Consider the following 144,179-nt stretch of genomic DNA (forward strand, 5'->3'; position numbering starts at 1 on the left):
TAAGAATAATTGTCTCAATAAACATTATATTGACTTTACAGTTGAAGATGAGTCAGCTGGTCACAAAATGCGGTAGGAAGGTTTCGCATGCTGCGAAGCAAACCAGCCATAGAACACACGGAATTAATAAACATAATACACTGGCCTCATTGCTTTACTTCCTTTCGATGTTATCACTGCACCACCAATAAAACTCAATCCTGTGCTGTTAGTCACTAAAAAAAAAGCAGTTTTTATTTGTTCTTTGGCTGACACACTTTCATTTGAAAAACCCTTTTATTTCCGGGAAAAAAGATTCAGATTAGCGAAAGAGATTCTTTTAAAGATTCCCCTCTTACTGACAGTGCTTTGTACGCAACTTGTCTATTTTTTCTGCAAATGTCTCCGCTGACATTAAACTGAACTCGCATTCCCACAAGTTCGTTCTTGTATACATACGAATACAGTCTATTATTAGATCTCTAAATCTTCTTCCTTCCGCATCTTTATATCCTTTGTGCTTTTTTTGAAGCTTTCTTCGTCAAGATTTCTCAAGCATGGCTACTTGGATTTCTCTTGAATAATGAAGGAAAAATAAAAGGGAAGTCCTTCCCCACTTCTTTCAGCGTTTGTTAACAAGATATCCGTTGACTTTATTTGAATAAGAAGGTTACGAACTCGTATAAAAAAGTATTAAAATTCTGTAAATATTAGTCGCATTGCGTTGTCTCGTTCAGGGATGGTCTCCTGCTTTGACTGTCGGTCCTTGTGCAATCTCCGAAATTGCAGTGCTCGCGTAACACTTTTATAAAGTTGAAATAAATCTTCTGTTCTTCATGATTTAAGGTGGTGTCCTTCAAAATAAGCACGATCATTTCTTTATACAGATAGGCTTAATCTGTACAGCAACTCATTCAGAACATTTTCTTTCTCTGTTTTCAACTACCGCCAAACGTCGACTCATGATGTCATCGCTATCGACAAATCCTGTTCATTCGCTATTGGCCTCTACCTATGCGCTTGTTAAGGAGGCTGACGCAGAGAAAGAGAAAATACGAAACTAGCTAGTATTTTGTGTACAGTGAGTAGGCTACTGGCTTGCTAGGTACAACTGCAATCATTCCCCTCCACCTTTTCCCCCAAAACTAGTCCTGACAGGGAAGTGGAAAGAGAGCAAGTCGGTGCACGCGAGACAGTGGGATAGACATCCATGTGGACTACTTGGATATCACTCTCTCTTTTCGATGGCTTATCCTAGTGAGCAGCGACAAGCATGAAAATGCCGGCACGACTTCGTCATACCATCAGCTTTCTTATGGGATGGTGGAAGATTGCTTTTTTTGTTGTAATTCCAATCGTTCTTCTCCCGCTGCCCATTCTAGCCGGTACCCAGGTGAGTGTTATTTAACAGCATGTAAAAAGTGCCCGTTAGTGCCTTAAAGCTGTCATTCCAATATGTGCGTGTGTGTGTGTGTGTTTCAGAGAAAAATATTGAGTATTCGATAGTAAGGTGGGACTCCTTCCTACAGGCATTCGTAATTATATTGGAAAAGATCGGCTACTCGCCTTAATTCGCAACTAACAATCTGATTTTGTCTGTGGTGTGCGTGTCGTCACTGGTAATAAGCAAACCACGTGCTCTAAGATCGATTTTTGTCCATCCTTCTGCGCTAACGGTTCCGTAAAGCTAAAGATAAACACTTAACCTCGTTGGATAAGCCAAAATTCGTTTCGGGCCTGCAATGCTCGTCGATTTATATTAAACAACCAGTTTTATTGGTTTCAGCTCAATCATGTTTTCTTTGCTTGGGTATCAAGTAAATGTTTTATCATCCCCACCTGTTTTATTTATTCAAATTATAGCACTAAAGGGAATAAGTTATGTATTTCAAATATTCCACCTTAGTAAAAAGACGTGCTCTAACAGCACTTCGTTGTACATTCATCACGAACCCTTCCGCAGGATGTGTGTTAATATTAACCGATTTTCTCTTCAACAGTGACATTCTTAGCTAAGGGAGAGTTGACGTTCTATTGAGAGAAGAGAAGATTTAAGAGATATTACTAGGGTTTGGTGTTATCTTGAAGATCAGTAGGGAAAGATTAACCAAAATATCGAACCTGGGTGGGGTATTCACCTCAAAATCGTTTCTTCGTCTTTAATCTCATTCTCCAGTTTTTGCTCAAAAGCTGAAGCGATCACAAGTAAGGCTCGATTGCAAGAAAATTGTTCTGAAGCTTTCTTAGCCACATGTCTACATTTTGAAGCCTTTTTTTTTAATCATTTCAGAACATTCTAACTTTAAAATCATCTTTGTATTTGAAGAAAATAATCGGCTTTGATTTGTCACAATCTCATGCCACTTCGTGGCGATCACGTGATAACCAATATCTATTTCTTGTATGTTTTTTTTTTTCCCTTGAAACAAACCAGTAATAATAATAATAAAAAACTTATAGTGATCCTTCATCAGCTTCATCTTTTCATCATCCGGTCTCATCCGAAGGAGGCAGGACTTTCATTCCACAAAGCAGATTAACCAGCACACAGGGTTGTGAGACGAAAAAAAGATTACATTCACTAGCAATCCATGCACTGGTTTAACCACCTTACCGGCCATTATGGATCAAATACGCATCCTCATACGCTTCGTATCCATCATATATATATCAATGGTATTACAATTTGAATATGTACTTCGCATCCATGATAACCTTGACGTCTATAGACGTCAAGGTTACCATATAGACGTCCATAGCCAGTAGCGTGGTTAATAAGACGGTGCTGTATCCAATCGTTTGTTTCCTCACAATAAAACAAAAAGACAAACAAAGATTAATAAACAGCTGAAATGAAGTTTATGAGAAAAACTACAAAGTATACCTTATTTGATCACAGAAGAAATTATGAAAGCGTTAAACCAGGAATTAGTAATAGAAAAAATTAAAAAATATAAACATAGATGGATGGAACACGTTCAAAGAATGAAAACAGAAAGATTACCAAAACAAGCCTTAAAGTACAAGCCATTAGGAAAAGGAAAGGAAAAACAGGACGTCCTCTTAAAAATGACTTCTAAGGCGGGAACAGGCCACACTAGGCCTTAATCTTTGATATGCATGATGATGAATATTCACTTTGTATCCATGATAACCTTGACGTCAGTAGACGTCAAAATTATCATATAGACGTCCATAGCCAGTAACATGATTAATAAGACGGTGCTCTATCCAATCGTTTGTTCCTCACAGTGGTTACATCATCATACGCTAATCAACAGCTTAAATAATATTTGCTTGTAAACCGTACCTCAGTACGATCTGTTTGAATCCACATAAAATGTTAATACTTCAGCAAATGAAGGATAAAGATAGGTGATTGCATTGGAATCAAAATCCTCTCTAGTGGCACTTCCGTCCATGGTTGTGATTTTTAGTATTTTTTAAAATTATTTGGAACCTTTAATTGAAGCGATAAGGCGAGTGCCGATGGTTCATTGAATCACTACTTTGTTTAAAAATAATCCTTTAATTGATGGGGGGGGGATGTGGTATTTTCTTGTTTCCATGGCAACAGTAGGCTTATGCTTGTACTAGTTAACATGATAGAGCAGGTGGTGCACATTGCTGCTATCAATGACATCACACACCGTACAATCAAGATGCTTATTGCTACTTCGTCCAAATGTCAGTGGCGCATTAAAAGAGTGGGCGTGAGAGGGGAAGAGAAATCAAAAATGCAAAACAGAACTCCTGTGAAGTTTTTCGTGCTACTGAGTTCTATCATTAATAACCTTAAACTCGACGAAATTTATCTTCCGCCTTGGGACACTCGCGGACGTCCACGAGGTAGTGGGATTTGATCCACTACCTTATGTTTAATGTGATTTTTAAGTTTTTTGATTGCACCTCAAATGTGTGAGTTGCTCTTCGAGAATACGATGTACTAGCACCTGTCAGACGCCAATTTTCCTATTGTGCGCAAAAATCCCACAGTGGGTGAACATTTTTCCCGATAGAGAATTTTATTGAAGGAAGTTCATGCGCTTACAAGTCATACACGCTACACGTCTCATGATGGTGCAGCATAATCGGATATTATGATTGCTGGAGTATCAAGAAATTGAATGCCCGGCTGTTGTTGTCAAATAAATTGGGTTAACTGTGAAGTCAACTACAGGAACAATCTCGCACTCGTTTGCAGAATTGAAGATAATCACCATAAACATAAGCATAAATAGAAGAGAAGCTGGGCTAGCAAAGGATGGAAATCACTTTGTTAACATAATGTTATTAAGAATAATGGGGTGTTTATAAAAAGTTCCGCTAAGGAAGACGTGGAGGAATTTTTCGAGTCATTAGATAGGAACATAAATGAAAAGTCTGTTCTTATTGGAGAGTAAGAAATTGAACACGGACATATAGAAAATGATTTTAGAAGATATGGAGAAAAGGACAAAGTTAATAATGATGGCAAATACCATTTTTATTGCGTTTATTCCGCCTAAGAAAAATGGCAAAGTTATCGGACATCAATTCTATCAATGACTGAAGGGTTAGGTTATCCCGAAGACTTTTTTCTAGAAAGAAAAGGTGGAATTTTCAATCGACTTCGGCTTCCGTTGAACTGTCTGTGTGTGACCATTACCACTACTCTGTAAACGTTCAGGACACTTTTGGTAACTACATCTTCCCGTTGTAGTTGGTCTGCTACTTAATAAAATAATTGTTTCTACGAAAAAGAATTTTGAAACCATAACAGAAGGGGACTCAGTGAACAGGATACTATTTCTTTTGGATTGGCCATTGTAATTACGCTCAAAATGACAATTTAATTCTTGGAGGAATCGACCACGTTATAATTAAGATTGGTTTTGGTTGTTTACTGCTGGAACTAAGGCCGTGAGGCCAGTGTATTATGCGTACGTTGCGGTCAATTTGTCGTCTGTTATGCGAGATTATTATTTTTTTAAAATCTCGAGGTTTCTGCAAAGAAAAAAGTGCCACAAACTGAAATGTCCTTTTACAGGTTCCTTAAGTCCTAGAAGAGAAAACGAATCGAGGTTTAGTGGAAGAGTGAAGTGGGTGTTTTTGAGAAAGAGAAGAGTTTAAATCTACAAATGTCAGGTCAGGGAAGTTGGCGCTAGCTTCAGAAATCCAGTTTGCTCCGAAGTTCTTAGGAACGTGAAAAGTTCGATCGGTGTCCCTTGGACTGGGATTTCTATGTCGAGTAATATCTCACTAATATCTCAAACCTACAGACTCCCATCCTTTCACGGCATAATTACCTTCTCGGTGTCCACCCCAAAGAAGGGTTATCCGGAAACCAACAGATGTAGGCGTAGTGCTCTTGAAGAGATCATCCTTGATGTCAAGAGTAAGTCTCCAGTTCCGACTGGTTGGTTGAATTTATGGATAATGCAACTTAGAGAACAGCAGGAGGAATGCTGATTCATTTCAACATTTATGTACTGTTGTTTTGCGGCATGTAATGGTATAATGAGACAACAATAATAACTTCTTACTTTCCAGATAATTCTTACTCAAACGAAAACGTTCCATTTGAATAAATGCAGCACTTCTGTATTTATTTTATGCAATGCATCCGCAATATTAGCAAATGTACTCGTATTCAAAGAGGGGGTTTCATTGTCAGCTGCTCATGACAAGAGAAAAACAACGATGACAAGTTTTTAAATTACATAAAAAAATATTTTTTTCATAGTTTAGATGCAAAAAGAAATAATTCGATGATAGACTCAGGCTTTATGTTATAAAAGCTGAATCAAAGCATAATTTATAGATGTAACTCGTGTATATATATATATATATATATATATATTTATTTATTATTCTGAAAACGTTCTGGAAGATCCTGAAAAGTCTCATGATAATCACGAGATGAAAATTGTGTTTACGAGCCTATTTCCTAGTAAAGAAGGTTTCCCCCAATTGTGCACTTTCCCCAAATCAAGTAACTGGAAAATATAGCCAGTTTGTGCAATCTGACTACTACGAATAAAACCTGTATTCCGAGTCAATGAAAGATGATATTTGTGCCGAACACACTTTATTCCAAAGGAAATAAAACACTTAAGTTTAATCGTTTTAATTGCGTACTTTCAATAAATTCCAGAAAATAATTTTTAAATAATTCAACGATTATTTTGGCTTGTAACATGAGGTTCAAATGGATATCAAAAGTTCTATTTTTGGATACACCTTTGATGTGTTTGAAGAACTTCTTAGTTTCAACTGTGACAAAATTCAATCAAAGGGAACCAAGAAAATTAAGACATTACGTCACGTATGTGATCGAAAAGGCCAGGGACATGTTTGAAAATTAATTCAAATATAACTCTATAGTTGTTGCACACGAAGATAGCGTTTTTTCCTCCCCACCTAATCAAACTAGCCGGAGAACACATGCAATCATTAGGTAGACTAGACCAACCTAAATAACCAACCTTGATTCTAAATAATTCAATTGGTTGAAAGACGATTGATTACAGTTTAGAGCTTTGAATGAAAGAGGCTATATAATTTAAGAGTTGTAAAAAAAAAGATGGACAAGTCCTAATTGTCCATCAATTAGTTTATCCATTAGTTAATTTATTTTGGCTTACTTGAAGCATAGCGGTTGGGTCACAAGATTCTTCAAACTGAAACAAACCATAAACTTTTGAAAAGTGCTCTGTGATTAAAAAAAAAAAATCAAAATATAGTTCTGTATTATATTTCGTACATATGACAAGTTAATTTATTAATTTAAAATGCTCTTTCTGCAATAAAATACTATTTTTATTTGTAAATATTAGTATCTGTTATGCAAATATTTGCATAGATTTTCGCGTTTATTATGCTAAAATAAATTTTGTGTACTTTTTGTCGATAAACACATTTTAAATTGCAAAGATAATTTCAATTATCATTTAAAATGCGCTTTAAAATAAAAAAAAAAAAGTAGCTGAAAACTTTTCCACCGAAAGGGAGCGCTAGTTGTTCATTCCCAATTTTATTATAAGAATAACTGAGAGATACAAACAGTTAAAAGAAATTGTAAAAACGGTTGCTTTCATGTAATTTGCTTCTTGAAAATTGAACAATATTCTATGTAGAAAGTCTTAGTGAATATTTTCGATCGCCAGAAGTTATTGAAATCAAATTTTTGGATTAATAAATGACAAAATGAAAAAAGTTTTGCTTTTCCTATGTGCATACGAAAGCATGTTAACTTGCACGGAAGAGACTTCAACAATATGCAATTTCTTTGCCCTAACCATGTTATTACGTGATCGTATAATAAACAGTTTCCCCGTTTTTATTCTCAACGCAGACTTAATGCATTCTTTCGCAACCCCTTCACATGACATTGAAATTCAAGAATAAAACTTTGTTCGTCAAGCTTGATGGAGGTTGTGAATGTCACGAAATTTCAACAGAGTAGATTCCACTGTAGGATGAACAGGAAAACCTTAGAAAATGTGAATTATTGTATTCAATTTGCGTGAAAGACGTCAGAAAATGTATAGTTTAGTACGTATCCGTGTTTCTTATATCTGTGTTAGGGATTTTTTTTTATCCTATCCCTCCCACTAATACTTGCACACCCAACCATGAGAAAAACCAACGAGAAAACAATATTATATTCATAATTTTAGACATGTATTACAGGAACGATTCTGATTAGCAAGCTAACAAGTTTTTTTTAAGCCTAGGGATCGGCGATTTTAAAGAACTTGCTCCTTTGGCTTTGATGTTGAAAATGCAGTTGTAACTTCTAAAGGTTACTACCTCTAGAGGTTACTACTTCTAGAGGTTACTACCTAATTCAGACATTAGTACTACGATCCTAGCAAACAGAAAATAAAAGAAAAAGAAGCGGAGGGGAAGAGTTAAGCCCCCCCCTCCATACGTTTATCCTGTTTTTGAAGATCTTGCTACGATACATATTTCAAAATCGAAGCAACAGCAACTGTTATAAAATCACTGACTTGTTAAAAATGACATCGCTTGAAGGATATATTGAAAATCAAATGTCTAATACGTTAGATCATTAGGTCTTTAATTTGATTAGCTTCAATTATCCTTTAAGCCATTCGCAATTGCAGTAGTTTATTTGCTCTTTTTACTTTGCCTAAAACATGTTTTGCTAATTGGACATTTATTCTTGAATATTAATAGCTGGCTAACATTTCCACTTTTATCACGATTATAAACCGCACGTGTATTAGTTTAAAAAGTCTATTGTAATGAGCTTTATAATAAGACATACCAGGATGTCTTCCTTTTTCCGGCTAAACTTGGCACGCAACTTGTAACTCGTGGACTGGATAGTGATTGCATAATCTTACTCTTAATGAATTATTATTAAAAGCCAATGCACGTTTACTTTTCATGTAAAATTAAATGTCCAAATACTGCCATTTCCAAAGAAATAGTCTTTCTTAGATATAGTATTTTTGGATACTTGTTATTGTGAGAAGTATTTCTTATAAAAGTCGTCTGGTGAATCACCCTCGATTATTATTTTTTTCTGTTGAGTACTACTATATTCCGTATTTGTCACATCTAAAAGCATTATGCATAATATTCGATGGCAGAAACAGAATACCTGAATTTTAGTAAGCAAACAGAAATCAATTGGCCAATTGTTAAAGGTGGCGGGGTCTATATTTGACTTAATCACTCGGTTTTCACACCTTCAGTATTGCTACGATATCGCGAATTCAAACTAAGACATATTTTCTTTTTTTTGAAGTTGATTTTCAGTTATTTTGCGAAATAATTATTACAGTACCAGAGAATATTAACGTACATAACCTTAACTGATCAATCCTAAAATAATAATAATAATGCTCGATTATTCATAATTGTTTTTCAATCAAATTTAGACCTATAATGCCTTCTGTACCCATGACAAAAGTTCAAGTGATAAGCCTTTCTAGTCTGAAGTTATTTCTGTCAGTGTAAACCTCATTTTAGTGAAATCCTTGAACTAAAATGGGACCACACAAACTCAGACCTCCTGAGGATGTATATATTTATAGACTACACGATAAACTCTGTCCTGTGCAAGAAAATTTCCCTGAACAATATATGTAGAGGAAAATTAGTTAATTCTTGATACTGTAGAGTACACTAATACTGTTTTCCCCCCCTAGAAAACCATTTTTTCTTGTTTGTTAAGAATTACATAAGATGACAAATATATCAAGGTTACAAAAGATATAAACGATCCCTCTCTAAAAGAGACAGGATTTATGTAATGACAACCAGCTAACCTTGACTTGTTCTCGATGGCCCACTTTTGAGTCAAGCAACACATTCGGCCTTCGTAAGCTGCGGATTTGAAGTTGAATACGTTCTCTCTGATACTGAAATTATCTGCACGAGTATCAATGGAACCTCAAACGTACTACGACTTGGAGACGTTCTGAACTTTTTGTTTCACTGAAGTCACCTCTGGAGACCAGGCTGCGAACTAATTTTTGTGTCAGAAAAAACACATTTGTTCACAGCAGATACTAAACATAATCGAATATTCCCGGTATTACGCATTCAGTAGTATTGGCTCAGTAATTCTGTACTATTTAAAGTTAATACTACTTTCATTTCATCTATCATGTGAACTACATAACTTGTTTGCTGGGTGATTGACACTTAGGTGGGTTTCGACATTTCAAAACTGTTCCTGTCAGGAAGATTTATGTATCATAAAAGATATGGATTAATCCATTCTCTCTCTCGAAATAAGAAATTCCACAAGCATGGATTTTCTTAGGGTTCGTGGAGATTTTTTATGGGGAAAAGGTCTGTTTTCACTTCTTTACCAGTGTGATAACCAGCAACAAATTTAATGTTATTCGTGACACCTCCAAGGAGTCAGAAGACTCATCGAGGGAGGACACCCACTATACAACTCCCCGTCTCCACTACTATACCGAACCTCTACTACCAATCATCTACACCAGTTTTCTCAAACTTCAGACATCCGCGTACCCCTTCTTAAATTTTCATTATTACCAAGTATCCCTAATTAATTAATTAAAAATAAATTAATTAATTACAATTTTAATTAATACAATTTAAAAAAGTTATAAATTAATTTAAAATATTAATTAAAATTAAATATCTAAAAAAAAAAAATCAGCTAACGCCTTTTTATTCCCGTATATACGGGAGTAGGCGAGGCCATTTAGCCCTATCTAACTTTTGGAGACTGAGTGGGCAGTTCAATCTCCACTGGTACCCAATCAGAGACAGATGGCCCAAGGCTATCATTAATTAAGCGGTACGCAGTGAAGAGAGACGGCCCAAATGTGCCGCCATCTCGTGGTCCCTAACCCTAACACAATATATTTAATGTCTGAAATAATGTGGGTTCTACGGTCGATTTTCTTGAGTTTACAGGAGGAAAAACCCGCTTGCTCGTGCCAGAGATCGACTAACTCGGGAACCAGTCGAAAAAAGGCTTAGAAAAATTTCCTCTAGTCGCCGACTAGACTCGAAACCAAGTCTTCCTTCGTGCGGGCGGCCAAGCGCAGTAGTGTGCAAACGCCACATCCACTGAGCTTCAGAAAAAAACTGAAAATGGTGCGACTTACCAAGAAGCTCCTACTCGCTATCACTACTTTTGGCATCGAGAACAGTTTCTTTGTGTGCATCGTCAAAGTCATCTACCCAAATAGCGTCATCTTCTTTCCCATTATTTTAAGCAAAAATTACCAGTAATTTACAAGACTTGAGATACGTAGAGCAGCAAAGAACTGCATATGATTGGTGCGGCATTAACAAAAGATCGCGCGAACCAAAGACAAATTAGCATTTCAACAGTTGAGTTGCAATGCTAATTCCCTTCAACCAAATTCCATAATATCTGAAACACATTCACTATATATTTCATAGTTTTAACACGTTAACGACGGGGAGTGGTGTCAAGCAAAACCATATGTTCCACCGGCAACATATGGTTTTGCTTTGTCTATACAGCAGTTTCTGTTGGAGAGGAGATGTGATTCATTAATTAGTGCCGTTTTATCCCGGTTGCCTCTAATTGCACTGTTTGTTGAAAAACATAATGACTCCTTTAATTATGCATAGCCGAAAATGGCCACGTACCCCCTAACGACCTTTTGCGTACCCCCTGGGGATATACCACACTTTGAGAAACACTGATCTACACCAACGCCATCTATCGCCCACAACCACCACCACCACAGCTAGTATTTTTGTCTGTAATTGCGTGTGTTCTGAAGGGCCGATTTGTCTGTATGCGGGATGAAAAACCCGAGTTTCCGGGAGAAAAAACCCTGCTACCTCCGCATGAGATCGGCTAACTCACATTCAGTTGAAAAAGTCCATATAAAGATTCCTCCTGTCACGACGGGAATCGAATTTAGGTCTTTTCTAATCGAAGGGGGGGGGGGACAACGTACCGTCGTTCTTCCAATTGCGCTACGGAGGATGCCAGTAAAGGTTACCCAGTGACCATTTAAGATCATTTTGGTGCTGATCTTCGGTAGAGATTCTCTCTTTTCGAGAAGAGGAATCTGCAAACCCACAGGCGAAGATTCACGTTGGAGGCTAATATTACGGACGAAATAACTAAAGCTATGAGGCCAGTGTCGTGTGTCCATTAATTCTATGTTTTTTTTTTTTTTTTTTTTTTTTTTTCTTTCAGGCAAGTGAAAAGCCCTTATGAAGGTTTTGGTGTCCTAGACAGACAGAATTCAAGCCTCTAGTTCTTTTCAGCCCAAATGCGTTATCATCATCACGACTAAGCTAGGGATCTCCTGGTATGTGTGTGAGAAAGAACCTAACACTACATTACAATAGTAAGAAAAACACAAAATGAAAGTGAAAAACAATTGCATAGTATCTTCTAGTTTTAAAGGATATGAATGCTGGTTTATGAAAATAAAGAATATACTAACCAACTTCACCTTGATTGTTTGTATATCTTTATCTCAAAATATCGAAGCGCTACATGTTGTTCTTCTTTGGTGCATCCTTCTTGACCGGCTTGCTGTTAAAAAACTGAATTTCCGGGAGCTAAATAAGTTTATACCATTTCATTTATTACTACTAAGATCAATCTCATTAGATTTTATAGCATATTATTTTCTTCACGTACGAATGGCACCTGCTCGCTAGATTTCACTACAGCCTGTTTTGCTTCTTCAGCTCGATTCCTTCTAGAATTTATACCAGTTAGTCTTCTTTGACATATCTCGAGCAATTTGAACTATATATTTACTACGTAAATCTAGTTTCGCGACATAGAATACTGTGGCAAGGTGCAGCATTAATTTTAATGGAGCTATAATTTTAAACTGATAGGGCAGTGATGTCATTAGGATGGAAGGTACACACGGCTTCCACAGCCGGTGTTTTTTTTACAAAAAAATTATGCTATCGCAAATATCTCGCTAGGCATGCGTGTAGACACCAAACTTTCACCAGACTCTCAACGTCACTTCCGTGTTCTTTTTTTCATCAGCATAAATGTATTTCCTCTTTACAATACATATATGTGCCTGCTTGCCTCGAGTTAAATTTCCTTCAAAATACATATTTAGTTTGTTTTTGATGTCTTCTTCCTAACATGGATTTTAGGCCAGGTGGTCTGTTTCGGTCTCATGTCATCTCTTTCTTGGTCTTCCGATTCTTCTTTTTCTACTTATTTTATATTTGTATAATATTTTCGGTAATCTGCTGTTGTCCATTCGATTTAAATGTTTTATCTATTTTTGTTTATACTGTCTTATGTAGTAATTAATTGGTTTTATTTTCAGAGATTGTAAGATTTCTTCATTTGTTTTATGGTCCCACTGGGTATATCCAGCTGTTTTTCTGAGAAATTTCATTTCTGCTGTTTGAATTCGTTTTTCGTCTTTCCCTTTTATGATGTTGGTTTTGACAAGACATTATATAGTCTGATTCTAGTGTGTTTTTGTACTAGGGATGGCTTGAGTATATTATTTATTATGTTATTTACTTTGACAAAGTTTTATATACAGTTCTATATTTACGAGTATATTATCTTCTCTTGGTGTTTTCCTTATTTTTCATCTTCTTTATTGTATTTTTCAGTTCTAACATTGTGATATTTTCTGTTAGGTCATTCTTTATTTTATAAAATTTTATTTCATTGTTTTCATCTGTCCAGAGATTTTGGAAATAGGTCACCCATTTTTCTATATCTATATATTTCTATGTATATTTTATCTTTTCTAAAAATACAAACAATATATAAAAATGGGTGATTTTTGATGTTAAAATTTCAAAACTGGCCAGTTGGATTGTCAAGAACCCAAAAATAAAAAATAAAATGCATTTAATGCTGCGTTTCGTGTAATGTACTTATGTATTTTTATAGCGGTCAAAAGATTTCGAAATATTTCCCAAACTGATCGTTGTAACTTTTTCTCCTGTATTATGTGATCCTTGCTTTATCACACATCTTATAAAATAAACTGGATCTCCCGCACGCCTACCACGTTGATATAAGTAGAAATATTCACACATTTCGATTGTAAAGTGTGCGAATTACGCTCTTTTTTTAAAAAAATCTTCCTGCCAGTTTTGCGAGAATTACTCAAACATTTTAGACAATTTTTCTTTCAACATAACCGCCAGTTCATGTACTATTATTGTCATGCAGGCAAAATACCAGCATCGTATCAAAGAGGCTCCATTGGGTTAACTGAAATGGTGACTCTCTGCAGGCCACTCAGGTATGACGTAGTGCATTATATTGTCGTGTTGAAAGAGATGGATCTCTGGCCATTTTCGTAACATTTTGTACCGTGATACAAATGTAGGAATTGCATTATCGAGAAGTGTTACAAATTCATTGGCATTTATACTTCGAGACGACTAAAAGTCCAAATCCATCCCATCAGAAACAGTTACAACTGACCAGACCATGAAAACTCCGTCTTCACCCTTTTGGGCTCATGTACTCAGCTATAAGGCCTTTCCAAGGCACCTAATAAACCCACACTCAACCATCCCCTTGGAAAAGAGCGTAGTGTAATTCATTGCTCCACATCACGGACTTCCATTGCTTTACAAATTAGTTGCCATGTTCTTTACACCACTGCGGTCCGAACACTTAAATTCCTCATAGTCAATCAGCTACAATTTATTATAAATATTTAAATTTGTGGACAATTTTTTTTTTACATCAGCGATTTGATAGAAACAAGTATCATGCTGACAAATAAGGAAATACATTTTTTTTTTGTATTTTTCTTACTATTTACTTTTTTGTGAGCTTGTTGTTCTTAGCATTCGTATTAATGTTTATTTTAGCTAACGCTATTGTGTACTGTTGGATGATAATGCGACATTCACTGTTTGCTTGGAAAGTTATGGGTTTGAATCTAATCTGCAACTCAAAGCGACTTTATAAAGGTTTCTCAGCTAGAAGTGAGTAAGTCATTCTCACATGGACACCAGAGCTTACACTCTGGAATTTCGGAATTTTAATGCCAAAATATAGATAAACCAGCTTTAGAACACGCGATTATCAGACATCGTGTCCAAATTTCTTTGTCCGTAAATTCTATTGAAATGAAAGCTCTAAAAATCGTATTTTTGCATTAATTTTGGGAAGAACAGCATAGAAATGAGTTTTCTTAACATGATGAGCGAATTTATTTTTTTGTGGCACCTGCCTTTCTTCGTAAAACTTTTTTTTACATAAAAGATATAAAAACATAAAATTACATTTCAGCAATTTCCTATTGATATTCTATCAAATAAGAAAAATTGAATATAGCCATCCAAACTACGAGAATTGCAATGAGGGGAAAAATAATTTTGATGTATACTGATCTTTCCACAGACAGCACATCCTCCTTAAGGAAATTCATACTCATTGTATCCCAGCCTCTGTATAGAACTTGTGTGCATGTTAAAAAGTACAACGCATATTGTTAAAAAGTTCTTGCGATATCGCTTTATGATGATGAAGAGCCTATTTTCTACCCACTGCAGGGTGAAGGCTTCTCCCATTGAGGGAGCTTTCGGGTCTACTACTCCCATGGTGACTCAGTCTATATTGAGAGAGTGTATCCATACTTGGGTGAATGAATGTATGAAGGTGGAGGACACTCACAAACATTCATGACTACGCGGGATTCGAACCCGCAGCCGCTACCCCATCACTACCAACCCTGCTGATTTCAGTAATAACAAGTAGAATTAACCTAAAACCTCTCTTTAAGAACTTTACGAAGTTCATGTGGAGCAGTAAACTAAAGCGAACTTCTGCTTACACATTAGCTCCATCTTTTCATGTAAGCAGATACTGTTGTACTATCAGTGTAGTGGAACAAATACAACGGTTGTATTAACTAAACTATTATATACTGCTTATGCATATCGTGAACAAAAATGCTAGCTTTTCGATTTTTAGCTCAAATTTAACTGAAACGTCTAACTGAATATTATTTGTAGTCGAATTAGTATGAAAACATCATTTGAGACCAATTGAAATACCAATCATAACGAAAATCCACTTATATTTCAAGAAATAGCGATTCACTGTTTATTGTAACATTTCTTTGTTTTTGTTGCATACATTAAAGCGCAGAAGTTTTTTTCTGGTTTTCCCACTAGCAATGATGACATGACAAAACACGACATGAATTGTTATTTCATCATTACTGCGAAAGGCTTCAAAATGGTACTGTTGTGTGTGTGTGGGGGGGGGGGGGGAAGAACGAATGCCAACGAAATAAATTATGTTGAACTTGTCATTTCAATGTCATGATTTATATATACGCATGTTTAATGTGCAAGTAATAAAACAGTTTACTTGACAGTCAGCTACAGTCATTTGAATTTAGGAGAAAAAAAACAGTTATTTTTTTATTTTTTAAATATTGCAGTAATAAAAAGTAATTATTAATATTTAGTAATATCTAAAATAAAACCAAACTTTTTCAGGAATCAAGATGCGGGTATGTTGTTCTTGTGATGGCATGTTTTTTTATGTTGGAACCCATCCCCCTAGTCGCTACCTCACTCATTCCTGTCATCCTATTTCCGCTGTTGGGAATCCTAACAACATCAGAAGCTTGTTATCCTTATATGAAGGTGAGAATAAATAAATAATGTCAAAAACATTCGCTTTTGTTATAATCTACGAGCTGCACTTAACACCTTTTTTTAAATCTTTTAAATTCCGTCTGTTCCAGCTTCTTAGACGCAGGATTGACCTTCAGGCCGTACACCGACCAGCACAGTAACATTCAATGTATTTGCGATGAGATCTTACACTGCTGTTGATGTTGCCATGGCAATACAAGTTATTCCCAGTTGCCTTGTCAACCAAACGATCATTAAACAAGGATGAAAGATAGAAAGGGCAAAGTAACATGCCCTTCTAACCTACGTAATTAAATGTTCAGAACAGTGGTTCTCAAAGGGTGCGCACTGGTGTGCCCTAGATTTCCGGGTGCGCCCTGTGGTATTCCAGAGTAAAATATGTGTCCAGATATAAAAATAAATATAGTTACTCTATTATACCTTTTCATTACGGATATACCGCTCTTTTTTGTCAACACATCATTATTATGTTAATTAACAGCGAGTTTTCTTGCAAAGAGAACAAGAATATGGTTTATTCTTGTTGTGTATATTACTTATTTTCAGATAAATACACCCAAATAAAATGGATAGATTTCTCAAAAAGAAGCGTGATATTGAAGAATCAGATTCTGGAAGTGAGCAAAAGTTAAGTGCAAGTAAGAAAGCAAAATCGCGGCCTACTCGCAAGTATAATGAAAGTTATTTAAGCTTTGGTTTCACTTGGACCGGAAGTGAAGATCATCCTTTGCCGCTATGTTTAGTAGGTGGATGTAAAATGGCAAATGAATCATTGCTGCCTAGTAAATTGAGTGAACATTTTAAAACTATACACTCTAATTTACAAGATAAATGTGGAAGTTTTTTCAAGAGATTGTCTGAACAGTAAACAAAAGCGGCAAATTCTTTTAAAAGTATAATGACTGTTTCTGATAAAGCTCAAATCGCTTCTTATCAAGTCTCAGAACTGATAGCAAAAAATATGAAAGATCATACTTTAGGTGAATCACTTATTTTGCCTGCGTGCAAAGAAATGGTCATGACAGTGCTAGGAAATGAAGCAGCAATGAAAATAAGCAAGATTCCTATGTCCAACGATATAGTTCACAGGCGTATTATAGAAATGTCTTCTGATATCGAGAAAAATGTATGCAGTAATAAACTTCAGTATTCAAATTTTGCATTGCAAGTTGATGAGTCAACAGACATTACCAACAAGGCGCAACTCTTAGCATTCGTCCGTTTGATTAATGAAGATCAAATAGTAAATCAGTTTCTTTTTTGCAAAGAATTAAGTGTGTCTACAAAAGGTGAGGACGTTTTTAACATTTTGAATAGCTATCTTGGTAAATGACAGTTAACGTGGAAGTCGTGTGTAGGCATTTGTACAGATGGAGCCCCCCCCTCCATGGTAGGCTGTGTTAAGGGCCTTACATCTTTTGTAAAAAACATTGGGAGAAAAATTAAGAGAAGTTTTAGATCAAGTTGTTCAGATGGTAAACTTTATTAAAACAAGACCTGTCAAATCGCGTTTATTCGAAAAGCTTTGTATCGATATGGATTCACAACACAGACGGCTTCTGTTACACACTGAGGTGAGGTGGCTGTCAAGGGGGGAAAGTACTTACCCTTGCGTTTTTTGAAGAGATGAAACAATTACATTTTTGTAACCTCCTTCGGTGCGAATTTTGGATTGCCAGGTTACAGTATTTGGCCGATATATTTCAGCAGCTCAATATTTTGAATACTAGCATGCAAGGGAAAGAAGAAAATATTCTCACATCCACTGACAAAATGAAAGCGTTTCAGAGAAAACTACAGATTTGGAAAAGAAATGCTGTTGAAGGTAATTTGGAAATGTTTCCATTGGCAAGTAACACTTGCATAAATGAAACACTTCCAATAATAATTGAACATTTAACAAGTTTAGAAAAAAAATTGAGTTCTTATTTTCCATCACTTAACACTGAACAATACGATTGGATTAGAAACCCATTTATGGAAACTTCAAGTGATTTAGGTTTATCATTAACAGAAGAAGAACTGGCAGCTGTATCCACTGATCGTGGATTGATGATTAAACATAAGGAATTGTCTCTTGAAGCCTTTTGGATTTCTATAAAAGAAGAATATGTGTCAATATCTAAAAAAGCTTTGAACATTTTACTACAATTTTCAACATCATATTTATGTGAATTAGGATTTTCTACCCTCACCACTATTAAGGGTAAAAAGAGAGGAACTCTTCAATGTATTGACGAGGAAATGAGAGTTTGCCTTTCAAATATATGCCCAAACATTGAAGCAATCGCTAGGACACATCAGGCTCATGTTTTTTCTCATAAACACAAGAATGAATAAACTTAAGGTACGTTTCATTTTATTTATTTTTTATCGCATTATTTTTTTTCTGTAATATTTGACTTAATTATTATAACATATTTCTCAGAAATTTGTATATAGTGCGCCTACAATTATTTGTAGGATTTTAAATGCGCCCCGACTTCAAAAAGTTTGAGAACCACTGGTTCAGAGTAACAATTGATCTTAATCGTTTTCTCTTAATATTGGCGAACAAATGGTTATGTTATTACCGTATTTAGTTTTTAATTCGCAGCCCTTTATCTTATACTGGATTCGCGAGGAGCAGAACAGCGATGGTTAATATTTTACCCAGTAGAACAAATATTGGCAATATAATAGAATGAATGCAATCCTCCTCCTCCTCCATCCAATTATTTTTGTACATCAAATTTAGTCGTATATCTGAATCAATTAAACTTTGTCTTCCTTTTTCCGTAGGACACGATCATGATGTATTTGGGAGGTCTCACAATGGCTGCCGCTGTGGAGCATTGCAATCTACATAAACGTATTGCCCTCAAAGTCCTCCTCATCATCGGAACAGGATTCAGATGGTGAGTGGCCTTCCATCTTAATTTTTACTTTTCCAGGCTGTTTCGATTTGAGATCATCCATTATTAATAATATATTTAAAACTCTATTTTATATGAATTCATGTCGACGCTTTTATATCTTTATTTAACGAGGCACATAAATGATAATATTGAACGTTATTACTATTTCCAGCTCCAATCTTCCATAAATATGACGTTGAAAATAAAAATAAAATTCTTTGCATCCCATTCTGATTTCTAGGTTAATGCTGGGTTTCATGTTGACCACCATGTTCTTATCGATGTGGATCAGCAACACGGCCACCACCGCCATGATGGTCCCTATTGTAGAAGCTGTTCTTTCGGAACTGGACAGAGATGACAAGGATATAGATACCCACCTGGATAACATCTTTACAGGTATACTTTTTTTTATCAGTATTTCGATGCGAATACGAATCACTTGATGATTTTATTACGTGCTACACTGAACTATAAAACGACCCTCTTCGTGCCTCATGGCACATAGTGCTGAGATCTGTTTCTTCTCTGCCACGCTATTTTGGCTTTTCCGTTGTGGGATCCATATCAAAGCCATTTTAGGAATCTCTGTCTCTGATCCACATGATAATAATAATACCGCCTCAACATTGCTATTGAAGATTTTTATTTTCTTTTTATTATGGTATTTTGAATAGTTTCATATATTATTTAATTTACTGTATTAGCTTTTGTCAGCGTTTGCATTACACCCCTGCCAGTTCCACCTTCAAGTATCTTCATTTGCTTCGAAGTATGTAAAATTCTTAACTTCTTCTAATAGCACATTGATTAATTTTAATTTCTTTTTATTAAATTGCCACTTGATTTTAACTATTTAATTTATGCACTTTTGTTTTTGCCATATTTATTTTAAGATTTATTTTAAGAGTTTTATACAAGCGTTTCGATTTTTTTTTTTTTTTTTTTGGTATGTCATTGTATTTTGTTGATATCAAACTCATCAGCATAATCTAGATCTTCTAACTGTGACATTGGATTCCATTTAATTCCTCTTCTGTATTTCTATATTCCTCCTCCTGTTCTCATAATCCAGTCTACGACTATATAATTACCCAACCCTACCTCAAACCATTCAGACATTGTTTGCTGTGCAACAACACAGCTTTTCCTTCCCTTATTCATTTCTTTGATTATTCCATAACTCTTAATAATTATTAACGATAATGTTTCTCTGTCAATACTAATATGCCATGCATAAATGACCTGGATATCGCCCAAAACTCAAATCGATCATGTTGCAATGAAGGGTAGTTTTAGGAGTTCACTCTTCAATGTTAAAGTAAGGTGAGAAGCTGATGCAGGATCTGATCGTTACTTACAGCCAAAATGAAATTAAAACTGCATGGGATAAAAAAAAAAAAAATAGAAATCAGAATGGGAGGATAAAATGACATGTCTAAATTAAAAATGAATGAAACTGAGAAAATCTTTTCTATTATAATAAAAAATCGATTTCATATTTTGGAAAATGAGAAGCTGAAAGGTGAGACAGTGGAAACCCCAGAAGACACGATTAAAATATAATGAAAAAAAAAAAAAATCAATGGCATATAATGAGGTTGCAAGAAACTGTTTGGGTATACTAAGAAGGAGGGGGCGGCGAAAGAAATGAGTCTCTAGGACATATTTCTTCAATGAGTCCTAGAGACTCATTGAAGAAAGGTACAAAGTTAAAATTCCGCGTTTTCGTCCCCCAGAACAGGCAAACTGGCCCCGTGAACACACTTCTACAGACATAGGACACCTCCAGGAATAAGGAGTAATCAACGTATTCCGTAAGATTTCTGTTCCGAATGCCTACACGGTAAAATGTGTGGGTCTACGCGTGAACGTACATTAGGATAGGATAGGCTATCACATCACTTCTTGTAAAACAACACCATTTCTTGGTTTTTTTTTACGGCTGCTGCTTTTCACGTACTTTCCGCTCATGTTATATGCTTTTTCTGTGGATTTGTGTGTGTCATACTTCATCTGAACCCATCTGTCATTCTCCAGTCGCACTTTTAAACCTACTTAGGTTAGATGTCATCAGCCGCATTTTATTATTCGTTCCATTTTTAAATCCCAAATCAGCGTTACCTTCTATTGATTCATTTCACCTATTTTTTTTTTTTTTTTTTGACAGCCCGATGAAGTCCTATAAAAATAAGGATTTTCTCCCCCACATGTCACAATGTTTAAAGGCATTTCACACAACACGCCGTATATGCTATTGATCCTCCATATACACACACGCTACGTCATCTACCTCCCACTAATAGTATTTTTGTTTAATTGCGTGTGCTCTCTGGCCGATTTACCTGTACGAGGGATGGAAAACACAAGTTTCCGGGAATAAAACTGCTACACCCGTATAAGATGGGCTAACTCACCTTCACTTCAAAAATCTCGAGAATCGAACTCGGGTCTTTTTCAATCGACAGCGCAATATCCCGGTGTTCGTCTAACTTGCTACGGAGGTGTTTACAGTAACTGTGTAACAACAGAAATGCTCGTTCACCCTGGAATAATTAGCTGACGTGGAAATATTTGCTGGCCTGATTAGCGGTTAGTGGATCTACTCCTCAGACTGAGTCAAATCCGGCCGTGGGCATGAATGTTTGTGATTGTCTTTAGGTAAGGGATCACTTTCATTTCGCCGCGTGAGACCACCGTCCCCCCATTCTTGAAAGCCTGAATTAGCTTGAAAAAGTTCCATCTTTTGTTTCTAGAAACTTACGGCACACTAATGTACCGTAAGTTTACAAAAATCTTTCGTGTGTGGCAGTCGCATAAAAATGAATAATTAAAACTAAACTATCTTACTTAATAATAGGGTGATCACGAAATAAATTCAAAGAATGTCCGCCGTTTTTTAAGAAAATTATTAAAATAAAAGAAATGCAATACAAATTTGATATAATGCTATGAATAGCATTATATTTCCTAAAAATTAAAATTTTTAGGAAACAGTAGTTTTGTCAATGAAACAAGTAAGGAAATTATTAATAATTAAAATAATTGCATTATTTTATACTGAAAATGAAACGACAAATCTTAATATGATCACAAATATCCGACTTCGTTAAATTACATCAAGCCAAAGGAGGAATTTGATTACTGTTTACACTGAGTGCACCATGAATTTATTTTAGAGTTTTTGATTGTTCGAATTTCTTTTTTTTCCCCTCGCACTCGAAAACTGTTTCTCTCTCTCTGTGTGAAAAATGTCCTTATTCAAAGTTCGTAAATCTGTGCGTTTAAGACACATCTACCAGTTTGTGACCTTAAGAAAGCATAATTTTGTTTTGCCTAATTGTGCTACTAAAAACTGTCAATCCATTTGAAAAACCGAAATTGGGAAAGGATTAAGCAAACTTTAACAGAAATAAAAAATACTATATTTCATCAAGTACTGTCAAATTGATGGGGATTTATTGATATCGATTTCGAATCCTTTTGACAATAAAAATGCTTTCCTTGAAACCAGAACTGAGTTGCATAAATAAGTTGTGTATAATTCAAACCAAAATTTTCCAAAATGCATCGAAAATCGAAAGACAGACTGCCTGTCTATCATACAGTCATACGTATATACGTACAACAATATATATAAACATAAATACATGTATACCTGTCATACATACAATTTTATTAGACAATCTATCCTGTGTAGCTCTGAAGAAATGGCTTTTGTTTCCATAGTGCTAGATTGCCCAAAGAAAGATCATTATAAGTTCGATTATAACCCAGACTGGAGGTACTTTTTTTCCTAGGCCTTTTGCGTTTCGGAATTAGTCGATTTTTTCTCTCAGAGACTTAGGTTGCTAACCATGCATTTTTTTTACCAAAAATGAAAAAAGAAAGAAAGAAAAAGAAATCGACCACAGAACTCGCATTATTTCAGACATATAAAGTCCTTAATATTTAGAGTCAATATATCAGCAGATGCCTACTGTGCTTTCTCCCAGGAAAGATGATTCATTTAAACCCTCAAACTCAGCTATCACTGAAGGATGGAGACTGGGTGCCCGTTAATCTTCGAAAGGGTTAATTTGGGCAAAAGAAGTTCTGCCAACTCCCTTTGAGAATAAAAAGTGTCAGAGGGTTTATTTTACTTTAAATTTATAAGTTTAAAATATAGATATTACACTATAAATTATATATTTTAAACTTTAATATACAGCGATAAAGAACAAGTTAATGAACCATGAAACTAAATAAACCATACTAAAAAGAAAGATAATGAATATCCATTATTCTTATTTTATGAAAACATTCGTGCTTACCTTATAAAACTTTTCTAGACCCTAATTTAATGAAGACTATCTTCGTTCATCTGCCAACCCACTTCTCAAGTCTTCCGTGATTAAAATCCTTTTGGAAAATTTTGAATTCGTTTAACGGAAAATTTAGTCAACAGATTCATTATTTTCGAAGGCGTGCGCTGTTTGCGTAAAAAGCTTCTGGGAAGAAATACTAAACATTTGGGTTTGTTATTTTAATAATTGCGCAGCTAAAAATTTAGTTAAAAATATGAACTTCGTACATCGCAATTCTTTATGTTTTTCTTAAATATTTTGTTTTGCTAAATTTATTACACAAAAAGAATGAGATTATTATTATTATTATTATTATTATTATTATTATTATTATTATTATTATTATTATTAAAAGAGACCTCCAGGGAGTCAGGGACTCATCGAGGGAGGCCACAAACTACACACGCCAGCTATCATGCTTATTCTTGAATTCATTCACGCTGCTGGCACTCACAACATCCAATGGCAATCCATTGCAATCACGCACCACCCTATAAGAGAAAAATCTAGCCCTCACACTCTTCTTGGCGGCGTTCATTCTCAGCTTCCCAGGATGTCCTCTCGTCCTTTCCCCACCCTCCATCAATTGAAATCCTGTATGACCCTTTCAGCAGTTTGTAAGTCTCAATCATATCACCCCTCTTTCTCCTGTTTGCTAGTGTCTGCAGACTACAAATTCTCAATCTGTCTTCGTAAACAGTATTCCATAATCCTGATGTCATTTTTGACATGATATCAGAATGATCTTTTAACTATCAATTATCTTTTGAGTTGTATTTGCAATCTTTGCTACATGGCCTGAACTTCAACTTCCTATCTCCTAACACTTCAAGATCCCTAGCCTGATCAGTTTCTTCTAGCCTAATCCCACCAATATAATACAACATTGGATATGTAATCATGCCGAAATCAATCACTTTACATTTACTGACATCGAACTGACATCCATTTTCCCATGCCCACAATGCCAGCCTATTCAAATCATTCTGCAAGTACTGCATATCAGCAGCATTCCTGATTACCCTAAATATCTTTGCATCACCAGCAAATAGCTGTCAAATAGCTGTCGCTTGTCAAATCTTTCCCAATATTATTAATGTACAGATTGAATAACAGTGGACTAAGCACTAATCCTTGTGGTACACCACTTGTTACCTTAAATCTTGCACTCACATCCCCCTGTATACCACTTTCTGATATCTGTCAGTAAGCCATCTTCTTAACCATGCTAATATTCTATAATCCAAACCCATATTCTCCAATTTATTCAGGTACGAAATAGTATTTCGTCCCTGAATATTACTTTCTAACTCTGCACAACAGACAAACCAGCCAAAGAACTCACTCATTTAACAGATATATTCTGCACTATGTATGCAAATTACTTTTCCATTTCACATGTAAAAAAGCGTAATTCTGAGAATATTATTACTTTAAAAGATATTGCAGGATGTCAAGCTGTGACGCATTAATTAAAACAAACAAACAGGGATACTTACCTCAGTGTAAGGCTTTCTTAAGTCCCATTTTTCAAAAAAGAATCATTTTAAAATGTACAATACCCACGATACTTTGAATGATTTTGAGTAATTCCTTTTCAGTTATAACCGAGTCTATTGCTCAAGAAGAAGAATTAGGGTCAATAAATAACGGCGCTATAAAATCTGCGAATGGAGCCGATAAGATTAGGTAAAAAATGTTTCAAATTTTTCCTGTTGTAACTAACTATTAGAGTGCGTCATTTGTTACAAAATAATCCAGTTACTGGTTAAAGTTAATAAATGAAATTCACGCATTTTGTATACATTCTCTCAATCATATTCAGCCACATGCGGTAAAAAAAAACAAACTCTAAACTTCTTTAACTCCAGAGCCCTTAAACATGAGCATTTTGGTTACAACTAATACCAGTAAGAATACAATGAAAAGTGGACGAAATATTCATACCAATTGTAGAACACACACATGACATTTTAATTCCCATGTGCGATAATTATAATAACCTAACCAAAATTTTATAATTTTGCAACTAAAATAACTTTAATAGATATCCTAAATATTAAATTCCATTACCTAATGAACCTTTTACTTGCGTACAGAACACACGAAACGAATATAATGGGCGATTTTCTCAAAATGCTAAACCGGAGAGTAAAATGAGCAAACGAAACGCATTCCAAAAAACCTACAATTCCTTAATAAAAACAAATATTAGAAACAATATCCCCGGGTAGAGGGCGTTAATGAGAATAGCAAACTATTGGTTGGTGAAGTATAAACTATAAGCTACGAAAGATGGTTTAATTTCCTGATTTAGCAAACAAGTTACAGGAAACGAATGGTAAATTTCCTGCAAATTTCACTACCACATAAAAAGATATCAGATAAAATACAAGAAGGAAATTTAAAAAAAATAGTGAAATAAAAGTAACATTAGCACATTTTAGTGTTTGGTATCCGAATGACAAAATTTTCCAGGCATCTCGGCTTTTTGTTTCATTTTGACTAAATGAATCGAAATGATAATTCCTTTCTGGCTTGATAGGATTTAATGAAACTGTGGAGTTACGACTGCTATTAAAATTTGTCGAGTCATTTTTAAATTCTGTATTTATTCAGACCATTTTAAAGGTGAAAATTAGGCAAAAATAAAATTTTGTAGTCTCTACGCTAAAAACTACTCAATTGGAATATTGAACAGTGCTAAGAATGACGTTATCAAATCAAAATTTTTATGATTGTTTGCAACCTTTTTTTTTTTTTTTTGGTACTTTATTTAAATAATTCGTTTTGTACAATTTTTTTTTTTTTTTTTTGGTTTAGATTGTTTAGATTTTATGTTACGTATCAGAAATAGGTTTTCAGTAAATTTATGTAACATTTTGGTATGACGTTAGCGAATGCTAACAGTGAAATTAGGTTTTAATTAATTTTAATCGGTTTTTTTAGAACATTTAGTTACTCGATGCAGTCTGTATTTCCGTTTTGAAAATTATATTTTACGCTTCAAGTAGTCGTGTTCACTTTGGTCGCTATTTTTACGGATTAGTCACTCATTCACGCTTGACTACACTTCCGGCAAACTCCTGTAAAACCTAACGATCATTTTTAGTTATTTAACTTTATGTATTACCTTTTTTACTCCCACAGATTGATTTTTTTCTCTCACGCAGTATGGAAGTAGTAATTATTATTTCGATTTTGACAAATTTTGCTAATAAAATGGTCTGATAAATAAAAGCATTTTAGCACTCATATCCCAAATGTCAAATTTCATCAGACCCAGCCAGGCCAACCAAAGGGGAGTTTCTATCATTTCAAAATACGCTCCATGTCCAAAAGATGCGATTAAAAAGTTGAATGACTTTGACAAATTGTTGGGAATTCTAAATACCAAAATATCAGTAAAATGGCTACACTATTTGCGAAACGTACCTTTGGAAGAAAAATAAAAGTAATGTATACTGTATAATGTGTATGATACATTCTAAAAGTACATTTTAATTATTTTCTAGGACTATATCTACAAAACCAAAACAGCAGGACAAAAATCTCCATAAAGCACTTCTTTTAAGTGTCGCTTTTGCAGCGAATTGTGGAGGAACAGGAACAATAATTGGTTCTGGACCAAATCTTGTACTGAAAGGTCTCGTTGAAGAGTAAGTGTTTTACTCTTTCTCTCTCTCTCTCTCTCTCTCGAATAATTATAATACTTTTTTTTTTTATCAGAATCTCTACTGACTGCCACTGAAGATTATATTAAAAAAAGCTTTTAACACGCTTTCTAAAGATGTATACAGCCTTATAAATGCCACAGATTTGACCACATAAATGATTGATAGATTCTTGGTTTATTTTTTTCTCCCTGATGTGTGTTCCATTAAAAAAAAAAAATTAAATTCCCAGGAAATACTATGCGTTAGATGAAATGCATTTCCGATTGACATTACTTCAACTTCCGGTTGAAGTAATTTTGTTATTTGGAGCTAGGCTCCTTCATAGTACGACAGAGGAAAGGCCAAACATCACGGGAAAAAACAATGGAAAGTCATCCTCTAATGTATAAATTTATAGATTAAATTAACAAAACATAGCTTTGGTTATTTAGACAGTTACCTTAGGCAATACCTAACAGAAGGTACACGAGGATCAAGGGTCTTAGATATGATCATCTCATCAGATGATGTTATAAATGGGGGTGTCAGATCTTCCACTAGTTGATGGAAGATCTGACACTCATTTGGGGATTCTGTTAGAGAGGGATATATGTGAAATTATAAGGCTGGTAATTACGAGAAGCTCAGGAAACAGCTTGCTGCAATAAATTGGAATGAAAAATGAAATGAATGAATTAAAATCAAGGCGTGGTCTGGAAGAAGAAGGTATTATGGAAAAAGCACAAGATGAGTAGTTATAACAAAACCAGTTGCATGAAGAGTAAAAAGAGCAGGCGACGAAGGTGACTCGCTTGATAAGGGTAGCAAAAGTGCAATACGAGTAGCATTAGCTAATGCGGCTAAAAAGAATCCTAGGGAATTTTTTCGATATGTGGCCAGTAGAAAAAGAATGATTATGGGAGGATGGCACTGATTGGTGAAAAAGGAGGAATGATAACAGCTGCAGAGGATATAGTTGAGGTATCTAATGATCTCTCAAAATTCATAAAGGTATTTCATTCTTGTGAATGTTACATCATGTAGAACTTGGAAGCAGTGGGAAAGGAGGAGGAACTGTTAGTGAGCAGGAGATATATGAGGAATTGAATAGATTTGATGTGAATAAGGCTGTGAGACTTAATGCTATTTCACCACGTCTTTTCAGGGAATTCCAGAAAGTTAACAACAGCTTTTGCATATCTTTTCAACATGAGTCCCTCACTGGGTCAAGTTCCAAAAGAGTGGAAAGAGGGTAAAATTGTTCCGATTTATAAAGGGGTTAATAAGACCAGGTCTTTGAATTATAGACCAGTCTGTGTGTTTGGAGTTTTGGTTAAAGTGTTAGAGAAGTAAGTTAGAACCAAAATACAGACTTTGGTTGACAACAGAAAAATACTCTTTGGCGGCCAGCATGGGTTTGATAAAGGAAGATCGTGTTTTAGCAATCTGTTTACTTTTTATATCAAGGTGATAAATGCATTCGATAAGGATGATGCATACACAGTGGTACATTTAGATTTTGCAAAGGCGTTTAATAAATTGCCACATGACAAGCAAGTAATTAAATTTGCACGGTGGGGCTGAACAGTAGATTAGTTTGCTGGACTGGAGTTGTCTATGGAGGAGTGATATCCCAGAAGAGGAAAGTGACTAGTGGTGCCCCAAGGTTCAGTTTGGGTCCATCGCTGTTTAATTTGTATGTAAATGATGAGTCTTTTGACTCCAGGAGGTTTTTTAATAATAATAATTGACGATAATACCACTCCGAATGAAACATTTTGTTTTTGAAATTGTGAATTTAACTTGCAAATTTATTTCGCATGCGCTATTTCAATTTTTAGTCGATGATAGCAATTAAATTTTTGTTTATTATAGTTTATTAAAATCCAACTTTATTTGTATTTAATATTTTTATTAGTGAAACAGCAACATTTTTATTGTGATTTCGTTGAAATCTACAACTTAAAAACATACACGAAACATAATTCAACTTCAGTAACAAACTGGAACTGTGCATAAGTAAAACAATACAATTAGGAAGGAACCAACATTTTATAATTTTCTTTTTCAGGTTGTTTCCAGAATCGACAGACTTGACCTTTGCTACTTGGATCATGTATAATTCTCCCACCATGTTGCTATGCGTTCTCGTCACTTGGATTACACTTCAACTGTTTTTTATCCGATGTTGGTAAGTTCAGTTTATTAAGAATTTGGATATTCTTTATGCTGCCCAGTACAGCTCGCTGATGTCAGTGGACTTCCGTCGAGCTGGCGCAAATTAGTAGATTTAAAAAATACATCCTTTAAAAATGTATTTTAGTCCTTGACTTGTCTACTTTCTAGATTTAGCATCGCATTCTTTTTTTGAGTATGATATTGGTTATACATCATTGAATTGTCCGTTCCCGAGACTTCCAGTTCATTTAGATCTCTTGGGACGTTTTCTTGATCTTGTTAAAGAAATTTGTTTTTAACTGTTCCTCTTTCACCTTTCTTTCAATATATTTAGGTTATCTCCGTCTGAACGCTTTTAAATTTCTTTTATTAATTAACATTTCCGTTTTTAACATATATATACAGTTCTTGATTGCACAGTTTTCTCTATTTTACAATGGATAAGACCCAGGGATGATAAATGAGCTGTCTCCGCAACTGTTCAACTCATAAATATTTGGATTCATACAGTAATAAATTGTATCTTTCCAAAATTATACGAAGCTATTGATTTATCATTGATAGACGACCTATTTGTTCAAGAAATCCATTCCATGCAATAATTTGTATGAAACAATTTAAATTGAATCAAACTTTGATTTACACCTGCTGTGGAAGTAACCTATGGTTCCATCATAAAGGTGACAGCGTTCACTAAGTACTCCTTTTAACTGTTAATGACATAACGATAGTTGATTCCCGATCCTCGAGTTGTGGTGTTGTTGCATGACCTGCTTGTTGACCAGTACGAAAACCAACGATAACATTTTAACATGTTAGCTGTTTTCAGAACTGTACAAGGTTGCAGTCATTTATTCTGTATGAACAGTTTTCTGGAATTTGGTAATGCTGCTGTTTCTTCTTGGTTTACGGAAAATTTCCGTCTCATTAACGAAATATAGTACATCGTGTTTCTTCATGGTTAATAGATTTATCATTCAGATTTTTAATGTTTTTATTTTTCCAAATCGTAAAACTTCGAAGCACTACTAGAAATAGAGTTATTGTTGCCATGCAGCTTGCATCTCCATTGTTTTGTAATTAATTTGTAAAAATCATCCATAAACAACTTGTATAGGGTGTCCTAAAATTCACGCAAGATTTAAATTTAGCGCCATTTGTGCGGTAAAGTGTTGCCAACGAGAAAAAAAAAAGACAGCGTGACAGCTGACAGTTCAGGGTTATTAAAAATGGAGCGTTACACGAAACAACAACGCATTTTCATTGTTGAGCAATATTTTAAAAATAATGAAGGTTTGGCAGCTACAGTTCGCAATTTTCGTACAAAATATGGTCGGAATAGTGATTTAACTTCAACTGTGAAAAGATTAATTAAAAAATTCAAGGAAACTGGATCAATTAGTGATCTTAGACACTCTGGCCGTCCTTCAACAAGTCGTTCAACAGAAAACATCGAAGCAGTTCGTGAGAGTGTTGCTGAGAGTCCAGGAACTTCAATTCGGCACCGTGGTCTTGATTTGGGCATTTCGAGAAGCTCTCTACAGCGTATTCTCACGAAAGATTTGCATCTTTATGCTTACAAAGTTCAATTGACTCAAGAACTGAAGCCTACTGACCACACACAGCGAAGAGAGTTCGTTGAATGGATTAAGTGGATGCTTATTTTTCGAACAAAATCATCTTCAGCGATGAGGCTCATTTTCATCTTGATGGCTTCGTTAATCGACAAAATTGTCGCATTTGGGGTTCAGAAAATCCACGAGTGATTGTTGAGAAACAAATGCATCCACAATGTGTCACTGTTTGGTGCGGATTTTGGGCTGGAGGCATCATCGGTCCATTCTCCTTCGAAAATGCGGCTGGTAAGGCAATAACAGTTAATGGTGCTCGCTATCGCGACATGATAATCCAGTTTTTTGTGCCTAAATTGCAAGATATGGATGTGGACGACATGTGGCTTCAACAAGACGGTGCCACATGCTATACAGCCTGAGAAACAATTCAATTACTGCATGAGTCATTTCCTGGTCGTGTAATTTCCCATTTTGGTGATCAGAATTGGCCGCCCAGATCATGTGACTTAACGCCGTTGGACTTTTTTCTTTGGGTTTTTTTGAAGTCTAAGGTTTATGCCAACAAGCCCACGACCACCCACTCCTTGAAGGAGGAAATTGAGCGCTTTATCAACGAAATTCAGCCACATTTATGCAAAACGGTCATGGAAAATTTCGACAAAAGAGTGCGTATGTGCCAGCAAAGCCGTGGAGGCCATTTACCCGGTATGCTATTCCATGCATAACCCTATACTGTATACTTTATGAATCAATAAGAAATTACAATTTTTAATTAAAAACCTGTGTTTTCTATCAAAATTACTTCTTGCGTGAATTTTGGGACACCCTGTAGAATAAAATAGATAGCTGGCATTATCAGATGACATTTTAAAACCGTATTTTACTAAAAAAAAAACACAATGTAAACTGCTAAGAGTGTTGTCGCTCATAAATTCGTTTCATAAGATTAAGTCTGTGTGTAGCGGAGTGCCCTCCCGTGATGAATCCTTGGAAGTGTCACGTAATAATAATGATGTTTCAGATTCCGTCAGCAGTGTCCAAGACCGAGCATTCCTGATTAAGTTCAGAATAGTTTTTACTGGTGTCGACAGGTGGCATACATGGTACAAAAATTTAGTTTTAAAATTAAGAACAGCTAAAATTTAATCTAGATATACGTAGGATTTAGAAATAAAATCTGAATTGTTTGGTGCTACATTGGATAGTCTGTTTTCTCTTTCTGTATTGGTGCGTGCGGGGAGAGAAAACCTCAACAGTCCAATTCACTACTCTCGTTCCTCCGAAGACAATCGGAATATATGATATCGAAAAACGTGGCTAATTTTTCCTCTTCAGTCAGCGGTTTAGAGGAATAAGCAAGGAGCTTTCGTGAGTTCTTTTAAGAGCTCTTAAGCTGTATTTGAAGGCAAAAAAAAAAAAAAAAATTCATATTCACGAGATGACTTAATTGAAATTTTAGACATTTGCATTCAGAATATCGGTGTACTTACTGTTGTCCTACGATATGTGACATTCCACCAGCTTCGGTAACTTACGTGGTATCCCCCCCCCCCTTCCCATAAGGGTTAGAACTCACCCGGCCGTAAAATCTTAGCTTAAATATGATTGCCATTGTCTTCACGTACCGTGAAAGCAAGCCAAATCAATAGTTCCATTGTGAGGTACGATGTTAGAAGCATACGTATGTTGTTTGTTAGCCTTTCATCAGTGAACTTTTCGAAACTAAATACAAACACTAAATCCCCGAAGGGCAGGTTACTGTGTCACGCACATGTGCATTTGTGTTCTTGAGAAATACAATTTGTTGAGCGAGTGTCCAAATAACCTTGAAGAATCTACATGCAATTTAAATAATGTATTAACATTGATTACTTGCTAATTTAGTAAGATCTGAACAATGCTGATTTTACTTTTCAGTACCAAAGAAACCGCCGATAAAGAAGATTACATAAAACAAATAATTCAGAAGAGTTATGAGGAACTTGGTCCGATCACGTAAGTAAATTTCCCAAAAGAGAAACAAATTGTAGTTGCATTTTGGTCCAGTTGCATAGTCACCTTGAGCATTGAGACACACATCCTAGGAAGTGCCTTGCTGAACCAATTCTTTTCGAAAATAGAAGAAACTAGTGGTGCCACTTGTTTTATCTTTATTGTTGTCGAAAGCGGCAACCCTCATTACTGTTGTGTCAACTGTTTATGACATCTGTTTCATTAGAAGCCGACTTATAGTGGCAAGAGTGACAGTGTGTTTTGACGAACGATCGGTCGTCACGATATTCATGCCGTACGCGACGAATTCTCGCTATCAATCGCTTCAAAACTTCGAGATATAACTCACCATTGCCCGTCTGGCCAGGCGGAACGAATTCTTTGTGGATAATACCCTTGGAATCGTAGAAACAAAGCATTGTCTTTACTTTTGACTTTTCCAAGCGACTTTTTGTCGGACGCCCCTCTTCTGGTGGTCTCCACTCAGCACGCTGGCGCTTTATTTCGGGCTCATACTCAAAATACCACATTTCATCACCAGTAACAATCGTTTCAAGGAAGTTTGAGTCTTTACGAGCGGTTTTAATTGAGATCCTTTCAGTGTTTAATTCGATACATTCTTTGGTCGTCGGTCAACTTGTGGGGAACAAATCGCGAATTCAATTTACGAAGGCCCAAACTCTCGGTCAAAATGTTGTCCACAGTATCGATTTGACAGTTGATTTTGGAATCCCAATTCATCTTTAATCAATCTCAGGGACGATTTTGGGTTTTCTTTGATGAAATCACTCACTTTTTGGATGGTGACTTTGCTCAGTCCAGTTTTTTCGACGGCCTGGCTTTTCGTCATCCTCAAGCATCTCACGACCACTTTGAAATCGCTGAAACCACTCGTAAAACTTGAGTACGGAATAAGCATTCATCACCGTATGCTTTTTGAAGCATTTGATGCGTTTCGGTGAAACGTTTGCCAAGTTTAACACAAAAGTCAATCGCAGTTCTCTGTTTGAAACTTATTTTCCGACCGTTCTTGAAAACACAATGTCACTCTTGGCACTATATGTCATAAACAGTTAACACAACACTAATGAAGGTCACCGCTTTCGACAACAAAAAAATACAACAGGTGGCGCCACTAGTTTCTTATATTTTCGAAACGTTCGGTTTCTTTTTGGACAGAGGGCGTATATAGGCTGTATTCGATTCAATTGTTCAACTGTTTCTTGAATTAACTATAAATCCCTGACCCATTCTTACTGGAAAAAATTAATTCTTCAATAAAGTCCTTCACCTAGTAATTTAATGATTCCGTGTCTCAATGTTCAATAATTATATGACTGACCTGAATGTAGTATTTCCTTTCTGGGGAACACCATCCAATATGCTAAACCTAATAAACAAGTATTTCAAAATATAAAATTGTATGTCATATATATTACCACTACAATTTCCAAAATGTATATCTTGATATTTATTTAAAACTGCGAAATCTAGTGTTTTCGAGTTGCAAACAATTATCAATCAGTCTATCTATATATTTGGGTCCTCATTTTGAAAATAAAATTTTCGATAAACGAATGAATCTTCCCCGGACTTCAACTTGAGAAGGGAAATTAAAGAAATGATAATTAAAATCTCTCATTATTTATACCGAGCAAGCAAAAGTGTTTATCAAGGCATGAGTTACTTTGATATTGCACAATTTGAAAACAAGAATCACCCAAAGCTGTGTACTGACATTTTATTAGTGCTGCTGATGAGGTACTGTCAGGAACCATTCGATTCTTATCAGAAACCAAATTAGTTTTGTATGGGAACTCAAGATTTTTTTAATTCAATCTCATTCGCGAAAGATAGAAACCAATCATACATTTAATATGATGGGTGAGCTAAGAGTTGAATAAGCCAGTTTTCCTGCTTTATAAGCCAAACAGGGAACTTTTTTTTTCAAGCCACTTCAGGCCTCCAGTCAGCAGAGTGTGATAAGCAGTGGGGTTCGAACCCACAACCTTTCGATTTGAATAGGAAAACGTAACCTACTCGGCCGGCCACGTCTGCAGAAACTTGTCAGGAGTGAACTAATGAAATATTATACTTCCACGTATTATCCTCTCTGGTAATACTTTTCATTGCCAAGTTTAAGTCTTGTAATCTCTGCTTCATTATGATCGATGCGATGAAAAATACGCAGTTTTCAATTATGAACTACTGAGATTTTTGGGTTTATGCAAAACCTTTAATGAAAATCACTAATTAAAGGGCGAGCATACTTCAATCACCTTACACTGGAATCATGGTTATGAAATGCAAGAATACCTTGGACTATTATGAGTGCTTAAGGGCCTATTAAGAACCGAAGAAGATACGGCAGGTAAATGCCTTATTCTTTCAAAGTCAGTTCCATACTTTCAACCTTTGAGTGCAAATGTTCTAGACTTTTCGATAGATGTAACTTTGGCTTAGCCATTTCGCCTCGGAGGTTCCGACAGGTAAATGAAAGTGACAATCTGGGAATGATTCGCTTTCTCTACTTCTTCCATGTAAGAAATCTGATTATAAAATCTCTTATCGCATAAAATAGCACATAAAAAGTACCATTAATATGTATACAACCATGAGACATCGCCTTTTTATAACTGGGAGAAAAAATATTAAAGTAAATAAAAATATTTAAAACAAAGGAAGTTTTCTTTCTTTCAATCTTCAGTATACTGATCCCGAGATTCTCAACTTTTTTGATCCCAACACTCCTTTCGCAACTGTTTTTAACATCTATTCATACCATTTGCGCGATATCACTCATCCGCTTTCCTGTTAATCATGTGAGTGACCGTTACTTGCTTTTTTTTTTTACAGTAAAGTACAGATACAAAAAGCTATTCCTATCAACAGCACTGAAAAAATAAAAGTAGAAAACATTTATCTTCAAATATACGATGTCATGGATAGACTTAAAAGAAAATCACGCAATAAAAATTTATATTTTTAATCATTGATTCAAAAAAAAAAAAAAAAAATCAGCTAACGCCTTTTTATTCCCGTATACGGGAATAGGCGAGGCCATTTAGCCCTATCTAACTTTTGGAGACTGAGTGGGCAGTTCAATCTCCACTGGTACCCAATCAGAGACAGATGGCCCAAGGCTATCACTAATTAAGCGGTACGCAGTGAAGAGAGACGGCTCAAATGTGCCGCCATCTCGTGGTCCCTAACCCTAACACAATATATTTAATGTCTGAAATAATGTGGGTTCTACGGTCGATTTTCTTGAGTTTACAGGACGAAAAACCTGCTTGCCCGTGCCAGAGATCGACTAACTCGGGAACCGGTCGAAAAAAGGCTTAGAAAAATTTCCTCTAGTCGCCGACTAGACTCGAAACCAAGACTTCCTTCGTGCGGCCAAGCGCGGTGGTGTGCAAACGCCACATCCACTGAGCTTCCGAGAAAATTAGAGAAATTGGCTTTACCGGGGGGGGGGAATCATGCTTGTTCTCTTAGTTTTTGTTCCAGAATCTCTCTCAACTTCTTTTTCAAGTATGCAAGCATACTTGAAACACTCAGTAGAGAAATACCTCTGTAATTCTTATATTCAGTTTTATTCCCTCTTTAATAGATGGGTACTACAAGAGCTTTACTCCAATCATTGGGAATTCGACCTTCTGAATTACGCATTGCAGCCACTGCAAAACTTTTATACCTCCATACTTGAGCATTGCTGGCCGAATATCATCCATTCCAGCTGCCTTTCCACATTTCAAGGCGTTTTCTACCTGAAGTATTGATATGTTACTCCTCTTTACATTCCTCTTGAACATTTTCTAGTATGGTTTTGTCACTGCTTGATTCGTTTAAGAGTCTTTCAAAGTAATTACTCCAGACATCCAGGATATCCTTCTCTTTAGTTTTTATGTCACCTTTATCATCGTTGATTCCTTTTACAGCACTCTTTCCTCCACTCCAGAACATTTTTCCACCTTCCTAATATTTATCTTCTTACTAATGCCTTTCCATGACTTGTGTTTAGCTACTTTTATGCAAGCTTAGCTCTTGCATTTGTTTCTGTATTCTTTTAGGTCATTTGCTGGTATACTTACTATAAACGTTCAGTATAATTTCTTCTTATTTTCCAGGATGGCTTCTTTTCTTGTGTTCACCATGGTGTTCTTATTTTTCTATCCTTGCATACAACTTCAACACAAACCTCCCTAGCTGAATCAATCAATGTCTTCTTCGGAGTTTGTCAATGAGACTCCAAAGTTTGCTCTTGTTTTCAAATTGCTTCAAATTTCCTTCAATAATGTTTGTATGATCAAGTCTGCAATTTACTTGTAAAATCTGCCTCAATTTTAATTCTTTTAAAAACTTTCTTACATACTATTCATTTCAATGCAATTTGTTTTTATCCTACTTAAAACTAAATGCTGATCAGTTCCAATTTCAAATCCCCGTTACACTCTTGTATCCTGAACGAGCATGAAGATATTACTCTCAACAACGATGTAGTCAATGAGGATTTCTTGTGACTTCTCTCCACGTGAACTCGAGCACACCTTTATGTTGAAACATGGTATTAGTAATGACTAGTCATTACTTGACTTACCATTATTATTAGCTTTGTCCTTTTCTCCAAATTTTCCCAAAATGTTCCTATATGCCTGGTGGAATTCATTTCTCACTCTGCTGTTTAATCTCCAACTAGAACGACGTTTTCTATTTTCTTTAGCAGCTGCCTACTATAACTATAATGACTCGAGAAATGTTTCTACTTCTTCCCTAGGAGAACCTTCTGAGGGACTATTGGCAGAAATGTTTCACTGTCCGTTTCCTCATTGTGAAGTTTGTCCTCATAACTCTACTTGAAACTGTTTTCCACTCAAGAAGGTTTTTTTTTCATGCACCAGAAATAACATGATGGTGAAAAATAAATGCAATAAACGTTTTTTTGAGTAAACGTTTTTCTCAAAGTTGTAAAACTGCATGTGATCGTTCAGGAATCATCGCATACAGTAGTACTAAACTAAACCAAGATTAAAGAGAGATCGCAGATGTAAGGCGGTTGCATTTCTAAATTGTCTACCATTGTTTATCAAACATTGAAACAAAAAATTCAGGCAAATGATTTTTCAAAAAATCATGTTCGACACTATAACTATAATATTCCATTTTTGTTTATCACATGACTCGTAGTAACTCCGACGTTGGATCGGACGAAGAAACACTTGACAGGTTCGATTCTAGTAATCGATTAAAGGAACTTTTTTTTTTTTTTAGACTTTGGTTGAGTTGATTTCTGATTTTACTAATATTGACCCAGATAATTTTTTTTTTAAATTTAAATCCAGAAAACTTGGGTTTTAACCTTATAACTCTGAAAAATAGAGACAGTAGAGTTTGTATTATTTTGCTCAATAATGTCATCTTAGGATGACATTCTAACATCTTAAGTTGACATTAGGATGACTACGAGGTGGCAGAAGTTGTCTGTCGTATCTTCTCGTCTGCTTTTTTGTCTAAGTATACTGACTAGAGATTAAACTAATCGTCCGGTGATGACAAATGTGGATACCAACTACCAAGCAATTTCCAAAAAAGTTAAGGCCAGGAAGTTCCACCTTTCGATATATATAAGCTGCAGTATTCCCCCCCCCCTCACCTAATAAGGCTAATTAACAGACTGCATGATAAATCAGATAATGTAAATACATCACGTCAAACTACAATCGTTTCTGTTTCCTTGTTTATTTTGAATTAAATTTATTAATGTCTTTATCATAATTTGTATTCCAGGTTTCATCAAGCAGCTATTTCCTTTCTCTTCTTGATTTTGGTGTGCCTTTGGTTCTTCCGAGACCCTCAGTTTATAGATGGCTGGGCGACTCTGCTTCCCATGGGAAGGTAAGAAGATCAATCTTGTGTTAACTAATTTCACTTAACTTTCACTTGGTTTAATCAAATAACTAGTAACCATAATTTCAGCTTTTGTCCCATTACAATATAAACATCACCATTACTCCTTTTATTTTTTTCAAGATTTAATAAAAATATCTGAATGACAATGCACTCGATAGACCAGCTCATCGTTAGTGGTGTTTTGAAATTGAAACAGCTTACCAGTAGAAGAAAAGCTAGTCGGCAGCATCAGCTGGTTATTACTGGACAAAATTCAGTTGAAAACAATCCACCAATCTTTCCTTTTCATTTTTTACGACAGTTTTTCAGAAATTCCACAGCACACTTCCTACCATTCAAGAGAATAGTAAATATGCTATCAGCATAAAAACACCCAAAGATTAGCATTCAATTATGATTCCTTATTTATAATCACATGCTTTGTCTGTTCTGTTAAATACTCAAAAACATAAAAAGAGTGTGGTGGTGGTTCTCATCATCATCTTCTTCTACAGCTTGTCCCACTTAAGTGGGTCACTGTTTTGTCCTGTATTCTCCTGTCTTGGGCTGTAACCACATCCAAGTTCTTCATCCTCTAGTCCTCCTCCACCAGCTCCCTCCATCTCTATGGCCACCTGAGGCTTCCTCCTCCCATGCACATCCATCTGCATGACCTTTCTTCCCGCACACTTGCCCCCCCCTCCTCATCACATGACCAAACCATCTCAACCTTGTCTCCTGTATCTTCGCTCCTAAGTTCGTAGCTTTCACCATTTTCCCCTTACATAGTGATTTCTCAGACAATCCTTTGTCGTCACACCGCACATCCACCTAAGCATTCTCATCTCCACCACGTCCATCCTGCTGATGTTATTTTTCCTCAGGACCACAGTTTCCATAGCATACATCATAGCTGGTCTCACTGCTGTCCTATAGATTTTGCCTTTTAGATTGATCGGCACCCTCTTATCACATAGCATTCCAGCCATTTCTCTCTCCAGTTCCTCCATCCCACTTCCTTCTCAGCCTCTCCATCCTCTTCCATTGCTGAATAGGCTGACCATATGTACCGTTTTAAACGAGACAGTACTGTTTTTTTCATATTTCCCGGCCGTCCCATCATTTTAATAAAAATGTCAATTTTGTTCAGTTTTTTAATAAAAATTATAAATGTTGGTCAATCATAAATTATTATTCACAACCTATAATTGTATATCAATATCATCGATAGCAGTAATTTGTATAACCATGGAGTCGCATTGTTCGATACTAAATATCGATATCTGCAGTGATTTATTCAGAGAAAATAAAAAATACATATTGGCAACACTTGCACTCTCAGATGCGGCATCTGTTCTGCTGTAGCGTTAGTTTTTGTTTTGCCTGTGTGCTAACCAATGGTTTTGTTATTTAATATCAGTCTATCTTTGCAATGTCAAATAGGCGAAACTGCAGTTTTTTTAATGACGATCTCCAGAAAGAATTCAAATTTATTAAAGTGGACAAGCTGTGTAGTGTTGGAACAAAAGTGGTATAACAGGAAAATGTCCATTTTTCCATTGCTCGTGGAGGCAGAAGCGACATCACCCAACATCTACGTAGTCACAACATAAGGATGCTGAAAAAGACTATGGCCTCAGTCAAAAACATCAAGTCGTTTATGGTGAGGCATGATGGTGATAGTGATAAAATTGCAGCAAGTGAAGCTCTTGTTGCTTATTATATGGTGCGTCACAGAGAAAGTTTTCGTGCAAATGACTGCTTGTCGACATTGATCAATAAAATTTTTGAACCAAAATTTTCTTCAGCATGTACCAAATCAGAAACTGGAATTACCAATGTTTTATCACCCCACATATTAGGCGAAGTAATAGAGGATTTGAATAAAACAAAAAGCATTAGTCAGTTTTGATGCATCAAACAAAAAAGATATGAAACTTTTTTCCATTCGTTGTGCGGTACTTTTTTGCCAAATTGTGGTATTCAAGACAAAATTATAGACTTTATTTCCTTACCTTGTGAAACATCCGACATACAGTGTGCTATGTTGAAGGAAGTAAGTGACAAATTTGCCTTACAAAACAATTGTTGCTTTGTGTGCAGATAACACGAACACCAGTTTTAGTGGTTGCAAAAGACTTGGCAAAAAAATGCATTTATGTAATAAAATTTTTTTTATCGTCTTACTTTTTCATGAATACAGGATATTACATAACCCACGTTCCGTTTTTGCCATCGAAATGTCCCGTTTTTGTCTCAAGGAAATATGGTCAGCCTACTGTTGAGCCTAAGTATCTAAAGTCCCTAACCTTCCTGATGACATTTTCCTCCAGCTCCAGAACTGTCTCCTGGCTGCTGTCCACTTTGCAACACATATTATTATTATTATTATGTGACACCTCCAGGGAGTCCAAAGACTCATCGAGGGAGGACACCTACTCTACATCTGTCTACACCACTAGTATCTCCACAGACAATCACAAACATCCATGTCCATGGTGGGATTCCAAACATCCATGCCCACAACATATACTCTATCTTACTTCTGCTCAGTCTCACATCTCTCTCTTCCAGTACTTTCCTCCATCTTTCCAGTTCAGCTACCACTTCTTCTCTTGATTCTGCACACAGCAAGATGTCATCCGCTTACAACATTGTCCTTTCTCATGGAGGAAGTGAGAGAAGACACCACCCCATCACAGTATTAAATAGGAACGGACTTAATGCTGACCCTTGATACAAGCCAACTGTCACTTGAAAACTTTCTGGCGCTCCCAGGCAGGTTAGAACTTGTCTTCACATTTCTGTACATCTCCTGCACCAACCTGACATATTTCTCCAGCCTTCTTCTCCCTCGGACACCTCCAGACTTCTTGCCTTGGCACTCTATTGTACGCTTTCTCCAGATCAATAAACAATAGATGTAGCTCCCGTTGTTTCTCTCGAAACTTTTCCATCATCTGCTGTAACCCAAAGATAGCATCTGTCATTGATCGACCAGGCATGAAGCCAAATTGCTCCTTTGCAATCTCCACCTCCTTCCTCAATCTTCCATCACGAACCCTTTCTAGGATTTTCATTGTGGTGATTCCCGTAGCATGAAGAAAGGTAAAACTGCTAAATGTTTTTGAAGTAGATATTAAGCCTCCCAAATATTGATAAATTAAACACCCGGTAAATATTTTTATCATGATTTATTTAGTGAGAAATGAAGAACATCGATTTGGGAAAAAAAAAAAAAAAAAAAGATATGTGCTATTTTGAAGGTAAATTCTGCTTAAGATATGTATGAATTTGTGTGTGTGTGTGTGTGTGTGTGTGTATTTTTGATTTATTTTTTACCAAGTACAGAAACCCTGTTTTAAAGGCAAAGCACGAGACCTTTTCAAGCCACTTCAGACCTCTACTTAGTGTGTGTGTGTGGGGGGGGAGTGGTGGTCTTGCACTGGGTGATGAAATTTATTTCCCACCTAAAGACCATCACAAACATCCATATCCACAGTGGAATTTGAACCCGCAACCTGTTAGTCGGAAAGCAGATATGCTAACCACTCGACCAACTAGGCCAGAAATAGTCTTGCTGGTCAAGTGGTTAGTTGAATGGCCAAGACATGACAATGATACCCACATGTTCAGAGCAAATGTGCAGGGAAAGACAATTGAAGATATGACTGAATACTTTTCAAGTACAAGTGGAATTAACAGAAATTAACCATGCTCACCAGCGATGGCTGTTCCTTCTGTTTGCGGAAACAGAAGGAACAGCCAGCTATGAATTATTCTATCTCTCCTCCTGTTGCTAATCACAACATAGGATATTTTAGAGCAAAAAAAAATTCTCGGCAATTTTTGTATATCAACTGCACGTTGACCTGAGACAGAGCTAAATGTATAGCATAATAATGCCGTATGTGAACGAAACTGTTTTTTCAAATTATCAGTATGTAAATGACATCTTTAATTAGCCAAGACTCTTCCCAGCCATCAAGAGTCAATACTCATGGCTTAAATTTATATATTTTTAAATGAAAAGGTCATATTTTATTAACACTAAGAATTCAATAACCATATGACTCATTGCAGAGTTTGTATAAGAGGAATGGTGCACTTTTTTGGATGTTTGGAATGAGTTTGGCCGAAAAAACTTATATAAGGCAAATGGTTTGCACTTAAATGGATTTAGTGTTAGGAGTCTAGAAAAAGTGCTGCTGACTGTAGTAGGTTTAGGTGTGCAATATCAGCAAAACTAGAATTGTTAGGGAGTAAGCAGCTGACGGTTCATGGAAGTACCGATAAAGTAAATGGGTGTATGATTGGTGAGAAAATGCAGACTTGTCTCTAAGGCAGTAAATATGGGATTGTGGGTATATATGGCCTAAGGTTAATTATGGACCTATGAGGTTTATATCATTTATGTATACTAATGTCAGAGGTATTAGGAACAAACAGGAGGAGTGTTTAGCACTGGTTATTTCCTATTGGCCAGAAATTATTGGTATTAGTGAGATGCAGCTGACTAAGGATGATGCAATTATAGGCATAGAAAGAGTAATGGTTATAGTATTTTTAGGGCAGATAAAGCAAGTAGGATGGGGGAGGGGTATTACTGAAATCAGATGAGTTGCAGCCTAAGAGTGCCAATTCAACAGGATAGCAGTGCTTTTGAAGCTGTCTGGTGTGAGATGCATGCTAACACAACAAAGTATTTCAATGGCTGTTGCTATAGGCCAGGGAATGTAAAGGACGATGTGGACGATACTGTATGTATCAGCAAATAAATTCAATAAGTAGAGGGAGAATAATTATTATGGAAATACAAATTGGAAGGAGAAAAAGTCATGCTGGCAGAAGGAAATGAAATTTATGCAGCTGCTTCAGAATAATTACCAAAAGCAGCATATAATGAAAGATACAAGGGGATTGAGAGTGCTAGAACTTGTGATTACATCTGAGGATTTGTGTATAACAAAGATGGATATATATTGCCATCAATCGGTGAGAGCAATCATCCAGTTTTGACCAGGCATGTGCAATTTTCAGTAAAGAAGAGTTCATGTGGAATTATAAGGCTGGAAACAACAAAAAACAGAAAACTGTTTGAGAGGTACTATGAGAGGACATACTATAGGAAAAATATGTCAGTAGTGCATAGGAAATGTAAATGGGTATTTGAAGGAACAAATAGCTAATGATAAATAGCCAAGAAATAAGAGACTTCATAAACTAGGAATTAAATGGATGAGTGAAGGCATTAAGCAGGAGTTTAAAAGAAAGGGAAGCATTCAGAAGAGATTCATAGATAGAGGTGACCAGCAAACCAATGTGAGCAGTATAAAGCACATGCCAAAAGGGGTGACTGATATGGTAAGGAATGTAAAATTGGAGAATGAGAGGAGATTAGCCGAATGAGCTAAGAGTGATCTGAAAGAGTTCTTTCAGCACGTGACAAGCAAAAGAAAGAATGGTTTTAACTAATGCAGATGGTAAGGAAGTGACTGAAGCAGATGAACTAGTTGATGATATCACAGTAATAAGTAAAACAGGGATTAATGTGGAAGTAAGGATAGAGGAAGTCGTGGTACATAGGACGTTGAAAGTTTTTCTCACTTCTTTATACTATAAATTAACGATGCCAAGAAATTATATTCTTGGTTTCATCCTTTATCTAAGTGTAAGCAAAACAAAGTTTGTACGTGAAGTAACTTCACCACTGAACTACTTGTATATAGAGGCTGATGAGTTGACATCAATTGCCTTGGTATCTCATAATGTAATGCAATGCAATGCAATTATCCTTAGGAACAAATATAATGCTATGCATTATGGAAAAGACCACCACCCAGACCATTTTCAACCTTTATTGAGGTCTCATCAGTGGGAGCCACACCCATAAGTGATACCAAAGTTGAAGAGGTGCAGAAGTCATATACTTGTCCGTAAGGATATGTGTTTTGCATTATGGGAATAATTGATTACTGAGGCAACTGATGCGAAGTCATTAGCCTCTATATATAAGTGGTCCATTCATGAAGTTACTTCACGCACAACCTTTGTACTGCTAACACTTGGATAATTGTACTGTAGATGCCAAGAAATTGTACTGCTTACAATTTCTTGGCATCTTTAATTTAGGTACATAGGATCTTACAGAATTTGAATATCAATACAGCTATGGAATTAGATGGGATATCAGCTCATGTATTATGAGAATGTGCTAGGGAATTCCCTATGACCAGATTGATTAGTACGAGCCGCAGCTTGTGTAGTCCCAAGGGATTGGAAGGAGGTAGAAACTGTTACATTGCATAAAGGTGGTTCCAAGACCAATTAGCATTTCAAGAGTAATGGTCAAAGTATTGGAGAAGTTAAAGACAAATTAGGAATGGGATATTGTGGGGGGGGGGGGGGCAGCATGGTTTTATGAAGGGTAGGTCACACTTCAGTAACTTACTTTCTATAATAGAGTGACAGTTGAGTATCATAGAGGTAATGGCTACACGGTCATACTTTTGGACTTCACAAAAGCATTTGATAGGATAATCCATGGAATCCTGTAACATAAATTATGAGTATATGAAATGAGTATAGACATGAAGTGATGTGGATAAGAAATTGACTGATGGAGAGAGAGACTAGATAGCAGTCTATGCAGGTGCAGTTCTGTAGGTCTGTGACTAGTGGTGTGCCACTGGACTCTGTTCTTGAACCACTACTATTTAATTTGTACCTTAATGAATATAGGAAAGATGAGGGGAAATATACAGTTTTTGCAGATGATGCACAATTAGGTAAAGCAATAGTCAGTAAACATGATGATGATGATGATTTAAATAGACTGGAAGTATGAGCAAAGGAGAATGGATGTCAGTTTTGACCAAGTGGTTAGCGTATCTGCTCTCCAGCCAAAAGGTTGCAAGTTTGAATTCTGCCGTGGGCTTGGATGTTTGTGATTGTCTGTGGAAATAATAGAGGTGGTGGTGGCTGATAGATGGCATTTGTATAGTTGTGGTTAGTTGTAGTTGGTGGAGACAGAGAGCTGTAGAGCAGGTGTCCTCCCTCGATCAGTCTTTTGACTCCCTGGAGGTGTCACGTAATAATAATAGTAATAATAATAAAAGTGTAAGGTTAAGCATTTTGGAGTGAAAAGGTTACCAGCTATGTAGCATACTGATGGGACTGCATTACAGGAACTTGAAGTCAGGGATTTGGGGATATTGATGGAGGGAGTTGAAATTCAGAGGACATGTTGCAAAAGCGGCTAAAACAGCTCATAGAATTACCTGGTTATTGAAGAATCACCTTGACATGAAGAGTTGGTTATTATTATTCCACTTTATAAGGCACTGATAAGGCCTCATCTGGATTACTTTGCACAGATTTGGTTGCCTGAGCTCCTTGGAGATGTGGAGCGGATTTAGAGGAGAGTAACTAAGATGGACTGTGTGATGCTCCATATGAGGAGAGATTGAAGATTTGTGAGTTACAGAAACTGGTTGATCAGAAGATACAGGGGGATATTCAGTACATGAATAATGTGAAGAAAACTAGAGGTCATCCATGGAAGTGTGGTTAGTAAGGATATGAGGACTGTGTTTTGCTTGGAAAGTGGTGAATGATTTCCAGGCAAAATACAACAGCATTGTACGGTTGCTGATAATTGTTGATTAATGTTTTTAAAATGGACCTGCCACGATGAGTCTATAGACTTCATGGAGATGGCTATATAATAATAAGTTTTTCTCATTCATAATAAATTAATGGTTCTGTGTAGCAAAATCAGAATTTTGCTAACACAGAACCAAGAATATTGGTCTTACTGAAACACAACAGTTGCTGATAATTGTTGATTAATGTTTTTAAAATGGACCTGCCGCGATGAGTCTATAGACTTCAAGGAGATGGCTATATAATAATAAGTTTTTCTCATTCATAATAAATTAATGGTTCTGTGTAGCAAAATCAGAATTTTGCTAACACAGAACCAAGAATATTGGTCTTACTGAAACACAACAGTAGCTGTCAATAATAAACCATGCATTTATAATGAGCATTGGTGATATGTACGATCTCTGAAGTATACTTAAACTCTTTAGTGTATTCTTTGTGTATCATCAAACTATTTCACATGTATTATGGGAGCCTTAGAAAAGAGAGCCAAAAGACTAGCATTTTACCATTTTTAAATCAATTCCAAAAATGGCATCTTCTTGCATTCTCCAAATGATTGGAAGCTAAGTTTGTTGTCATATATATATATATATATATATATATATATATATATATATATATATATATATATATATATATATATATATAATATATATATATATATATATATATATATATATATATATATATATATATATAAAAGGTTTAATGACTATTACCGAGAGAAAAGATGACAAGATATATTTAAAAAGATACTACTAGTTTACTAGTTTCGTTACATGAACATCCTCAGGTATCACAATCAAAGAAGTATATAAAAAATTACAGAGACTTAAAATTGTACTAACAGAACAAGTATAAAAAACAGTAGCGTGTTTGAAAAAAATGCAAGTATGAGTTCCAAACAAACGAATACTATGCGCTGTCGCGAGTGCGCCAGTACTGAACAGAAGCAACGTGTGCGTCAGAGAGATTGTAACTCAGGCTGTTGTTGATATGAGAGGAATCTAGAGAAATTTCCCTAGATTCAACAATCTTTCTTTCGAGTTCATCGTAGCACACATGGATGTTAGCAGTTTGAGTCCAGTTTACAATGTGCTGGCGGCCTTCGTCTGAGTTAGCTGAAAAGAGAACGTGGCTAGAGAGAGCGCTAGCTCTAGTCCTGTTATAGGAGATATCTCTACGGTGTTCATCCAAACGTAGAAGGATGGATTTAGCAGTCTGTCCATAGTATGGCTTTCTGCAATCACACAAAATCTTGTATACTCCTGGAAACAGAGTAGGAAGATGTTTCTGTTTATGTTTGCTAAGTAATGAACGAAGTTTTGGAAGCGTAGTGAAGCACGTTTTGAAGTTAAATTTCTTGAGAATCTTTGCCAGTTTTGGTGAAAGAGAACTGATGTAAGGCAAGGAGATGAAGGCTCTTGGGGAAGAGCCTGCTTCTCACTCCCCTACTCACACCCTCTTCATACAGTTTCCAGGGATGACCTCTGGTTCTCCCGTGATCTCCCACTATTCTCTGCAGAACTTCTCCACCATTGATCTTATAACAACCCCTTACCAACTTGTAGGTCTCTATCATATCTCCCCTCTTCCTTCTCTCCACTAGACTCTGCAAATTACATCTTTTCAATCTTTCCTCATACTCGACATTCCAGAGGTCAGAAACTACCTTAGTCAGTCGCCTTTGGACCCTTTCCAACATCTCTTCATCCTTCTGAAAACCAGGTAACCAAATCTGGGCACAATAGTCCATGTGTGGCCTAATCAAAGCCTTATACAATGGAACAAGAATCTCCCTACTTCTACAAGTCAGTGTCCTCTGCATCATTCCCAGAAGCCTTTGTGTTGTCTTCACAATTTTGACTATGTGTCCCCTAAATTTCAGATCTTTATCCACTATCACCCCCAGATCTCTTATTTCCTCCACCTCCAACAATATATCCTCACCAAGCATAAATTCTACATCCAATCTTTGTTTTCCAAATTTTAAAACCTTACATTTTGCAACATTGAACTTACATCCCTATTTCTGTGCCCAATCACTCAATTTATTCAAGTCTTCTTGTAAGGCTACAACATCTTCTCTACTCTTCATGGTTCATCCCAACTTTGCATCATCTGCAAACAACTGAATATCTCCATCCAAATCTTCACCAATATCATTAATATAGAAGTTAAACAGTAATGGCCCTAAAACAGACCCCTGAGGCACTCCACTAGTGACTTTCCTTTTCCTGGATATTGCACCCCCATACACAACTTGTTGATACCTATCAGATAGCCAGTCTCCAATCCAATGCACTAATCTAATATCCAACCCCATCTGCTCTAGTTTGACTGTCAACTTATAATGAGTAATCTATCAAACGTGTTTGCGAAATCCAAGTATATTACTGTGTATCCTTCTCCTCTGTCCAAGGAAGCAGTCACTTTATTGTAATAAGTAAGTAGATTACTAAAACATGACCTGCCTTTAGCAAATCCATGCTGTCCATCAAAGATAATACCATTGTTGTCAACAATATTTTCTAATGCGGTCAATATTTTCTGATGCGGTCAATTTGGAAATTAAATCAGTGAAGGTTAATCATCCGATAGATGATTAAATGCTATCCGACTCCTGTGGTATATCTTCTGTTTTGATCCTAGTTTTGTGTATCTATTATGCTTAATAATCGTGTTCCTGATTACTAAGCATAAAAACTATACCTCTAAACTTATTATTATTATTTTTTTTTTTTTGCTTTCACACAATTTGTGGTATATTGTTCAACCCTCTTTAGTCTTCATAGGAAGAATGTCTTCTTTTCTATTATGACTACTTAACCACTTTGCACACACTTCACAAGTGTATTAAATATTGTCTTATTCAAGACCATCCTCACCCATTTAACAATCCAGTCTCCTACTCTGTAAGTTTTGTGTTCTTCACCCAAAAATTAGTTATTCTTCTGGAGAAAGTGACATGCACTTCTGACTTATCTCTGGATCTTTATTAGTAATACTGATGATACATAGTGTAAATTAGAATACTGGAAGCAAACGAATCAAGGAACAACAAAGATATAACAGTAACTAATTTCACACACTAAAAGTATACTTGTCTTAATGTCATATCATGCCATTTACTGCTAAATTCTTATTGACCTAACATATTACTGTAACAGACTGAAATGGAAGGACTTTAATTCCCCACCATAAATGTATTTAAACTCATGTACTATAGTGTAAATAAGTAAGTAAAATAAGCAAAAATAAAAATTAAAAAAAAAAAGCAAAAGAAGAACAACAGAAGACACAGCTATTTTCTTTATTTTTTCAATGAGTGAATCGAATTCATTTATAGCGAGTACAGTCTGACTACTGAGCTTTATTTTCAAAAGGAAACTCATCTATGATATTCCAAATGCATGTCTCAGTGAGTGAAAATTTTCTGTGTCAACTAATCTAGGAAAGATATTTGAAGTTTTCTAATCCTCTCCAGAAAGAATTTCGCTGCATTTTTTGAGAAACATCTGGTACTCAGGTTTAAATTGTGATGTTAGGGTTTATTTTCCCCACAGGTCTAGTTTTTCTCCCATGAGAGAAAAACCCAATTATGGAAACATACACACATACTGTTGATAGATATCAACTAATGTTTATTGGTCTTGATGCTTGGCTTTTCTGACTGTATAATTTTTGTAAATTAAAAAGTTAAATTAGTTTAAAATCAAGATTGCAATGTCCTTTATTTTAAATTCGAACTTTTGTTTTCTTGCAGTGCAATCAAGGATGCTACACCATCTATAGGAATTTGTTTATTCCTCTTTCTAGTGCCAGCAAAACCAACTCTCTCAGGACAAAGTCCACCACTACTGGACTGGAAAACAGCTCAAAGAAAGATTCAATGGGGAGTCTTGATTTTGCTGGGAAGTGGATTTTCAGTGGCCGAGGCATCTAAAGTATGTGCATTGAAAATTGCATTCGATTTTTAGTATTTAAAAAAATTTTTTTTTTTATTAAATAGAAATGCACAGTAAGTAATTTCATATAGAGCTGGGGGGGTTTATTTACACTTCACTAAAATCATATATTAATATTTACAGTGCTGCAATAAAGACTGAAATTAATATGAATAATTTTGTAACCTAACATAAACAAGCAATGGTGTACCTCCACTCTTCCCCTTCCAAGAAAAACACATCACATAAGAAAAACTTTGGAAGCATCTGTTGATGCTTGAGCGATGAATTCACATTAATTGTGATTTTAATTTAGCTTTTTTACAGATTTTTGGGAGCAGTTTTTTAAGTCATGCTGCATTTCTCTAATGATCAAGACAATTTATGATGGAGTAGTCAGTTGACAGCAATCCAATATAGTAATAGTAACAGTATAGTAATAATATTTTTATTATTACTATACTCAGTAGTGTAACCTCAAACTATAAGTACTTGATTCACCCTTCCTCCCCTCATAACAAGCTTTCCAAAGACCTCTTAACAATTTATATCGACCTTCTTGAGGGCAGGCATCAACTGGTATCTTAAATGCTTTCAATGGACCCACTAATTTAGAAAAGTTTTATTTAAAAAGGAAGTAGACAATTATTCTTTGGTTGAGACACCTTTAAGCGTAGTACCCATCGTTACACACTAATACCTACCAAAAGCCATATAACATTACCATTATGACTGCAGGAAAATGCAAATTATTATTATTACGGGCAACTCCAAGGAGTCCTTAGACTCATCAAGGGAGGCACTAAACATCATGTCAAGAACAACTATTCAGCATTCGCACAGTATCTATCATTATTATTATTATTATTATTAAACAAGACCTCATGGAGTCAAAGACTCATCTAGGAGGTCCTTTTATCTCACACACATCTCATCATACCGGGTCTTAAACACATTTAAACTCCTTGCAGACACCACACTCTCAGGCAAGGCATTCCAATCATTCACAACTCTGCACGAAAAAAACCTGCCTCTCACTCCCCTACTCACACCCTCTTTATACAGTTTCCAGGGATGACCTCTGGTTCTCCCCTGATCTCCCACTATTCTCTGTAGAACTTCTCCACCATTGATCCTATAACAACCCCTTACCAACTTGTAGGTCTCTATCATATCTCCCCTCTTCCTTCTCTCCACTAGACTCTGCAAATTACATCTTTTCAATCTTTCCTCATACTCAACATCCTAGAGGTCAGAAACTACCTTAGTCCGTCGCCTTTGGACCCTTTCCAACATATCTTCATCCTTCTGAAAACCAGGTGACCAAATCTGGGCACAACAGTCCATGTGTGGCCTAATCAAAGACTTATACAATGGAACAAGAATCTCCCTACTTCTACACGTCAGTGTCCTCCTCATCATTCCCAGAAGTCTTTGTGTTGTCTTCACAATTTTGGTGATGTGTCCCCTAAATTTTAGATCATTATCCACTATCACTCCCAGATCTCTTATTTCCTCTACTTCCAACAATATATTCTCACCAAGCATAAATTCTGCATCCCATCTTTGTTTTCCAAATTTTAAAACCTTACATTTTGAAACATTGAACTCACATCCGCATTTGCTTGCCCAATCACTCAATTTATTCAAGTCTTCTTGCAAGGCCACAACATCTTCACTACTCTTTATGGTTCGTCCCAACTTTGCATCATCTGCAAACAACTGAATATCTCCATCCAAATCTTTGCCAATATCATTAATATACAAGTTAAATAGTAATGGCCCTAAAACAGATCCCTGAGGCATTCCACTAGTGCCTTTCCTTTTCCTGGATATTGCACCCCCATACACAACTTGTTGATACCTATCAGATAGCCAGTCTCCAATCCAATGCACTAATCCAATATCCAACCCCATCTGCTCTAGTTTGACTGTCAACTTATCATGAGGTACTCTATCAAAAGCCTTTGCGAAATCTAAGTATATTACTGTGTATCCTTCTCCTCTGTCCAAGGAAGCAGTCACTTTATTGTAATAAGTAAGTAGATTACTAAAACACGACCTCCCTTTAACAAATCCATGCTGTCCATCAAAAATTATACCATTGTTGTCAACCCAACTCTGGATCCTAGTTCTCACAAGCTTCTCCAACAACTTAACCACAACACCTGACACACAGATAAGCCTATAGTTTGATGCTTGAGTTCGATCACCTCCTTTATGAAGTGGCACAATCTTGCCCTCCTTCCACTCTTTAGGGACTTGACCAAGTGCAAGACTCGTATTAAAAAAATATGTCAAGGCAGGTGTCAACTCTCTGGCTCATTCCTTCAGAATACGCGGTGATATATTATCAAGTCCCACAGCCTTATTTACATCTAGTTTACTCAACTCCCCAAACACCTCTTGCTCACTTACAGTCAGTCTCTCCTCCCCATCATCAACTGCTCTTAATTTCTCCATGAAGTCACATTCACAAGATTGAAAGATCTTTATGAACTGCTCATTAAGTATCTCCACCACACATTCTGCAACAACTGTCTTTATACCATTTCCGCCAATCAATGTCATCCTTCCATAATCATTCTTTCTTTTGCTGGCTACATATCGAAAGAACTCCCTAGGATTCTTTTTGGCTTCATTAGCTAACTGCTGTTCGACCTCTCTTTAGCTACTCTCACCAACCAAGTCACCCTCCTTGCCTGGTCTTTGTAGACCACATGAAATTGGTTACTTCCACTTCTCTTATGCTGCCTCCACAATGCCCTTTTTCTCTGTATTGCATGCTTAATCTCTTTATTCATCCATCTCACACCTACCTTATTTAACTTTCTCACTCATGGTATACATTTAGACATTGCATCCACTAAATATTTTTTGAAAATCCCCCAAGCTGCATTGATCTCTTTTCCAGCTAACTCCTCATTCCATGCTACACCTGCAAGCTGTCTCCTGAGCTCTTCATAATCACCCCCCCTTGTAGTTCCACATATACCCTTTTTTCACAGGGGTTTGCCTCCACAATGCCCTTTTTCTCTGTATTGCATGCTTAATCTCTTTATTCATCCATCTCACACCTACCTTATTTAACTTTCTCACTCGTGGTATACATTTAGACATTGCATCCACTAAATATTTTTTGAAAATCCCCCAAGCTGCATTGATCTCTTTTCCAGCTAACTCCTCATTCCATGCTACACCTGCAAGCTGTCTCCTGAGCTCTTCATAATCACCCCCCCCCTTGTAGTTCCACATATACCCTTTTTTCACAGGGGTCCTTGCACTGCTGGCAACCACCCAAGTAATCACCTCATGGTCACTTTCACCAATTGGTGGATGATTTGATACCTCATTGATAATTACATCCTCCGATGAGATGACCAAATCCAAGACCCTTAATCCTCTTGTGCCCTCTGTTACATACTGTCTGAGGTAGTTATCCCTCAAAAACTCAAGAAACTCATTTTCTTTACTTCCAGTTGCTATCTTTCATTCCAGTCTATATTGCCATAATTAAAATCACCCATAATGATCACCCTTTTCTTATTTGCTTGGCTTATTTGACTATACATTTGACTATTCCTCTTGCATCTCTACCTTGTATGGACATAACTCTTTCTCTATCATCAATAGCACTCCCCCTCCCTTTTTACCCCTTCTATCCTCACGAAACACATCATACCTTTCCATCTCTATTCCTGTCAGGATGTCATCCTCATCTAACCATGTCTCACTTATTCCGACAATCTCTGGCTGCACAGACTCAATTAGTGCAACCATTTCATCCGCCTTGTTTCTTATACTTCTAGCATTGGTATACAAACACAACAACTCATTTCTGGATCTACAGCTAGTTCCACTGATACCACTCACTCGATGTGATCTCTCCATGCTGGACTGGGGCCATTTCCCTTTCTGCTTCTTCATTTTAGAACCCTTTGCAATTCCATCTGTTTCCTTTTGATCCCTGATCATCCCATTACTTTCCTGCCTACACATGCTCTCATCTCCTCTTGGAGCATCCACCTTTCTCATGCTGTGTATCCCTGTCCACCCTGAGCCTCCCCATTTCCCTGCTCCTCTTGCACACCCATTCTCTCATTTTCTATACTCATACCACTCACTTCCCCATTCATTTCCACTCCTTCAATCTCTCCTTTCTTACTCTCCTGCTCTTCCACATCACTCCCCTCTTGATCTGATTCATTCTCTCTATTCACTTCTCCACTTTCCAGCAGCAGTCTCTCCAAGCGACTCACACCATAACCACTCAAATGCAGTCCATCGCTCCCATACAGCTCACTTCGTCCCTCAAACTCATTCCGCACATTAACAAACTGTACTCCCATCTCCTCACACATTTCAGCCAGAATATCATTCATAATCCTTGCTCTCCGCCTCATTTCACCACAATCATACCTAGGCAACACACTGACCACCCTTCCTGTCACACTATTCTCCTTTATCTTTCCAAGCAGTCTCCTGACATTCATTTTGACATGCTCTTTGTTCTCTCTCAAATCATTTGTACCAATTAATACAATTAACTCTTTTGCTCGTTCCCGCCTCATATTCAATGCCTCAATCACTCTACTCATTTTACCGCCTGGAAAACATACCTTGTGCATTTTATCCTCTAGCACACCTTTAATAATGGAGTCGCCATACAACGCCATTCACTCATCTTTTGTTAACTCTTTCATGCCATCATGATTTATTTTAATAGTTTTGACCTGAATTCTCTTAATTTCATTCCGCATCCATTTCATTTCTTGCTTCATCCAATCCAAGATCTTTATGAACTGCTTATTAAGTATCTCCACCACACATTCTGCAACAGCTGTCTTTATACCATTTCCTCCAATCAATGTCATCCTTCCATAATCATTCTTTCTTTTGCTGGCTACATATCGAAAGAACTCCCTAGGATTCTTTTTAGCTTCATTAGGTAACTGCTGTTCATACCTCTCTTTAGCTACTCTCACCAACCAAGTCACCCTCCTTGCCTGGTCTTTGTAGACCTCATGAAATTGGTTACTTCCACTTCTCTTATGCTGCCTCCACAATGCCCCTTTTCTCTGTATTGCATACTTTGCTTTGAACTCATTTACAGTCATGGCACCCACAACAAACTCTGGCAGCTTATTTCTTCACTCATTCACCACTCTCCAAGTAAAAAACCTAGTTCTAACACCCTTGCTATACTCTTGCTCAGTTTCCATGGATGGCCCCTAGTTCTCCCACGACCAGACCTGTTCTGAAAAATTTCCTCTGAATTATTCTTGTAAAAACTCTTCAGTAATTTGAATGTCTCAATCACATCAACCAATTTCTGTAACCCACAGATCTTCAACCTGTTCTCGTAGATTCATTCCATAGACCAGCTTTCCTCTTGGTCACTCGCCTCTGAATAATCTCTACCTCCTCCCCATCAAGAAGACACCCTGGCACTCAGATCTGGGCACAGTAGTCAAGATGGGGGTCTTACCAAAGCTTGATAAAGAGGAACAATAACTTGCTTTTCTCTGCTCATCAAAGTATTCTTCAGTAACCAAGTGATCTAATGAGCTGATTTAGCCACTTTTGCTATGTGCCTGCTAAACTTCAACTCCCTATCCACCAACACGCCCAAATCTCTGGCTTTGTCAATCTCCTGGAGTACAGTTCCACCAATGTGGTATACTGCTGCTAATCTTTTCACTCCAAAATGTATAACCTTCCACTTTGCTACATTAAATACCATTCTTCTTAGCCCAGTCTTCCAATCTATCCAAATCATCCTGCAAAATTTTGACATCGTCTGCATTCACTATTGCTCTACCCAACTTTGCATCATCAGCAAATAAAAATGACCAGTTCCTCTCAGATCCTTTCTTATATTGTTAATGAACAAATTAAATAGCAGCGGTCCAAGAACAGAACTCTGCGGCACACCACTAGTCACAGGCCTTTTTTTGGACTCTACTCCTGAATAAACTACTTTCTGATATCCCTCCATCAACCACTGTCCTATCCATCTCACCAACCCTATATCTACTCATGTGCTGCAGTTTACTGATTAGAATTCCATGTGGTATCCTGTCAAAGGCCTTAGCATAGTCCAGCAGTATCACTCACTGTATTATAAAATATGAGCAAATTACTGAGGCATGACCTACCCTTCACAAAACCATGCTGCCCCCATACAGTATCCCATTTTCATCTATCCACTCCTTTATGCAATGGAACTATTTTCCCCTCTTTCAACCCCCTCGGGACTAACCCAGAGCTGAGTTAGTTCCGCACTTCACGTAAGAGTCGAGCTGGTATACCATCCAATCCCACAGATGTATTCACATTAAGGTTCTGTAATATACTATTCGCCTCGATTTCATTCACCTCAATTCCTGCATAAGCATTAGTTCCCTCATTCCTGCAAAATCACCACCTGGATAATATACTCTTGCAAAGTGTTCGCTTAGTAATTCTACTATTTCAACTGATTCAGTTATCTCTCTACCATCGGCATTTCCATAAAATCTTTCTGCTGCATACATTTTTTCATTTACTTGCAGCATATTGAAAGAATTGTTTGCGATTCTCTTTAGCTTGCATTGCTAATTTCGTTTTATAATCTGCTTTTGCTTTTCTTATCACACTAGTTACCCTTCTGGCCTGTGCTTTGTACTGTTCGTGTGCCTGCTAGTCACCTTTCTTCAAAAATTCCCTCCACAATTGTTTCTTTTTTTGCAGCTCAAGCTTAATAGATGAATAACTCCCACTTAATTTACTCTTCAGACTCTAGGTATGCAGTCAGCCATTACCTCCTTCAAATGCTCCTTTACTACTTCCCATGCACTATCAACATCCAGCCCTTGCAGTTTTACATGCCATGGCACTGATCCAAGCAATTTCCTAAGCTTGTCATAGGAAACAAAAACACCTACTTATCAGCCTGGTAAGTAGGTGTTTTTGGCCGTTGGGCTGAAGGTCTGCTGATGTAAGGCTCCTAAATTTGGGGCAGTCGCATACAATCAAAGTTGTTGAGGTTTGGAGAGTTTCTTAGGGCTGAGGCGGATTCCATAAATAGTCTTTCGAATTTGTATTTGCTATGGTGTATTACTGTAGCTTTCTTCCACCTTATTCTGTGGCGTATATCCAGAGCATGGTCTGCAAGACCAGAATGGCTGTACTTGTGAAAACGGATATAGTCCTTGTGTTCAGAAATTCTGATATTCGCTGTCCTGCCTGTTTGGCCAAAGTAAGACAGTTTACAACTGCAAGGGACCTGGTATACACCAGGTAGGTCTAGGGGAAGTGGTTGGTCTTTAGTGGAGCGGATAAGGGATGCCAATTTTCTGTAAGGCCTGTAACAGGAGGTCAGGTCATGTTTATTTAAGATTTTGGTAATTTTTCTGAGGTGCCTTGGATGTAGGGAATGGTGATGGATTTAGAGTAATCCTTGTTGTGGAGGGGGGGCTGTGGTATGTAGGTTTTAATATTTTTTGGATTTATTTGGGGGGGGTAGCCATTGGCTGAGAAAGTGTTGAGAATGTGATTTAGTTCAGTGTTTAGGGCCATGTCGTTAGAACAGATTAGTTTAGCCCTGTTGTATAATGTTTTCACCACTCCATATTGTTGTGAGGAGGGGGGGGATTGTTGGTGAATGTATCTGCCTGTATGGGTGGGTTTTCTATAAACTGAGAAAACCAAGGTTCCATTAGGTTGGTGGGTGACTAGTGTGTGTCTAGGAAAGGGAGGCTGTTGTTTTCCTCTTTTTCCAGGGTGAACTTGATTCTGTGGTGTTGGTTGTTTAGTGTTTCAGAGCCATCTGGCCAAATAGCGAACACATCGTCAACGTAGCGAAGCCATATGGTTGGTTTTTGTGGGGCAGAGGCTAAGGCTTTTTCTTAGATTCCAAGTCTCACATTCATAAATTGATGTTAGAAAAACAGCTGCATCTAGAATCCTCAACTCTGTTTGTGTGAATATAGATCTATCTTTTCAGATTTTCTCTAAGGAGCTAAAATTTACTTGCACTAAAAGCTGACTAATTGTGACCATCTGAAACAAATGCCTGGAAAAGTCTTTCTAGGTGACAAAGGGAACTTTTTTTAACAAGTTAGAATTAATACATTAATTAATTAATTAATTGAAAACCTGTAGTCTTCCTTCTGCTAATCTTGCATCAGAATTTATGAGAAGCCTACATATGCATTCCAACAGTGCTGTAACGAGGGCGTGGCGAAAGAGGCACCTGCCATGGGCGCAACTAGGTTTGGGGGTGCAAAACGTTAAAAATAAATAAATAGATATAAAAGTACGCTATTTTATATTGTATTTTTAAATTTTGGCAATACGCCGCTTTAGACATACAAATTCTGCAACACACAAAATTCCGCTACATTTGATAACACCGGTGAGTTCCAATTCGTCTCAAGTTAGATGGCAATGACAGCGCCTAATATCATGACTTGAACCACTTGAACATAACATTTATTTGCAGTTGTTCTCGTTTTTGTCTCAAGTAAATTATTCTGTCGCACCATTAACTATTAATGAATGTATTTTTGCATTTTATGATTTTGTAGAATTTTGTATCTCCAAATTTCTGTCTAATCCTAAATATTTGCATAGATAATCTAATACATTCTTCCGTTATCCTCCTAATGTGTCTATCTGATATTATAATTTTAATCCCTTTATGACCTCCTTCAATATCATTCCATCTACCAGAATCCCTTGTTTCATGATCCACCCACAAAAATTATTCGCCAGCCTTTATTTACACCCATCAAACCAGGATCCAATGAAAATCACAATCTTCCCACCCTCAATATTTCTATTCGCTCTACTTTTTGTAGATTAGAGAATTTCCAAAATCATGTAATTATTATTAGTCTTGTTGTCATTCATAAGATCAGTTGTGTTGTTGCTATGTCATAATCAGTACCGTCGACAGGTTATAGCATAGGGCGAGCCTGCCTCACGGTGCTGCTTAATAAGGGGCTCGTTCAGCAGTATTATGGCAACAAGAATATTTTACAAAAATACAGCGTTTATTTTACCAAATAAAAAAAGTACCATTTCCCATTGACAGTTAAATATGTGCTTATTATATTTTATTAATAAATAAATTATAGTCATACATACTAAAACTAAACATTTTAGAATCCACTTATTAGATACTTAAGGAAACAACCCATAAAGTATCATACGATGTGAATTTCATAAACTTTTATAGTCTATATATATTAAATTATATTATGCATGAATTCTCTTACTGAAATTGCGAGTCAAGTCACTATCGCCCCGACTTTTCACGTTGGAGCGATAACTCCCTCCCTGCAGTAAACAACAGCAACTATACTGCAGAAACACGGGTTCACAGACATTTGCAGACTAATATATTTCTCAACAAATAGTGCAATTACAGACAACTGGGAATATAAACACTAACTAATGAATCACATCTCCCCTCCAACAGAAACTTCTATATACACTCAAGCAAACCACATTTTGCAGGTGCAACATATGGTTTTGCTTGACACTACCCCATCATGAACATGTTAAAACTAAGAAATATATAGTGAATGCATTTCAAATATTATGGAAATCGGTTTAAAAGAATTAGCATTTCAATTCAATTGTCAGCTTGTTTTGGTCGTGCAATCTTTTGTTAATACCGCACCAATCATATGCACTTTTTTAATAATTGCTCTTTCTCTACTGGCCTACAATCGCACACATCTTTCACTTCTAATTAGTAATTTGTCAAGGATTGTTCATTACGTATCTCAAGTCTTAAATTACTGGTAAGTTTTGCTTGATATAATGGGAAAGAAGATGACTCTATTTGGGTAGATAACTATGATAGCCTACAAGGAAACCACTCTCAAGGACAGAAGTGATGGAGAAGAGAAGCTTCTTGGTAAGTCATACCCATCTTCAGTTTTTTTTTTTTTCCTGAAAACTTTATAGTTTCCGAAAATCCCTGGATATATCTCGCACCACAATTTTTTAGCTTTAATTTTGGGAAAAAAGTGCGAGTTATATTCGAGTAAATACGGTAATTTTTTTAGTTTTCAAATTCTTAAGTATAGATCATTGGTTAAAGACTGGATTTATAAATGCACAAAAGAGAGCAATATAGCAGATATAGAAATAAGCAATTTCACTCCTCTCATTGATGATAAATTATTTATATTAAGTAAAAATGTATAGTATCTTTATAAATTTTGTTCTATTAAAAATAAATCATATTTTTTTTGTTTAAATGTACATCTAAATTCAAATAAAACACACATTTACAATGAAATATATTTTTATTTATTTATTATTATTATTATTTTGATAAGGTACCTGGTAATAATGAAAATTAAAGAGGTACACAGATATCTGAAGTTTCAGAAACACTGTCCAAATATTTAATCTGAAACATAGGTGTAAATTACGTCTGTTCGTTTTCTTAAATTCCGCATTGAATTTGGATAGATGAAACGTGATATGCACTTCTTACAATTTTTTCAGCATCATTTCAATTTTGAATGTGAAACATATTGAGTGTATTGTGTATTCTGTGTTTAAGTGACTTTGGACAATTTTTGACTTTGATTTTAATTGTGTACTTATTTTTGGATTTTTGATAGACAAATAAAAATTTAAAGGTTAGTAGTTTATAAATAATAAACATATTAATCAGAGGCGCATTTTGCTAAAATGCCAAAATCGTTCATTGGGCAGCATACTTTATGTCTTACATTGCCCTCAATAATTATAGTTTACCTTTAATTATCAAATTTTCAAATTATTGTATAAATTATTTATAGTAAAAATCCATAGAAGGCAACTGTTTAAAATCGTTTTTTAAATAAGATTTTATTGTTTTAAAACTCTTAAAAATAATAAATAAATTAACTCAAAAGTAATAATTAATAGAAAATGAATAATTTATCAATACAAAATTTATTGTCATTTAGATCAGTAATTTGAAAGAGAAAAAGTTATCGGGAGCTGCTTTTCTCAAAAGGAAAAAAGAAAAGGAAGAGCAAGTAAAGAAAGCAACAAGCGATATAAGGAGATTTGGAATTTTAATGAAAGACACCAAAGAGAACGAGTTTTCAACAGAACCAAGTTCTAAAAATTTCAGCACCAGCCATTGGAGCAGCTTCTACATCCTCGTCCACCAATACCAACGATTCCTCTCTCATCAGCCACTGATACTGACATAACAGCCATTTGTGGTGATTCCAAAAATGATGATAACAACAAATAGGAATTACAAACAGATGATCATAATTCATCGTATAACTACTTCTAGTTATGCTTCATGTGAAATTATTATTATTATTATTATTCAGGCCTCCGTGGAGTCAAAAGACTTATCGTGGGAGGTCCTTTCTAAGAAACACAAAGTCTAGCAAGACTCATCAAGGGGTGTCCCTCCCTATGAAACACAAAGTCTATTATACCACTCCTTGAACTCATTGACCATTCTCGCTCTCACCACTCCATCAGGCAATGCATTCCATGGTTCAACCACCCTCCATGCAAAGAAACCACTCCTCATCCTCTTGCTCACAGTTTCCAATCAATTGAAACAGAAGAGAAAAGTACAACTGAACATAAAACCAGGAAATCGAGAAGCAATGTAATAATGATAATTATATAGTGGATGTTAAATTAGAAAATATTAATAATGCAAAAATAATAATTTTAATGATCCCACAACATGGGCACATAACCAACAGTAACATACAAATATTTGTTCAACATGGACCTGAGTTATGCGATAATATAAGTGTTTATCCTGATACAGAAAATTGGCATTTTGATAAAAAATGGTTTTTAAAAACCATGTCAAATGGAGAAGAAGTACTTAGAAATTGGTTGATATATTGCAAGTGAAAAGATGCACTGTTCTGTTTTCCATATATTCTTTTTGGAAAAAATCAGAATGTATGGACCACTGCAGGGTTTCGAGACTGGCAGCATTTGAATCCTATGTTACCACGTCATGAAAATTCATTATATCATAAAAAAAATTACGTCGAATGGAAAACTTTCGAATCAAAAATGAAGAAAGGTGGTTTTATAGACGATCAATTACAAGAAGCAATTTTAAAAGAAAAAGAAAAGTGGAGGCATATTTTAAAAGTTATTTTGGATGCCATTCTGCACTGCATAAAAAATAATGACGCTTTGAAGAACTTCTGAAAAAATTGGTCATCCTGAATGTGGAAAATTTTTGAACATGATAGAATTAGAATGTATTTTAATGTAAATGTATTATACCTTGGGTATAATAAATGTTAAAAATACCAGGCAATTTTTAAACCTGATTTTACTCCATTTCCCAAGTAAGCAAACAGACTAACAAGTTAAGTTTGCGCCTGCAAGTGATGCAAGTCTAGCTGATCCTACACGTAGTGCAAGACTAAGGCAACTCGTGGTAATGGTGGCATAAGCTCTGATCACTAATCTTAATATTTACCCTTAATGCCAAGACACATCTCCAAGAAGGGGATGCATGATGTTTTGTATTAAAGGCAAGGGGCCACTACCCAGACCAGTTTCGACCTTTATTGAGGTCTCGTCAGTGGGAGCTAGGCTAGAAATATCAAGATTTAGTAATACAGAGCTTATAAGTATTTTACCAGAACAAGTTGCCATAAGGTGTTTTAACCTTATTAAATAAAAATCTCTGGAGGAGATATAAATGTAGAAGGTATTTTACCTTGGGTATAATAAATGTTAAAAATACCAGGCAATTTTTAAACCTTTACCTTTGTGCCACCTTTACCACGAGTTGCCTTGGTCTTGAACTACCTGTAGGATCAGCTAGACTTGCATCACTTGCAGGCGCAAACTTGACTTGTTTGTCTGTTTGCTTATACTTGGGAAATGGAGTAAAACCAGGTTTAAAAATTGCCTGGTATTTTTAACATTTATTATACCCAAGGTAAAATACCTTCTACATTTATATCTCCTCCAGAGATTTTTATTTAATAAGGTTAAAACACCTTATGGCAACTTGTTCTGGTAAAATACTTATAAGCTCTGTATTACTAAATCTTGATATTTATAGCCTAGCTCCCACTGATGAGACCTCAATAAAGGTCGAAACTGGTCTGGGTAGCGGCCCCTTGCCTTTAATACAAAACATCATGCATCCCCTTCTTGGAGATGTGTCTTGGCATTAAGGGTAAATATTAAGATTAGAGCTTATGCCACCTTTATCATGAGTTACCTTAGTCTTGCACTACCTGTAAGATCAGCTAGACTTGCATCACTTGCAGGCGCAAACTTGACTTGTTTGTCTGTTTGCTTACTTGGGAAATGGAGTAAAACCAGTTTTAAAAATTGCCTGGTATTTTTAACATGATAGAATTAGTCATTACGATCCTATTACTGCACAACATATTGAAAGTCATAAGAAAATCAAGTTAATATAATTAATATAGTTGCTTCTAAAATTAGACAGCATATTATTTCCGATATTCAAAAAGCAAAATATTTTTCTACTTTATTTGATAGCACACCTGACACTTCTCACCAGGAACAGATGACCCAAATTTTCTGCTGTGTTAACATTGATCCTAACACGAAGAAATGTAGCATTGTAGAAACCTTCATAGATTTTATTGTGACACATGCAAAAACTGGCGAAGCACTTGCGAATGACATTAAAAAAAGTTAATATCAAACGGATTAAATATTAGAAATATAAAAGGACAGTCATATGATAATGGAGCAAATATGGCAGATAAATAAAAGAGTGTACAAGCCAAGATATTACATTTAAACAATATGGCAAGATTTGTTCCATGCACTGCTCACAGCCTTAATTTAATAGGCGTTCATGCTGCACAAACATCTGTTCAAATGAAATCATGTTTTGGAACAATTCAACAATTGTTTAACTTTTTTTGTAAATTCTACTAGTAGATGGGATCTTTTAAAGGAAAAATTATCTGTTCGTCTTAAAGGTTTAAGTGACACAAGGTGGTCCGCGAAAGCTAACGCAGTAAAAGCCTTACGAAATCAAATGCCTTTAATAATACAACTTCTTAATGAAATGTGTGATGGACAAAGACAAGCTACAGTAGACTCTGTAACAAATGCTCGAATGTTGCTAAAATTATTAACAAAATTTAATTTTGTTGCACTATTAATATTTTGGGATACAATATTAGGAAAGATAAAGTAAATTTACTTTTACAAGGAAAAAAACCACAGTCGAAAATGCTGCGAAAATGATAAAAACTCTAAAAAATTAAATTAAACAGTACCGAAATGATTTTTTCAATTTGCAATTCGGCAAAAAGTTTAGATGAAACAATAAATATTGAAACGTGCATTCCAGAAAAGAGACTGTGCAAAATAAAAAATATGCCTGGTGAGAAAGCTACTGATGATTCGTTTGCCATGAATGAAACTGCATTACTAAAAAAAGAAATGTGTGAAGTTTTATATCTAATACTCATACAATTCAATGATAGATTTACTGCTTTACAAGAGGTTGCAAACGACTTCAGTTTTTTAAATGGACGCGCTTTAAAAATTATAAAACTAGATGATCTCAAATGATGCGCAGCTGACCTGGCATTGAAAAATAAAAAAGAACTTAGAAGCTCCAGAATTTGTATGTGAAATTGAGAGTTTCAAATATCAAGTCGTGGAAGTTTTTGAAAATTTAGGCGATATGGATGTTTTTCAAATCTTGCAAAAAAAATTACGAACTCTCATTACAAAACACGTATCCAAATCTAGACATAGCATTAAGGGCTTTTCATAACAATGCCTGTAACAACAGCTTCCTGCGAACGTTCCTTTAGCAAACTGAAAATTGTAAAATTGTACCTTCGTTCTTCTCTTGGACAAGACCGATTGACAAACATGTCTATAATATCAATTGAAAAAGATATTGCAAAAACATTAAATTATGACGATATAATAGATGTGTTTGTAAATGAAAAAGAAAAATTTCTTTATAAAATATGCTGAACTTATTTATGTTTTTATTATATTATTTTATATTATACCTATGTCATGTATTTCTTTAATTTATTTGTCACTGAATATGAATAAAAATTTGTTATTATTTAGTAGATTATTTATTTGTACAAATATATAATTGGATTTACAGGCAACTCATTTTGATGGGGTGAATAGCAAGTATTTAACATATTGCATTTAGTAAAATTTAACTTGTTACATTTAAATTTTTCAAAATTTTTGTCATTTTTGGGTTGGGGTGCAAGTTAGACACTTGCCACAAGTGCTTCATACCCTCATTACAGCACTGCATTCCAATAAAGTAGTCAAATCAATTAAAAATGAAGAAACTGCATTAATTATTGATATGTTAATATTTGAAATGATTCTTTAAAGTGTGCAAACCTTTCTGCATTATGCATTTACAGTATGTAAATTTATGCAAAAAATGGGTAATCATAAACCACTCTCAGATAAACAAGATTGCTGCCTTTACCAGGACCTCTTTCATTATGCCTCTCACATCCACAGCTAGACATAAAAAGCACAAAACAGCTCGTAGGTACATGTTTTCTATACTAACAAACACAGACATGAAAGACAATAAAAAAAAAAAAAAGCAGTAGAAGTTACAATTCAGTAACTGTAAGTTACAAGTCAGCAATTCAATTTACATAAAAATAATTGTCTATTCATTGCATCTTGGAACTGTTTCTTTAATTTGTATTAACAGTATTATTATTACATTAATTCTCCAGGCATGTTGGTCGATTGGTAGAGCCTCTGCTACTAATGGCTCAGTTAAGTAAGTCTGAGCGTGGTTAGTAGGTTGGAAGGTGGCCAATCGTTCGATGCTGTTAGCACAGTCTCCCTCGATGAGTCTTTGGACTCCCTGGAGGTGTCAAATAATAATAATAATAATCAAAGACTCAAGGGGGTGGGGAAGAGGTTCATACCATTAATATTATACAATGTACATTATATAAGAATTACACAAACATTACAGAAGTCCACAGACTTATCACAGAATATCTCTTCTGCTGCAACATATCCATCATACTGAACCTTAAACTTATTCAAATTCTTAGCATTTAAGAATATATACTGGCAATGCATTTCACTCACCCACCACTCTCTACTTAAAAATATATATATATTCCTCATTCATTACTTCCTTCTGCAGTTTCCAAGGATGAACACTTCCTTTTTGTTCCAGCATTGGAATAATTTCATGTCCATCTAACAAAGACCTCTTAACAGAGGTATTTGTTAGATGGACCACCATTTTTGGAACCACCTCTGCACTCTCTCTCTCTCTCTCTCTCTCCCATCAAAACTTTGGTGACTGATTTCAGCACAGTGCTGCTTCATTTTTTACCTTAGGGCTCTTTATACAATCGAATCACATTTTATCTCTGCTGATTAATGTTCTTCTTAACATTACAGCAATCTTATGAGTTGATTTTACATCCTATGCAACATGCCCCCCTACAATTTCAAATTTTGATTCACCTCAAGATCATGTTTTTCCTTCACTTCCTCCAGCTTCCATATATAAAGTATGCAGTGTTTCATCTACAGATCCTTACACTTAGACTTACACTTAGCAACATTAAACTGGTATTCCCATTCATCTAATTTCCAGCTTATTCAGATCCTCCTGAAGAGCCACCACAGCAGGCACTACACTTAATAGCCTTCCCCAACTTCAATACTATATGCATAATATGTTACTCTATGCAGTGTTGTAAATACTTTAAGATTTCAAAATTCAACATTATTACATACATGACATGAAGGAGTAGAAGAAAGAAAAATCTTGCTTTTAGTTTTAATAATGTTTAGAATCAATAAATTGAAATACTGGGATGTGACATTCATTTTTTTAAACAATATTTTTTCTTGTTATCCAGAAATCTGGGCTCTCTGAATGGCTAGGTGGTCAGCTTTCTCACCTAAATATGCTTTCCCCTGGTGTAATTGTCACAATTCTCTGCTTTACCTCTTCCATTATGACAGAAGTTGTAAGTAATATGTCAATGGCAACCATCATATTGCCAGTGGTAGCACAGATGGTAAGTATTATAGAAATTTTTATTTTACTTTTTGAAATTGAATATTATTTATGAGTAGATAATGATAATTTGTAGAAGGCGTGTATGTGTGTGTGTGTGTGTAAATATATATATATATATATAACTTAAAACTGTCAAAACACTTGAGATTTTTGATAAATTAGCAAATTTCACTGGGCTAGTTAAGCATTCTGATAAGAGGATTAAGCATATGAGTGAACTGGATAGCTAGTGAAATTATCAAAAATAAGTACTGAGAAAATGAACCAAGCACAAAGTGAAACTGATCTGGTTAGCCAAGTGGTTAGTATTGGCTCTCCAATAGGCAGTAGGTTTAAATCCTGCTGTGGACATGGATGTTTGTGATTGTCTTTAGGTGGGAGATGAATTTGTAAATTCCTTAAAATACTACTGTTTAGCATTTGGTAGAGCCTCTGCTACTAATGACTAACAAAACGTTAAGCAAGTTTGAGCGTGGTCAGTAGTTGGAAGGGGTCAATCATTCGATGCTGTTGGCACACTCTCCCTCGATGAGTCTTTGGACTCCCTGGAGATGTCACATAATAATAATAATAATAATTATTATTATCTGTATGTTAAGGATGGATGAACGAATCAATTAAAAATTTAGCATTCAGTTATCAGATAAAAAAATTAAAAGTTTCAAAGAATGGTGGTAGTATATTTTTCAGGGAAGTGAGTATATTAGCAATTGAACAGAAAAATCAGATAAAGTTGCTAAATGAGGTTTTTTTTTTTCTTCACATAACAAATGCCATGTAAAATGCTGGGAAGAACTGTTGATCAATGTAGCTCATCAGGGGTACACAGCGTGAGAAAGGTGGATGCTCCAAGAGGAGGTGAGAGCATGTGTAGGCAGGAAAGAAATGGGATGACCAGAGATCAAGAGGAAACAGATGAAATTGAAAAGGGTTCTAAAATGAAGAAGCAGAAAGAGAAATGGCCCCAGTCCAGCATGGGGAGATCACATCAAATGCGTGGTATCAGTGGAACTAGCTGTAGATCCAGAAATGAGCTGTCGTGTTTGTATATCAATGCTAGAAGTATAAGAAACAAGGTGGATGAAATAGTTGAACTAATTGCGTCTGTTCACTCAAAGAATGTCGGAATAAGTGAGACATGGTTAGATGAGGACGACATCCTGACAGGAATAGAGATGGAAGGGTATGATATGTTTCGTGAGGATAGAAGGGGTAAAAAGGGAGGGGGAGTGCTATTGATGATAGAGAAAGAGTTATGTCCATACAAGTTAGAGATGCAAGAGGGAAATAGGACCAGTGGTTTTGAGGCAGTATGGTGTGAGATAGAGGTGAATAGAATCAAATACTTGGTGAGATGTTGTTATAGACTTGGTAATGTGGATGGTGGTGATAGTGAAATGTATAGTCAAATAAGCCAAGCAAATAAGAAAAGGGTGATCATTATGGGTGATTTTAATTATGGCAATATAGACTGAAATGATGATATAGCAAATGGAAGTAAAGAAAATGAGTTTCTTGAGTTTTTGAGGGATAACTACCTCAGACAGAATGTAACAGATGGCACACGATGATTAAGGGTCTTGGATTTGGTTATCTCATCAGAGGATGTAATTATAAACGAGGTGTCAAATCTTCCACCAATTGGTGAAAGTGATCATGAGGTGATTACTTGGGTGGTTGCCAACAGTGCAAGGACCCCTGTGAAAAAAGGGTATATGTGGAACTACAAGGGGGGGGGGGTGATTATGAAGAGCTCAGGAGACAGCTTGCGGGTGTAGCATGGAATGAGGAGTTAGCTGGAAAAGAGATCAATGTAGCTTGGGAGATTTTCAAAAACTATTTAGTAGATGCAATGTCTAAATGTATTCCAAGGGTGAGAAGGTTAAATAAGGTAGGTGTGAGATGAATGAATAAAGAGATTAAGATACAGAGAAAAAGGGCATTGTGGAGGCAGCATAAGAGAAGTGGAAATAACCAATTTCATAAGGTCTACAAAGACCAGGCAAGGAGGGTGACTTGGTTGGTGAGAGTAGCTAAAGAGAGGTACAAACAGCAGTTAGCTAATGAAGCCAAAAAGAATCCTAGGGAGTTCTTTTGATATCTAGCCAGCAAAAGAAAAAATGATTATGGAAGGATGATATTGATTGGAGGAAATGGTATAAAGACAGCTGTTGCAGAATGTGTGGTGGAGATACTTAATGAGCAGTTCATAAAGATCTTTCAATCTTGTGAATGTGACTTCATGGAGAGATTGAGAGCAGTCGATGATGGGGAGGAGAGACTGACTGTAAGTGAGCAAGAGGTGTTTGGGGAGTGAGTAAACTAGATGTAAATAAGGCTGTGGGACTTGATAATATATCACCGCGTATTCTGAAGGAATGTGCCAGAGAGTTGACACCTGCCTTGACATATTTTTTTAATACGAGTCTTGCACTTGGTCAAGTTCCAAAAGAGTGGAAGGAGGGCAAGATTGTGCCACTTCATAAAGGAGGTGATCGAACTCGAGCATCAAACTATAGGCCTATCTGTGTGTCAGGTGTTGTGGTTAAGTTGTTGGAGAAGCTTGTGAGAACTAGGATCCAGAGTTGGGTTGACAACAATGGTATAATCTTTGATGGACAGCATGGATTTGCTAAAGGGAGGTCATGTTTTAGTAATCTACTTACTTATTACAATAAAGTGACTGCTTCCTTGGACAGAGGAGAAGGATACACAGTAATATACTTAGATTTCGCAAAGGCTTTTGATAGAGTACCTCATGATAAGTTGACAGTCAAACTAGAGCAGATGGGGTTGGATATTAGATTAGTGCATTGGATTGGAGACTGGCTATCTGATAGGTATCAGCAAGTTGTGTATGGGGGTGCAATATCCAGGAAAAGGAAAGTCACTAGTGGAGTGCCTCAGGGGTCTGCTTTAGGGCCATTACTGTTTAACTTGTATATTAATGATACTGGTGAAGATTTGGATGGAGATATTCAGTTGTTTGCAGATGATGCAAAGTTGGGACGAACTATAAAGAGTAGTGAAGATGTTGTGGCCTTGCAAGAAGACTTGAATAAATTGAGTGATTGGGCAAGCAAATGAGAATATGAGTTCAATGTTGCAAAATATAAGGTTTTAAAATTTGGAAAACAAAGATGGGATGCAGAATTTATGCTTGGTGAGAATATATTGTTGGAGGTAGAGGAAATAAGAGATCTGGGGGTGATAGTGGATAAGGATCTAAAATTTAGGGGTCACATCGCCAAAATTGTGAAGACAACACAAAGACTTCTGGGAATGATGCGGAGGACACTGACTTGTAGAAGTAGGGAAATTCTTGTTCCATTGTATAAGGCTTTGATTATACCACACATGGGCTATTGTGCCCAGATTTGGTCACCGGGTTTTCAGAAGGATGGAGAGATGTTGGAAAGGGTCCAAAAGCGACTGACTAAGGTACTTTCTGACCTCTGGAATGTTGAGTATGAGGAAAGATTGAGAAGATATAATTTGCAGGGTCTAGTGGAGAGAAGGAAGAGGGGAGATATGATAGAGACCTACAAGTTGGTAAGGGGTTGTTATAAGATCAATGGTGGAGAAGTTCTACAGAGAATAGTGGGAGATCAGGGGAGAACCAGAGGTCATCCCTGGAAACTGTATAAAGAGGGTGTGAGTAGGGGAGTGAGAGGCAGGTTTTTTTCGTGCAGAGTTGTGAATGATTGGAATGCCTTGCTTGAGAGTATGGTGTCTGCAAGGAGTTCGAGTGTGTTTAAGACACTATATGATGAGATGTGTGATAAAAGGACCTCCCCAATGAGACTTTGATTCCATGAGGTCTTGGGAAATAATAATAATAATAATCAGCGTGTTTCTTACTTGGTGTGAAATCAGAAGCTGAAATGAACAGAAACTTAATGGTGAGCAAGCAAGCAAGAGGTACATGAGGAATTAAGTAAGCTAGATGTCAGTAAGGCAACAGAACTTCACAACATATCACTTCTTTTAAGGGAATGTTTCCAGGAATTACATCAGCCTTGGCCTACTTGTTTAAGAAGTCTACAACAGCACAAGTCTCAAAGAAGTGAAAGGAAGGTAAAATTGTTTCCATTCACAATGTAGTGATAAGGCTACAAATTATAGGCCATTCTGTATATCTGGAGTTGCAGGAGGTATTGGAGAAGTTGGTTAGAGCTGGAATACAAAAGGGTGATAACAGTGGTAATCTTTAGGCTTCTCTGTATGGGTTTGTTAAAGGGAGGTCAATTTTACCAATTTACTTATGTACTATTGGAAGGTCACGAACACATTCACCAAGGGAGATGCATATACAACAGTATACTGAGATTTTGCATAGGCTTTTGATAGATTGCCAACACTACAAGTTGGAAACTAAACTGGAGCAAATGGGATTGGATGATAGATTACTAATCTGGATAAGCAACTGGCTCTCAGATAGGTACCAGCAAGTTGTGTATTGTGATGAAGTATCCCAGAAGAAGAAAGTCACTATTGGTGTGCCACAGGGATCTGTTTTGGGAACACTGTTATTTAATTTATATATTAATGATATTGGGGTGGGTTTAACTGGTGATATACAACTCTTTGCAGGTGATGCAAAACTTAGGAGAGTGATGAGGAATCAAGCAGATGTTGTGGCTTTACAGGGTGTAAGGGTGTGCTGAAAAGTTGTGATAATCACCATTAAGGAATTTAGGTAGAACCATGTAATTTACACATTATTCTATATATTCCCCATGAAGTGTTATACACCTGTTACAATGCTGTTGCATCATTTGCAATCCTCTGAGAAAAAAGTCTTTCCCTTGTTGCACAAACCATTCTTCAGCTGTAGATATGACTTTATCATCTGTGGTAAATTTTGTTCCTTCCAAGTGTTTCTTTAAATTTGGGAACAGAAAATAGTCAGATGGGGCCAGGTCTTGCAAATAGGGTGGGTGAGGCAGACATTGGAAGCCCAAGTTGCATATTATCTGTTGGGTTTCATGAACAGTGTAAGCAGGTAGATTGTCCAGCAAAAGCAACACACATCTACTCAGTTTCCTGCAGTGTTTTTTCCATCAGTACCTCCTTCAATTCCTTCAGAGTTGTTGAATAAACTGTTGCTGTAACAGTTTAATCTTTTTTGAGGTACTCGGTAAGGATTACACCATCCATATCTCAAAAGACAATGGCAAGAACCTTCTCTGCTGACTTTTGGGTCAGGATCTTCTTTAGTCATGGAGAACCCTTGTGTCTCTACTCCATTGACTGCTGTTTGGTCTCTGGTTCATAGTGATGGAGATATGTTTCATCAACAGTCACAATACGAGCCAAAAAAATTGCGTCTGATTTCTCAAAATGCCCCAAAATCCCTTGAGATGACAGCACATGTTCTCTTTTGGTTGGCATTCAAACATTTAGGGACCCACTTTGCTGAGAGCGTCTGCATGTCCAGATTTTGGTGGATGACCCCAACTCATTCCCTGGATATACTCATGGCATGCACTGCATCAATGTTTTCAGATGTGATCACTATAGAAGATCTTCCTGACACCTGGGAGCATCTGTTAGATAGGGCACAGTTCCCTAAAGTCTTACACAAAATTTGGTGAATCTTAGTTGCAGACTTTTCTTGCAGCACGAAAATGGTTTTCGTGCTTGATGAAAATGGTTTTAAGATATGTTCTTCTTTCTTGTGGTTATGTAAGTTGTTTTAATATCATTTTTGTTCTAGGTGTTTAGCAAAACTTTTCAGCCCCCTCCCCAGATGAGTGGGCAACAACATGGAACTGTCAGTTCAACGTTTATTATTATAAATACTGAATTGACTCATCACAGGAAACAAACATTGTTACATACAAAATCCATCATACATGCTTTAAACTCATTCAATGTATCTGCATTCACCACATCGTCAGGCAATACATTCCACTCTCCATGCAGAGAACCTACTCCTTATGCCCCTGCTTACACCTTCCTTATACAGCTTCCAGGTATATCCCCTTGTTCTACCTACTTCTCTCATTCTATGAAAAATTTCTTCCAATTAACCTGGTAACAATCTTTTTTTCCAACTTCAATGTCTCAATCATATCCCTCTCTTCCTCCTATTTACAAGGCTTTGCAAATGGTATTCTCTCAATCTGAGGGAATGTTGCTTATTGTTTCGTAAGCAACAATGAGATGCAAAGTATACACTTGGTGGGGAAATTTTGGAGGAGAAATTGAGGAGACAAGAGACCTTAGAGTGGTGGTGGACAAGGATCTGAAGTTCAGAGGTTACATTGCACAAGCTGTGAAGTCATCACATCAGATTATGGCAAATGATGCAAGGACCTTTAACATGCAGAAATAAAGAGGTTCTTGTTCCATTGTATAAAGTCTTGATCAGGTCTCCTATGGATTATTATGCACAAATTTGGTCCAAAGGGTGCAGAGGAGACAGACAAAGTGGTAACTGGTCTTCGAGATGTGGGATATGAGGAGAGATTGAGGGAATAAAGTTTGCAAAGCCTTGAATAGGACAAAGGGTTGTTACTAGGTTAACATGGAAGAAATTTTTCATAGAATAGTAGGGGGAAAAAAGAGACCATCACTGGAAACTGTATAAGGAGGATATGAGCAAAGGAATGAGGAGCTGGAAGGTTGCATGGAGAGTGGTTGGTGAATAGAATGCATTGCCTAATATGGTGAATGCAGATACATTGAATGAATGTAAAGACTCATCACAGGAGATACATAGTTACACACAAAGTCCATCAAAGTACCTCCTGTGATGAGTCTTTTGACTCCGTGGAGATCTGGTATTAATAATATGGGTGATGCTCACTGGCAGCCACATCAAGGAATTTTCTTGAAAGTTACACTTTTATAATCAAGGAAACTGGCCTCAGGCAGTCTCCTTAATTACAAGTGCAAAATTTATTATACTATGAAAGATGAGTAGATATTTAAAACATGTTTCACAAAAAGTATATCCCTATTTGTAATTAGTGCTGTATTTCCTATGACTGACACTCATCTAGTTTGTTACCCCTTTGCCCAGTGAACTTTTGCTCTTTCCTTTGTGACCTTGTCAACATCGAGACTACCTTAAACGACTAGGTCAAAAATAGTGCACAATTTTCTTGCCCAGTCACTTGTCATATGTGGTGATGTGATGCTCTCATTTATGATTATATGTTCTGATGCTATCACCTCTGAATTCCGTTTCCTTCCCATCCTCTATTCCATGAGAAAATGATTACTACTACTGAACTGATTTGACACTAGACATTTCATTTGTGTACTTCTAAGCCCAATACTATCAACTGTTGCACAGCTTTGTGCTATTTGCACATACCACCATATTATAAGTCTGCAGTGGATCAGGTGTGTGTGTGTGTGTGTGTGTGTGTGTGTGTGTGTGTGTGTGTGTGTGTGTGTGTGTGTGTGTGTGTGTGTGTGTGTGTGTGTGTGTGTTTTAGAAAGAGAGAGAGGATAAATAGTAGTCAATTTTGTTTGACAGGTGATATTATAAATCATTATACTTGACCATAAAGTATATTCTTGTTTTCATCCTTTTTACCCAAGTGTGAGCAAACAAAAGTGAATGTGAAGTGTCTTCATGATTAAGTTGCTTGCATACAACGGTTGCTGACTTCACTTCAGATTGCCACAATAAGGTTAAAGTGGCGATTGTCACTCTCATTAGTAATGTAATAAAGTGTGCTATGCCTTTATTTTAGAAAGTTCTAATTAAATCAGGAAAGAAAAAGTTTAAGTCAATACAGAATCCAGTTTGATCAGGTAAATCTCAAATTAATAGCATATCATAATTTATTCAGTATCCAGGCGATTGAAATAAAGGGGTACATGACAAGAAAATGAGGATTAAACACTGGGTTAGAAGCTATGATCAGTTCTCTGCATTCCTTTGCTATGTTATTCCTAGGCTATGTAGTTTACTTCCAGTTATCTCACTTTGGCCACTTAAGCAGCCTTTCAAATAAAAAATAAATAATAATGAATCCTCATGCTCTTTATTCTCAATTGGAATAGGAGTGGGTCTTTTAATTCTAATGTTTTTAGAAGCTGAGCTGAGCTGAAAGTGATAGATGAGCCCAAGATTATTGGGGGTGGGTGGAGGGGGAAGAGAATGGCAGACAAATGCCGCCATCTCATGATCCTAAATCCTCACATTCATATTGTTTTTGTGTGAGCTTTACAGTCAATTTTTTTCTGAGATGCAGAGTTATCTAAACTCTCACATCTCAGAAAAATGTTACCATTCTCTTTATATTTCTTTCTTTCAAGGTTACACAGTGGTCAGCATTCATTGTGTAGAATTTACAAGACAAAAACCAGTATTTCATTTGACAAAATGATTTCTACTTGCAAAAAAGAAGGTGTAGGGTCACCACTTTTCACCCCATAACTAACTTTTATGTGGAAGACTATAAGCAATGAGCTATAGATTCAGCAAGTCTAAAGCCCAAAGTCTGGCTCAGATATGTTGATGTCAGCATCTGAGCCCACGGCCACTAAACATTAAATACATTCCTAAGCCACCTAAACAAACAACACAAACATATCCAATTTTCCATCAAGATTAAAAACATCACTCTCTTACTTTTCTATACACACTTATCACATTTTTTCCCTCAGGCTGTCTATCCTTCACAGTCTACTGCAAACCAAAACACACACACACACACACAGGCGCCAATACATACACAAAGATTCATATCACCATCCAACACAAAAGTTAGTGTCATCAGCACCCTTAAACATAGAGCCTAAATAATCTTCTCCAATCAACAGACTTTAAGGAAGATCCTCAACAATGGCGTGAAAGGTAGAAAAATATTACAAAAAAATGCCATAACCATACCATACATTGGGAGAGTATTGGAAAAAAAAACACACACTACAGAAATACAATATTAAGGCAACTTTCAAACCTCCTGCAAAAGTGTACGTAGCTCATTCAAAGATCCCTTTACTTACTTTGCCCACCCGAGGGGGGTTACAAAATCCAGTGCACTTGCAACTTATGCTACATAGGGGAAAAACAGGACATGCAATTCCAACAATAATATGTCACAGAATTAACTGGAAAGGCTCTAAGTCCCTACACCACACCAAAACAAACCTAGTTTGAAAGAAAATTCAAGGAAGCTTGTGAGATGCTGATTCATTATCCTAATCTCAACAAGAATGATAGATTAGGTCTTCCATATTTTTGTGATTACTATCTGCAACCCATATAGGATCCAGAACATGATGGCAAAAACCAAACAAAAAAAAAACCTTAAGACAACAGGACCAAAGATGTATTTGATGTAGTTATGCTGTAATTTAATTTTTTTTCAGTCATCTATATGTTATTACAATTATGTATAAAAAAGGTATTTATTGATTTTATTATTTTTTTATTTATTGCCTTTTTTATTTTATTTATTTATTATGTATTATTAGAAAATAACATAAATGTTATTTTCCTAATTATAAGTAAAGTAATTGATCTAACAAGCATTTTTGTCTCCATAAATTCTACACAATGAATTCTCTTTACATTTGATTTGTAACAATTAGTTTATCAACCACATACTGCATAGTTTCTTAATTATATTTAACAGGCAGTGGCCCTCCAAGTCCACCCATTGTTTCTGATGCTTCCCGTCACCATTTGTGTCTCATTTGCCTTTCTACTACCAGTAGGTAATCCTTCAAATGCAATAGTCTTTGACAGTGGACATATGACAACATTTGACATGGTAAGTGACAGCTATTAAGTACTATTTTAATTGGTAATTATTAAATAATAAAGGACTATTCAAAATGTCAACAAATTCTCAAAATGGTAGAATGTTTTTTAACTAATTATGTAGCTTGATGATCAGGCTGATCCCAAACTTTTCTATTGCTGACATTTCCACTGCAAAATAAATAACTTGCATATAAAAAATAAAATGAATCCTTTCAGATTTTTTTTATTCTCCAGAGGGAGTAGGTAGTACTTAGCCTAAACTTTTTTGATAACTGGTTGGCAGCTGGTTTCACATTTGTTATCCCTAAGATGATTAGTTTGATTTTTAGAAGACTTACATCAAAATTTCACAGAAGTATCAAGGGCATCTTCAGTACAAGTTCAAAATTAAACAAGACACAAAGACCATAAGAAATTCATCGATAAGAACATAACATGTCAACCACATATGAATAAAGTAGAGTAGCACAGTCCAAACTGCACTAAGGTCACAAGACACTTTTATATATATGTTATAAATCCATAGTATTAACTAGGGAGAGCTGTGTGAAGAAAAAAAAATTCCCATAACAGGAATAACTTCAATCCATCAGATCTATTAAGACTAGAGCAATGTAGAAAGGTTTCCGAACTTTCTTCATTTTAGTTTATTATTTTTTTTTTTATGTAACTCCTACTCATGAAAAATTGTAAACCTTTAGTACTGTGGCCAGGCTAAAGATTTTTTTTTTAATTTTATTAATTTTGTATTTTTTAATTTATATTCTACATAATTTGGAACACTTCTACATAAACAGAGCCTGTGTAGCTCAGTGGATGGGGCGTTTGCCAACCACGGCGCTTGGCCGCACGAAGGAAGACTTGGTTTCGAGTCTAGTCGGCGACTAGAGGAAATTTTTCTAAGCCTTTTTTCGACCGGTTCCCAAGTTAGTCGATCTCTGGCACGGGCAAGCAGGTTTTTCCTCCCAGAAACTCGGGTTTTTTGTCCTGTAAACTCAAGAAAATCGACCGTAGAACCCACATTATTTCAGACATTAAATATATTGTGTTAGGGTTAGGGACCACGAGATGGCGGCACATTTGAGCCGTCTCTCTTCACTGAGTACCGCTTAATTAGTGATAGCCTTGGGCCATCTATCTCTGATTGGTACCAGTGGAGATCGAACTGCCCACTCAGTCTCCAAAAGTTAGATAGGGCTAATTGGCCTTGCCTACTCCCCGTATACGGGAATAAAAAGGCTTTAGCTGATGATTTTGATGATGATAATTTGGAAACCCCACTCTGGAAACAAATACAATTTTTGCAAGCTACTTCAGGCCTCAGTAAGTGAGGCAGTGGTTTCTCACTGGGCAATGAATTTCATCTCCCACCTAAGGACAACTGTATACATCCATGCCCATGGTGGGATTTGAACATGCAGTTTGTTGGTTGGAGAAGGTATATGTTAACCACTCATTCAACCACTTCATAAGAAAATGGTTTTTATGTATGACTTTAGATGAATAAAGAATCCATAGAATCCTAGGTTTGGAGGAGATGGCATATATTCTTAGTCTAGATTGTTTATTTTTGCTTATTAAATTTAATATAGTTCAACATGACAAACAGCTGCAGATTTGCTAGTTTTGCTGAAGTATGATAAACCACAGGTGCAGAGAATTTAACACAAGGATAGGCAAAAGGAGAAGTGTGTCCTTTGCAGAGATTAAAAAGGAGGAAAGTTTATTAATTAGTCAAAGTCACTCTCAGATCAACAGAATAAAGTTGGACATTCATTCAAAGACACTCCTTTTTGACATTTGGGATAATATGGTTGACAAATTCTTAAGAGACCGGAGCAGGGAAGAAGAAAATTAACTTGCTAATATTTCTCTTGTTTTTTTAACCAGCATCATCAGAGCACAAAATATAATAGTGGTGATGCACAGCACTCAATTAGAATGGTATGGAAACAATTTAAATTGTAAATGACAAGGACCTGATGTCCTAACAAGGTGCTCTTTAGGAGCAGAATTACAACAAAATTAATAGTTAAATTGGAGGAGAAGAATGATTTCGCCCATATATTTGGCAACTTAATACAGCCATAATTTTTGGGGTTAGGAGAGTGCTTTATAGTACTCTCCTAACCTCATATGCAATTAAGAGAATCATGAAACACTAGCCTTATGGCATTAGTTGTTTGAGTCATTAATCCCAAGTGAACTAAACTCTCCAGCAAGAACTGTTAAGCTTTTCCATTTATATCACCTTCCTTTGATGACTCAAAATATTTCTCTACTTTTTACTTATGATCAAAGGCACATAAGTTACATTGTCCCATTTAGAAAATTTCCCAATTCACTAGTTGAAACTGGATCCTTTTGAAGTTTATCTCCATGTTTAGTTTGGAAATACTGCAGATATTCTCTGATCCTTAGTGTCTAAATACATGTTATTTAGAAGTATCTCACCTCTTTTCTCTTCTTTGTAATATGGTTGTAATATCAACCAGGTCAACATATTTCTTCAATTTGTCTTAAAGATGGTAATCTTCAGTTCTCTTGAGAGGAGGTTTTCTAGTAGCTGAATTTTCTGATGTTATAGCCAACATGATATCAGGTTGTATTAAGTGGCATCATCATATGTGAGTATAGGTTAGACAATACAGGATACCATTTGGGACTTCACCAGCCAGTGGAATTCTCAGTTGGTGCTTCACCCATCAGAAATTCTCCTGCTCTAATCTAAATCTAATAAGATATGTTAAAGATGCCAAGAAAAATTATATTCTTAGTTTAATCCTTTATCCAAGTGTAAGCAAACAAAGTTTGCATCTGAAGTATTTTTAGGACTGGGTCTAGCTCCCACTGATGAGACCTCAATAAAGGTTGAAACCAGTCTGGGTAGTGACCCTTCCCATTATGCATAGCATTATACATGTCTGTAAGGATATCTGCTTTGCATTATGGGATACTAAGGCAAGTGATGTGAAGTCATTAACTTCTATATATGAGTTGCCAGTACTGAAAATACTTCAGGTGCAAACTTTGTTTGCTTACACTTTCATAAAGGATTAAACCAAGAATATAATTTCTTGGCATCTTTAATTTATAGTATAACCAAGAGTGGAAAAACTTCCAATAATAAGATTTGTGCAATAGCTAGTTATGATTCCTTCACAGTTGAGAGAATTGTATTAGCAACCAGCTCCTGGATGGTATATTACTTGCTTCATTAGTGATTTTTCAGTATTGATTCTGGCATATATAATCCACAGGAGATCTAGCTTATATCATTAACTTCTGGTTGCAATGAAAAGATTTGGGAAACCCAGTTTCTTGCTCCCAATATTTCCATCACACATGTCAGACTATCAAGGCAGCTGACATGACACAACAGTCATGTGTCACCTTATGTCTTTCTCATGCAGTTCTTAATTGTTGTTCTCCTTATCTGATCTTACAGTTGATTCCATCCAGATCCTCAATACAGGTCATCTTTCTTGGAGCAACCTTCCAAGAATTGCTCCACACATAAGATGCCAGCCTGGTTGGCCAAGAGGTTAGCATATCTACTCTCCAGATTACTGTTTTGCATGTTTAGGCAAGTGATGTGAAGTCATTAACTTCTATATATGAGTTGCCAGTACTGAAAATACTTCAGGTGCAAACTTTGTTTCCTTACACTTCCATAAAGGATTAAACCAAGAATAGTTTTTAGTTTAATATATATTATTATCTGGAACCTCCAGAAAGTCAAGGACTCATTGAGGGAGGTTATAAATTACCCAAACCTGCACTCATACCATCTCTCTTAAATTCATTCACACTAGATGCATTCACTACTCCTAAAGGCAAACTATTCCTCTCACTCACTCACTGCTCTGTGAGAATAAAACCTAGTTCTTACCCCTTTCTTGACTGCAAACATTCTTAACTTCCATGGATGGCCCTGTGTTCTCTCCCCACCTCCCATATACTGAAAAATTTCATCAGATGATATCCTATAACACCCATTCAAAAGTTTATAGACCTTGATCATCCCCCTCTTTCTCCTGTTAATCAGTCTGTAATCCACATACTCACAATCTGTCATCATAATCTCATATTAAACTAAAAACTGTGCATCTTATTAAACATACAGTTGCACATATGAACAACATTTTTTGTCAATCTCACCTAGGAACAGTTTATAATGTATACTCAGTTTAGTACTGTGGGTAGGCTAATATTTAACTAACCTATAATAAATTTAGTTTAATCCTTTATCCAAGTGTGAGCAAACAAAGTTTGGGACTGAAAGTATCTTTAGGACTGGGGTAAGGTAGTACAATATGGAGTAATTTAATAATAAGGTTGTACACGCTTTGGCAACTCCTATAGGCTGGGATGACCTCTCATTGCTTCTGTTTGTGTCTCCACTACTGGGCCTGGCTCCCACTAACGAGACCTCAATAAAGGTCGAAACTGGTATGGGTAGTGGCCCTTGCCTTAATGCATTGCATTACACATATCCACAAGGGGATGTGCTTTGCATTATGGGAGATACTGAGATAGGAGTGGTGAGAGCTTTCTCCACCTTTGCAACAAGTTTCCCGGTGTTGTACTACCTTACCCCAGTCCTGAAGATACTTTCAGGCGCAAACTTTGTTTGCTCACACTTGGATAAAGGATTAAACTAAACTTATTATAGTCTAACTAAGTGAAAAATAAACTCTCAACATTTAACTAACCTGGAGATCTTATAGAGAACAAAAAATAGTTACTGAAGTTTCAAGTCACTTCAGTCCTCCAAAAATGCTATCCCCTAGGTTCACATCATGTTATGATAAACATTAATGTTTGAGAACTTGATGAATTGGGATGGAAGCCATGATAAGGGTGACTGAGTGGTGAGAGTAGCTATGAACGGCAGTTAGCTAATGAAGCCAAAAAGAATCCTAGGGAGTTCTTTCGATATGTAGCCAGCAAAAGAAAGAATGATTATGGAAGGATGACATTGATTGGAGGAAATGGTATAAAGACAGCTGTTACAGAATGTGTGGTGGAGATACTTAATGAGCAGTTCATAGAGATCTTTCAATCTTGTGAATGTGACTTCATGGAGAGAGAGATTAAGAGCAGTTGATGATGGGGAGGAGAGACTGACTGTAAGTGAGCAAGAGGTGTTTGGGGAATTGAGTAAACTAGATGTAAATAAGGCTGTGGGACTTGATAATATATCACTGCATATTCTGAAGGAATGTGCCAGGGAGTTGACACCTGCCTTGACATATTTTTTTAATACGAGTTTTGCACTTGGTCAAGTTCCTAAGGAGTGGAAGGAGGGCAAGATTGTGCCACTTCATAAATGAGGTGATCAAACTATAGGCCTATCTGTGTGTCAGGTGTTGTGGTTAAGTTGTTGGAGAAGCTTGTGAGAATTAGGATCCAGAGTTGGGTTGACAACAATGGTATTATCTTTGATGAACAGCTTGGATTTGCTAAAGGGAGGTCATGTTTTAGTAATCTACTTACTTATTACAATAAAGTGACTGCTTCTTTGGACAGAGGAGAAGGATACACAGTAATATACTTGAATTTTGCAAAGGCTTTTGATAGAGTACCTCATGATAAGTTGACAGTCAAACTAGAGCAGATGGGGTTGGATATTAGATTAGTGCATTGGATTGGAAACTGGCTATCTGATAGGCATCAACAAGTTGTGTATGGGGTGCGATATCCAGGAAAAGGAAAGTCACTAATGGAGTGCTTCAGGGGTCTGTGTTAGGGTCATTACTGTTTAACTTGTATATTAATGATATTGGAGAAGATTTGGATGGAGATATTCAGTTGTTTGCAGATGATGCAAAGTTGGGACGAACCATAAAGAGTAGTGAAGATATTGTGGCCTTGCAGAAGACTTGAATAAATTGAGTGATTGGGCACGGAAATGGGGATGCGAGTTCAATGTTGCAAAATGTAAGGTTTTTAAAATTTGGAAAACAAAGATGGAATGCAGAATTTATGCTTGGTGAGAATATATTGTTGGAGGTAGAGGAAATAAGAGATCTGGGGGTGATAGTGGATAAGGATCTAAAATTTAGGGGACACATCACCAAAATTGTGAAGACAATACAAAGGCTTCTGGGAATGATGTGGAGGACACTGACGTGTAGAAGTAGGGAGATTCTTGTTCTGTTGTATAAGGCTTTGATTAGGCCATACATAGACTATTGTGTCCAGATTTGGTCACCGGGTTTTCAGAAGGATGAAGAGATGTTGGAAAGGGTCCAAAGGAGACCGACTAAGGTAGTTTCTGACCTCTGGAATGTTGAGTATGAGGAAAGATTGAGAAGATGTAATTTGCAGAGTCTGGTGGAGAGGAGGAAGAGGGGAGATATGATAGAGACCTACAAGTTGGTAAGGGGTTGTTATAAGATCAATGGTGGAGAAGTTCTACAGAGAATAGTGGGAGATCAGGGGAGAACCAGAGGTCATCCCTGGAAACTGTATAAAGAGGGTGTGAGTAGGGGAGTGAGAGGAAGGTTTTTTTCATGCAGAGTTGTGAATGATTGGAATGCCTTGCCTGAGAATGTGATGTCTGCAAGGAGTTTGAGTGTATTTAAGACATGGTATGATGAGATGTGCGTGTGATAAAAGGACCTCCCAGATGAGTCATTGACTTCATGAGGTCTTGGGGTAATAATAATGATAATAAATCAAACGTAATATGGATTTTACTTATGTTAAGGCAAACCGGCATTGAAAACTCAAACACTACATGACATAGGATACACTGTGGCTTAGGGCTGACCACCTTATCCTGTGAACGGTTTGAGGTCCGATGATTATTAAACCCTCGACTCCACAAGGTGAAAGAGGGTAAAAGGACGATGAGATGAGATGAGATGGATTTTACTTATGTAATTTTTTATTAGCATAGAATTTTCACCTAGTATCAAGAGCATCTTTAGCATGACCTTGAAATTAAATAACTAGAATAGAAGCCAGGAGCTTCAACAATGAAAACAAAGAAACTAGACGTACATGATATAGAGTGACATGGTCTGAACATATTAAGGTTCTAATAAAATAACTAACTAGAGATCATTAATTAATGAATAATAAATTCATTTCAGAATTTATGAAGAACTGCTCCCATAAAAGGGATAATTTTAGTTCATCACCTCTGTTTAAATTCAGACGATGTAGCAAGATTTTACAACTTTCTTTATATAAACCTTCCATGAGATTTTTACTTGTATGGAGAACCTTCATTTTCTTCCGAAGTATTCAATCTCTGGTCGATAGCGTATTCAAGTCTCATATATTTTAGCTAATGGATTTAATGGAGTCTAAATGTTCATCATAATGCACAGCTGCTGATGAACCTGTTTAACCATTAATTAAGATTTAATAGCTATGTCCTTGTATGATGAGTCGTGATTCCTTAGAGGGTGACTATAAAATTTTAGTACTTGTAATATTTAGTGTTGATCTTAAAGAAGTACACAGGACTAGTAAACTTCAAGTCTGTATAAGGACTTGTATTGAGATGCATATTTTTCTAAGTTTTTAATTTTAGTGTTATGAGGCAAGACTCATTTCATCTATCTAAAAATGCTGATTTTTTTTTTATCTCCCTGAAGGCAATAATGGCCTTTAGAATTAGTAATCCAAAAAAAATCTTTATAGTGCAAAACATAAGAAATAATAGACTACACAAAGTAATAGGTGGATTATCCATAATTAGTTTTAAAATATTTTGACAATTAATTCATATTTTTCAATATTTAATTTTTTTTCTGTTGATCTTTTCTAGATGAAGACTGGATGTTTCATAAAGATCATTTGCTGCCTAATAGAGATCATGATGATCAATACATTAGGAGTGGCCATATTTGATCTCTTTACATTTCCTTCCTGGGCTAATATATCATCAGCAATACCTACAAATAACTCAGTATATGTCACAAATTTGAACTTTCCTGCCATATATATCACCAATATTAGCAACTCTGCATAAAGAATTAGTAATTGTTAATGAGTTTTAAATGAACAATGTTGTGAGAACTCAAGCATATTTATGACCTTCTGTAATCGTATTTCATAAGAAAAATTATCTCCATCTTCATAGGACTGGCAGATATTGTTACCTAAAGTAAAAAGTGCAACAAGAATTGCACAGCAGGGATCTCATTTTCTGTGATATTCTTATTGGATGAAAAGAATGTTAGATAAATTCATCTTTGAAAGGAGCTTAAAGGATGTATCACAGCATTTCAATTTTAATTTTTACTGTTTTTAACATAACTGGCTAGCTTAAAAATTAGAAATCCTACTTTAACATTGTAGGACCTCCATGTGCCTTAATAACAGCTTGAATCCAATACAATTTATATTCTAGAGTCTGAATAGCAACAATATACAGGATCATTTGCATCCACTTCTGAAGCGATAGCGTGTCCTTCAGTGAGGGAAGGATACATGAAGTTGCCTCCGCAGCCTTTCAGATTCTCAAATAGGTTTAAGATTTAGAGACCGAGTACTTCCAGAAATGAGAGCTGTTTCACAGTTGTGGTCTAAAACTGCTGACAGATGTAACGGATAAGTGTATTGTCTTCACCTTCAAGTATAAATGTAACATTGTATCCCCCTGCAATCTGGAATACCGATTAAATATGTGGGAGCATTTTGCCATCCCATAGAAAGGTATTGGGGAACTAATCCATAAAAGCACTTAATGAAGATGAATGACATGGGTTCATCTTGAATGAGTGGGAGACATCATTTGAGACAGCAGAAATGTAATTCAACTTCAAAGCCTTTTCTTCTCCTGGAGTAGCCTTCTCCCACAATAAAAGTATTCTTCTGCAGCAGTTAATGTCCTAATCTTCTAATCATTTTTGCAATAGTTGTATTTGATTCAGTGATCACCATAGATCTTGGAGTCTGTCCAGTGTCCTCTGAAGGACAACTACATGATACATCTTTTGTCCATCTCCAAGTATTGGTTTTGTTTATGGACTACATTTCAGACCTTAAGTGTAATGACTGCCATTGGCAATCCTCCTAATTTGCATAATTTCTTTTGTAAGATTTTAATGCACAGGCAGGGTTTATAATCTTTGATGTTGGTAATTGCAAACTATGCATGAATATTTGTTGGAGATTTCACTAAATTTACTTGTTTAGAAATATGCTTTGAAACAGTATCTAGTCTAAGCAAAAACAGCACAAATCCAAGAAAGTGAGCCAGCAACTGTTTTTATAAGGGATAGATTAAATAAAATTTTGTTGAATTTCAGTTTAGTATATTAAATAATCCAGACAGAAGTGTTAATTTCATAATACATGTTTATAGCTGAGAAATTATGTTCAATGATAAAAATCAGTAAAGTCATGTTTTATGATCTGTTACATAGTGGAATTATCTGTGAAGAAATCAAATACTTCTATTTAACTCATGCATAATTTTAATTCAAATATTTTATGCTTTGATCCTCTTTAGACATATACAAGGGAAAGAAATGTCAGAACTTATGAAAAGCTATTTTCTTATGATGTGCCAGTGCCTATGACGTGCCATCATAAGCACTGACGATTTTGTCTGCTGACATCAGGTTTAACTTTTTAACATCACTTTCCTTAATGTACTCTAGAAAAATTATGGACTACATACTGTCCTTATATTGGATTTAACATCATTGCTTCCTTACATCCTTTAAGTTTAAAATCTAATAATAAAAGAAACTTTCTGTTCAATGCAGAGTTAAAAGTGATCTCAGGAAAAAGCATTGTGTTTTTCATGAGTAATTTCTACTTAAAAGTGATAAAGATGACAATTAAAAATATACAATATACATACACAATATGTACAGTTGTCTTGAGATGACTTCTAATCTAAAACAACCTAGCAGGCTTTTGATCTTTTTTGATCACAATTTTTGATATAATCTCAATTTATTTACTTTTAATTTCATGAAAGAACTATCAGTGATGTTAATTTCCAAGGTATTATTTTATTACAATTGAATCTCTATGGAGCAATAGGACTTGTGAGAGTTTAGTTACCAATATCAGAACTATTGATGATCGTAAAGATGAATTAAGAAAATAGAAGTGGGAGTGGTTGATAAATAAGTGAAAAATGAAAGGGATGTCACTGATGAGAGGATCTTATAGAGTGTGTATGATACTAGGAGGAGCTTTTTTTTTTTTTGGCAATGATAAGGGGGGGGGAATAGAAGGAAAAAAAAAGATCCTCGCATTCTTACTTGGATTCTTGGCCACCCCTTCCAATTATTTATTTATTTGTATGGTCAAATACAGTAAAATAGGGCTATTTACATCTATGGTGAACAAATCAAGTTTTAAATTGGACAACCATTGCACTGCTCCCTTTGTAACCTGATGTTCTGCTATATCCCCCTGGGAAATTGGACAGGACTCCACTATATGAGACATGGTTTCAAGAGCAGAGCATTCACAATATGTCTGATTGGCAATTTTCCATTTATGAAGTAGATATTTACATCTTCCATGGCCTGTCCTAATCCTGTTTATGGAGGGCCATTATTTGCATGGCAGATCAAATCCAGGAGGCTCAGAACAGGAATTTTCAATAAGGGATTGATTGGTAATGTTAGAATTGTTCCAACGATTCCTCCATTCATCCTCAGGATTTAAGTTGTTCGTTTCTAATAACTGTCTCTCAGACCAAAAGGAAGTATGTGATCTGAGTTGGGTTCGTGGCGAATTGTTTAGTATATTTGAAATCGATTGTAGAGGATCTGATTAGAGTTTGTTTTTAATATTTTTTCAAAGTTGCAGTCTGTCTTCTAAGATCCAGTGAAGCAACATTTGCTAGGACAGGAAGCCATGATAGAGCAGTCGATTTCTGACACCATCATATTTCTTGATGTGCTGATTGTATTCTTTGTCTGCTGAAACATTCGAGACATTGGAAAGGATTGTCCAAAGTTTGACGTTCAGTGTCATGGCAAGCTCTGCTTCCAACGCACGAACAGCTTCGTTAATATTGGCCAGGAGAAGTTGCCTTCATTAACTAATCAGTGAAAGCAACTCTTTCCTGTCACAGCAAAAGGCCTACACAATAAGGGGAGGGGGATTGAATGCAGGTACAAAATCTTTGCCTTCTGTATATATTCCACCTTCATTGGTTAGTCAATGAAGGCAACTCTTTCCTGTCATAGCAAAAGGACCTACACAATAGAGGGGGGGGTTGAATGCAGGTGCAAAATCTTTGCCTTCTATTTATATTCCATAAATAGAAGGCAAAGATTTATTTATATTCCATAAATAAAGGAATAAAAGTAAGTGTATACACTTTCTTGACCTCTGTACCTCAAGAAGATATTACATTTCTTAAATTTTACAAATGCTTAAAAACTTATCTAAACCAGCATTCTTTCAAACTTCAGTAAGTGAACCCATTTTGAACTGCATATAATCATGCATTATATGCAGTTCAAATATAATTATTTGATGTACATATGAATACAATGAATATTATTTGTACATAATATGTTTAGAAGTATAATGTACTATTTAATATAATAAAGTTCTTTATTGAATTAATGACATAAAAAAATCATATTTCTTACTGGTATCTATACCTGGAGGACCACCATTGGCCGCTTCAGAGAAGTCCCTGCTTTTACACTCTGCCAGCTTTTGCATACAGTGTAATCAACTTAATACTAATCTAAACAATGAAACTGATATTTTGCTGTCTATACAATATCAAAAGTTAAGGACTGATGTCACCAATTATGCAGCAGAAAAGGAAATATTGCAATAATGAGACAACACTGGCATTTATAAACATATATAATGAAGTGTGCAGATTAACATTTTCATTTTTGATGATAAGCTGATATTTGATTTTTCTGATATCTGATTTTTCATGATAAGCTGATATTTAAGTTGCAGCACATGGTTTGTATGTTGGGTTAGTCAACTGGATTCAGGATTAGCTGTCTGATAGGTATCAGAGAGTTGTGTATGGTGGGGCAATATCAAGGAGACACAAGGTTATAAGTGGGGTCGCACAGAGCTCAGTACTGGGACCTGTATTGTTTACCTTTATATCAATGACATTGTCAGTGGATTGCAGGGGAATGTTCAGTTTTTTGTAGATGATGTGAAGCTGGGAAGGGTTATTAGTAATAGTGCAGATGTGGTAGTCATGCAAGAGGATTTGAATAAGCTAGACAGATGGGCAAATGAATGGGGTATTGGTTTAATGCAGCAAAATGTAAAGTCTTGAAGTTTGGGATACATCGATGGGAGGCTGCATACTCGATTGGAGAAAATAGGGGAGACAAGAGATCTGGGGGGATGACTGATAGAGACCTGAAATTCAGGGAACATATTGTAAAGGTGGTGAAGGTAACCAACCCAGAGGATTGCTGCAATACTGAGAAGGACGCTGACCTGCAGAGATAAAAGAGTTATCGTTCCATTGTATAAGATCCTGATCAGATCACACTTAGACTATTGTTCTCAAATTTGATCCCCAGGATTTGAAGGGAATAAGTTAACTGTGGAAAGGATACAGAGGCAGATAACAAAGATGGTTTCAGGATTGTACAATGTTAGTTATGAGGATCGACTGAGGGAATGTGGACTGCAGAGTTTGGTAGATAGAAGAATGCGAGGTAATATGATTGAGACTTTTAAACTGTTGAGAGGTAGTTACAGGGTTGACACTGGGGAGTTCTTTCACTTGGTGGAACAGGGAAGGAGCGATAACAAGGGGGTCATCCCTGGAAGTTGCGAAAGGAAGTTGTAAGCAAAACAGTGAGGAGTGGTTTCTTTGCATAGAGGGTAGTTGAACCATGGAATGCATTGCCTGATAGAGTGGTGAGAGCAAGAACGGTCAGTGAGTTCAAGGAGTGGTATGATAGACTTTGTGTTTTCTAGGAAGGACCTCCCACGATGAGTCTTTTGACTCCATTGTGGCCTGAATAATAATAATAATAATAATTTTTTTTAATGATGTGAATTTAATTTACCTATAATCACCTTCTTGCACTCTGCCATTTATCATTATTGTTTGCCATGTCCTGTTATTTCTTATGGGAAATGCACACAGTACTTGTCATCCCTCTCTTAAACTCATTATCATCATCATCAAATTCCTGAATATGACCTTTGGGGGGGGGGGGGGAGATACAGGATATTATGATAGCGCTACATGAGAAATTTACACCATTACTAACTTCTGATCAACAGTTTTCCTCAAAATTAATATCTGTCAAGACTCCAACATTATCAGATTTTATATTTCTGTCTTCTAAGGCACATTTTACTGTATCAATCCACCTACGTCTTCATCTTCCTCTGGTTTTTTTTCCCCTGTCAACAAACACTTGTTTTGCTAATCTTTCCTTTACCATTCTGTTTAAGTAACCACATCATCTAAAATTAGCTCTGCTAACACATTCCTGAATACTAAATGGCAAGTTCTTTCCTAATGTGCTCATTTTTTATATGATACTACCATTTATTCACTTCACTAGTCTTTCTACGACCTCTATATCTGTGGTCTCCAGTTTTTGATCAAGTGTTTTATTTCTAACTCAGTTCTCAGATCCATAAGTTAAAATTGATTTGAACACTGTCTTGTATACAGCTGACTTACTGTTTCGACTGATTCTTTCTTATGGCAAATTTATTTAGTAGGCTACTTCCTACTATACCCGCTTTATTAATTTTGTTGTCTATTTCCATATTTAATTTGCAATCTTCACTACAAATTGTACCTAAATAGCCAAAATGTGTTACTTGTTCTATAGGTTTTCAATGTTTCTGCCTATTTTTATCGCCTCTGTCTTTTAATTGCTGATTTTTATTACAACAGTAATTCAATTTAGTCAGAGAATCTTGCAGACTTGTACTGGATTTATTCAGAATTATAACATTATCTGCATAAAGTAAAGAGTTAAGATTAGCATTGGCAATTTTATTATCAGATTTAATACTACTTTCCTTCGTAGCCTTTTCCAGATCTGCAAAACTTAAATACAAATCTTTGTTATGTTCCCAAGATTTCTGAACTATTTGTCTTAAAGTAAAAATCTGATCCTGACAACCTCTATTTCACTTGAATCCAGCTTACTCTTCAATATGACTCTCTTCTGCAATTTGTCTTAGCTGTTTCTCAAGTATACTTGCATAAGTCTTACCAAGAACACTCAATAGGGAAATACCTCTATAATTCTCATGTTCAGTTTTATTTCCATTTTCAAAGATGGGTACTATGAAATCTTTATGCCAATCACCTGGAATTTGACCCTCTGACCAGACCTTCTGAATCATGCAGTGCAGCCACTGTAAAACTTTTATAACTCCATATTTGGACCATCTCTTAAACTCATTTGCTACTAATGTGCTCACCCAACTTTAATAAATCCACAGTGCTCTCTCTATGAAGATTTCTATATTTATCATTCGAGTTTTGTATTATAAATTCTCCATCACTAGATTTGAAATACAAACTGATCTATAGTTACCAATTTAGATCTCTCTTATGTATTACCACCATTTCCCCCTTCTTTTCACTCTTCAGCAACTGTTCCTATTGTTAGTTTTGTTAAAGAATTAAGTTAAGGGCACTGTCATCTCTTTCATTCTTGTTTGCAAAGGAATCAAGAATAGCTAATATATATGGTAATATCCCAAAGCGCCTGATATTTATGAACTTCAAGTCACATCTAGGCTGCACAGAGCCTTGATAAAGGATTTTCAGATGAAAGTGAATTAGCTAATGCTAATATGGAGGTAGCAAGATTTTTCCTCCTGAAAACTCAGGTTTTTAACAAACAAACTGAATTAAGAATATATATACAATTAATAAGCACCACACACAATCTTCACAGCCTTAGTTGATTGCTATAATTCCAGTAACTAGCTATCATTCAAGTGTCTTTCTCTTTGGCCTCCACTATCATGTTGCTATCCTGCCAGACTAGCTGGTCAACTGGATAGTATTTCCTCAACTAACAGACTGAATTATATTTCTGATAGTAGGTACAGATGTTTGCAAATGTCATTACAGTAAGTGAATTTCATTGCCTGACATGAGACCCCCTTCCTGCCTATTGGAGGTGAAGTGGCTTGAAAATGTCAAATGTTGGATTTCCAGAGGCAAAATATGGATTAGCCTGCTCATAGTACTAATATATTATAGATTTTACCTTTTGTGAGAGAGATTCACATATTTTAAAAAAAATTCCTTCCTTTCAATGTGAAAGACACTAGTAAATATGCACTGACCATTTTTTTTTTTTTTTTACTTTCCACTCTCACCTATTTGCTATCTCTTGCAACCAAATTAGTCTTCCATATACATCCTACTTTTCCTGGTTACCTAACTACAGGATATTCTAGGAATTTGTTTTGCATCACATCTCTCTTCATTTTTTCTCATATGCTGATTCTTTCTCACCATGCTTATCACATCAAGAGCTTGTACCTTATAATGTCAAAAAACTGCTGATTCCTTCCTCTTTATTGTTTTTTATGTTGGGCCCATACATGAGTGGTTGGCTGATCAACCTATAGTACTTTAGTACTGTATATGGGCAGTGGGTTGGGAAAGGAGAAACTTGTTGACATTCGATTTAAAATCCTGCATATTTTATTGATTCCTTTGCATATTGTATTCCACGGGAAATACATCAGGAAGAAGACTGTTCCACAGTACAGCAGTAACAGGGAAGAAGGAGGAGGAAAAGAAACTTGTTCTGTGAGTTTCAAGGTGTACTGTGAAGGGATGTTGGGCGGCAGTTACACATGTTCCAATGGGCTTAGTACAGAGGTCGGGGGATTTACTGATGCTGTTTCAGATGAATGTTTCCAGTGGAAATATTTATAGAATATACAAATTGCAGATACCAAATATCTATGTGAAAGTGAGGGGAGTGAGTTGGTAAAAGATGAGTCATTTATCAGTTTGATTGCTCTCCTCTGTATTGAGTCAAGCATTTTTAGGGAGCTTTTAGGAGCCCCACTCCAAATGTGAGAACAGTATTCGATAGCTGGGTGGATTTGTGATTTGTATAAGGTTAACAGCTGTTTAGAGGTGAAGTAACATCTTGAGCGAAAGAGGAATCTTAGTTTTTTGGAAGATGAGGATGCAATGGTTATGATGTGTTTATTGCATAAGGGTGGTAACAGACTGAAAGTGTGTAATTATAAGCCAGTCTGTGTGTCATCAGTAGTTGTTAAGATCTTGGAGAAAGTAGTGAGGAACCGTATACAGCATTGGGCAGATGAGGGTAATGTTATCTGTGAGAGTCAACATGGATTTGTGAAAGGGCGCTCTTGTTTTAGCAATATGCTAGCCTTTTATAATAAAGTTACAAGAACATTAGATGAGGGAAAGGCATATACTGCAATTTTCTTAGACTTAGCAAAGGCATTTGACAGGGTGCCACATGATAAGCTGATATTTAAGTTGGAGCACATAGCTCTGGATGTCAGATTGGTCAACCGGATTCAGGATTGGCTGTCTGATAGGTATCAGAGAGTTGTGTATGGTGGAGCAGTTTCAAGGAGGCAGAGGGTTACAAGTGGGGTCCCACAGGGCTCAGTACTAGGATCTATATTGTTTAACCTTTATATCAATGACATTGCCAGTGGATTGCAAGGGGATATTCAGTTGTTTGTGGATGATGCGAAATTGGGAAGGATTATTAGTAATAGTGCAGATGTGTTAGCCCTGCAAGAGGATTTGAATAAGCTAGATAGATGGGCAAATGAATGGGGGGTTTCAGTTTAATGCGGCAAAATGTAAGGTCTTGAGATTTGGGAAACATCAATGGGATGCTGCATACTCTATGGGAGGAGTTATACTGGAGGAAGTAGGGGAGACAAGAGATATGGAGTTGATGAGTGATAGAAACCTGAAATTTAAGGGACATATTGCAAAGGTGGTGAAGGTAACACAGAGGATTGCTGCAATTATGAGAAGGACACTGACCTGCAGAGATAAAAGGGTTATCATTCCGTTGTATAAGTCTCTGATCAGACCACACTTAGACTATTGTTCTCAGATTTAGTCCCCAGGATTTGAAGGGGATAAATTAACTGTGGAAAGGATACAAAGACGGATGACAAAGATGGTTTCAGGACTGTACAAGGATAGTTATGATGATTGGCTGAGGGAATGTGGACTGCAGAGGTTGGTGGAAAGAAGAAGGAGAGGTGATATGATTGAGACTTTTAAACTGTTGAGAGGTGGTTACAGGGTTGACACTGGGGAGTTCTTTCGCTTGGTTGAACAGCAGGAAGGAGTGATGACAAGAGGCCATCCCTGGAAGTTACGAAGGGAAACTGTGAGCAAGAGGGTGAAGAGTGGTTGAACCGTGGAATGCATTGCCTGATGGAGTGGTGAGAGTAAAAAGGGTCAATGAATTTAAGGAGTGGTATGATAGACCTTGTGTTTCTTAGGTGGGACCTCCCCTCGATGAGTCTTGACAGACTTTATGTTCTTAGGAAGGACCTCTCACGATGAGTCTTTTGACTCCATGGAGGCCTGAATAATAATAATATCAGGAGAGGCCTGATGTCAGGGTAATTCTGAGAAGAGAAATCTCATCTTGTCTGGGGAATTTGAGTGTTATCAAAAATAATACTGTTGAAAATGGTTCTTTTTTGTGAGAAATAAGACAGAACTGGGTTTTACTAGCAGTGAAGTTGATGAGGTTATCTGAGCCCTATTGGAGAATTGCTTTGAGGTCAGAATTAAAAGAAGTCGTGGTTGATGTTCTATGGGTTGAAGTGAGTTGTGTAGGGTAAGGTTTATCAAATGAAAGGGAGGAGTGCAATGTGCTGTCATCTGCAAAACTGTGTATTGGGTTGGAGGTCAACTGTAGTAGGTCATTGATATATACAGAAGGAAGAGGATCAGTGAGAGAACTGAATCTTATGGGACCCCAGCATTGCTTGGATAGTGAGAGGATAGGGAGCCATCTACCATCACACATAGTGTGTGTTCAGACAGAACTATTGTGCATCTCCAGCATAATTTCTGTTCATCCATTTCACAGCCATTACATTTATTCATAACTTTAGAATACAGTCAAACAATGATATTATCAACTGATCTTGAATTAGATCCTAAGCATCACTGATCCTATGTATGTCACCAAACTATTTTCTGAGCTTGTCATAACCTTTCTCTCGCCTGTCTGTCTTGAACTTGCCAATTGGTAATAATATTGTATAAGGGAAGTTCATTTATCATCTTCTGAGAAATTATTACCATAATAATCTCTGCGACATATTCAAAGTAAATAATGATCTCTAACAAGTCCTTGTCACCCACCCAATCTGTCTAAATATTTCAGTTACTTCCTTCAGCATTTTGTCTGTAGTAACGCCTAACTAAATACCTATTCATCTCAACCACATATCAAACAGCCTCAAAGCGTCTATCACTACTGCTCCCTTTTTGTTTGACTTGATTCGACACAACTCTTCTAAGATCATCAGTAATGCTTCATTTATCTTCTATCCTTTCAGATTCTCAGAAAATGCCATACCCATTTCATTCTATTTCCATCAAGTTCATTTATGATCTTTGTATCAGAGTATGCCAATAATTTGAGGGCCAACTGTGATTCAATAAAGATCAAAAACTCTTGTTTTCCAATATAAAAACTTGCTTGTTCTCCTATTACTTTTTTCCAAGGACACCTGACTTTGCTGCTTTGGTTGAGGTCCTTGCTGTGGTCTTATCATTTGTTCTACTAATATGCATCTCTCTTGATAGATCACCTTCAAGTTGACTAATAAATTCTCATTTCACTGTCTGATTCACATATTTTGCTCTCCCCAACAGCAATCTTTTTAATTTTTATTGCCCCTTTGTGGTTCATTGTAGTTCCATCTCTAGCATCCTTGTTACCATAAAACTTATCCAATACACTTTCAAATTCAAGACTTCTCTTCCTACACAACCTATTATTATCTCTGTCAATTTTATAATCTATAATGGGATTCCAAACTTGCAACCTGTTGGTTAAAGAGTAGAAGTCTTATCCACTTTGCAAACTAGGCTAATTACTCATGATCCAATAAACCATCATCCTGACTTACACAATCAATTCTTTTGTTTTTTTCTTCCTCTTTTCTGCACAACATTAGTCACACTTTTTATCATTTCATCATTTTTGTTATCTGCCTTTGTACCCTCTCAAAGAATAATTTCAAATTCCAGTGATCAGATCATGGTAATCCAGATGTGGCCTAATCAGGTCTTTATACAATGGAATCACTACTCTCATCTCCGCTGGTCAAAGTCCTAAGCATTACAGCAATCTTGTGAGTTACCTTAACTAATTTTGCAATAAACCACTCTCAAACTACAAATTTTTATTGACTATCACCTCAAGAGCCATTGCTTTCTCCACTTCCTCTAGTACAGATCTACCAACAGAGTATGCCTATCATTGGATCTCAAATTTCAAAACCATATGTATAGTTACATTAAACTGATATCCTCATTGCTATGCATATCTGTCCAGTTTATTTAAATCCCTGAAGTGTTACCACATGGTACTATTATTAATGATCCTTCCAAGCTTCACATCAGAAATTAAAGATGCCAAGAAATTATATTATTGGTTTAATCCTTTATCCAAGTGTAAGCAAATAAAGTTTTCACGTGAAGTAACTTTACAACTGGACAAATCTCGTATATAGAGGCTAATGACTTCACATCACATCATGTGCTTTAGTATCTCATAATGCAAAGCACATATCCTTACGGACATGTACGAGTGCTATGCATTATGGGAAGGGTCACTACCCAGACTGACACCATAAAGCATAGCATTATACATGTCAGTAAGGATGTGTATAATGTACTTTACATTACGGGATACTAAGGCAAGTGATGTGAAGTCATTAGCCTCTATATACGAGTTGCCCTAGTCCTGAGTATAATTCAGGCACAAACTTTGTTTGCTTACAGTTGGATAAAGGATTAAACCAAGAATATAATTTTTTGGCATCTTTAATCTATAGTACAACTAAGTGGAAAAACTTTCAATAAGCTTCATATCATCTGCAAATAGTTCAATCTCCCCCCCCCCCCTCCAGTGACATGACAATATCATTGATAAAAGTTATCCATCTACAACTCTCAGATATCAAATAGCCAATTCTAATCCAATTCACTAACCTGATATTTGTATAATCACATTATAAGTATATTATAATTTTATTATATAAGAAATTTATATAAAAATTCCAACAATAGACGTAAGCTAATACTATCTTACTAAAAAGAAAAACAATAATTTTTTAAAAAATTAAATGGTAATTTTTTTGGGGAAAAATCTTTGCAGTCCCTCTCCTAAATGCTGACTTGAATAGAGCAGAAGTCTTGTTCCACTTGTGTGCTGTAATTTCCTGGTGTTGTAGCATTTATTGTGCATGTGGATGAGACTAAAAGAAGTATATTCAGGGGCAAATTTCAATATGCTTCTTTTAGTATATTACAAAGAAACAGGATAGAAAGAACTATGAAATGCATGGCAAGTACAGAATACAGCACATACTTTTGGCAGTCTTGGCTAACATCATCATGAAATTAGAAGTGAGTCATTTCATTCATCCTACAGTTTCAGGTGAATGAATCATTTTATTCACTTGGAATCACTAACTTCATAAAATGTTTGAGCAACTCTGTAAACGCACAAATACATAATAGCTGTTTTAAAGAAAAACTGATTAAATTACTAACTGTTCAAATAAACTTTCTGCACATACCCACTATATTTTTAAATTGGCTGTCTTTGTAACTGTTAAATATGTAGAAACTATTTTGTAGTTGATCAAATCATATCGCATGTATATTAATTAGACTCAATTGATACAAGAATAAAATATTTAGAAATACTGTTCACTTCTCACTTAATCACACACAAACACACCTTTTCAAGAACATACCTGATTAATTTTATGCTTGATAATTTTAGACCATTGGTTTAGACTAAAAAAGTGTGTTCTGTATGCTGTATAGTTATAGATTGTGTCACAAGAAAGGTAAGTGTTAAAAAAATTTGGATCAGTACAAGAACAGATATACAGCATATTTTAATTTCTCAAAGGCAGTTTTTTTTCTGCTTTGTTTAAACTTCATTCTTTTTGTAGTTTGAAGTTTGCAGAAAATTTTAAAAACTGAACAACAATGACCTCAATACAGATCCCTGCATCACATCACTAGTCACTTTCCTCTTTCATGATACTGCACCACAATATACAACTTTCTGATGCTTATTTGACAGCCAGTGACAACCACAGAGAATATTGCTGTATTCTACTTTCTACCAATCTCTCCAATACATTAACCAGAACCCTGGATATACAGATTGGCCTATAATTTGTCGCCACAGCCTTATCACCACTTTTATGCACTGGAAACAGGTGCTAGTGCCACTGCAACTCCCTAGAGCATTCCCTTAAAACATGTGGTGATATATCATCAAATCCTATTGTCTTATTGATCTTCTTCTTCTTCTTCTTCTTCTGCAGCTTCTCCCACTTAAGTGGGGTCACTGTTTGTTATGAGTCTCCTCCACACCTTCCTGTCTTGGGCTGTCACCACATCCAAGTTCTTCATCTTCAAGTCCTCTTCTACCAGCTCCCTCCATCTCTTCTTTGGCCGCCCACGCTTCCGCCTTCCTTGCACATCCATCTGCATAACCCTTCTTCCCACATATTCGTCCTCCCTCCTCATCACATGACCAAACCATCTCAACCTTGCCTCCTGTATTTTCGCTCCTAAGTTCGTAACTTTCACTGTTCCCCTGACATAGTCATTTCTCAGATGATCCTTTCTGGTCACACCGCACATCCACCCAAGCATTCTCATCTCTGCTACTTCCATCCTGCTGATGTTATTTTTCCTCAGGGCCACAGTTTCTATAGCATATGTCATAGCTGGCCTCACTACTGTCCTATAAATTTTGCCTTTCAGATTGATCGGCACCCTCTTATCACATAACACTCCAGCCATCTCCCTCCAGTTCCTCCAACCTGCTTGTATCCTGCATCCCACTTCCTTCTCACCTCCTCCATCTTCTTCCACTGTCGAACCTAAGTATCTAAAGTCTCTCACCTTCCTGATGACATTTCCTTCCAGCTCCAGGTCTGTCTCCTGGCCACCGCCCACTGCGCAACACATATACTCTGTCTTACTTCTGCTCAGTCTCATACCTCTCTCTTCTAGTACTTTTCTCCATCTTTCCAGTTTAGTTTCCGCTTCTTCTCTTGTATCTACACACAGCAAGATGTCATCTGCATACAACATTGTCCAAGGTGCATCTTCTCTCACCTCCTCTGTTACCACCTCCATCACAATATTAAACAGAAACGGACTTAATGCTGACCCTTGATGCAAGCCAACTGTTACTTGAAAACTTTCTGTCTGTCCCAAACAGGTCCGAACACTTGTCTTCACATTTCTGTACATTTCCTGCACCAACCTGACATATTTCTCCGGCACCTTCTTCTCCCTCAGACACCTCCAGACTTCTTGCCTTGGCACTCTATCGTATGCTTTCTCCAGATCAATAAATACCAGATGTAGCTCCCTTTGTTTCTCTCGATTGTCTTATTGATATTAAGCTTATTTATTTGCTCATATTCCTCCTGCTTGCTCACAATTAAGCCATCATCTTCTATTTCCTCTAACTTGAGCTTCTCATGATAAATTTAGTTTAATCCTTTATCCAAGTGTGAGTACACAAAGTTTGCACCTGAAAGTATCTTCAGGACTGGGATAAGGTGGTACAACACTGAGAAACTCATTGCAAAGGTGGAGCAAGCTAACATCACTCTTATCTCAGTATCTCCCATAATGCAAAACACATCTCCTTGCATATATGTCTAATGTTATGCATTAAGGGAAAGGTCACTACCCAGACTAGTTTCGACCTTTATTGAGGTCTCTTCAGTGGGAGCCAGGTAAGGTCTAATGCATAACATTAGACATATCTGCAAGGAGATGTGTTTTGCATTATGGGAGATACTGAGATAGGAGTGATGTTAGCTTGCTCCACCTTTGCAATGAGTTGTCCAGTGTTGTACTACCTTACCCCAGTCCTGAAGATACTTTCAGGCGCAAACTTTGTTTGCTCACACTTGAGCTTCTCATGATGTTGCCCTGATGAGGACGAAACACCTGTAGAAATTGTTCACTGAATACCTCAACTCTGTCCTCTGCAGCAGTTACTATTCAACCATCTTTATCCATTAATATCATCTTACCATAATCGTTCTTCCTTCTACTTACCACATATCTGAAAAAACTCTAGGGTTTTTCTTGGCCAGATCTGCTAATTTCTGCTCATACTGTAGTTTTGCTGTCCAAGTGAGTCATCTTTCTGGTCCGCTCTTTATACTACTCATGCAGTTGATTGCTACAATTATTCATTTTGTGCCGCCTACAAAGGTGCCTTCTTTCAAATTTCATGCTTAATCCCTTTACTCATCCATTTGATACCTACTTTTTTCAGTCTTTTGGTCTTCAGATCAAATCTTCAAATCATCAATAATCTTCAGAATTTGATGTTGTTAAATATCATTTGGTTAGTTCCCCACACTGCATTTATCTCCCTCCCGCTTAACGCCTCATTCCATACTATAGATTAAAGCTGTCTCCTAAGCTCTTCATAATGAGACCTGCAATTTGATATATATATTAAGATATATATATCAACCTCGTCTGCCCATTGCCACAGCATTGGGCAGATGAGGGTAATGTTATCTGTGACAGTCAACATGGATTTCTTAAGAGATGCCCTTGCTTTAGTAATATGATTGCCTTTTATAATAAAGTGACAAGAGCAGTTGATGAGGGGAAAGGCATATACTGCCGTTTTTTTTTGATTTTGCAAAAGGCATTTGACAGGTGCCACCTGATAAGCTGATACTTAAGTCGCAGAGCATGGGTTTAGATGTTGGGTTAGTCAACTGGATTCAGGATTGACTGTCTGATAGGTATCAGAGAGTTGTAATATCAAATAATAAAATGGTGGGGCAATATCAAGGAGACAGAAGGTTACAAGTGGGGTTCCATAAGCTCAGTACTGGGACCTGTATTGTTTAACCTTTATATCAATGATACTGTCACTGGATTGCAGGGGGATATTCAGTTGTTTACAGATGTGAAGCTGGGAAGGATTATTAGTAATATTGTAGATCTGGCAGCCCTGCAAGAGGATTTGAATAAACTAGACAGATGGGCAAATGAATGGGTAAAATCTGATCGGTTTAATGCAGCAAAATGTAAAGTCTTGAAGGTTGAGATACATCGATTAGAGGCTGCATACTCAATTGGAGAAAATAGGCAAAACATGAGATCTGGGGGTGATGACTGATAGAAAACTGAAATTCAGGGAACATATTACAAAGGTGGTGAAGGTAACCCAGAGGATTACTGAATACTGAGAAGGATGCTGACCTGCAGAGATAAAAGAGTTATTGTTCCATTGTATTAGACCCTGATCAGACCACACTTAGACTACTGTTCTCAAATTTGGTTTCCAGGATTTGATGGGGATAAATTAACTATGGAAAGGGTACAGAGGCAGATAACAAAGATGATTTCAGGACTGTACAATGTAGTTATGAGGATCAGCTTATGAGGGAATGCAGACTGCAGAGTTTGGTAGATAGAAGAAAGAGAGAGATGATATGATTTTTGATATCATCTCTCTGTTCCACCAAGCAAAAGAACTCCCCAGTGTCAACTTTTAAACTGTTGAGAGGTAGTTACAAGGTTGACACTGGAGAGTTCTTTTGCTTGGTGGAACAGTGGAAAGGAGCGATGACAAGGGGCCATCCCTGGAAGTTACCAAAGGAAGCTGTGAGCAAGAGGGTGAGGAGTGGTTTCTTTTCCTGGAGGGTGGTTGAACTGTGGAATGCATTGCCTGATACAGTGGTGAGAGCAAGAATGGTCAATGAGTTCAAGGAGTGGCATGATAGACTTTGTGTTTCCTAGGAATGACCTCTCACAATGAGTCTTTTGACTCCATGAAGCCTGAATAATAATAATATATCTTTCCCTCACAGAGTTTTCATATGGCTAACCACAACCCAGGTGATCACTCTCACCAACTATTCAGAAGTGTGAAACCCCACCCACAATCACATTCTCTGATGAAATGATAAGATCTAAACTCTCAATTCTCGTGTGCCCTCTTTTAAGTACTGCCTAAGAGAGTTGTCTCTCAAGAACTCAAGGAATTCATTTTCCTTATTCCCAAATACTATCTCTTCATTCCAGTTTATACTGCCATAATTAAAGATCACCCATAATAATCACCCTTCTTATTCAGTAATCGAAGTTGCTTATACATTTCATCACCACCCTTCACATTCCCTAACCTATAGCAGCATCTGACTAAATATCTCTTCCTGTCAACCTCCACCTCACTCCATACTGACTCGATCATTATCACTATTTATATCTCTCATCTTTACTTTGTATAGACATAATTCACCTGCTGTCATCAACAGCACCTCCACCTCTTGTCCTTTCTGTCCTCATGAAAAACATCATAACCTTCCATTTCTATTCCTGTCAGGATACCTTTCTTATCACCAAGTTTCACTTATTCCAACAATTTTTGGGCAAATAAACTCAATCAGTGAAAGCATTTAGTTTACATTATTGCATCAGAAATGCTCCTAGCACTTGTAAATAACCACAGCAATTCACTTTTAGGTCTATAAACAGTCCTTCCCATATTACTTGTAAGGTGCGAATTCCCCACACATCTAACCGTTCCCAATTGCCTTTATCACCACTTGCCCATCTATCTCTTTAGAATCAACTACATTCTGTACATCCCAGGCCATACCGTTTCCATACTGACCATCCTCATACATACATTCACTCTGCTTATACTATGTCTCCCTGTCACCCTGACTTCCCACGTTTCCCTGCCAATCTTGCATTCTCATTCTATCATTATCACTCACAGTACTACTGTTCTCATTTACAATCACTTTAGTCTCACGAATTCCTTTCTCTCCTGATCTTTTGCTTCTCACAAATGCATCCCACACATTTATAAACTTCACTTCCTTCTCCTCACAAAACTCTGCCAACATGCCATTCATGATCCCTGCTCTCCATCTGAACTCACCATCATCATACCTAGGCAACACACCAAATTCTTTCCATCTATGCTGTTATCTTTCCCTCTCCTCAACAATCTCCTGAATATCCATCCTCACATGTTCTTTATGTCCATCCAGGTCATCTGTTCCAACAACTGGCTTGCTTGTCTGTTTCTCTTATTCCAATGCATCAATTATCCTGCTAATTCTACATCCTGTAAAACACACTTTATGGAATCTCTCATTTACCATACCTCTAATAATGAAAACTCCATACATTAGTCATCTTTTTTCTATTTCTTTCATCCTAACATTTTGCACTCATCCATTCTTATCCACCAAACTTCTCATCCCACTATGCATATTTTTCATTTCACTTTTCATTCTGATCAACTTGTTTTTTCAATTCTTGCATCCTGGCAATTACACTGTCAGTCTATCATTCATTCCTTTCATTTCCTATTCCAACTTTCTATTGCTTCCACAGTGTCACTTGCTTTCATTTCTTCATCTGCCATCTTGCTTGCTTCGCCGGCCTGGTTGGCGAGTGGATAGCGTATCAGCTCTCCAGCCAAAAGGCTGCGGGTTCAAATCCTGCTGTGGGCATGGATGTTTGTGATTGTCTCTATGGAAATACCAGTGGTGGTCAGCGGTAGATGGTGTTGGTGTAGTTGCAGTCAGTTGGTGAATGGTGGAGACTGAGTTGTAGAGCAGGTGCCCTCCCTCGATGAGTCCTTGGACTCCCAGGAGGTGTCAAATAATAATAATACTATTCCATAATTTATACAATCATTTGCTCCTGCAGTTGCTTCTGTTCCATGATTCATATGCACTCACAATTATGCACTCTTTCATTCTTATCAGCCAGTTTTGCATTTTAGAATAAGTCATAATCCAAGAGAATATCACACTTTTGATATATCCATATCCCTCTTGTCTCCTGTTCCATCTCTCCACATTCTGCTATGTTCATTGTCATGAATGCATTCTTAAAAAGTTGGCACCATTAATTACATCTGATTTTCACACTGTGCAAGGTACCAATCTCTTTCTTACCATTTTATCATCATTCACCTCAAGCTCCAAAAATAGTAAAAATAAAAGTTTGTTTCAAACACACAAATTTCCACAATCACTTAGTTATACTAAGCTATGAAAAATAAACAAAACTACACTAAAATACAAATTCAAAATTCCAAATCACTACTTGACTACAAAAATAAAACATTTTTGGCAGCAACTTTTGAAGGTCTCTCACTCCATCATTATTTGATAACAACATTATTATTGCGCTATGAGAATCAAGATGCTCTAGGGATGTTCTTAACAGTGCTTTAGTCAAGGCTTGAATCGTAGCATTTAGGCATTTCTAAGAGAATGACTGTGTTATTCCAGAGATTAAGTCAAAGAACGAATGACTTCTGCCTTCAAGTAGACATCCATTATACTTCATTTGACATTTCTCAGATATTACATGCATTGATTGGGTAACTTTATTTACTTACAGACCACACATTATCTGGCACCTCATTAGCAATTCTGTATTCTGCTCATACCCCTAATTGGTCACTTCTGTGAGTAATCACACTGACCAGCTAGCAACCAGCAGCTGCTAGCTCCACACCAACATGATCAGTGAAGAATCAACTGGTTAAGAGCAAGAGCCAGATACTAGTGGCATACTGTATTTTCTTTTCTTGCACTCACCACATAATTAAAAAATGAATTTTTCTCATTGAACATTCTTCAAGCAAAATAAAAAAAGTTCATAAGGGACTTCTGAAGATCAGACTTCTGAAATAATCAAGCAAATGTAATGCTTTGGGTGAACTATTTAATTTCAAGTAAATTAGTACTTGCAACTTTCTTTGCTCAATAATTACTTTATTAGGAAAAAATAAAATCAGAAGAAATTGAGCAATGATGTACATATTTTTTCCATCACACTTTTGAAATGGAATGTTATCTTTTTGTTTATAGAAGGGCAACACACACATTGCAAGATATGTACGCACTATTACCTATCTCAATAATACTGTATACCTCAGGCAGCACTATCACAAAGAAGAAAGGCTGTTAGTTCCCTACTACTGAATTCAGTAATCTCCACTACACTTTAATTATGGCTACAACTTCTATAAAATAGATAAAATATTACAAGCACCTCAATCTCCTCCTCCTCAATATGCAAGATCACAACAAAATTTCTCGTCTCTATACCTGGCATGTATCTGAAAAGGTAGACAAACTGCTTAATAAATATAATCTCCATACATCACTTTTCAACCACATCAAACTAAATAGCAATCCTTATCCAAATGATAAACTCCATTCTTTAATATCTAAGAGTATCACATATTCTTACCTGCAACTTGTCCTACTATGGACAGACAAGAGATTATTATGTGATACCTCCAAGGACTCAAGGGAGAGCACACTACTCCACAACGCTCCATCTCCACCACTTAATTACCAACTACACCGAACTTCCATATACAATTGTCATCTGCATACAAATGCCATCTACTGCCCACCACTTTAGTATTTTTTTCGTCTATAAATTGCAGATATTCTCATGGCTGATTTGTCTGTATGTGGGATGAAAAACCTGAGTTTCGAGAAAAAAACCTGCTACCTCCATATGAGATTAGCTAACTCATCTTCAATTGAAAAAAAAAACATATAAAGAGTCCTCTCAGCACAAGCATTGAACATAGGCCTTTTCCAATCAAAGGGTGCAACATACCCTCATTCTTCCAATTGTTAACATTCACCTCAAACATAAGAAATACATATGTGGCTGTCATTATGGAAAGTCAGGAATGGAAGAGAACATGTACTGGACACTCCTTTATACAAGATTAAATGAAAGAAAACTACATAGAAGCAATTACAAGTTGAGAGACTATTTTTGGAGTCATCATCAACTATGAAACATTTCCAAAACCTCAACAAGTATGGTTATATTAACTTACCAAAAACTTAGGAGACAGTCCTCTAATCATCTCTTAAGATGATTAGAGGATGCCATGATAAGATGTTAGTTCTTTTGAGATTTTGAATTATTTACATTATTACTTGATAGTGTTTTTTTTGCTCTAAGAATGCTGGTTTGAAATCCAGCAAAATATCATCAGTTTAATAAATTATATTTATCTCGTTCTTGTGGGTGCTGAGAGTTGATGCTATTAAAGGAGAAGAGCAAGGTGATATGTGGTATAGTGCAAGAAGCTGTTCTGGACTGCTGTTAATTTATACATTAATGTAGGTCAAGGTTTATGAGGAAAATCTGCAGTTATACTGAATTTGTAGTGAAACTGCATGCAGAGATGCAGTGAATGCAAGGGTATGCAGATCATATTTTAGGAGAGAGAGGATGAGTAGGGAATATGAAGAATGAGCAGGTGAGTTAGAAGTAGCAGTAGAAATCACTTGGTTGCAAAGGAGACATGTGAGGATGAATATCAGAAGTATATTGATGAGAGTGAAAGATAAGTTTTGGTGGGTAAGGTTATCAATGTGCTGTCCAAGTATGGCGGTAAGTAGTTGAGATGGGAAGCAGAAGTGATGGATGATATGTTGACAAATTATCTAAAGAGGGAACATGTGAAATAAATTTGAAGGACAGATGGTATAGGAGTGATAGAGTGAATTATTTAGCATGAATCATCTGGAGGGAAAGAAAGAAGAAATGGCACACTTAAAGGTGGAGGGGAGAGAGAAGAGAGAGAGAAAATCAGTGTGAGGAGTGAGTGAAAGAGCATTCATGAAAGCAGGACAAAGAAGTCAGGATGGGTAAACATGAATATGCGAGCAAAGGAAGCATGAAACACTGGAAGCAGCTGTGAATGTGCATAAGAGGATGGTCAGTGTAATGAGATGGCCTTCTATGCACAGAGAACAGTTGGACCCTTGAGAAAATAGAATTGGCTGAGATGAGATAAAGGAAAGGGGTTAGGTCTGATGCAGTGGAGAAAAGATTTGAGAGATGGAAAAAGTTGGAACAATTTTTTTTAATTGAAATGAGTTATCATTTAAATAAGAGTATCAGAAATGAAAAGGAAGAATTTGCTACATTAATTGATTTTCCCAAAATCATGGATATGATTTTTGAACAATCACCTATTCCTATCAGATCCTCCAACCATGTTTCATGATTGGAGGGTTTGACAGGAATAGAGATAGGGAGTGTGGCATTTTCTGTAAGGAACAGAAGGGCGAGAGAGTTGTTGTAGATATTGCAGAAGATTTGTGCTTGCTCAAGGTGCAGGTGTAGGTGGAAAGTAATGGCGGCAGTTATAAAGCAGAATGGTGTAAAGTGAAAGTTGTTAAAATGAGATACTTAGAGGAATCTTATTAAATTGGAAATATGGAGGATGGTGACAAGGAAATGTATAAGACAAATTAGTTGAGTGAACAAGAGGTGCGATCATTCCTGGTGACTGCTGATCACGGAAATATAGATTGGAATGAAGAGGCATCATCTAGAAGCACAGAAAATAAATTACTTGAGTTTCAAGGGACTTCAGTTACATACTATAGCATCTAACTGAAGCTCTTGCACTATAGATTTCAAAACAGTTAAAGGAAGAAACTGTTCCACTTTACAAGTGGGAATGTCAAGATTATCTAGTATCTCAAGTTGTGTTTAAAATGTCAGAGGAGTTAGTGAGGATTTGGATGAAGGAATGGGTTGATAACATTCAGAATCTCTGAGGGTCAGTATGAGTTTGTAAAGAAAATTGTGTTTTGCAATTTATTATAATAAGGTGACTGGGAAGGAACTGGATAAGTGAGATATATATATATATATATATATATATATATATATATATATATATATACAGTGCATCCTGTACAGTAGCATACTTATAGTTTATAAAGGTTGTCTGTCACAGGACTTTGATAGACAACCATATTACAAGTTGGCATTTATATTTGGTAATGATGGGAATAGTAATAGTTCCAATTTACTAGGTCTTGCAATCTGTAGACCCTAGTAAATAGTAGGCAGAGAGAAAGAAATATAACTAATTCTTTCCTTTAGTGTTACACGGTAATCAGCATTTATTTCAGTAAAATTGTGGAGACTACAACCATGTTAGGAATAATTAATTTCCTGACATTTCAACCTTCATATTAAGGTCATCATCTGGAGCATACACATATGTATACAAAGACAAGCTATATTACATTTCAAACAGTATGCCAAAGTGAAAATGATTTGATCAATCATTATTCTATGACCTCTAATAGGGAAAAAAACCACTACATCAAAGCTATATTCTATAATAAATTTAGTTTAATCCTTTATCCAAGTGTGAGCAAACTAAGTTTGCACCTGAAAGTATCTTCAGGACTGGGGTAAGGTGGTACAACACCAGGGCACTCCTTGCAAAGGTGGAGCAAGCTACCAACACTCCTAACTCAGTATCTCCCATAATGCAAAACACATCTTCTTGCAGATATGTCTAATGTTATGCATTAAGGGAAGGGCCACAACCCAGACTAGTTTCGACCTTTATTGATATATCCGCAAGGAGATGTGTTTTGCATTATGGGAGATACTGAGTTAGGAGTGTTAGTAGCTTGCTCCACCTTTGCAAGGAGTGCCCTGGTGTTGTACCACCTTACCCCAGTCCTGAAGATACTTTCAGGTGCAAACTTAGTTTGCTCACAGTTGGATAAAGGATTAAACTAAATTTATTATACTCTAACCAAGTGAAAAATAAACTTTCAAAAGCTATATTCTATTTATAACATCATCAGAGAACAAATTCATATAGATAGTTTAATACAGCAAAAGTGGTGGCCTAATCTGTAATTTAAAATGAGTTATTATATTAGAGTTAAGATTCTAGATAACTCACAGTCCTAATTATAATTAACTCTTAGACCAAAAAGTTATGTGGGTAGAATATGTGGCATCCATATTCTTGGGATTTTTAGACCACAATTATTAAGATTAGTGTGGTTGATAAGAATTTCACAGGCCTCCTTAAATTTATGCTCATACCACATTTTGGTGTGATCTAAATAACAGGTACCTTTCCAGTCAATTCTATGTAGAGTATTCAGGGTATGATCATGAAGGTCAGATTTACCATAGTTGTTAAATTTAATGTGCCGTTTATGTTCCTTTTTTCCCTGGATAGAATTGTGCACCCTGTTTCACCTATATAAAACAAATTACAGGTGCAGTGAATATGGTATACTCCAGGGTGGGCCAGCAGAGGAAGTGGATCCATGAACAAGTTCAATAAGTTGATAGTATTTTTGCTGTAGCCATTTTTCAGGAAGGTATTGCTGATAACTTTTAATTGATGTTTAAGTGCTTGTTCACTGGAGCAAATCTTCAAAGCCCTGTTTTTTAGTGTGTTAATGACATCTACATTTTGTGTTGGTACAACCTTAATGCCATCTTTAAACCTCCTGCAAAATTAAAGAACTTATTCATCTCATCCAAGGATCCACTTCCTCTGCTAGACTGCCCTGGAGTATACCATATTCACTGCACCTGTAATTTACCCTATATAGGTGAAAGAGGACATATAATTCCTATCTGAAAAAAGGAATATAAATGGCACATTAAATTTAACACCTAGGGTAAATCTGACCCTGATCATGCCTTGAATACTCTACATAGAATTGACTGGAAAAGCACCTGTTCTTTACATTACACCAAAATGTGGTATGAGTGTAAATTTAAGGAGGCCTGTAAAATTCTTATCAACCACTCTAATCTTAACAATAATAGTGGTCAAAAAATCCCAAGAATATGGATGGCAGATATTCTACCCACATAACCTAGAGAGGTTATGATGCCATTGTATAAGGCCTTGATCAGGCCTCATATGGATTATTATGCACAGATATGGTCACTGGGTTTTCATGGTGATTAGGATATGTTGAAAACAGTCCAGAGAAGATTCACAAAGGTGGTCAGTGGTCTTTGGAATGTGGAGTACAAGGGGGGGGGGATATGATTGAGACATATAAGGTAGTCGGGGGTTGTTATCAGGTTGACATGGAAGAGATTTTTCATAGAATTGGAGATTGAGGGTAGAACAAGAGACCGTCGCTGGAAACTGTATAAGGAGGATGTGAGCAGAGGAGTGAACATTGTGTACAATAGTTTGTACCTCCCACGATGAGTCTCTGACTCCATGGAGGTCAGATGTTAATGATAATAACCTTTTGGTATAAGAGTTAATTATAATCAGGACTAAGTAATCTAGGATCTTAACTCTAATATAACAACACTCATTTTCAATTATGGATTAGGCCACCACTTTTGCTGTATTAAAACTATCTACATGAATTTGTTCTCCGATGATATTATAAACAGAATATAGCTTTCAGGTAGTGTTTTTTTTTTTTTTTTCCACTAGAGGTCAGGCGAGTAGAATAACGGTTGATCAAATCATTGTCACTTTGGCATACTGTTTGAAATTCAATATAGCTTGTCTTTGTATATATATGTGTATACTCCAGATGATGACCTTAATATGAAGATCAAAATGTCGGGAAATTAAAGTAATTATTCCCAACACAGTTGTAGGCTCCATAATTTTACTGAAATGAAATATGACTAAGAAATATAAAGAGCTTATACCAGATTAACACATAAGAGATTTTTCATAGAGTGTGGAGGAAAGTGGGTGGAATAAGAGGTCATCTCTGGTCTGTAAGGAAGGTGTGAAAGGAGTGAGGAGCAGAGTTTTCTTTCTTGGATTTTCTGACTCCATGGAAGTTTGGTGATAACAATGTTCCCATTATGTATTCACATTGTAAGTCACAACAAGTATTTGGCTAGACAAATGATCATAACTGTTTTGCATCTTCCACTTATTATTATTCAATAAGTGAGAGACATCAAAAAGAGATATGCACATTCTGTTCTATATTTGTCACAACTCAGTTTAAATTCATCCAATACTTTATTGACAGCAAAGTCCACAATTGTCTGTAAAGCCAACAGTAATGACTGTCTATTATCATTTAGCAAAGTTCACATTAACTCCTGATGACTGAAATAAAAAAGTCAGTAGCTAAATGAATAAGGTCTTTATGATGTGGGATATGAGGACAGATTGAGAAAATGCTACTTGCAAAGCCTTGTAAATAGGAGGAAGAGAGGGGATATGATTGAGACATTTAAGTTGATAAAGGGTTGTTACCAGGTTAATGTAGAAAACATTTTTTGTAGAATGGGAGAAGATGATAGAACAAGAGAACGTACCTGGAAGCTACATAAGGAGGGTGTGAGCAGGGGCATAAGCAGTAGGTTTTTTGCATTCAGAGTGGAATGCAATGCCTAACATTGTTGTGAGTATATACATTGAATGAGTTTAAAGCATAGTTTGATGTGCTTTGCATGTAACAGTATTTGACTTCCACAATGAGGCTTTTGACTATATAAAGGGATGTAGTGCTAATAAGAGACTTCTATGAATGGGAAATTGCTATATGTGGCAAGTAGAATTTTGACAATTGAACCAAGAGATTATTTTTTTCTTTCCAAGCAAAAAATAAAAATTTAACTTTAAAAAAAATATTCTCATAACATTTAGCAGTTAAGTAACAAGATCTGGGAGATTTCATTCTCTTCCCCATTCTTCAAGTTTTTAATTTTTTAAATAATTTTACTAAATTTGATTTTTAACAATTTTTGTATCAGTTTGCTGTATATTTTTTGAGATATAATTATTTATTTGGATATGCCTGGATATCTTATCATTGAAGTAGATATCATGATGCCTTAGCAACAGCAGGGATGCTATGAATGCATTTACATGGCGAAAAGGAGGAGGATGTCTTTTTTTTCTGCAGCTATCACCATTTAGGTTTTAATCACATTATCTTGTTTCCTCTTAATTGTTAAAATATATAACTTATTATTCAACTGACCATCATATACCTAACATTACTCTCCTGTAATCTATTATTTGTTTGAAGATTTCTATAGAATTGTCTGACCAAATGAGTTAGTAATCAAGGTGTAAAAGCCTTCCTTATCCTGTCAGTTTATTAATTAATTTATTATACGTTATTCTATGTTCTTACTAATTTTCAAATGTGTTTTCTAAATTTTAATTTCTGTTTATTCTGAATCCATTTATATCCTAATTTTTTTTATTTTATTTTATTTTTTTTTATTTTAAAAAACATTTAGTCTAATTAAAGTACACAATTTTTCACTTCTCAATCTGAGGTTTACAGCAGCCTTGGGAAATAAACTGACATTTCTTTGCTGTTCATAATATTAATCTGTTGAAATCCTTTTGAACAGATGGTATATAATATCACATTCATATTTTGAATTAAAAAAACAACAACAACTCGCACGTTTGAACAATAACGAAAGCACAAATGGTAGTTAATTATTTTTATACTCGTGGCAATAGTAAGAAGTGAAATGAAACAAATCCAAAATTCAACATAATTTCTGCAAATGATATTTAATACCATGGTTTTCTTCAATCACAAATCTGAAAATAAACCCCAACTCAACATCACCAGAGTTAAAGATCGGTACTATCAACGTAAGAAGCCTGAATGGCAAAGAAATGGAGCTAGCTGAGGAATTAGATAAGTACCAGATCGACATAATAGAGGTGACTGAAACAAAAAAGACCAAACTGGTGAGATCTTTCTGAGCAATAAATACAAAATGTTATATTCAGGCAATGATAATCAAGGAAAAGAAGGAGTAGCCATAGTATTCAACACAAAATACGAGGCTAATCTTCTTGAATGGCAGTCAGTCTCAAGTAGAGTAATGTGGGCAAATATGAGAATGGGGAACTGGACAATGAGACTTATTTGTGCCTATGGTCCCACAGAAGGTTCTACTAAGGTAGAAGTGGAGGAATTTTTTGAGGCTTTAGAAAAAGCAACTGACACAATGAAAAATGAAAAGTTGGTCCTTGTTGGGGATCTAAATAGCAGAGTAGGAAATGATTGTGAGACATACAAAAATATTTTGGGAAAATTTGGAGAAAAGAGCAAAGCTAATAATAATGGCAAATATCTGTTGGATTTCTGCTCAGGACATGGACTGGTTATTACTAACACCATGTTCCAACATAAAAATGCACACAAATTCACATGGAGAGAAGAGGCTAGGAATAAGAAAAGTCTCATTGACTATGTTATTGTTGATAGTGATGTTTTCTCCCTGGTGCAGGACACCAGAGTGTACAGAGGATTTGAAATTGGAAGTGATCACTATTTAGTCCTGAACAGGATAAAATTGAATTTCATATTGAAAAGAATAACATGGAATTAAGTTTTAAAGCGAATAAAAGTTGAGCAGCTCTCAGATGTAAACTGTAGGCTAAAATACAGAAAGATTATTGAAGAAAAAATGAAAGAGTTTGAGAACAGGAATCAAACCTTGGAGATTCAGTGGCAAACTCTGAAGAAAACATTGATTGATTCTGCCGGAGAGGCATGTGGTGAGGTTATCTGTAAGGATAAAAAAATCAGAACTCCCTGGTGGACACAGGAAGTTAAAGAGGCAGTGAAGGAAAAGAAGAAAGCATACCAAAAGTTCCTGTCAAATAAGTCAGCTTGTGCTCTTAGAGAATATAGAGACAAATGCAAGAATGCTAAACACTGTGTAAAACTAGCTAAACAAAAGTCATGGGAAGACTTTGGCAAGAATATAGAAAATAAATATCAAGAAGGTGGCAAAATATTCTGGAGGTTGTTGAAGAAGCGTAAGAATGGAGAAAAGAGTGCTGTAAAAGGAATTAGAGATGATAAAGGTGACATGAAAACGGGAGAAAAAGATATCCTTGAAGTATAGAGTAATTACTTTGAAAAACTGCTAAATGAAACAAGCAGTGATGACAGCACAGTGGTAAAAAACACTGACCAGGCATGCAGTCAGGAATACATATCCATACTAGAAGTAGAAAAAGCCATCAAAGGCTTGAAATGTGGAAAGGCAGCAGGAGTAGATGATATTCGACCATAAATGCTGAAGTATGGTGGTATAAGAGTCTTATAGTGGCTGCACTGCATAGTTCAGAAAGCCTGGACAGAGGGACGAATTCCCGATGATTTTAGTAGAGCTCTCATAGTACCCATATATAAAAAGGGAAATAAAACTGCATGTGAGAATTACAGAGGTATTTCCCTACTGAGTGTTCCTGGCAAGATCTATGCAAGTATACTTGAGAAACGGTTGAGAAGAATTGTGTTTAAGAAAAGCTTGGTGAAGAACAAGCTGGATTCAGGCCAAATAGAGGCTGTCAGGATCAGATCTTCACTTTACGACAAATAGTCGAGAAAGCATGGGAATATAACAAAGATCTGTATTTAAGTTTTGTCGATCTGGAAAAGGCATATGACAAGGTGCCAAGAGAGAAGCTATTCAATACGCTGCAGTTATATGGTGTCAATGGGGTATTATATCAAGCAATACTTAGTCTTTATTTGAGTTGTAAGTCAGCAGTTAGAATTGAAGGAAGTACAGGAAGATGGTTTAATGTTAAATCTGGTGTGAGACAAGGATGTACATTATCTCCTCTGTTATTCATTATCTATATGGATCACATTATGAAGGAAAGTGGTATTAAACATGATATCAAAATTGGAGATGTTAATGTCAGCTCTTTGCTTTATGCGGATGATGTTATACTTCTAAATAAATCTGCTGCAAGTCTGCAAGATTCTCTGACTAAATTGAATAGCTGTTGTAATAGATATGGTATGAAGGTCAGCAATAAAAAGACAAAGACAATGAAAATAGGCAGAATAATTGAAAATGTCAACTGTGTTGTGAATGGAGAACCTGTGGAACAAGTAAAACATTTCAGCTATTTAGGCACGATTTTTACTGAAGACGGTAAATTAAATATAGAAATAGACAACAGAATCAGCAAAGCTGGTATGGTGGGAAGTCAATTGAATAAATTCATATGGAATAAGAGAGAAATTAGTCGGAACACTAAATTAGCTGTATACAAGACAGTGTTCAAACCAGTTTTAACTTATGGATCTGAGAGCTGGGTCAGAACTAAAACACTTGACCAAAGACTAGAGACCACATATATGAGAGTCCTGAGAAAGATCATAGGCATGAACAGATGGCATCAATGGCAATATCATATTAAAAACGAGGATATTAGGAAAGAACTTGACATTGTCAGCATCCAGGAATGCGTTAGCAGAGCTAATCTCAGGTGGTATGGTCACTTAAACAGAATGGGCGAGGAAAGATTAGCAAAACAAGTGTTCTCTGCCAGGTTGGCAGGAAAACAACCCAGAGGAAGACCAAGATATAGGTGGATTGATACAGTACAAAGTGCTTTAGACGATAGAAATATAAGATCTGATAATGTTGGAGTTTTGACAAGTAACAGACTGATTTGGAGGAAAATTGTAGATAGGAAATTAATAATGATGTAATTTTTTTCATGTAGTACTATCATATCCTGTACACCCCTTGAGGGTACATGGCAGAAATTTGATGATGATTTTCTTTTCTTATTTTAATATAGCTAACATGTAAAACTTAATTCATATAATAAATATTTGAGATATCTAATAAAAATAAGTGGTAATATATTGTACATATATTCACCTCCATAAATGACAGAGCAAGCACTGTTTTATAAATATATAACTTGATATCATCCTCCCAGTTTGTCCAAAGTATTTAGGATTACTTTTCAGAGTAAATGGCTGCTCTCTCTTACTGGAACTGCTGTACTCTTACAAAACTGAAGTTTCTTCAGCATATTTTTTACCATCTATACATAATTAAAAAAATAAATGAACATTGAATGATTATTAATTGGTAAAATATTTAACTCAATATATGCTATAAGATATATATTTAAAAAAAAAAAAAGTCACATGTATCAGGATGTGGGACTATCATCAAGAAAGCTGCTAACAAGTTAATGATATGTTCAAACAATATTCTAGTTTAGCAGGCTTGGTACATATAGGAAGCAACAAGTGTTGCTTGGTACATATAGGACAAGGAAAAATTTGTCTTGGATTGGCATTTCATAACATACTCTGGTAATACATTATTTTACTTACCCAACACTATTCATGTAAAAAAATTACTCCTCACTCCCTTGTTCACCCTAGTCTTATTTAACATCCAAAAATGGTCTCTTACTGTCCATTCTATGTACAGTATAATTCCCTCATAATCTTAAATATCATCCCTTTTCTACCTATCTTCCTTAACTGCTCCCCATAACCACTATTACAGAGTCCAAATACTGTCTTACATATCTGTGGATCCTCTCCAGATTTCCTCATCACAAAGGAAATGAGATGACCAAATATGGGCACAATAATCCATATTTTTATTATTATTATTATTATTATATGGGAAGAGCCTGTGTAGCTCAGTGGATGTGGCGTTTGCACACCATCGCGCTAGGCCGCACGAAGGAAGTCTTGGTTTCGAGTCTAGTCGGCGACTAGAGGAAATTTTTCTAAGCCTTTTTTCGACCGGTTCCCGAGTTAGTCGATCTCTGGCACGGGCAAGCAGGTTTTTCCTCCCGGAAACTCGGGTTTTTCGTCCTGTAAACTCAAGAAAATCGACCGTAGAACCCACATTATTTCAGACATTAAAATATATTGTGTTAGGGTTAGAGACCACGAGATGGCGGCACATTTGAGCCGTCTCTCTTCACTGCGTACCGCTTAATTAGTGATAGCCTTGGGCCATCTGTCTCTGATTGGGTACCAGTGGAGATTGAACTGCCCACTCAGTCTCCAAAAGTTAGATAGGGCTAAATGGCCTCGCCTACTCCCGTATATGCGGGAATAAAAAGGCGTTAGCTGATTTTTTTTTTTTTTTATTATATGGGTATCTCCATGGAGTCAGAAGACTCATCGCGGGAGACCCAAACTATCAAAACAATATCTATCATACCTCTTCTTGAACTTATTTACAGACGAAGCACTCACAATTGAGTCAGGCAATGCATTCCATTCATTCACCACTCTCCAAACAAAAAATCTAGTTCTCACATCCTTGTTAACCACACTTTTCCTTAATTTCCAGGGATGACCTCTTGTTCTTCCATCACTATCACACAGCTGAAATATTTCCCTTGCATCAATCTTATAAAAACCTTTAAGTAATTTAAATGTTTCTATCATATCCTCTCTTCTCCGCCTATCAACCAACCTCTGTAATCCACAAGCTCTCAATCTATCAATGTAGGAAGCATTTTTTACACCACTCACCAACTTAGTCACTCTCCTCTGAGCCCTCTCCACCACTTCCTCATCTCCAAGGAATCCAGGTGACACAGTAATCCAAATGTGAAAGTATCAATGCCTTATAAAGAGGAATAATAACCTCATTATCTCTAGATGTTAGTGTGTTCTTCAATAACCAAGTAATCCTATATGGTATCACATAGGTGATATTAATCAGACAAACTTTCTAGAGTGGTACAACAACCATCTCCTGGTTATAGCAATGTGCTGTGTAGTCTTTACAATCCTTATAATGCCTTTTTAACTTCAGGAATCTGTCAACCATCACTTCCCTAGATGCTGAACACACATCTGTACAAAAATATTCAGGATCATGGTAGGACTACAATATGCAAGCCCCACATCACCTGAACCAACATGCAGTGTTGTCTTCAGTGGTGCAAAGAACATGTACAGTGGAAGATTGGAAAGCTGGGTTATGGAGAAACGAATCATGCTACATCCTCTACTGAGAAGATGGACAGGTGTGGTGGATGCCCAGTGAACATCTTACCAGAGTGTATAGCCCCCAACTATGAAATTCGGATGGTGTGATTGTATGGTCCTGTTTTTCCCTGGTTTGGCCTCAGACCTGTTTGTAGTGCCATGAACACTGAACATTTTGGACAATGCAATGCTTCCTACTTTGTGGCATTTCTATGAAAATCATATTGTCTCTTTCAGCAAGACAATGCATTGTCATAAGGTTGCTGCTATGATTGTGTGGTTTGTGGACATGAACACCACCACATGACTAACTTCCACAAAGCCCTGATCTCAACTCTACTTAACATCTGTGGGATGAACTGGAGTATCAGGTGAGGTGAAGAGACGTCCACCCCACAATAGTCCAGATCTCATTACATGCCTAAAGGAAGAATGGTCCAAAATTCCCACTGATCACTATCATATGCTTGTAGAAATTATGCCTTGTAGGATTGCTGCAGTCAAGGTGGGTGGCATGAATGTTTGTTCCTCATACTATTTTGTCCGTTTACTTCATTCCAGTAGTGTACTACTCCTAAGTCTATTTGTCTCTTTTTTCAGTTCAGATCTTTATCTACTATTTTTTCCTCTATGTTACAGTTTACTAAGTTCACCTGCCTTATATACTGGTGTCCAAAAGCTAAAGATGAATGACATTTTTACCTGTATATGAAAAACGTTTCATGCCTACAGCCAAATATGGACATAAATTTATTATCAGCATACTAATATATTATATTAAACAAAAAATGTGTTATAAATTTCATACAAATTAAATTTCAATACATTTTTGACAAAAGTTACAAATTTCCGAAGGATGCAGTTAAGGAATTAATGTACAGTGCTTACAGAAAACTATTCAGAGAGACATTTCAGTATGAAATATGTTCAACCTGAACTGCAATACAGCTCTCACAATGTTGTACCATGCTTGGCACAAAGTGATTCAGGAGTTCTTGAGGCAAACGAGCCCACTCCTCTTTCAACGGATAAGGACTTATTTGTTTTCTGTAGGGAAATTTCGAGCAGGAATGCATTCTTCCTGTTGCATTCAAAATATTTTCTATGGGGTTGTGATTTAAGGAGCATGCTGACCACTTGATTCAATTAATATCCTTGGTCTCCAGAAGTATCTCCACTGCTCTTGTACGATGTGGTTTAGCACTGCCATCCATAAAAATGAATTCTTTGCCTATTGCACCACTTATTAATCAAACATGATGTTGAAGAACTCTGTTGCAATATCGTTCACTAGTCATAGTTCCTTTTCAGCACTTATAGCTCAGAAGGTCACGGTGTGGGGAGGCATTATGCTTTCTTTCAAAGGAAGCATAATGCCTCCTTGAAAGCTAAGAGGCATTATCAAGAACATTCTCACAATGGTATGCAGAACAACTTTCATGCCAGAATAAGTTTAAAAATATCATCAGGTACCATCGTTTCGGATCCATAAATAAAAGAAAGGATGGAACAAACTTATCAAGCCTCGTAAAACTGACTTGCGACATGCTGACAAGCACATCAAAACTAATAACAGTGATCAACAACAAGTTCAAAGATACTTGTCCCCAATCCCGCATATGTGCTTGACCAGATTTAACATTTGCACAAGGGAATAAGAACACTAGCTTTGAAGAGACAACTTGCAGAAAAACGTCAAAATGGTGACTATGGTTGGATCATCAACTACAGACAAATTAAATTGGTGCAAAATCCAAGTAATGCCACTAATAGCCACCATGGTGACCAGTATGCAGGCACTGCATAGGAAATGTGCAAGACCCCCTGCAAACAAACATATGACTCACAAAACCCTATATCCACTTCACCAACATTCGTGGCCTAAACTCCAACCTTAATAGTGTCTATCACCTTCAGTCTACCAAACCCCCACCTACTCTCTCTTTCTGGCAAAAACTCAATTCCACACTCTTTAACTCCCTTTGACCTAAGGGGGCATCTGTGCATGCATCAGCTCTGAGATACCTTGCCATAGAGCAACCAAAGTAGAATCGTCCAACTTTGACCTTTAGATGAAAATATCCCTTCCCAACTTAGTCAAATTCATATGCTGTCTCTATCGCTTCCCCAATGCAACCAATCAACCACTCTTTAATTTCCTTTCCTTAAAAATTGTGGTGAAGTGAACAACAGTATAGTTTTATTGCTTCCGCCTTCCCTTGCTGTTTTGTCAGATTTGAATTGAACATGTGTTATCCATATTTCAACCAATGGCTTGTTGTTTATTGATTTTTATTATTGATATAATAACTATATCAATAATAAAAATAAGGAAGGATAATTTATAATTATCCCTCCTTCAACCAAGGCTCAGTATATCTTGAGAAGTGCTAAGTGATACTTGGACAAAGTGTGTCCTGAGTTAACCCCAGTATTATATATTTATATATTTTTCAGAAAAGTTTTTTAATAATGAAAAATGGCTTAGAACTAGGATGTTGAGAAGAAGGGCAAATGAAACAGGTGAGACTAACCCTAATTGTGATGCAAGTGTTGTAACGGCGAGTAAATCTGATACTAATAAAGAAGAAGAAACAAGCAGTTCAAAGAAAAAATACAGTAGGAAATATAACAATTCATATTTGAAATTCAGGTTTGCTTGGTGTGGAGATGAAAGTGAACAGAAACTTCAATGTGTTTTGTGTTATGAAGTGCTGTCAAACAAGTGCATGAAACCTGCGAAACTCTGACGACATTTAAAAACTAAACATTGTGATGTGAAAAATAAGCCATTGGATTTTTTCAGCTACGCTTAGGGACATTAAATTATGGGAAAGATATATTTTGGCCATGAGTCCCATTAATAGCAAGGCTCTGAAAGCATTCTATGTCTTAAGTTGGTGCATAGTAAAAACAGGGAAACCTCATTTTATTGGGGAAAATTTGCTTCTTCAGGCTATAAAAGATGTGGTAAAAACTATGCTTTGTAGAACTTTGTCATCCCGAACAACTGGAGAAGAAATATTTCACACTCTCAATAATTACATAATACACAAAGGGATCCAGTGGGAAAAATGTATAGGCTTCTGTTCGGATGGAGCCCACGCCCTTATAGGCAGGCATAGTGGGGTTGTTTCTATGGGAGTAGCTCCGGATATGAATTGGGTACATTGTTTCATAGGGAAGGCATTAGCCTCCAAAGGAATGCCACCAGAATTTAAAACTCTGCTACACAATGCTGTAAAGCTAGTTAATTTTATTAAAATTCAACCATTAATTAACAGTTTATTTTCAGTACTCTGTGATGAAATGGGCAGTGAATATATAAAACTTTTGCTTCATTCTGAAATTCGCTGGCTTTCTAGGGGCAAAGTACTAACAAGGTCATTTCAATTAAGGCACGAAGTTTTATTATTTGTAAATGAATGTAATTCTGATTTTGCATCACTCCTTGTTGACGAAGCATGGTTATCAACACTATCCTATCTTTCACACATTTTTTTGCAATTAAATAAACTAAATCTTTCACTTCAGGGAAATTCTTTAACTGTTCTTGATGTCTACGATAGAATAAAGGCATTCGAGAAAAAAACTGGTTTTATGGATTAATTATGTAAAAGACAGACAGTTTGCACCTTTTCAAAAATTGGAATCCTTTTTAGTGGAAAATGATATTTTTGTTGATTCTGAGTTTCCTGAAAGAGTTTATGACCACCTCAAATATCTGAAATGGAATTTTAAAACATATTTTCTGAATAACTTTTATAAGAAATTTCTATGGGTTCGAGATCCATTTCTGGCTTGCAGTCACGAGAACGACTTTTGTTATCAAAAAAAGAACACTTTGGGATCTCGCCTTCAGAGAGAAGTGAATTTCCCGAATTACCTGAAGAAGCACTGAAAATCGACATGCAGTTTTCTACAACCTATCTTGGTGAGAAAGGAATTTCACTGTTCCTTCAAATAAAAACAAAATACAGAAATCATCTTAGTGTGTGCTGATCTTCGACTGAAGTTGACCAATATTGAGCCAGATATCCAGAAACTCTGCAAAGGCCATGAAGCTCAACCATCTCGTTAAAAGAAAGTAGTAACATAATTATATCATATTATTTATTTCGACTACAGTTTCCGATTATTCTCGTTACTGGTTTTGGAATTAATCCATTTCCAAAATTGAACAAAATCGGGGATGAAATGACAGTTATGCAAAGTGACGTCACGGTGAGGCTCAGCTCTGCTGGTGAGGAGGATAGATGCCTACGTCCTGTTTAGTGAAGTTCTGTATCTCGTATGGTCGATTGTGGGAATATGTGGCTGAGCACACCGAATCCATCGCATGCAGACAACAACATCCATATGGTCATGAATTGTACAGAAACACACATCACAACGTTACGAATACAAGCAGCAGGAGGGATATAAATAAAACCACCACACAATTAATGAATCTGCCAGATTTATGATGACCACTGTTGTGCCTCTGGATAAAACAGGACGTATATAATTAAAACACCCATTATAACATGATTAGTACAAATCATATGTGTACGGTATATATATATATATATATATGTGGCATACGGTCGCTGGCGGGAAAATGAGCCAGACCACGTAGATGGCACTTGGTGACTGACATCGTGGGTTGGATTGTTTATAGATATCAGGAATGACCTCACATAACAAGATGTCTTAAATTTTTTTCTGGTCATGAAAAATTCATCAGGGAAATAAGGCTATTCGTATTCCGACAGTGTCTCCCGGAAGTGTGTGTGTGTGTGTGTGTGTGTGTGTGTGTGTGTGTGTGTGTGTGTGTGTGTGTGTGTGTGTATGGGGGGGTATTAATGGCTTTGGGATGGTCTGAGTGAAATTTTTGGGTATATGCAAGGGATGGTTTGGACAGAACAAGGGATGTTATCCATGACGGAATCCATGGATTTCAAGTTCGTAATCAGTATTATGATGAATGGAGTAAGATAAGAACAACATTTTTCCCTCGTCTCACACTTAGCAGAATGCAACAGATTACATGTCGCAGGTCAAATCAGAGGGTGCTTGAAGATAAAAGTTGTTGTGGAAATGGGGACAACATTTAAAATATAAAAGTTGTTGTGGGTAGATGAATGGGGATGCAAAAAACGTTCATTGTGGGCAGATGAAAGAAGGTCTCAGTGGGACACGCTGATATTCCCCATTCATTTGCCCATAGTACCAACAGCTATAAAATTGTAGTTGTGGGGTGAGCTTAATGAGTGTGGGCAGATGGGGGATAACATATAAAATATAAAAGTTGCTGTGGGCAGATAATGGGGATATCAGTGGGACAGAGCTGATATCCCCATTCATTTGTCCGCAACAAATCGGAAAATGATACCTTTATTTGTTTAATAAAAATTAAAACTTTGTTCAGTGATGATACAGTTTTAATAGTTTACTTCCAACATAATTATGTTTCCATATGTATTTGTAAATGTATATGTAAAATGTATATGTATATGTAAACCTTGTATGTAAATCTAATAAGTATATACATATGTTGTAAATGTATATGTAAATATTGGTAACACCCACATACATTTTAAAAAAATTACATAACTTAGTGGTCCATAGAATGCTTTAGGCATTTTACTGGTCCTTGGGCTTAGAAAGGGTGAGAAACGCTGATCTAGATGATGTCATTGAGATATTACAAGACATCCACATTTGCAACTTTATTTCTTCATGAAAAGAGCTTTCTTCAAACACAATTTTCTTAGCACTAACACAGCCTTTTGCCTTGTATCCTGTCGAATGCTACCATGTGATAAATTTTCAAATCACATGCTTTGAATGTAATTCAAAAATTCACTTTCCACCCAAAATTGTCAGTTATACAAACTGCCACAAGCTGATTCATCTGAATATGTGGATGTAATCTTTAGAAATAGTGTTCGTCCTTAGGTTTTGGACACCAGTGTAATTCCAAAAATATACCACTTCCCAAGTCAAGAATGCATGATCATTCATGACAAGTAGATTTTTAAGTTGCAACATAAGAGTTTCGATATCAAGTTATAAATTAATAGACTGGATTGGTAACTGGCTTTCTGATATATATATATATATATATATCAGAGACTGGAGTGTAGTCCTAAAAGAAATAGTGCCAGGGCTCTATCTTGGAAACAAAAATCCAGAGCACGAAGTGCGGCATCATTATTATTATTATTGCGACAGCCATATGGCAGAGAGAGATTGCATTGTTTTCTGAAACGAAAATGACAAGAGCGGGCTGGAAATGCATTATAAGTCTCATTATTATAAATCTTATAATTTATTACAATGAATTTAAAAATTTTGATAGTTTTAAAAAAAGTACCACGGCATTGCCCTGGCCAAACTACACCCCTGATCAGAGAGTTATATGGATAGGGGAGAGAGAGAAAGAGAGCAATATAGTGAATAGGAAGGTTACAAGTGAACTTCCAAAAGGTGTTCATTCTGGGACCATTAATGTTCATTCTTTATGTTTGATATTGTGATGAAAATTCTGGAAGATATTTAGTTGTTTACAGGTGATGTGAAACTTACGAGGGTCATCAGTAATAGTGCTGATGTTAAATGTCTTGAATCCAGTCAGAGTTGAGACCTATGACTGCAATACTAGTAACGATTTTTCATGTGGATCTGATTATATTGTCAGAGTGAGGTTCAGTTAAAAACTTACCTATTCTGCCTCTGGTTGGCGACCATGATCTTGTAGTACTCACTTGATATGTGGCTAAGTTTATGAATGTTCCATTCAGAAAAGGTTACATGCTGAACTACAAAGTAGGAAATTATGACTACCTGAGGGGTATGCTGGGCTCTGTGCCATTGTATCAGTTACTGGATGAGAAGGATATTGACAGTGCATGGGAAGTGTTTTTTAACACTTCCTGTGCACAAGAGATAAATGATGCAATATCGGAATATGACCTTAGAATTTAAAGAATAAATAGAGTAGGAGTGAAACAGATGTGTAATCTAATTAAGCAAGAGATTCATAAGAAAAATATGATGTAGAAGGAATATCGTATACATAAGGATGACATCTGTTATGAAAATTATAAGCAGGCTAGAATAGTCACAACAGTTGTACTGAAAGCTAGGTCTGAGTATGAAAAGAAACTGGCTGTGCAAGTTAAAGACAACCCAAAAGAATTCTATCATTATGCTGCAAGTAAAAGAAAGAATAACTCTACTTAATGCAAATGGTATGTGGGTGACTGATGCAGAAGTGATTGTTCAACTAATGAGCAGCTATTTTGCTAAAAGCTATCAACTTGGTATATGCATCATTCAATTTGCTGCTACCTCTTCACTGTATGAAAAAAACTCATGGATGAGGATGACAGGAGTAAGTACTAAAGCTATTGCAGAAAGAATGTTCAGCTGAACTGACTATTCCCTTGACTATGCTATATAATTTGAGTCTCAGAACAGGGAAGATTCCACAAGGGTAGAAAGAATGTATAGTAATGGCATTGCACAAGAGTGGTGTATCCAACTATTGATCAATCAGTATCTCAGGAGTGGTGGTGAAGATTTGAGAAAAGTTGGTTAGGGCTCGTATTCAGAAATGGATTGACAGAGAATCTCTACTTTGCAATAAACAGCATGGGTTTACTAAGGGAAGTTCATGTTTTAGCAACTCGCTCACATAATGTAATGTTACCATTGAGTTAGATAAGGGAAATGGAGACATCATGATACTTTTGGATTTTACTAATGCTTTTGACAGAATACAGTATGGAATACTGTTGCATAAATTGGAAAATATGGGATTGAATTATAAACTATTGACATGGATAAGAGGATGGCTGACTGACATGTATCACAAAGTGGTATGGGGGGGGGGGGATCTGCAAAATTCAAGGTAACCAGTGGTGTAAATTAAAGATACCAAGAAATTATATACTGGATTTCATCTTTTATCCAAGTGTAAGCAAACAAGTTTGCACATAAACTATTATAAGGACTGGGGCAGCTTGCATAAAAAAGCTAATGACTTCACATCACTTGCTTTGGTATCCCATAATGCAAAGCACATCTCCTTGCGGACATGTATAATTCTATGCATTATGGGAAAGGTCACTATCCAGACCAGTTTCAACTTTATTGAGGTCTCATCAGTGGGAGCCAGACCCAGAGGTGATACTATGGTTGAAGTAATGCAGAAGTCATATTTTCATATACAAGTAGCAAAAAAGGTGTCACAACTTATTATTAAAATACTCTGGATTAGAGAAAGTTGTACAACTAGTCCAGTCTAATCCAGAAGTGAAGGAAGCAAAGGAACTTGGGGTGATTGTAGATAGAAATTTGAAGTTCAGAGGACGGATTGCAAAAGTTGTAAAAACAACTTGCAGAACTGCTGCAATATTGAGAGGACACTGACCACGAGAGATAAAAGGACAGTGGTGCCATTGCATAAAGATTTGATTAGACCACATCTAGTTTTCTGTACTCAGATCTGGTCACTAGGATTTGAAAGTGCTGAAATAACCTTGGAGAAGGTGCAGAGATGGATAATGAAAATTATGAGGTCTATGCAATGTTGGTTATGAGAAAAGACAAAAGACATGATATGAAGGTTAAATGATACAGGCCCCAGAAATGAGACCTGTGGTGCCTCAACATTCTGCTTTGTTTATATCACTTCCTCATACATAACTGTCTGATATCTATTGCACAGCAGTCTCCAAACCAATTCACTAACCTGACATCTAAAGCAATTGTGAGGCAAGCGTAGCAGCATTGTGTAAGAAGAGCTCCGGATTCAGATAAGTTATTCTGGAAATAATTAATTGTATATGAGTGATTGTTTGAGTAAGAGCTGCTATAAAAGTTTTGCGCTACTAGTATTATTTGTGTATGGGATATTTTGCCTGACTTGATTATTAATCATTGTTATTAGACCTTAGAGTAGTAACTGGCAGAGGAAACATAGTGGCGGCTTTGTCATTGCATGACTTTAACTTAAACTTCAGTTGTTTCGTGAAGTGCAAGGTGTGCAACATGTGTTCTTTTGATTACAGAGATGATTTGTGGACATTTAGGGCAGATGGGAGGAGGGTGTGTGCAAAGTGTGAGCTAAACGAGGATTTGATGAGTACTAACATGAATTTGATGGCAGAAAGTATTAGTAGCGAGAATGTTGCAGGAAGAATGAGTGCTCATTCAAAAGAGAAGGATGGTGGGAAAGAAATGCAAAAAATTGTTAAAAAATCATTGAAAAAGAAAACCATAATGGATGGTAAAAAGGACGAAAGCAAGGCAAATGTGGTGAAATGCAATGAAATTGAGAGAACGAAAAAAAAAACGGAACTAGTGTGACAAAAGGTTCGAAAAATTAAAAGAATGAACGATAGCGAAAGTTGAATGCATGGACCGAAAGTACAGAAACTCAAAAGGATGAATGAGAGTGAAAGTGTGAAGCAGGGATCGAGAGTTCAAAAACTAGAAAGATTGAATGATAAAGAGAATGTGACATGAGATTCGAAAGTTGAATTTGGTTGGATGCGGCATGAGATGAAATGGACGTGGACTGAAATTAATAAAATTTGGATGAAATCGATTAAAACAAATCATGTAGGTACAAAAGAGTTAATGAAAGAGAAGTGAGTGGCGTTGTATGGCGACTCCATTAATAAAAGGTATGCTGGATGAGAGGATGCACAAGGGATGTTTTCGAGGAGGTAACATGAGTAGAATGATTGAGGCATTGGATATGAGGAGGAAGTGAACAAGGGAGTTGATGGTTTTAATAGGTATGAATGACTTAACAGAATATGTCAATGGATATCAGAAGGCTGCTTAAACAGATAAAAGAGAATAGTGTGACAGGAAGGGTAGTAAGCGTGTTGCCTAGGTATGACTGTGGTGAGATGAGGCAGAGAGAGCAAGAATTATGAATGATATGTTGGTTGAAATGTGTGAGGAGAGGGGAGTACAGTTTTTTAATGTGTGGAATGAGTTTGAAGGAAAGTGAACTAGATAAGAGAGATGGACTGCATTTGGGTGGTTATGGTGTGAGTCGCTTGGAGAGACTGCTGATGGGAAGTAGAGAAATGAGTACAGAGAATGAATCAGATCTAATAGGAAGTGATGTGGAAGAGCAGGAGAGATTGAAGAAGTGGTTATCAATGAGGAAGTGAGTGGCATGAGTATGGAAATTGAGAGAATAGGTGTGCAAGGGAACCAGGGAAACGGGGAGGCTCAGGGTGGACAGCAGTACACAGCGTGAAAAAGGAGGATGCTATAACAGGATGTAAATGCATGTGTAGACAGGAAAGGAATGGGATGACCTGGGATCAAGAGGAAAAAGTTGGAATTGAAGAGGGCTCTAAAATGAATAAGCAGAAAGGGAAATGGCCCCAGTCAAGCATGGAGGGAACACATCGAATGAGTGGTATCAGGAGAACTAGCTGTAGATCCAGGAATGAGCTGTTGTGTTTGTATACAAATGCTAGAAGTGTAAGAAATAAGACAGATGAAATGGTTGCTCTAGTTAAATCTGTTCACCCAAAAATTGTTGGAATAAGTGAAACATGGTTAGATGAGGATGACTTCGTGACAGAAACAGAGATGGAAGGGTATGATGTGTTTCATGAGGATAGACTTGACAAAAAGGGACAGGGGTGATATTGATGGTAGAGAAAGAGTTATGTCAATACAAAGTAGAGATGCAAAAAAGAAACAGTGCCAGTGGTTTTGAGGCAGTATGGTGTGAGATAGAGGTGAATGGAATGAAATACTTGGTTGGATGTTGTTATAGACCAGGTAATGTGGATGGTAGTGACTATGAAATGTACAATCAAATTAGCCAATCAAATAAGAAAAGAGTGATTATTATGGGCAATTTTAATTATGGCAATATAGACTAGGATGATGAGACCGCAACTGGAAGTAAAGAAAATGAGGTTCTTTTTCACACTCAGACAGTATGTAACAGAGGGCACATGAGGTCTGAGAATTTTGGATTTGATCATCTGTACAGAGGATGTAATTATAAATGAGGTGTCAAATTACCTTCAGTTGGTGAAAGTGACCATGGAATGATTACCTGGGTGGTTGACAGCAGTGTGAGGACCTGTGTGAGAAAAGGGTATATGTGGAATTACAAGGCTAGTGATTATGAGGAGCTCAGGAGATAGATTACAGGTGTGGCATTCAATGAGGAGTTAGCTGGATAAGAGATCAATGCAGCTTGGGGAATTTTCAAAAACTATCTAGTAGATGCAATGTCTAAATATATTCCAAGGGTGAGAAGGGTAATTAAGGTAGGTGTATGAAATGGATCAATAAAGAGATTAAGCATGTGATACAGAGAAAATGGGCATTATGGAGGCAGCATAAGAGAAGTGGAAATAACCAATTCCATGAGGACTACAGAGACCAGCCAAGGCAGGTGACTTGGTTGGTGAGGGTGGCTAAAGTGAGGTATGAACAGCAGTTAGCTAATGAAGCAAAAAAAAAAAATCCTACAGAGTTCTTTCGATATGTAGCCAGAAAAGAAAGAATAATTATGGAAGGATGACACTGACTGGAGAAAATGGTATAAAGACAGCTGTTGTGGAAGGTGTGGTGGAGATACTTAATGAGCAATTGATAAAGGTCTTTCAATCTTGTGAATGTGACTTCACTGAGAGTGAGAGCAGTTGATGATAGGGAAGAGAGACTGACTGTAAGTGAGCAAGATGTGTATGGGGAGCTGAGCAAACTAGATGTAAATAAGGCTGTGGGATTTGATGATATATCATCACGTATTCTGAAGGAACGTGCCAGGGAGTTGACACCGGCCTTGACATATTTTTTTAATACGAGTCTTGCACTGGGTCAAGTTCCTAAGGAGTGGAAGGAGGGCAAGATTGTGCCACTTCACAAAGGAGGTGATAAAACTCAAGCATCAAACTATAGGCCTATTTGTATGTCAGGTGTTATGTTTAACTTGTTGGACAAGTTGTGAGAACTAGGATCCAGAATTGGGTTGACAACAATGGTATTATCTTTGATGGACAGCATGGATTTGTTAAATGGAGGTCATGTTTTAGTAATCTACTTACTTATTACAATATGTTGACTGCTTCAGTGGACAGAGGAGAAGGATACACAGTAATATACTTAGATTTCGCAAAAGCTTTTGATAGATTACCGCATTATAAGTTGGTAGTCAAACTAGAGCAGATGGGGTTGGATATTAGATTGGTGCATTGGATTGGAGACTGCTATCTGATAGGTATCAACAAGTTGTGTATGGGGAGCGATATCCAGTGTTGTGACTTTTTCTTGTTTTTATCCTTTTTTATTATTATTATTATTATTATTATTATTGTTCCGGGAAACTCCAAGGAGTCGACAGACTCATCGAGGGAGGCCCTAACATCATGTCAAGAACAACTATTCAACATTCACACAGTATCTATCATACCTTGCCTTGAACTCATTCACGGTCGTAGCACCCACAACAGACTCTGGAAGCTTATTCCACTCATTTACCACTCTCCAAGTAAAGAACCTAGCTCTAACACCCTTGTCAACCACGCTCTTGCCCAGCTTCCATGCATGGCCCCTAGTCCTCCCACCACCAGTCATATTTTCAAAAATATCTTCTGGATCAATCTTATAAAAACCCTTCAGTAATTTGAATGTCTCAATCATATCACCCCTCCTTCGCCGATCGTCCAATTTCTGCAACCCACAAATCTTCAACCTATTCTCATAAGGTTCATTCCACAGACCTGCTATCATCTTGGTCACTCGTCTCTGGACCCTCTCCACTTCCTCCCCATCACAAAGAAACCCTGGTGCCCATAGCTGGGCACAGAAGTCCAGATGGGGTCTTATCAAGGCTCGATACAGAGGAACAACAACTTGTTCGTCTCTGCATGTTAAAGTATTTTTCAGAAGCCAAGTGATTTGGTGAGCTGTTTTAGTTACTTTTGCAATGTGCCCCCTAAACTTCAACTCCCTATCCACCAACACTCCCAAATCCCTGGCCTCATCAATCTCCTGGAGTATGGTTCCACCAATGCGATATACTGCTGCTATTCTTTTCACCCCAAAGTGCATAACCTTACACTTTGCCACATTAAATTGACATCCATTTTTCCTAGCCCAGTCCTCCAAACTATCCAAATCATCCTGTAAAATTTTGACATCCTGTGCACTCACAATTGCTCTACCCAACTTTGCATCATCAGCAAACAAGTGAACACTTCCTCTCAGATCCTTTCCAATATCATTGATGAACAAATTGAAAAGCAGTGGTCCAAGAACAGAGCCCTGTGGCACTCCACTAGTCACAAGACGTCTTTTAGACTCCACTCCTGAATAAACCACTCTTTGATATCTCTCCTTCAACCACCCTCTTATCCATCTCACCAACCCTATATCTATACCCATCTGCTCCAGTTTACTGATTAGGGTTCCATGTGGTATCCTTTGTCTTTACTATCCTCTCGTTTTTATTTTAACTATCCTCTCAACTCTGCCATTTATGTTATTGCCCTTTTCTTATCTTGTTTGCTATTTCTTTACTTAATTAGTTGTTTACCTTTTTTCTACCCTTTCTTAACTAATCCAGTATTCTATCTTTCTTAAATTCAAAGCTCGTCTAACACTGTACCTTACTTATACATAATTATCCCTTATAATTTAAACTCTACAATCAAATATTCTCTCCTTCAGTGCTTTGCAGTCCTATTGGCCTCTCTATGTCCTAAACAAACAATCTGAAGAAGTTCACCCTATAAGTATTAACACATTTATATTTATGCTGCGCCAGCTAATACCTAGGTAGAAAGGATTCTTGTTCAGGGTGACCCCTTTAAAGAGTTAATGATTATCTGATCAAGCATAAATTCATCTCCCCTCCCCCCCCCCCCCCGCTTGTCCTTTTCTTTCTTACAGTCACGGCTTACTTATTGCATTAGTATTCATGAGTTTATCCCGCTTGGTTCGTTGTTATTTTTATGAGCGGTAGTTTTGAATTCATATAATATAGGCAGATCAGGCAAGTACATGAATGAAACAATTTAATGAGATTTAAGGTGATACACTATAATACATTTCAAAACAGGATAATATGGTTGCACTCAACTCAGATCAAAAGCTCTAATTAACTTGTACTTATCACACATACTAAATCTTAATAACCTTAAATACAATCATAAAATACAATTCATAGATTATCATTAAGCCATTTGGATACACGTGGCTATCAGTGAACACACCAGCACAATTACACTTTTAGTTTAACATAATCTTGTATCTATTTGGCCTCTTGGGCAAACAATTCTTAACACTGTCTCGGACACGTATGTATTTGTAGGCTACTCTTACAGTTCTTTAAGTTCAGTCCAATTGAAACGTTCACACAGGAAATTCACTCTCTTCTTACAACTGGAATTAGTATTTCAAAGTCTACATTACCATTTCTCTCCTTGAACTCTTAAAACTTGTTCCTGTCTTGTCTAATCATCAAGGCCTTCAAATGTAGTCGCTTTGGAGGATATCTTCCATAGATCTGTGCGAGTAGAATCTCCGAGGGAAACGTGGGAGGTGGCACGGTAACGTTGCCTTAAATGGACGGCTCAATTTAGTCCCTCCGTCGTACGACAACATCACAGCTATCCTAGAACATGGACATAGCTTGGCCCAATACGAACGCTACGACGGACGAACTGAGTGCCTTCCACGACTGGCCAGGGACTTCCCTCCTACAACGAGCAGGACCACCCCAAGAGATCAGGAATCCAGGAAAAAAAAAATCTCGAATCTTCATGCAAGGCCTTTTTGTTTAATTTTCTCCTCTTGGTAAATCTCGATATTTGCGATACGCGCCAACTCGGTCACGTGTGTCCACGTCAATCTCATTAGCTCCCTCTATTATTTTCTCGCACGTGTGTCTGCCTCCTATTCCTGGAAGACGCTTAGGTTTCTCTTTCCAATACTTTCATAATGCAGGACGGTAAAAGTGACCCTTGAACTCTGACTCACAGGCTCTACTATTTCAGTGCAAGAGGCTGGTTTTTCAAATGGATTTTGAAAAATGGATTTCTATTATCAGGCCCACACTTAATACAGATTATTTTTAAACACTTTATACAATTTTATACAATTCCTTAAACTTTATCTCGACTTGTATTCACAAACAACTTATTTTTTTATTGCCAATGTTCCATGTTCTCTGCCTGAGTAGAATTAATGTTGTGACCTGAATATTTTAATATAAACCTTTTTAATGCTTATTCAGGACACAACACCAGGAAAAGGAAAGTCACTGGCGGTGTGTCTGAGGGGTCTGTTTTAGGGCCAATGCTGTTTAACTTGTATATTAATGATATTGGTGAAGATTTGGATGGAGATATTCAGTTGTGTGCAGATGATGCAAAGTTGGGACGAACCATGAAGGTTAGAGAAGATGTTGTGGCCTTATAAGAAGACTTGAATAAATTGAGTCGTTGGGCACGGGAATGGGGATTGGAGTTTAATATTGCTAAATGTAAGGTTTTAAAATTTGGAAAGCAAAGATGGAATGCATAATTTATGCTTGGTGAGGATATATTGGCGGAGTTGGAGGAAATAAGAGATCTGGAGGTGATAGTAGATAAGGATCTGAAATTTAGGGGACACATAGCCAAGCTTGTGAAGACAACACAAAGGCTTCTGGGAATGATGCAGAGGACACTGACTTGTAGAAGTAGGGAGATTCTTGTTCCATTGTATAAGGCTTTGATTAGGCCACACGCATGGACTATTGTGCCCCAGATTTGGTCACCTGGTTTTCAGAAGGATGTAGAGATGTTGGAAAGAGGCGACTGACTAAGGTAGTTTCTTAGTAATGTCACTATCTCACCTTCCTTCCACTGTTTGGGCACCTATCCACATTTCTCCATTGACTCGGCTTTTATCTCTTATTGAAAAGTCAAGTCAATGGAGCTGTCAGTTTTTTAGTGCATTCCCTCAAAACCCTTGGAAAAAATCCCATCCAGTCCTATTGCTTTATTAATATTCAGAGTACGTAGTATTTGAAACACATTTTCTACTTGCACTTCTAAATCTCAAACCTGCTCCATCCACCTAGGGTTAACACTTTCTTCTCCAGGATGAAATAAAGTGTTCATTAAACAACTCCACTATGTCCTTCACATTGGTCAACTCTACTCCCATTTTGATCTAACAATGCCAATTTTCCACAATCATATGTCCTCTTACTGGTGCCATAAAATAATTCCTTAGGATTTTTGCCAATCTCTTCTCATATCTCAATTTTTCATTCCTTTATCATACTAATCATTTCATTCCCCTGGTCTGAGTCTTATATTCTTCATGCACCTGCTCTCTGTCCACCCTTCTCCTTATGTCTCTTCCATAACCTCTTTTTCATTTGCAGTTTCTGTTTGATATTGTTTGTTATCCACTTCACATCAAATTATGTTCACTTTTTCATTCTAGATATACAATTTGCCATTGCTGCTAGTTCTCATGCACTGATGATATCTTGCCCTTCTAGTTCTCCATTCATGGAATTCATTTTCGTTTTTCATTTTCCTCATTTTCATTTCAGCTCCATTCATGGAACTTCCCAAAGCTGATTTCTACGATTATTATAATAATCTACCTTATAACTCCATACACATTCCTTTCTGTTTAATACTCCTGATGTCTCTTCATCTTCCAAGTTAAAACCACATGATTGCTCTCTCCAATTGAGGGCAGAGATGCCATTTCATTACAATCTGATCTTCTGATGCTATGGCCAAAATTCTTGAACCTTGTATTCCTTTCTCTTACTACTACATGCAGTTTCCTCTTCCTAATTTATATTGCTGATCTCCACTAACATTCTTTTTGCACATGTCAAGCTCAATTACCTAAACATCTCCTGCTCTTCACTCTCTATGCTCCCTGGCTTATAGCAACACTTCACTAATATCCTATCCTGCCCACCTCCACCTCACACCATATATGCTCTCAAAACCAGTAGTACCATTGCCCTTCCTATCCTGTCAAAAAATGTTTCCCATATTCAGGAAAGTTGGCAGATATAATCAACCAACATCCACCTCAGAGAACACGAAGATATCTGCCACCACAACTATTGCCAGTCAGGGCTAGCACAATGCCTTGGATACCTTGCACAGAATCGAGTTCTTAATCTTCTAGTTAAGCAATAGTCACTCAGATAGAAGATTAAGAATCCTTCTGGCTGAAAAAAATGAATGAAAAACTGTCAATCTCAGAAAAAGAATATCACCTGATTAACAGATTTGAATCCCAGCGAGCTTAAGCATCCATAAACCAAACCAAGTTTTCCAAAGTCACAACATATGACTATGCCACAAAAAAGCTTGTCATTCAACACACATCTTTGATAATTATTATTATTATTCCTGATACCTCCAAGGAGTCCGAAGACTCATCGCGGGAGGACATCTTCAACTGTCTCTACACCTTACCTCTACTACGAATCAACGCCATCTACCGCCCACCTCCAACACCACCACAACTAGTAATTTTTGTCTGTAAATTGCGTGTGTTCTGAAGGGCCGATTTGTATGTATGCGGGATGAAAAACCCGAGTTTCCGGGAGAAAAAAAAACCCTGCTACCTCCGTATGAGATCGGCTAACTCACCATCGATTGAAATCGACCAGATAAAGATTCCTCCCGTCGCGACGAGAATCGAACTTAGGCCTATTCCAATCGAAGGGCGCAATGTACCGTCGTTCTTCCAATTGCATAATTGTCCAGGAATAGTTATACTGCAAGAAATTAACATACATTCCATACAAAAATCTTCTGACCAGTGGAACTGGCCTTATAATCATTCATTGCTATCCTGCCATAGCTGTATATGTCAGGAGTTACAACTGATATTCACCACATACCTTTTCTGCATCAAAACTCTGACTAGGAAGACAATCCATTCAATTAATATATACACTGCTTGGAAAGATGTCAACAGACACCATAGTATGAGGAACAAACAGTTATGTCATTCACCTAAATGTAGGACTTTCTTTCGCTGCGATGACTGCAGCAATCCTATGAAGCATATGTTCCACAAGCATATAACAGATCAATGAAAAGTTTGGACCATTCTTCCTGTAGGCATGTACTGAGGTCCTGGACTGCTGTGGGACAGATTCTTCGCCTCACCTGACATTCCAGTTCATCCTACAGATGTTAAACAGGGTTGAGATCAGGGCTCTGTGGAAGACAGTCAAGTGTGGTGATATTCATGCCCGTAAAACTATGCAGTTACAGCAGCAGCCTTATGACACGATGCCTTGTCTTACTGCACATGAGAGAGGCAATGGTCAATTCAATAGAAACACCAAAATTAAGAAAGCATTATTTGTCTAGAATGTTCAGATACCTCTCAGAGATCAATCTTCATGGCACCACAAAGAAAGATCCAAAGCCAAACCAGAAAAACCAGGACCATATAATCACACCGTCACCTCTGAATTTCATAGTTGTGGTTATGCACTCTGGTAAGAGACATTCATTGGGAATCTGTCACATCCATCTGCTCGTATAGCATGATTCATCACTCCATAATACAGTTTCCAAGCTTCCACGTCCTGCTGTACATGATCTTTGCACCACTGAAGACGATGCTGCATGTTGGATTGGGTAATGTGTGGTTTGTATATTGCAGTCCGACCATGGAAAGCCATGTTGTAAGCCTTCATTCTGACGTTTTTGTGCACATTCATGTTCCAGTAGATGGCCAAAACTCAGTATTCAATGTGTTGACCAATGAACAGTCGCTTTTACATATCCTTTGTAGTACCCAATGGTCACGTTCAGTAAGTGTGGTGGGTCATCCACTACACATAGCACTTATAGTTGACTCTGTGTTTCCATCTCAGTATGGTGTCATTGATTGTTGACCTGAGATGGACTAATTTATCAACAATTTGCAAACAGATAGGCCTGCAATGTTGCATCCTATCAAAATGCCTCTTTTAAACTCCATTCGATTTCATTCTCGCAGATATTTCACCCACACAGTTGCGCTGACTTTGGAGCATCATATTCCTTCAATTTATACTAGCTACAAACACACCACTTGTTATATGACACAATGCACCTTGCCTAAGGGGGGGGGTATTGAGTTCTTTCCAAGTAGTGTATATACATACCACAGAATGAGCAGCTGGCAATCCAAGTTCATCCAAAATCACCTTGGCTATGCTAATGACGATCACCCCATACTAGCAGGAGATTTTAATTATACCCTAGACTCATCAATTCCAAGAACACCATTAACTCTAGTTCATCTCCTTCAAGAAATTATCAACAGCCATAAACTGACTAACGTATTCAGATACTAAAAACCATATGATGAGGTCTTCACCTGGAAGCCAAGAGCAGCCTTACCAGAGTCTATATCAAGCACATCTTCACAGATATTATATATCTAACCATACCATACTCTTAATAAAAGGAATCTCCCATCAGAAGTATCAGATGATCTCTATTCTCCTCAGCATCTCTATTCCTGGATAGAACAGTGGACGCAGAGGTGGAGCAAACTGAATGTTTAACAACAGTCTAGTAAAGGATATAAATTACTTAATCAGCTTTAGAAACTACAACACACAGAGATATGCCCACATTGCAACCAATCATTCAATGGTCACCCTTCAAGGATTGGTTGACTTCTCAACATCTTGACTAAACTCAAGATATTGAGAAGTACAGCTATCAACCAAATCTTATATCTCAACTGAAGCAACAACAGCAAGTTCATCAGCCTGACTGATGAGCTTGCTAAGGAATACTGGTCACTGTAAACTATTGTTATTATTGCATGATACATAAAAGGAGTCAACATGGGAGGGCACTCTACTTCACTACACAAAACTCACCATCTCCATTACTTAATCCTCCAAATACACATATTGACACTACCACCAACAATACACAATGTCATCTATCACCCACCACCACAATAGTATTTTTTCTCTGTAAATTGCATCTGTTCTCATAATTTACCATACCAGAAACTATAATTGTGTCTTAGAAGGCTCTGCAAAAGGAGCAATAATATGATCATACCACAAGCATATAAACTTCATGGATTAATCCACTTGTGTGTTATACATTATCTGACCAAAAATATCAAGACACCTCTTCATAGGTAGTGGATATGACTATATACATCATAACATGACTCATACAGGTATAAAAGGAAGCAAACATTCTTGCAATCTTCATGGAAAGACATTAACAGTAAAATAGGCCATGCTGAAGCACTATCATAGTATACCACCTTTGCAACAACTCAGTTCCAAAAATTTCTGCCCTGCTGCAGCTGTTCTGCTCAAGTGTAAGTGATATTACTGCATAGCAGAAATGCTTAAGCAATAATAGCACATTCACTGACAGCAGAAGCATCAAAAAGACCCTGTGAATTTTTCTGCACAGTTTAAATTGCTTCCAAAACATGTATAAAGCCAACACACAACATCCTTTGATGCTGCTAAAAAATTCTTGCTGAAGAAAAATAACTCTTTGACACAGAGAGTTATCCATTATGCAATGTGATTTAACAAAAGTACATAGCTCCTCGCAAAAGGTTAAGTCTCTGTTGATAGACAGCATTATCAGCGAATTCTACTAGGAGTAACTTGGACATCTCCTCTAAAACCAAGCATGTATCATCAGTAATCAAACTTGTTTCCAAAAAAAAAAAAAAAAAATAGATGATTTACCAAATTAGAAAACTGACAACCCATCTCTGTCACGAATACTGACTGCAGAATAATATCCAAGTCTTTGCAAACAGAATTGATTAAACCCATTCTAGAGAAGATAACAGAAAAATTCCAGAATAGGCTATTCAAAATAGATGTATCTATAATAATCTGCATTTCAAAGATCCGAAGTCTTGCCAATCTAAACAATGAGAGCATGGGCCATTCAACCACAAAAAAAACTTTTGATTGCACTAAGCATCGCTATTTGTTTAAATGCCTGTAGGCCTATATTTCATGCCCAAATCATTCAAGCTATAAATATGCTATAAATATGCCCTACATCGATGCTCGCTTCTGCTTAAAAATAAACAGGTTCACCACATACAAACCCTACTACAGAGGAATAAAACATGCATGTCTATTATCAGACTTACTTTTCACAGCTGACATAGTCTTTCTTTGTGCAACCTAAATATTCAGGGACATTTGTCCTTTGCTCAAAGATACCAAGCACTAACCTTGTCAGCCTATACTGATAATGTAACCATTGTATTCCATGAAGTGTGGCTTCTTACATACAGACAACATACCAACTGTATCAAACAGCCTTAGGAGAACTTAACTCACCAAAACCATTGAATTGTGTTGCAGCAACTGGAAAGGCTAAATTGAATTTTTTTCTACGTCTAGCCACTGGTTAGATGAAAGTAAGAAATATCTCTGAAACCATCCAGGAAATGCACATTCCTATTTCAACAGGAATTGAGACAGAAATCCAATGGTTCAAGCAAATGCCAGGCAAATTGGCAGAAGAAAGTGATTTTTAATCGGTGAATAGTCCGCTTTTTTCCCCATTTTTCTACGTTTTTTAGTGCTAAATTGTTTCTCTGAATACGAGTGTACTTCAGTGGTTGTTTTTTGGAAGTTAGTTGCTGTCGCGATATAATATATTTTGGTACCGTCGGAATCGAACGCGTAACGGTGGAAGACAAAACGAAGCTAAGTTACTGTATTTAGTTATATTTCATTTTATTTAATTATATTTAGTACTTAAATGTTCTGATGTTTGTACTTTTTTTCCTCTTATTTATTAATTGAATAATTATTAAAGATTACGCTACTCGGCAGTAAGGAATAATGGTGGATTCAGCAGCAGTCGCAAGTGGCGTAACGCCAAGTCCTCCGCCATTTAAGAACTCAATTATTATCAATATCATAAAGGACTTTGTGGCATGCAGTACTTGCGGCATGTATGTGTCTCGTGAATTACATATGTGGCTTGTTAAAGAGAGTGGAGAGCGTATGTGCGCAAAATGCAGGTAGTTGGAGGAAATAAGTACATTAGATATATCGATATCCGACTTTGTTGCTCCAGGAACGGGGAATGAATGTAGGAAGACAAGTACTATTATAGCAGAGAATGAGAAAATAATAGTTGATAGTGTGGAAGGTGTGAGTGACTGTGGAAGTTTAGGAGATGGTTTTGTTTGGGAGAGTGAATTTAGATTAAGAGTTACTGACCTGCAGAGGGAGATAGATGAGTTGAAAGAGGAGGTGGAATGTCTTGTGAATGAGAGCAGAAGTATGAAAGATAAGATTAGGAGAATGGAAGAGATAAATGCAAGGCGAATCAGAGTAGGAGAGAGAGAGAATTTAGGGAGTATGAGTGAGAGGTATGGGGGTGCTAGAAGAGGAGAGAATGGAAACAGTAGAAGAGAGGGAATGAGAGAGAGGTATGGGAATGCTAGCAGACGAGAGGATGGAAACAGTAGGAGAGACGGAATGAGAGAGAGATATGGAAGTGCTAGAAGAGGAGAGAATGGAAATGGTAGGAGAGATGGAATGAGAGAGAGGTATGGGAATGCTAGAAGACGAGCAGATGGAAACAGTAGTAGAAGAGACAGAATGAGAGAGGGATATGGAAGTGCTAGAAGTGGAGAAAATGGAAACAGTAGGAGAGAGGGAATGAGAGAGATGTATGGGAGTGCTAGAAGAGGAGAGAATGGAAACAGTAGAAGAGAGAGGTATGGGAATGAAAGAAGAGGAGAGAATGGAAACAATAGGAGCGAGGGAATGGTAAGAGGTATAATGTATGGCGACTCAATGATCCGTGGTGTTCAAGATAGGATGCGTGAGGAGTGTTTGCCAGGAGGAACAATAGAAAGGGTGGCTATGGCAATTAAGAGAGGTGAAAAGGTGGATGAGATGATTGTGATGGTAGGAACGAATGACTTGAGTGGTAATGTAAGTCGGGCAGCGAAAGATATGAGATTTTTGCTTGAGACTGTATGGAAGAAGACAGAGAGAGGAAAAATAGTGTGCGTGTTGCCTAGGTATGATAATGATGAGCTGAGCAGAAGAGTGGTGATATTGAATGGCATAATAGCGAGAATGTGTGACAAGAGAGGACTGGTATATGTGGATGCCTGGAGTGTGTTTGAGGAAAGAGAGGAGTTGTATGCGAGAGACCGTTTATATTTGAATGAGGAAGGACGTAGGCATCTGGAGAGATTGCTGTTCTGAACGAGTCAGTGTGTCCCAGGGAGGATGATAGCAGGGGTGGCCTCTTGTGGGAATGGATACTTGGGAGAAGGGAGACAATGTCAGGTAACACTGAGCCCAGTGGAGTCCAGAAGAGATAATGCTGGGTATAGAAACAATGGCATTTATATGCTGTATACTAATGCCAGGAGTATCCGGAATAAGGGAGAGGAATTGGTGGCGCAGATAGCATCAGCCTGGCAAAAAATTATTGCGATCACTGAGACGTGGTTGACAGAAGGGGATATAACAACAGGAATAGAAGTCGCTGGGTATAGCATTTTTCGTCAGGATAGGAGGGGAAAGTGTGGTGGTGGGGTACTGCTTATGATAAGTGATGACCTATGTCCTCTAAGAGTGGAGAATTTGGAAGGAAGTGAGACAAATGATTTTGAGAGCATATGGTGTGAGGTAGAGGTAGGCAAGACAGGATATTTAGTGGGGTGTTGCTACAGACCCAGGAGCACAGAGGATGAGGACCGGGAGATGTTTAGACAGCTAAGTTTGGCAAGTGCAAGAAGAATGATTGTTATGGGAGATTTTAACTACAGTAGTATAAATTGGAGAGAGGAAGATGCATGTAGCAATATGGGAATGGAATTTCTAGAATTCTTGAGGGACAAATGTCTTAGGCAACATGTAACAGAGGGAACAAGAGGTTCAAAAATTTTGGATTTGGTTATAGCATCAGAAGAGTTGATAATAACTGAGTTGACGTCTCTCCCACCAGTTGGAGAGAGTGACCATATGGTGTTGACTTGGAAAATGAATAGACATGCAGGAGTATCAAAGAGACGGGAACTTATGTGGAATTATAAGGCAGGTGATTATAATAGTCTTAGACGTCAACTTCGGGAAGTTTCATGGAGGGAGGAATTGGAAGGCCGGGATATCACCAGTGCGTGGGAAATTGTGAAAGAATATTTGTTATCAGCAATGGTAAGTTGTATACCACGAGTGAAGAAGAGGACGCAATTTGGAGTAAAGTGGATGACAAACAATATTAAACAGGAATTGCATGCGAAAAAGAAGCTACCAGAAGAGTGACTAGTGTGGTAAGGAAAGCGAAACTGGAATATGAGAGGAGATTGGCCCTAAGATCCAAAGAAAATCCTAGGGAATTTTTTAGCTATGTGGCCAGTAGGAGGAGAAATGACTGTGGAAGAATGATATTGTGGGATAAAAATGGGAATAGAGTGACTGATGCAGAGGACATAGTGGAATTGTTCAATGAACACTTTATTGGAGTATTTCATCCTAGAGGAGTCAGTTTTAATGCTAGAGGGATAGGACTGGCACGAGGTCTAGAGGTACAGGAGGAGAGTGTGTTTCAGATACTGAGTACTCTGGATGTCAGTAAAGCTGTGGGACTGGATGGTATTTTGCCACGAGTTTTGAGAGAATGTGCTAGGGAATTGACAGTACCTTTAACGTGGCTTTTCAATGAAAGTTTGGCTTTGGCAAAGGTGCCCAGGGAATGGAAGGAAGGTAAGATAGTGCCATTGCATAAGGGTGGTAACAGACTGGAAGTGTCTAATTATAGACCAGTCTGTGTGTCATCAGTAGTTGTTAAGATCTTGGAGAAAGTAGTGAGGGACCGTGTACAGCATTGGGCAGATGAGGGTAATGTTATCTGTGAGAATCAACATGGATTTGTGAAAGGACGCTCTTGTTTTAGCAATATGCTAGCCTTTTATAATAAAGTTACAAGAACATTAGATGAGGGAAAGGCATATACTGCAATTTTCTTAGACTTGGCGAAGGCATTTGACAGGGTGCCACATGATAAGCTGATATTTAAGTTGCAGCACATGGGTCTGGATGTCAGATTGGTCAACTAGATTCAGGATTGGCTGTCTGATAGGTATCAGAGAGTTGTGTATGGTGGAGCAGTTTCCTGGAGGCAGAGGGTTACAAGTAGGGTCCCACAGGGCTCAGTACTAGGACCTATATTGTTTAACCTTTATATCAATGACATAGCCAGTGGATTGCAGGGGGATATTCAGTTGTTTGCAGATGATGCGAAGCTGGGAAGGATTATTAGTAATAGTGCAGATGTGGTAGCCCTGCAAGAGGATTTAAATAAGCTAGATAGATGGGCAAATGAATGGGGGTTTCAGTTTAATGCGGCAAAATGTAAGGTCTTGAGGTTTGGGAAACATCGATGGGATGCTGCATACTCTATGGGAGGAGTTATACTGGAGGAAGTAGGGGAGACAAGAGATCTGGGGTTGATGATTGATAGAAACCTGAAGTTTAGGGGACATATTGCAAAGGTGGTGAAGGTAACACAGAGGATTGCTGCTATTATGAGAAGGACACTGACCTGCAGAGATAAGAGGGTTATCATTCCGTTGTATAAGTCTCTGATCAGACCACACTTGGACTATTGTTCTCAGATTTGGTCCCCAGGATTTGAAGGGGATAAATTAACTGTGGAAAGGATACAAAGACGGATGACAAAGATGGTTTCAGGACTGTACAAGGATAGTTATGAGGATCGGCTGAGAGAATGTGGACTGCAGAGTTTGGTGGATAGAAGAAGGAGAGGTGATATGATTGAGACTTTTAAACTGTTGAGAGGTGGTTACAGGGTTGACACTGGGGAGTTCTTTCGCTTGGTTGATCAGCGGGAAGGAGTGATGACAAGAGGCCATCCCTGGAAGTTACGAAAGGAAACTGTGAGCAAGAGGGTAAGGAGTGGTTTCTTTGTGTGGAGGGTGGTTGAGCCGTGGAATGCATTGCCTGATGGAGTGGTGGGAGCGAGTACGGTCAGTGAGTTTAAAGAGTGGTATGATAGACTTTGTGTTTCTCAGGGGGGGACCTCCCCTCAGTGAGTCTTGACAGACTTTGTCTTAGGAAGGACCTCCCTCGATGAGTCTTTTGACTCCTTGGAGGCCTGAATAATAATAATAATAATAATAATAAATTGACCACAGTAAAAGCCACTGCATCTATCAGAGGGAGATTGCCAGCCTGGTTGGCCTAGTGGTTAGCGTATTCGCTCTCCAGCCAAAAGGCTGCGGGTTCGAATCCCGTC

General features: G+C 36.8%; 1 protein-coding gene across 1 annotated transcript; it reads left to right on the top strand.

The window, feature by feature from the left end:
• Nucleotides 1-1,150: 1,150 nt before the first annotated feature.
• Nucleotides 1,151-85,447, top strand: LOC150095726 (Na(+)/citrate cotransporter-like). The gene is made up of 13 exons (XM_090410092.1): nt 1,151-1,372; nt 15,940-16,089; nt 18,883-18,998; nt 19,240-19,397; nt 24,946-25,033; nt 26,860-27,003; nt 29,072-29,191; nt 32,670-32,747; nt 38,532-38,639; nt 50,068-50,248; nt 67,138-67,299; nt 76,907-77,044; nt 84,824-85,447. The coding sequence occupies exons 1-13, from the start codon at nt 1,253-1,255 to the stop codon at nt 85,025-85,027; spliced, it is 1,767 nt and encodes a 588-aa protein (XP_090266218.1). The 5' UTR covers nt 1,151-1,252; the 3' UTR covers nt 85,028-85,447.
• The last annotated feature ends 58,732 nt before the right edge of the window (nt 85,448-144,179 follow it).

Source organism: Typopeltis vanoorti, chromosome 20, assembly GCF_054136105.1.
Source record: "Typopeltis vanoorti isolate ZY-2024b chromosome 20, IOZ_Tvanoo_1.0, whole genome shotgun sequence".
Lineage (NCBI taxonomy): Eukaryota > Metazoa > Arthropoda > Arachnida > Uropygi > Thelyphonidae > Typopeltis > Typopeltis vanoorti.

Bases quoted from the DNA above. Each gene is read 5' to 3' on its own strand.
- LOC150095726 (XM_090410092.1), top strand. From the start codon at position 1,253: ATGAAAATGCCGGCACGACTTCGTCATACCATCAGCTTTCTTATGGGA. The intron at 16,090-18,882 runs GTGAGAATAAAT...CTTTTTCCGTAG, and splicing joins CTTGTTATCCTTATATGAAG to GACACGATCATGATGTATTT. The intron at 29,192-32,669 runs GTAAGTTCAGTT...TTTACTTTTCAG, and splicing joins CTGTTTTTTATCCGATGTTG to TACCAAAGAAACCGCCGATA.